The sequence below is a fragment of the Dendrobates tinctorius genome, unplaced genomic scaffold, assembly GCF_039654945.1.
Source record: "Dendrobates tinctorius isolate UK_male_01 unplaced genomic scaffold, ASM3965494v1 ptg000060l, whole genome shotgun sequence".
NCBI classification, from domain to species: Eukaryota; Metazoa; Chordata; class Amphibia; order Anura; family Dendrobatidae; genus Dendrobates; species Dendrobates tinctorius.
Window position 1 is genome coordinate 11,586,167 of NW_027361728.1, and position 144,179 is coordinate 11,730,345.

The 144,179-nt window shown below is 44.5% G+C and overlaps 2 protein-coding genes across 4 annotated transcripts; both read right to left on the reverse strand.

Annotated features, from left to right (window-relative positions):
- Window positions 1–5,851: 5,851 nt before the first annotated feature.
- TMEM44 (transmembrane protein 44) lies at window positions 5,852–62,258 on the reverse strand. 3 transcript variants are annotated; one of them, XM_073578689.1, is made up of 11 exons: window positions 61,958–62,258; window positions 55,227–55,353; window positions 53,863–53,956; window positions 52,042–52,196; window positions 45,669–45,755; window positions 43,873–44,043; window positions 37,499–37,654; window positions 35,045–35,143; window positions 34,448–34,624; window positions 18,921–19,021; window positions 5,852–6,586 (listed from the first exon to the last, which is right to left on the reverse strand). In XM_073578689.1, the coding sequence occupies exons 1-11, from the start codon at window positions 62,149–62,151 to the stop codon at window positions 6,505–6,507; spliced, it is 1,443 nt and encodes a 480-aa protein (XP_073434790.1). In that variant the 5' UTR covers window positions 62,152–62,258; the 3' UTR covers window positions 5,852–6,504. The 3 variants fall into 3 exon arrangements, with proteins under 3 accessions (XP_073434790.1, XP_073434789.1, XP_073434791.1); XM_073578688.1 differs by lacking the exon at window positions 18,921–19,021; XM_073578690.1 differs by lacking the exons at window positions 18,921–19,021; window positions 61,958–62,258 and adding an exon at window positions 59,338–59,356.
- Window positions 62,259–75,842: 13,584 nt separating this feature from the next.
- LSG1 (large 60S subunit nuclear export GTPase 1) lies at window positions 75,843–101,316 on the reverse strand. The gene is made up of 14 exons (XM_073578691.1): window positions 101,079–101,316; window positions 99,989–100,115; window positions 97,246–97,366; window positions 96,368–96,454; window positions 96,198–96,284; window positions 95,919–95,979; window positions 95,611–95,787; window positions 84,643–84,990; window positions 80,917–81,018; window positions 79,089–79,234; window positions 78,445–78,566; window positions 78,264–78,343; window positions 77,998–78,171; window positions 75,843–76,191 (listed from the first exon to the last, which is right to left on the reverse strand). The coding sequence occupies exons 1-14, from the start codon at window positions 101,169–101,171 to the stop codon at window positions 76,012–76,014; spliced, it is 1,905 nt and encodes a 634-aa protein (XP_073434792.1). The 5' UTR covers window positions 101,172–101,316; the 3' UTR covers window positions 75,843–76,011.
- Window positions 101,317–144,179: the final 42,863 nt, after the last annotated feature.

Here is a 144,179-nt window from a genome sequence, read left to right on the forward strand (position 1 = left end):
ATCTAGATAAGTTCCTTGGGGGGTCTAGTTTACAAAATGGTGTCATTTGTGGGGGGTTTCCACTGTTTAGGTACATTAGGGGCTCTCCAAAGGCAATATCACACCCGCAGACCATTCCATCAAAGTCTGCATTCCAAAACGTCACTACTTCCCTTCCGAGCCCCGACGTGTGCCCATACAGTAGTTTTCTCCCACATATGGGGTATGAGCATACTCAGGACAAATTGGACAACAACTTTTGGGGTCCAATTTCTCCTGGTACCCTTGGGAAAATAAAAAAATGGTGACTAAAAGATCATGTTTGTGGAAAAAATACGAATTTTTTATTTTCACGCCCGGGCGTTGTAAACTTCTGTGAAGCACTGGGGGGGTCAAAGTGCTCACCACACATCTAGATAAGTTCCTTAGGGGGTCTAGTTTCCAAAATGGTGTCATTTGTGGGGGGTTCCACTGTTTTGGTACATCAGGAGTTTTCCAAACGCGACATGGTGTCCGATCTCAATTCCAGCCAAAAACGTCAAATGGCGCTGCTTCCCTTCCGAGCTCTGCCATGCCCCCAAATAGTGGTTTACCCCCACATGTGGGGTATCAGCGTACTCAGGACAAATTGCACAATAACTTTTAGGGTCCTGTTACCCTTGGAAAAATAAGAATTGAGGGTGAAAAGATCATTTTTGTGGAAAAAATATGATTTTTTAATTGTATGGCTTTATGTTATAAACTTCTGTGAAGCCCATGGGGGTTCAAAGTTCTCACCACACATCTAGATAAGTTCCTTAGGGTGTCTAGTTTCCAAAATGGTGTCATTTGTGGGGGGTTTCCACTGTTTTGGTACATCAGGGGTTTTCCAAACGCGACATGGTGTCCGATCTCAATTCCAGCCAAAAACGTCAAATGGCGCTGCTTCCCTTCCGAGCTCTGCCATGCGCCCAAATAGTGGTTTACCCCCACATGTGGGGTATCAGCGTACTCAGGACAAATTGCACAATAACTTTTAGGGTCCTGTTACCCTTGGAAAAATAAGAATTGAGGGTGAAAAGATCATTTTTGTTTAAAAAATATGATTTTTTAATTGTATGGCTTTATGTTATAAACTTCTGTAAAGCCCATGGGGGTTCAAAGTTCTCACCACACATCTAGATAAGTTCCTTAGGGGGTCTAGTTTCCAAAATGGTGTCATTTGTGGGGGGTTTCCACTGTTTTGGTACATCAGGGGTTTTCCAAACGCGACATGGTGTCCGATCTCAATTCCAGCCAAAAACGTCAAATGGCGCTGCTTCCCTTCCGAGCTCTGCCATGCGCCCAAATAGTGGTTTACCCCCACATGTGGGGTATCAGCGTACTCAGGACAAATTGCACAATAACTTTTAGGGTCCTGTTACCCTTGGGAAAATAAAAATTGGGGTGAAAAGATCATTTTTGTGGAAAAAATATGATTTTTTAATTGTACCGCTGTACGTTATAAACTTCTGTAAAGCCCTTGTGGGTTCAAAGTTCTCACCACATATCTAGATAAGTTCCTTGGGGGGTCTAGTTTCCAAAATGGGGTCACTTGTAGGGGGTTTCCACTGTTTAGGTACATCAGGGACTCTCCAAACGTGACATGGCGTCCAATCTGAATTCCAGCCAATTTTGCATTGAAAAAGTCAAACGGCGCTCCTTCCATTCTGAGCTCTGCCATGCGCCGAAACAGTCGTTCCCCCCCACATATCAGGTATCTGCGTACTCAGGACAAATTGCACAATAACTTTTGCAGTTCAATTTCTCCTGTTACCCTTGGTAAAATAAAAAAAATTGAACCTGAAGTATTTTTTTTATGAAAAAAAGTTAGATGTTCATTTTTTTTTAAATATTCAAAAAAATTCCTGTGACGCACCTAAAGGGTTAATAAACTTCTTGAATGTGGTTTTGAGCACCTTAAGGGGTGCAGTTTTTAGAATGGTGTCACTTTTGTGTATTTTCTATCATATAGACCCCTCAAAGTGGCTTCAAATGTGATGTGGTCCTAAAAATAAAATGGTGTTGTAAAAATGAGAAATCGCTGGTCAACTTTTAACCCTTATAACTTCCTAACAAAAAAAAATTTTGGTTCCAAAATTGTGCTGATGTAAAGTAAACATGTGGGAAATGTTAGTTATCAAGTTTTTTGTGTGCCTTATCTCTGTGATTTAAGGGCATAAAAATTCAAAGTTGGAAAATTGCGAAATTTTCAAAATTTTCGCCAAATTTCCGTTTTTCTCACAAATAAACGCAAGTTATTTGAATGAAATTTTACCACTAACATGAAGTACAATATGTCACGAGAAAACAATGTCAGAATCACCGGGATCCATGGAAGCGTTCGAGAGTTATGACCTCATAAAGGTACAGTGGTCAGAATTGTAAAAATTGGCCCGGTCATGAACGTGCAAACCACCCTTGGGGGTGAAGGGGTTAAAGGGGTTGTCCGGGCTTTTCACATAATCTAAGTACATATCTGGGCTGCAGAATGCTGACAATAAGTAATTTACCTTCTGTGGCCAGTTTGCAGGGTTTGCTAGATATCATCTCTTGCTTGTAAGAAAAACGTCCAGGGGTGTGTGTTCTGGCATTGAAATGAGAGCTGGTCATTTCCTCCTCACTAGTTTCACTTTCCATAGATCACTGTTCAACGTGTGTCTGGGGGAGGAGCAGCTGGGTGGTTCTGCTCTCTGCACTGAGGCTGCTAGAGGAGGAGGATTTGTTACTGTGTGAGGAGGGCTTGTTCATGTGGTCGGGGAGGGCCTGTTGCTATAGAGGGTGGGGTTGTTGCTATAGAGGGCATGTTTTTAGTAGAGTAGGAGGAAACAACCAGTTCTCATTTCAATGCCAGAACACACCCCCCCTGGACGTTTTTCTTACAAGCAAGAGATGATATCTAGCAAACCCTGCAAACTGGCCACAGAAGGTAAATTACTTATTGTCAGCATTCTGCAGCCCAGATATGCACCGAGATTATGTGAAAAGCCCAGACAACCCCTTTAATTAAATAACCTCAGTGTCAGAATAACTGAATATATCGTGACTGAAAAAATACAAAAATACTGTGTAGTACTAGAAACCCACACTAAATTGCACCTGTATGCTGCAGGTTAAAATAAATGACCTCAATATCAGCAAGATGAATAGTATCACAGCTGAAAAAGTGCTAGAGGTTTTCTGCATAAAGCCTCAAAGGTTCAACATTAAGGTTCAAAAAATACTGTGTGGAAATAATCTGTGACAACACTATTGCTGATATTGAGGTAATTTATTTTAACCTGTAGCATATATCAGACCGGGCCACGACCATTCAGGTGGAATTTAATGTGGGTTTCTAGTACTACACTGTATTTTGGCATTTTTTTCAATCACGATATATTCATTTATTTTGACACTGACGTTAATTAAGCTACATATATTGGGCCTGATTTATATTCAATATATTTTTTAAATACTGTGGTGTCAATATTTTCTACATTTATAGAGATATTATACTCTTGTTGGAAATTATTTATAATTACTTATGTGCAAGGATTCACATTTGTCTGTGTGACTAGAATAACTAATGGCATGAATGTTTTGAGCACCTCTCGCTGGGCATTTTTGTAATTTTATAGTATTTTTAATGTTTTTTCAATAAAATTTGATATTTTATTCTCATACTGGATCTCTTCATGATTTTTGGTGCTGTCATGGTATATTGGCCCGAAAATGTTTGTTTCTGATATTTTGAAGTGCCAGAATATATGTGGTCTTTGGACTAATTTCAAGTATATAGACCCAAATAATGTCAATGAGGAATTGAGGGCAGGTTTTGTAGGATTTAGAAAACCTTTCAAAATTTTAGCTTAAAAAAAAAAAAAATTTCATACCAGCTGCTACGCTACATCCAATTCACGTTCTTCATTATGAACTGACAAGTTCTGTAATCCTTGCTCGACTGACTTTGTTACCTTACAGCATAACCTGTTCCTATTCTTTAAAAACTGGGCCTTGCATAGTTTGGGAACAAAATCACGTGTAGCAACCCATCAATCCCTCACCTTTTCTTTTTATCATTGCCTGGGTCCCCCACCGGTTTTCCTCCTCCAACACCAATTGGCTACAGTGGTCACATGCCCTCCCCACAGGAACAATCAAAATGACCATTGAGGGACCTGGACAGTTCTACTTCATACCATTGTGGGATCAGCTGCAAGTATAGATATTTTCTGAGCTCTGTATTTGGGAATAAAATAGGTGTTTGCGGGACGTTTCAAAGGGAAAAATATGCATCTAATAATAGTGAAAATATTCATGTAGAAATTTTACATTGTACAAACGATTCCCCTGAAGGGCTGGTAGTTTAAAACTGTATATAAAATATAATATTTTTCTCCATATATCAATGGTGCAAGCAAACATAACACACTTTGGAAACCTGTTCTGTTGTCTGATTTAAAAGAATAGGACATAGTAAATTGATATATACATTTTTGGGAAAAGATTTAGTAAAACTTGTATTAAATTTAAGTCCCTTGGTTTTTTTTTTGTTTGAGTCCCATAGGTGGAATATAACTTTCTGATTGACAGCTCTCTCCAAGTTCTATCACTAGGTAGGGATGATTTAAATGAGTAGAAGATTAGTCAGAATTCATTTTTTCCCCACACTGTACGTTGGTCTATTCAGCTACTGCTCCTTAGCATGCAGCCCACAGCTAAAACTGCATGTGGAACAGGACAGGTTCCCTTTAATCCCTTCCCGACATTAGACGTAGTGGCACAGTACATGTCGCGTCCCCATGTAAGATATGGAAAATCGCCCAGATGGGAAAGGGTTAAATAGAAATGTACTTTCTCCACTTACCACATTCTTCTCTTCTCCCATGCCTGGCTACTGCACCATTGTATTACAGTTCAGGATCACTGCACTCACAGAAAAAGCTAAGAGTTCAAGCAGAGCCCCCACTCAAGAATCAGGTTAAACAGGGCTGAGCTGCAGAGGGATCTTTTATTTTCTGGATCAGCTTGGAAAAGTTGACAATTCTAGAGGTCTACAGAGGGGAAATCTGTATCATACAGGTGAAATTGTGGCCAGGACAAATATATTTCTCAAATACACAATGGCTTAAGAAGAGATAATAATCGTTAAGGTTCAAATGCGGACAGCTCATTGTGCACAATCATTAGGTAATGTAAATGGGGTGAATCACAGGATTATATGTCCAAAAAGGCTCATTCATCATGCATGAAGTAGTTTATGAGAGCAAAAAATTATCGTTGCCCTCTGATTGTGTGTGCTCATTCCATCATACAGCGAGCGATTATTTAGCAATTAGACAAATCGATATAAAAAATTTCTTTAAACAATTATGGTGATGTGTACAGACCAATTTTAACTGGTTAATAATCGGGAAGGAGTGTGCCAAAAGGTTTGTTTCCTGATTATAGGCGTATGTAAATAGGCCGGCAATCGGACAAATGAGCAAAACACTTGTTCATTGGCTAAGATGCTTTTTAAGCTTGCTTAAAAATAATAGCACTCAGCAGCACTTCGTCTCTTTTAATTTGGACACGTGCTATTGATAACATGGTGTTATATGTGTACAGAATGATCATTCAGTATGCATGGCGGTGCGGCTAGCCTATCTAAATCGGCCATTAAATGACTACAGATCGGCTTCCCCCGAGGAAGCCCATCATGCAAAACGCGCATCGGGGCTACGGTCTATGCATGTTTAGATCCGATATGTCAGTAGCTGTTAACTAGATCGGCTGACATGTAGCTCATCATCAGTCCTTTAAGCTCCTCTTTCATCTTGTACAGACTGTTTGTTCCAATCTCAACATTTATCATTTACACAATTATTGGTTCATTTAAATGGGTCTTTATTCTGAAAAACCACTAGGAATGACAAATATCTTATCAGTACAAAACCTGTCTTACAACACAGGACAACAGATCTTGTATGGGCACAAATGCCCATCGGAAGAATTCAACTTCATTTTTATAAACAAACAGAAAAAAAATTAATTGAATAAAACATTACAGTATGAGGAAGCAATACAAACTATTATATCTAATTTATATAGTTCCAAACTAAGTGAATTTCAAAGCATAAAAAATACATTGAGAAAATTCAGATTTTAAATAAAGTATACAAAAAAATATTTGTCTTCCCGTGGGAAAAAAAAAACCAAGAAGTAGTATGTGAGATATAAAAAAAAAAAAACTCCTGATGAAGTCACCAGCTTTCTTAATTTACCCACGTTACATTCCAGACGTTGTGTGTTCTGTGCAAACAGTTGACAATTATTGTAATGGGTAATGACTGGAGGAATGGAGTCAAAACATCCTTTTTCCGATGTTCAGTCAATTTTCTTTTTTTGTTTTCTTTCACCTTTGTTCTATTTTGGCCAGGTCCGCACATTGTGTGTTCTTGCTGCTTGTAGAGGACACTGGGTTTCTGAAACTCTGCCAGATGGTGGATGAGATTGGTTGTTCAGGAGTAATATTGATGGCTTTTAAGACACAGCTATCAGTGGGTTGGATACTTGGAAATTCTGAGTCCTTTCTCCAATTTTGATCCAAATCTTCAAAATCCCACTAAAAATTAAAATAAAGTAGCAGAAACACATTTAAATAGGACTGGATTTTCAATATTTTTACTAAACATACCCCTGTGAATGTTTTATTTTATCTTTATGCCCTTTTCCCTCTCAAGACATATACAGTATTTGGCAGATTCACTGCAGCAGTGGTCCTGGGCCACGGATCATAAGTGCACTGCCCCAAATTAAACCATGCTTCTTGATGGGGCTGTCATTACGACTGCAGGTCCCCCGTCCCGCTCCCTGGTCCTATTCTGCTTAAGTAAGTCACAGTTGAGGCATCTATATGCAGGCCAATGGGTACAGTGTCACCGGGGTGGGGAGAGTATATGATGAACGAACGGGGGGGGCTTGAAAGTGTAGAGGAAGAAGTCAGTGGGGCCAGGTCTGTAGGGAATATAGCTGTCCTGGGGAGAGTTGAGAGAGATGACCGCTCTTTCTCTTCTGTGGCTGCACAATACATCTTCTGCCTCCTGTAATGTACAAGCACCTCAGCAGTCGAGACAAGGTAGGGCTGACAGTAGGTCTCCAGTATACCATCATCCCTCTGGCTGCTGATGTTCAATGTCCAGACTTCCCCGCTGTACATTTATATGTACAGCTCACTATCTGTATATGTATTGTATGTGTATATGTATAGGTCAAGTGTCTGTATAAAGTGTATATATGTCTATGTGTAGATACAGTATAATGGGTATATGTACAGGTAATGTGTCTGCATAAAGTGTAATATACACAGCTCAAAAACTAAAAGAAATACTTAAACAATACAATGTAACTCCAAGTCAATCACACTTCTGTGAAATCAACCTGTTCAGTTATGATGCAACACAGATTGTGAATCAATTTCTCCTGCTGTTGTGCAAATGGAAGAGAACAGGTAGAACTTATAGGCAATTAGCAAGACAACCCCTATAAAGGAGTGGTTCTGTAGGGGGTGACCACAGGCCATTTCTCTGTTCTAATCCTTTTTGGCTGCGGTTTTGGTCACTTTTGCATTTTGTCATTTCTCTCACCCCTAGAGGCACTCACTGTACAGTAGCATGAGGCAGAGTCTACAACCCAGAGAAGTTGCTCAGGAAGTGCAGCTCATTCAGTATGGCACATCAATGTGAGCTGTGGCATGAAGGGTAGCTGGGTCTGTCAGCACCGTGTCCAGAACATGGAGCAGATACCAGGAGACAGGCCAGTACACCAGGAGACATGAAGTGGGGCTGTAGTAGGGCAACAACTCAACAGCAGGTCTGCTACCTCCTTCTTTGTGCAAAGAGGAACAGGAGGAGCAGTACCAGAGCCCTATAAAATGACCTCCAACAGTCCACTGACATCCATGTGTCTGCTCAAACTGTCAGAAACAGACTCCATGAGGGTGGTAAGAGGGCCTGACATCCACAAGTGGGTGTTGTGCTTACAGCCCAACACTGCACAGGGCGGTTGGCATTTGCCAGAGTATGCCTAGATTGACAGGTTAGACATTGGCACACATTGCTCTTCACGGTTAATATTAACATTGATAGATAGAATAGCAAAAATAAAATCCAGAAAATCACATTGGATACATGATATAAATTTATTTGCATTTTGCAGTGAGAAATAAGTATTTGATCCCCTACCAATCATTAATAGTTCTGGCTCCTACGTACCAGTTAGACACTCCTAATCAACTCGTTACCTGCATTAAAGACAGCTGTGTTACATAGTCACCTTTATAAAAGACTCCTGTCCACAGACTCAATAAGTCAGACTCTAACCTCTACAACATAGGCAAGACCAAAGAGCTTTCTAAGGATGTTAGGGACAAGATCATAGACCTGCACAAAGCTTAAATGGGCTACACAACCATAAGTAAGGTGCTGGGTGAGAAGGAGACAACTGTTGGTGCAATAGTAAGAAAATGGAAGAAATACAAAATGACAGTCAATTGACATCGATCTGGGGCACCATGCAAAAACTCTCCTCGTGAGGTATCCTTGATCATGAGGAAGGTGAGAGATCATCCTAAACCTACACCGATGGAACTTGTTAATCTCAAGGCAGCTGGGACCACCGTCACGAAGAAAACCATTGGTAACACATTGCGACGTAAAGGTTTAAAATCCTGCAATGCCAGCAAGGTCCCCCTGCTCAAGGAGGCACGTGTGCAGGCCAGTCTGAAGTTTGCCAATAAACAACTGGATGATTCTGTTAGTGATTGGAAGAAGGTGTTGTGGTCACATGAGACAAAAATTGAGGTCTTTGGCATTAACTCAACTCGCCGTGTTAGGAGGAAGAGAAATGGTGCCTATGACCCAAAGAACACCATCCCCACTGTCAAGCATGGAGGTGAAAACATTATGTTTTGGGGGTGTTTCTCTGCTAAGGGCATAGGACTACTTGACTGCATCAATGGGAGAAAGGATGGAGCCATGTACTGTAAAATCCTGAGTGACAACCTCCTTCCCTCCACCAGGATATTAAAAATGAGTCGTGGCTGGGTCTTCCAGCAAGAGAATGACCCAAAACATACAGCCAAGGCAACAAAGGAGTGGCTCAAAAAGAAGCACATTAAGGTCATGGAGTGGCCTAGCCAGTCTCCAGACCTTAATCCTATAGAAAACTTATGGAGGGAATTGAATCTCTGAGATACCATGCGACAGCCTCAAAATCTTAATGACTTAGAGATAATCTGCAAAGAGGAGTGGACCAAAATTCCTCCTGACGTGTGCAAACCTCATCATCATCTGCAAAAATACGTCTGACTGCTGTGCTTGCCAACAAGAGTTTTGCCACCAAGTATTAAGTCTTATTTGCCAGAGGGATCAAATACTTATTTCTCACTGCAAAATGCAAATAAATTTATACAATGTGATTTTCTGGATTTTATTTTTGATATCTCACAATGTTAAAATTAACCTACCCTTAAAATTATAGACTGTTCATGTCTTCGTCAGTGGGCAAACTTACAAAATCAGCAAGTGATCAAATAATTAAATTCTTTCACTGTATATGGTAGGAACAAATTATTTTTCTTAGGAGTTAACCTTTTAGGCAAAGCAGCACATGCTTTTTTATCCTGGTATACATCCACCCTTTTTCCTGTATCTGTACTCCTCTCATGTATATTATATCTCATTACACATGCTTTTGAGGATACTCTTTTTAATCAACTGTTATACTAAAGATACTTTTAGCCTTTCATAAAGCCTCATGTTTATTAGTGCTTTCTTGTGAAAAAAATCTGAAATTTGTAAAAAAAAAAAAAAAAAATAAAATAAAAATTTGCTTGTGATGCCATTTTTCAAGAGCTGTAACACCTAAAATTTTCAAGATATGGAGCTGTGGAAGAGTTTGTTTTTTTACATCCTGAGACGGTGTTTTTATTGTTACCATTTTAGGGTAGATACATGTTTTGTTCGCCTCTTATTACATTTTTTGTGTTTCTGTGGCAGACAAAAAAACCACCATGGTTACTTACCGGTAGCCGGTTTTTCCGGAACCCATGACAGCACACCTGAGAGAGGGATCCGCCCCGCCAGGACAGGAACCTACTGAGATATAAGGGGCGGCACCTCTCCCCCGCTTCAGTTGGTTACAGAGCATTGAGAGGACTTCCCGGTTAGTTACATGTTAATCCAACACCACAACACACAAATGCACCCTACTTAATCGTGCACAACCATACGGTGAAAAGGGGGGGGATATACGGGTGCTGTCATGGGTTCCGGAAAAACCGGCTACCGGTAAGTAACCATGGTGGTTTTCCCTTCACCCATGACAGCACACCTGAGAGATTTTTGGAGACTTCGAAACACCTTAGGGAGGGACCACCGCTTGCAGCACTCTTCTACCAAAGGTTAAGTCAGCAGAGGAAGATAGATTTAACCTATAGTGCTTAAAGAAGGTTGAAGGTGAGGCCCAGGTAGCAGCCTTACAAATCTGTTCAATCGATACCTCTGCTTTTTCAGCCCAGGAGGTCGCCACGGCTCTGGTGGAATGAGCCTTAATGCCGTCAGGAATCGGAACACCACTAGCTGAGTAGGCTACACTAATGGCCTCCCTAATCCATCTAGCAATGGTCCCTTTTGAAACCCCATAGCCTTTCCTGGCACCCTCAAAAGCTACAAATAGGGACTGGGACCTCCTCCACTGGCTAGTGACTGTTATGTATTCTAACAGGGCTCTCTTGACATCCAAACTATGGAATTTTTCCTCCCCCATATTTCTTGGATTCTCGCAGAAGGATGGGAGGACAGTCTCCTGACCCCGATGGAAATCTGATGCTACCTTAGGCAGATAAGCGGGTCTGTTCTTAACACCACCCTATCCTGAAAAACTTGTGTATAGGGTGGATTTACCGAGAGAACCTGCAAGTCGCTTATTCTACGGGCCGATGTAAGGGCCACTAAAATGATCGTCTTTAGGGTCAGAAACCTTAGGGGTAGCTGATGTAACGGCTCATATTGTTCCTTTGTAAGGGCCTCTAGTATTAGGTTTAAATCCCAGGGTATTGGGATAGGCCTAGCCCTATGGCAGGATTTAATGAACTTGGCTACCCTTCTATTTGCTGCCAAGTTGCAGTTGTAGAGCGCCCCTAGTGCAGACACCTGAACTTTAAGCATGTTTACCGCTAACCCCAGCTGCAACCCTGATTGTAAAAACTCCAAGATGGCACTAATCGGGGGTTCTTGTTCTAATGGCTTACCTAGGAACTTTTTCCATGTTCTGCCGTAGATGTTAGTTGTCACCGGTTTCCTACTTTTAAGCAGGGTGTCCACCAACCCGGGGGAGACCCCTCTATTAAAAGCGACCTTTCAAATTCCACGCTGTCAGCTGGAATCCTTTGACCTGAGCGTGGAATATTGGGCCTTGAGCTAGTAGGTTCAGGATTTCCGGCAGAACCCATGGATCGGAGAGGGACATTCTTTGTAGTAGAGAAAACCAGGGCCTTTTCGGCCAAAATGGGGCTATTACAATCACCCTGGCTTGATCGTTTCTGATCTTCTAGACAACTGTTGGGATCAGAGCCACTGGGGGGAACGCATGAGCTAGCCTGAAGTTCCACTGAATGTGCAATGAGTCTACTGCCCATGGCTTTTCCCTTGGGTTTAGAGAGCAAAACCTGTTTGCCTGTTGTGCTTGTTGGCAAAGAGGTCTATCACTGGTTTCCCCCAAAGCTGCGTTATTTTTTGAAAAATGGACTGATTTAGCACCCATTCTCCTTGCCTCAGTGTATTGCGGCTCAGGAAATCTGCCTCTATGTTCTCTGCCCCCTTTATGTGCAAGGCTGGTAAGGAGTGTAGATGTTGCCCTGCTCTGCTTAGAATGTCGCTCGCCACTTTCATTAGGGAGTGTGATCTCGTCCCTCCTTGGTGGTTGATGTACACCACTGTTACTTTGTTGTCCGACATGATGCGAACATTGCAACCCTTGAGTAGCAGAATGAAGTGACTTAGAGCTTTGTTCACTGCCCACAGTTCTCTCAGGTTGGAAGATGCCCCCATTTCTTGAGGCGTTCAGGAGCCCTGGCCTACGTGACCCCTTAGGTGTGCCCCCCACCCCGAGGAGCTTGCATCTGTTAGAATCACATCTGTCGTCTCTCTGTCCCAAGGTATTCCTGAGGCCAGGTTTGTACCGTCCAGCCACCAGTTGAGAGAGTCTCTGGTTTGTAAGGAAAGCTCCAGCTTTCCTTCTAAACACCCTCTTAGCGATCTTTGTGCTGATAGTATCTCCCCCTGGAGTTGTCGGGTGTGAAATTGAGCCCATCTGACCACCGGAATACAGGACGTCAGGGTACCTAGTAGAGACATCGCCTTTCTCAATGTCATATATGGTTGATTTCGGGCAGCCAAAGCCAGATTCTGTACCTTCTCTATTTTGGCATCTGGGAGCAGACACGCCTGCCGTTCTGAATCCAGGATAAATCCCAGGAAGGTGTGTTTTTTAAGGGGTTGTAGTTTTGACCTTTTTGAAATTTATTATCCACCCTAATTCTTGTAAGGTGTCGGTCACCAAGCTCAACTGTGCCGTGCAGTGGTCCTCTGAGCAGCCCACTATAAGGAAATGGTCCAAGTATGGTATTATGACCGTATCGTGAATCCGGAGGAAGGCTGTCATCTCCGCTATGGTGAAAACCCTCGGGGCTACAGATATGCCAAATGGAAGAACTCTGAATTGGAAATGCCTCAGTACACCTTGGATATAAAGAGCTACCCTCAAGTATTTTTGGTAATCTGGATGGATAGGGATGTGATAATATGCATCCTTTAAATCGACTACGGCCATAAAACAATCTTGATGTAGTAGCTTTACAGCCGTAGCCACTGACTCCATCTTGAAGGTTTTTTTTTTTTATCCACCGATTGAGTCGTCTGAGGTTTATAATCGTCCTGAAAGATTGATCCGGTTTCTTTATCAGAAAAAGGGGTGAATAGAACCCCCTTCTTCCCGGGTGTTTGGGACTTAGACGAGCGGGTACTTTACGATCAGGTTCAGGATCTCTGCTTCCAAGGCCAACTGTTCTTCGGTTACCTTCCGGATAGGTGTAATGACAAACACGGCTTTTGGCCGTCGAACAAAGGGGATTCTCAGGCCTTCTCTTAAGATGCCCAGGATCCAGGTATTGGAGGTGATCTTTTCCCAGGCCTAGAAAAAAAAAAGAGTGCCAATCTCCCCCCACTGGAATACTGGCGTCATTGTGGCGATTTCTTTGAGGTGGAGGTGCCCCCACCAAACATAAATCCCGACTCTTTTTTTCCTTTTATCCTCCCATCTTCTCCTGTCGGCCGGAGGACGCCCTCTATTGAATCTTCCCCTCCGAAAGGGCTGTCTTCTTTGTTCCGTCAGGAACCTGGGGAAGCCTTTCTTCCTATCGCTTGCCTTCTCCAGGATATCGTCCAAGTTCTTGCCGAATAAGAACCGACCATCGCAGGGGAGAGAGCACAGTTTAGCTTTAGACTGCAGGTCACCTGGACAGCCTTTAAGCCTTAACGCGCGTCTGGCAGCATTTGATAATCCTGCTGCCCTAGCTGTCAACCTCAGAGTCCGCCGAGGTATCTGTCAGAAAAGCTGCTGCCCCATGCAAGAGATACATATCTGCTAATATCTTCTCTCTTGGGACCTTTGATGCTAGCTTTTCTTCTAACTGCTGCAGCCAGATCATGAGGGAGTGTGCCGTGCAGGTGCCCGCTATCGCCGGCTTTAATCCTCCTGCTGTCGCTTCCCACGCGTGTCTCAAATATGAGTCCGCCTTTTTGTCCAGCGCGTCTCTAAGAACCCCTGAGTCTTCCAGGGGCAGGGCCGATTTTTTTTGAAGACCCGGATACTGATGCGTCTATTTTTGGGACTTTGTCCCATATCTCTGCATCCTTGTGCTCAAAGGGGTATCGTCTCTTAGAGGTGGAGGGAAGGGCCCCTGATCTTTCGGATTTCCTCCACTCTCTCTCAATAAGCACCTGGACCTTTTCGTTTACTGGAAAGGTCCGATTTTTCCTTTCTTGCAGCCCCCCAAACATAACGTCCTCTAGGGTTTTAGCCGCCTTCTCTTCCTGTAGGCCCATTGTGGTTCTAATGGTCTTCAGGAGAGCATCCGTGTCTTCAACAGGGAAACATGGCCTACCCCCTGTGTCACTGTCTGAGGAGGATGCCTGTTCCGCTTGAGATGAGGCTGATGAGGAATCTGAGGGAGAACTAGGGGGATTTTTCCTACTTTTCCTCCCTTTTTTCAATAGGGTCTTAATTGAACCATCCATTTCTGACCGAAGGGCCGATATCAAATTGGCTGCAAAACTAGGTGCTTCCTCCGCCATGGTCCGCTGAATGCAAGTGGCGCAGAGATCTTTCTGCCAGTCTCTTGCTAGGGGAGTTTTACATATAGCACAGTCCCTATTATTCTTCTTGCTTCCCGCTTTTTTGGGCCTTTCCTTCGGGGTAAAACATACAACAGAGAATCCCTAATAACATAAATGCTAGCATTCACGAAGATCACTCACCACCCGTAATCAAGGGTACCGGACTCGGAGGCTGCGTCGGAGCACGTGACCTGTGCTCTCTGGACCTCGAGGATTCTCCCGACCTGCGGCTGGGGTGGCTGCTGCTTGAGCGGCTTCCATGTTTGCGGCCCGAGGGTTGTGAGGGAGGCAGAGACAAGGACCTCTCCTGCTCTGACTCCATTTTCCACCGTCTCCCCTGCCGCTGGTCCTTGTTTATATGCAGCCTCTGTCCTGGTGGTGTCTCCTCCCCTCCCCCCTGCGACCGCCGGCCGACCACTTCAGAAAAGCCGGCCGGCGTCGCACCCGGTGCCATGACACCGTCGCCTTCTCCACTGCGCCATAATCCACTGCGTTGCCGGCGTCAGCGGTCGGAAGAAGCCTGCGTCTCTCCACTGCCTCTGGGATCGAGATGCGGCGCGCGGCGAGGGGAGGGCGGCGTGGTGGGGGCTCCCCGGAGCCACTGGGATCCCACACGAACCCGGAGCCCAGGGGAACACCGGGGACTGTGCCTCCAGCACCCGACGGCCGGCGCTACAGGTAATATACCTGTTCTTCCCGCGCCGGGACAGGCCTGGGTCCCTTTTTTTTTCCTTTTTCTCTTTTCACCCATGACAGGCACCGCCAACAGTGGGATTCCTTCCAGGAAAGGAACCCAACTGAAGCGAGGGGAGAGGTGCCGCCCCTTATATCTCAGTAGGTTCCTGTCCTGGCGGGGCGGATCTCTCTCTCACGTGTGCTGTCATGGGTGAAGGGAAAACAATAATTCTGGTGTTTTGCTTGCTACGCCGGTTACCAATTGGATTCATTTATTTTATATTTTGATAGAATGGACATTTACAAATGCAGTGATACCACATATTTATTTATTTTTTTTTTTGATGAGCAAAAAGTGCAGTGATTTGAACTTTCATATTTTTTAAACTTTTTTTTTTTTTTACTTTTGGCTGCTTATGTTAGTCCCCTTAGGGGACTTAAACCTGTGATCATCCGATCGCTTGTGCTATATGCAGCAATGCCACAGTATTACTGTATATAGCAAAAATCATGATCTCCTCTGGATACCAGCTACAGGCTGGCCTTCACAGGAGTACTGTCATGACAGGGACAGCGGTCTTCAGCAAACCCCTTGCCATCATAGCAACCTATCAGAGCCCTGGGAAAAGGTTAAAAATCAGAAAAAAAAAAAAACTGGAATGCCAGAACAGCCATTCTTCCGTCAGCATACTTCCCAAAAAATACAATAAAATGTCATATGTACCCCAAAAGAGTATCAATAAAAACGTCATCTCAGGATGCAAAAAAAAGTGCTCACACAGCTCCATAGACACAAGAAAAAAATGGCAACACAAACCCATGTGTGCAAAAAAAAAATTTTAACCAATAAATTAAAAAAAATTGCCTTAAGCATGCTGACCTGAAGAATTATTTTGCAAGCAATTTTTACTACAGAATGAACCCCATAAAAACAAAATCCAAAAACAATGGTGGAATTGACTTTTTTCCCCCATTTCATCACACTTGGAAATTTTGGGCAGTACATTATATGCTAAAATGAATGGTCTCATTCAAAACTACAACTTGTCTTGCAAAAAAAAAAGCCTTCGGGTGGCTAAAAATATTCCTCTATGACTCAAGGGGAGGAACAAATGAAAACACAAATTAAAAAGGTCTGAATCCTAAAAGGTTCAAAAAAGAAAGTGGTGTGCCATATGTCAGGTTTATACGGCAGCATTCCATGGTCCACCTATAAACCACAATGCCTGGCACCTCAAATCAGCAGTCTCATATATTCATATAAAGCTGTTGAGTCCAGGTCAGGAGACTGGCAATCAGTCGGGCATTGTGGTCCATAAGTGGACTGTTGAATATGGCCGTCTGATCCTGTCCTTGAGCTACTTCACACCCACATTCTAACATTTAGTTTGTTCTTATTTTGGAAGTAGAACAACAAAATGAATGTCTCTTTCTGATACAGATGAAAGCAGAAGGACCCAATTGATTATTTTGGGGTTGTCTGGGTTCCGCTATATTTCTGTATTTAGAATGGAAGTAAAACAGCATCATGCAGAAACTTCATTTTCCATCCTAAAACTGACACTTAATAGAACTTCGTTGCACCCCAAAATAATCAGTGGTTCGACAAACAGTTTCCATTTCTATTAATTATGCTACTAATTAATTTAAAACATTCTGTTTCTAAAAACAGAACAAACAGAATGTAACACTGCTGAAGTTGGCTTTGCATTCGGCAATTTTTTTTCTGTTTTTTTTTACAGGTTTAGCAACAAAACTGACAATAAAATATAATGTAGCGAGATGTCCTGACGTGAATACACTTTAAAGCAGCTACAAAAAAGCAGCGCTATTGAAAGTTTTAAATGATTTGGGGCCACTGATATCACAATGCAGACACACAGATAGTGATGACCAGCATCTAATTTCAGGTCAATCCAGCCTGGCACAAATGGGATCTGGGCATCAGAACTGGCATCAAAGTGGGCAAATAGCTTTGCTCACTTTTAATGCCAGTTCTGATGCCCAGAACCCATTTGGGCCAGGCTGGATTGACCTGAATTTGATGTGAAGCATCACTATATGTCTACAGGTGGGGTGAGATCAGTGGCCCAAAGTCATTTAACCCCTTAAAACACCAGTTACTTATTCAAATTGTTAAAATAGACTGCCCACCTTGATACCAGTTTTGATGCCCAGAGCCCGCTTGGGCCAGGTTGAAGTGATACAGATTATGATGCCCCACATCTAATTCATGTGTCTGCATTGTGAGATCAGTGGCCCCCCCTTCAGTGCCAACATTGATGCCTATTTTTGTGCCAATTTTATAATTTTGTCTAGCTGCTATTAAGTGTATTCACATAAGGGCATTTCACTGCATTGTATTTTATTATTGTGACGTTTGATTTTTGTTGTGAAACCTGTAAAAAAACAGAAAAAAAAAAAAAAAAGAAATGGACGAATAAGAGACCGGATGAATAAGAGACCGGATGAATAAGAGACCGGATGAATAAGAGACCGGATGAATAAGAGACCGGATGAATAAGAGACCGGATGAATAAGAGACCATCTTCAGCATCGTCAGAATGCACATATGAAGGTGGGAGTGTAGTGTAACTATGATCATACATCTCTGACATATTTTTTGCCAACACGCACAATTATGTGGAAAGGAGCTCCAATGCAACGCACTTTTTACCAACATGATGCATTTATACTCAGAAAGCTATCACTTTGTTACACAGTGTAGTGATGTGGTGCACTGTAGTGCTGTTACATAGTGTAGTGGTGTTACATTTTTGGGGGTGGTTGCCTGCAAAGCTCATGCATCGGGGCTTGGCCACTGATCTTTTCTTACTCTAGCAATGCCCCTGCACTGCAGCATAGGACACATCATTCTGTGGAACAGACTTCTCGGATTTCCTTTATCAGAATCCAAATCAGCGTTTGCCCAAGTAATTAATCCTTATGAGGACCATGTTTTTAGATTACAATGTGGTAGACAACAGCTGTGATATATTTTTAATAGGATGACCAGGACTAAACTAGCTAAGAATAAAAATAAAGAATAAAAAATAACATGAAATGGGAATGGAAAAATGTTGGACAAATGTTCAAACAGTTTTCATTGAGTGTTACCCCGAGGGGTAGACATAACAGAGCTAATAGTAGCATTTTACATCAGGGAAAGGGTTCTTTTTGACAATAGTAAATTGCTTCCTTTCTCTTAAGACCTAGTAAAACTATGGACCATGCAAATTGATAGTCTGTTTTTAACGCCATAAAATAATTGTAAATGATTGATGGTCTGCAGCTTTGCTTTCCATTGCCAAGATATATTTAAAGTGTAACGATTCTTTCTACTTGTGAGAAAAATATTTTCAGAACATGGACGATCTTAACAAAACAATCTGAGAGATTTGATCAAGCCTATTTATGAAGGTTTTGTTTTGGAGACCTCTTTATAGCAAGATATATTGTATAGTAGTACCTTCCCGCAAAAGGACATATTATTAAAGAGATTGTCCACTAATCAGACAGTCTCTTCTTAAATACAGTTATGCTGAAAAGTTTACATACCTTGGCAGAAGTTTTGATTTCTTGGCCTTTTTTCAGGGAATGTAAATGATAACACCAAAACTTTTTCTCCACTCATGGTTAGTGGTTGGGTGTAAGCATTTATTGTCAAACTACTGTGGTTCTCTCTTTTTAAATCATAATGACAATGCAAAACACCTAAATGACCCTGATCAAACGTTTACATACCCTGGTGATTTTGGCCTGACAATATGCACAGAAGTTGATACAAATGGGTTTGAATGGCTACTAAAGGTAACATCCATTCCTCACCTGTGACCGGTTTGCTTGTAATCAGTGTGTGTGCATAAAAGCCGAGTGAGTTTCTTGCTTCCAGACAGAGTCTTGCATCTTTCATCCAGCCACTGAAGTTTCTGGATTGTGAGCCATGGGGAAAGCAAAATAATTATCAAACTGCATAAAACAGGAAAGTGATGCAAAAAGATATCCAAGGAATTGATAATGCCAGTCAGCGGCATTCAAACTGTGATTAACAAATGGAAAATCAGGGGTTCTGTAAAAACAAAACCATACTTAGGTAGAACAAGAAAAAATTTGCCCACAACTGCCAGGAAAATTGTTCGAGATGCAAAGAAAAACCCACAAATAACATCAGCTGAAATTCTGGACTCTCTGAAAACTAGTGGTGTGGCTGTTTCAAGGTGCACAATAAGGAGGCAATTGAAGAAAAATGGGCTGCATGGTCGAGTCGCCGGAAGAAAGCCATTACTGTCCAAATGCCACAAAGTATCTTGCCTATAATATGCAAAACAGCACAGAGACAAGCCTCAAAACTTCTGGAACAAGGTAATTTGGAATGATTAGACGAAAATTGAACTTTTGGGCCACAACCATAAACGTTACATTTGGAGAGAGGTTAACAAGGCCTATGATGAACTGTGAAGCACGGAGGTGGATTGCTGATGTTTTGGGGATGTGTGAGCTACAAAGGCACAGGAAACTTGGTCAAAGTTGAAGGAAAGATGAATGCAGCATGTTATCGGCAAATACTGGAGGCAAATTTGCAATCATTAGCCGAGAAACTGCGCATGGGACGTACTTGGACGTTCCAACATGACAATGATCCAAAACATAAGGTAAAGTTGACCTGTCATTGGCTACTGCAGAACAATGTGAAAGTTCTGGAGGGGCCATCTCAGTCTCCTGACCTCAATATCATCATTGAGCCACTCTGGGGAGATCTCAAGCACGCTGTTCATGCTAGACAGCCCAAGAATTTACAGGAACTGGAGGCTTTTTTTACCAAGAAGAGTGGGCAGCTTTACCATCTGAGAAAATAAAGAACCTCGTCCACAACTACCAAAAAAGACTTCAAGCTGTCATTGATGTTAGAGAGGGCAATACACAGTATTAAAAAATGAGGTATTGAACTTTTGATCAGGATCATTTGGATGTTTTGAGGTGTCAATTTAAAAAGAGAAAACACAGTAGTTTGACAATAAATGGGTTCATCCAACCACTAACTATGAGTGGAGAAAAAGGTTTGATGTTATCATTCATATTCTCTGAAAAAAGGCCAAGAAAGCAAAAATTCTGCCTGGGCATGTAAACTTTTGAGCACAACTGTAATGTCCCACAGCTTCCCTATGCATGGTATGGTGGACCCACAGCTCCCTTATACACAGAACCACCCTCAGCACATGAATACTGCATGAGGACCACAGTCAGCACATGAATGCAGCACCAGAACCACTATTGGTAAATAAATGCAATGCCAGAACCACCGTCAGATTAATACAGCACTAGAACCACACTTTTCCTACTCTGCATACTGCCCGCACTATACTATACCTTCACATTTACATCTCTCATACACAAGAAAAGTCTCCATAACCTTCAGCTCTATAAGACGCTTGCCTTCCCCACTTCGGAAGCAGGATGTCTGCCATAGTAAGGAACCAGTTGCAGAACGGTGACTGCATCGGTGGCTACCTCTGATCAGCTATGGATTGGTATATTTGTACACGATCTGTACCATGGTCAGTACATTAATCCATTACCAGATCCACCGTCAGTACATAAATTCAACTTCTCCATACTGTGCCCCCACTTCTCTATATTGTCCCCGAAGCTCTCACCTCTCCATACTGCCCCATGCTCCCATATCTACATACTGCTCCCCTACTTCTCCATACTGTACCCCAACTTCTTCATATTGTTCCCATGATCTCACATCTCCATACTGTTCCCCTACTTTTTCTTATAATCCCCTCACACTCACACTACTAAATATGGTGCCCACATGCTCCAAATTCTCCATTGTGTACCCCCATTTCTCCATATTGTTCCTTATGTTTCATCCTGTTCTCCCACCTCTCCATACTGTCGATCCCTACTTCTTCATATTGAACATCCATTGTCCCATACGGTCCCCCCCACTCCACAAGATGTCCCCCACTTCTCCATATGGTCCCTGACTCCATATTGTCCCCCACGCTCCCACTTCTCCATACAATCCCCCTACATTACCACTTCTCCATATAGTCCTCAGACACTCCTGTCCATCCTTTTCCCCCATATGGTACCCTACGCTCCCACCTCTCTAAATTGTCCGACCAATTCTTCATATTGAACACCCATTTCTCATATGGTACCCCAAAACTCCCATTTCTCCATACGGCCTACAACTTCTCCATAATGTCCCCCACTTCTCCAAATGTTCAACCCCACGACTCCATATTGTCTCCCATGCTCCCTTTTATCCATACTCTCCCAACACTTCTCCATATGGTCCACCCACATCTCACAATTTTCCCCCCTGCCCCATAATATGAAAGCACGATGCACCCTTGCCGCCTCTGCGACTCAGTGATCACAACAGCAGAATGATTATGACAGCAGTGTGTGACCTCATCACTCCACTGCATGACGAGGTGGGGGAGATTATGAGCGCTCCGCCACCTCCAAGTGCTGCAGTGTTGTTCTGCTGTATTCAAGAGGGAGCCGGCGGCAAGCTGCATGCTGTGAGGCCCTGGCTTAACTATATCGGTGCACGCCGATATATTTAAAAGGTAGTGTATCTCCTGAGACTTCCTGAAAATAAACTACCTCAAACCTGCACCAATATGTAAGCTTTGAATTACACATGATATGCCTACACACAAGTTGAACATTTTTTGGGGACCGGAAACCTCCTCAATGTGTATATGGGTGTCTCGGCTCTCCTTGGACAGATTATGTCATGGGAAGGACATTTCAGGCATATGTGAATTTCCACATGGTCTCTTTGTTCTCATCGGAGGTGTCCAGCAGGGGGTAACTGTCCCTATACACATTGAATAAAGTCAATCAAATCCTCCAAATTCCACAGGAGCAGCCGGTCATCTAATGAGTATTGGGATCTCAATACTCAACCTGTGACAAAGAATATCGAGAGAAGGATCAGTAGTTGGGAATTCAACAACTAATACTTTTGTTTTCATGGGATATAAGCCACTGCCAGAGGATATTGGCACCAGCTTTCTCTTTCCCCTTTGAAAACATGAACACTTGAGCATAGGGGAGTCGGGACTAGGGAGAGAGAGCCATCTACCAAATGAATGTTGGACAGACAGCTACTTCATGTGTACACCCAGCTCTATTCCCATTATCTGATTATTAACCCATGTTCACTCTCAAAATGTATGAGCGAGTCAGACGTTTATTTCAACAGACATCTATGGTGTGTGGGAGTCTTTAGAGATAGTGATTGCACAAACACATCCAATAGGTTTGCTATTTTAAAGTGAACATCTGGAAAAACATTATGTAATGTTTAATCAGAATTCATTTCTACAAGTTTGGAAAGTCTTCATATTTCCAAACAGATGTAATATACACATGGTGCAAAAATATAAAAGTGATGCCATTTAGGTTGATGGGGCAATGTGCTGGGGGGGGGGGGGGGGGGAGTAGTTAGTGTTGTCCTTTGATGACATATCACAAGATTTTCCATTAGGACATCAAAATGTTTTGGTCTCTTAAAAATTAAAAAAAATATACAATTAACCCTGTATGAGACAGTTAAATTCAGCATTAGGAAAAAAAATGGCATTGACAATTTACAGATACCCCTGAGTAACCAAGTAAAAGCCCTCACTGATCGGGAGACGAGTTAGAGTCCTATGTCCTCCAAAATCTGAGACAGTAGTAGAAGAGGAGAAGGGAGGCAGTGCAGTTGGGACAGCATATGGAAAAACAAAAATATATACTGTACTTAGACTTGTTTTCTTGTCCACATATTTAGTTGTTACCCACTATAGAAATCCATTTTCATAAACCTTATTCGTGAATTCTTGGTTAATAGAGGGGCGTTCTTGGTTTGGGTTATTAATCCAATGATGATCCCCAGACACTTTAGAAGCATAGCACATGGCATTATTATAACATGTGTTCTCTCTTCTGAAGCATTTAATTGGCGGGAAGATAGTTTTCCTGATGTTTTTTTCTAATCTCCACGTGCTGTGCTAACTTGCCCAGGACATGGTGGTTGGTAGCAAGGTTGACCAGTCATGAATTGTCAATGGGGAAAAGTATTTTGTTTTCCCTAGTGATAATCTGTGATGGGTATAGTGTATTTGTAAATAATCAAAGTAGAAACCTCAGCACCACAAAAAAGAAAATTGGACTATAGGTGTTGCTGCAAAGTTATTTATTTTGATCAATTAGTCAAAGCAGACATGGTCCAACGTTTTGACAGAGAATGGTCTTTGTCAAGGATGTGTGTAGCAAGAGCAAGGCCGTGGCTTACACCCGCCACGTTTCTTCGTTCCTGGCTTTTGCTAAACACAGATGTCCTTGACAAAGACTGTTCTCGGCCGAAACGTTGGACTATATCTTTTTTGACTCCTTGCCAGATGAAAATAAATTTCACTGCCGCAAGAGGTTTCAACTTTGATTAGTCTAAACCATGAGTCCCTTCTTATAGCACACTATATTTAAAAGGACAGTGGGTCGCCCTCCCAGGGCCGTGGGGTACTCGGTACCGGGCCGGCGTTAGTAGGCTGTGTCACAGCAGCGGTGACCCGGTCCGTGGCCCTGGGCGCCCAATTAACAGGGGAAGTTTGAATGGTGGAATGCAATTAATGGAATAGTTCGTGACGCCACCTGTGGTGTTCGGCAAGTGAGATGTTGAGCCGACGCTGCGTGCAGATCCTCCGGGGCTGGTGGTGTGTTGCAGCCAAGATGGTGAAGCTCCCCACAGGTGGAGCTGTAGCCCCAGGGCAGTGTAAATGTAGGGGTAGAGGAGAGGCACAAGCGGTGTAGAAGCTGGTACCCAGATATAGCGGTGCTGGGGGTGTTGGCGCAAGAATCAATGGAGGACACCAGGCTTGTAGTTCCAAAGCTTTACTCACAGTCTGTAGTACACACAGGTGCCTGCCTCCGTGCTGTGTCCTCCGGGTCAGGGACTTAATCAACCTCCAGGCCAGATGGAATGCTCCCTTCCAACGCTCCGCCAACATGTGCCTTTCTGAACGTCTCCTCTTATAGCGCCTTTAAGTGTGAAGTACTCCCAGTACTGAGTTACACTGGAGTGCCTCCTGACAGATGTTCCCAAGAACTCTACTTGTACGACAGACAGCTGTAGCCTGCTTCGGGGACTCCTTACTCCTGAGTCCCGGCTCACTATCCAAGTTGCTGTTGTGCCCCCAAGTCTTAGATGGGAGTAGTGCACTTACAGCTCACTACTCAACCGGTGTCTGCTGTAGAACCATTAGTGTCCATACAACCTCGGGGACCGGGCCCCGGCCTTGCGCTTAGAACTAACCTCACTCTCCAACATCACTGAAGGGGAACTTAATCGCCTCTTCTCCAAATCGCACCTCACAACCTGTGCACTTGACCCCATCCCATCCCACCTCCTCCCCAACCTCACCACCACACTTATGCCATCCCTAACCCACCTCTTCAACCTATCACTAACTTCCGGTACCTTCCCTTCTGCTTTCATGCATGCCACAATCACGCCTATCCTTAAAAAGCCAACCCTCGACCCAACCGCTATGTCCAGCTATCGCCCAATATCGTTGCTCCCATTCGCTTCCAAACTCCTGGAACAGCATGTCCACGCTGAACTTTCCTCCCACCTATCATCTAACTCGCTCTTTGACAATCTACAATCTGGTTTCCGGCCCCATCACTCCACTGAGACAGCCCTGACCAAAATTACTAACGACCTACTTACAGCCAAATCAAATGGACAATACTCTATACTCCTGCTTCTAGACCTGTCAGCTGAATTTGACACAGTTGACCACTGCATCCTACTACAGATCCTCTCCTCCTTCGGCATCAAAGGTCTTGCCCTATTCTGGATCTCCTCATACCTTTCCAACCGCACATTCAGCGTCTCCCACTCCCACACCACCTCCTCATCCCACCCTCTCTCTGTTGGAGTCCCCCAAGGCTCTGTTTTAGGACCCCTACTCTTCTCAATCTATACACTTGGTCTGGAGCAACTCATAAAGTCCCACGGATTCCACTATCACCTTTATGCTGATGACACTCAGATCTACCTCTCTGGCCCAGACGTCACCTCTCTGCTGTCCAGAATCCCAGAGTGTCTATCAGCCATATCCTCCTTCTTCTCCTCTCGCTTCCTCAAACTCAATGTAGACAAATCTGAACTCATCATCTTTCCTCCATCTCACAGATCTTCTTTACCCGACCTAGCTATAACAATTAATGACATCACACTTTCCCCAGTACCAGAAGTCCGCTGCCTCGGAGTAACCTTTGACTCTGCCCTGTCCTTCAAACCGCACATCCAAGCTTTTTCTACCTCCTGCTGCCTCCAGCTCAAAAATATTTCCAGAATCCGTCCTTTCCTCAACCCTCAATCTACTAAAATGCTTGTGCATGCCCTCATCATCTCCCGCCTCGACTACTGCAACATCCTTTTCAGTGGTCTCCCTGCTAACACCCTCGCACCTCTCCAGTCCATCCTTAACTCTGCCGCCCGACTAATTAATCTCTCTCCTCGCTACTCCTCCGCTTCTCCCCTCTGCAAATCTCTTCACTGGCTCCCATTCCCTCAGCGTATCCAGTTCAAATTACTAATTCTGACCTAAAAGGCCATCTATAACCTGTCTCCCCCATATGTCTCTGAACTAATCTCCCGATACCTTCCCTCACGTAATCTCCGGTCCTCCCTAGACCTCCTTCTCTCCTCCACACTTATTCCCTCCTCACCCAACCGCCTCCAAGACTTCTCCCGAATAGCCCCTATTCTCTGGAATTCTTTGCCCCAACAAGTCCGACTATCAACCACATTTGGATCCTTCAGACGGAACCTGAAAACCCACCTCTTCAAGAAAGCCTACAGCCTACAATGACCCCGCTACCTCCTTCTCTCTCACCACTACCGGTGATATCACCTCAACCAACACCAGAACTGCTGCAACTCACCAACCTACTGTCTCTTTCCCCACCATCCTGTAGCATGTAAGCCAGAAAGGGCAGGGTCCTCTCTCCACTCTGTATCAGTCTGTCATTGTTAGTTTGTTTACTGTAAGCGATATCTGTAATTTGTATGTAACCCCTTCTCATGTACAGCACCATGGAATCAATGGTGCTATATAAATAAATAATAACTTCTAGGCAGGGTTCTCTCCTAACCCACGTCCTCTGTTCCCTTTTACTCCTTCGTTCCGTACTAGTCTATCCTTCTTATGGAAGATCAGGTTTCGGTTCAATGTCTTTCTCCTTCTTTCCTTTCCCGTGCCAGCAGACCCAGGTCACCGAGATCTGCTGCAGCACCTCCTTCCTCCATCACTCTCTCAGGGATCTTCTTTCCTCACTCCTCACCGAGTGACTCCCTCTCACTCACTCACTGACAGACTGACCTCAAATCCTAAACTTTCCCGCTCTTTTATGTATTCTAACTCCACCTGCCTCCCAGCACGTTTCATGTTCCAAGCAGGGAGCCACCAAAGGTGCTCTGCTACACGCCAAGCAGGGAGCCACAATGTGGCTTTGCTGAACTACCGTGTTGTGTGGGATGCAGGTGTTGGAGCGTGGTCAGGAGCTTCCAACTTACCTGGATGGTGGGGCACCACAACTCAGGAGGAGTTGCAGTACCTCTGTGGCGACTGAGCCTCAGGGGTGCCACAACAGTGCTGCTGGTTTTTCTCCTTCATCGTGTTTGTAAATAAGGGATGGTGCAGGGATAAAAAAAAGGTGGCAGTGCTGAGGGTCCTTGGCAGACCATTAGCTTCTACCTGAAGCTGCAAAAGTGTCCAGAAGATAGAAGACCTCCTTGAAGATATGAAGAGTCCAATCGGATGTCTTCAGCGGCTCTTGAGCTCCCCTTTTTAAAGTTGCCGGCACTGTGAATGCAGCTGAGGATGAGGGATAACCCAAAAGTCGATGTCACTGGAGCGGCACCAGAGGTCCCGATGATGTAATCAGGGGGCCCGGGCATGCACATTGGAGCATGGCCGAAGAAAAGAAAAATACTGTATTCCTTATCACCGATGCGTGGATTGAGGACCCTGGGATGGCGCAGCATCACAGCTGTCGGCTGGCCAGGGTTTGGATGACCACTGGTCAAGGAGTGCCATCGCTAGTGATGAGTGCAGTACCCCGACCCTGCAAGCCCAACTTCCCACTGTCCTGTCCCATTTAACCTCATGGTAGCTTCCCTGGAGGGTATTTTACCTCCCCCCCCAGAATGGTACCCTTTTTATGCTGTAGCCAGTCCCCCCCCCCCCCCCCGTGTCCCAGATGTGTCCGAAGTATTGATGCACTTAGATGAGGTGGTAAAGGGGCTAGAAGGAGGGGAGCTGGACTCCGTAGTCACCACATTAGCTCCAAGGGTTTAAGGGATAGGGGAAACCTGCCACAAGGAAGGTAGTTCACACATGTCCCGTTTCCCCACTAGGCTTTCATTTAGCTATGACTGGAAAGGAAAAACTTGGCATAATTTTTTTTTAGACTTGCTGCCACTGCTGCCAGCCTCTAAGTGGTTGCTGGCTAAATTAGGCAAAAAAAAAAAAAAAAAAAAGGAAAACTGTCCCCGATGGGGCTCGCAATCTAAATTCCCTATCAGTATGTCTTTGGAATCTGGGAGGAAACCGGAGTACCCAGAGGAAACCCACGCAAACACGGGGAGAACATACAAACTCCTTGCAGATGTTGTTCTTATGTTCTTAGTGGGATTTGAATCCAGGACCCCAGCGCTGCAAGGCTGTAGTGCTAACCACTGAGCCACCGTGCCCGAGGAGATAGTCACCGCCCTGTACACAGACCTTTTAAAAGCTGGTGACAAGCATTCTGTACATATGCTAGCATAGTGGGTGAGAAATTTCCTGAAAAATGTTCAGGATTATTTCAGCATGTAGTTTTTGGAAGTTTAAGCGGGTATTTTAGAGATGAAAATTTTCGTCAGAAAATGTCAGTCTTTCGGTTTTTAAAATAGGGGGGCGGGGGGAGTAAGGACGTTGGTTTCTGGCTTAACCCAATGCTACCTTCCAGGCTAATGGGGGAACAGCCCTCTTCTCCTTAGGCTAATTTTAATTTAAACAAAAAGGGACTTGTTTTGCATTTAATGAGTCACAATGTAAATACACGCAAATACTAACAGGAGTGTCCCTTTTGTGGAGGAGCGCCCCCTATGTCAAGGTGTATTAAAAGAGCAAACTTGCCCAGTCAGCCCTCCACTAAAGGAATATTTTAACAAAAGCCTCGACATCTGTAAAGCTGGGGAGCATGCTAGCTTGGCTAAAGAGGTATCCAAACCGCAAGATGGCCGAACAGCTAATTGAAGGTTTTTCTAATGTCTTTGATATTCCCCTTTTACTTGGGTCCATAATTTCAAATCTGCGGAACTTCACTCAGAGGTGGTAGCAGCAAAGTTTTTGAAGGCAAGATGGCTGGTTGGGGTTAGTTGTCCAGGTAATGGATGGACAGAGGTTTGATGGTTAACGGGTTTGAACGTATTGGGCTAAGTTGTGTTTGGCAAGTTCTATGGTTATGGATTTACAGATGATTTAGTAAAACTAAATTTTATATCTTGGTTGCACTTCTGAATTTAACAATATTTATTTGCCAATTTAATGTTTCGGGTGACTTTTTTAATTTAGTATGGATAAGTTAATAATTAAAATATTGTGTCATGTAATGCCATAGCCAAGGTGAAGTGTTTACAAAGAGAGTCTCTTACTATAGCCTATATATTTGAATGGCCACTGCGTAATAGTTACTTTTCTCTGAGCAGCGGGTGCTTTAAGGAAATTGAACACGTTAGGTTACTTTTCCACGTACACCACAGCTAATCACTCAGGTTCCCAGCAGGGAGAAACTTTATGATCAGCTTGTCAAAAACCTCATATAAAGCAGACCATACACACAAGATGGATTTTGGCCAATCATTTGGCTGACTGTCAACTCGGCCCGCTCTTCCATATACAGGGGTACTTGTTTGGCTATGTTCTCTATGAGAAAGCCACTGACAAACATCTTTGATGGCAGCTTATTTCCAGGAGAACAAAGCAATTTGCAGTCCGAAATCGGACATCGCAATTGCCATCTTCTCCGGCAATCAGTTGGCCGGTGCCCCCATGAATATTCAAGCCGAATTTGTTAATATCGACAGGTTCGGCCAACATTGGTCTAATGAGTATGGGGGGCCTGAGAAGTAAAGATTATCCATGTGGAGTACTCCTAAAATCTAGCTCCAATCATCTTGTCACTCCAATATCTAGAACATAAAAGCTTAGTTGGAGATTGGCAAAAGTTGTGTTTCTCTGGACGCAAATAATCATGTTAGGTTATGGAAAATTGTGTGCAATGAAATTTATCTGTGCGGGCAGCGAACAGTAATATTGTTTGTTAATTGCCACATCCATGTTCACTCAGTCTTTCCCAACCATTAGTCAGCTCAGCGTAAGGTCTACAAATTGAGAAATGCAATGCAGCTGCTATCTATCTATGTGGCTCTCTACGTACATCGACTCTTGCACAGCTGCATGCTGGAAATACATAGATTAACAGTTTTTTAATTTATCAGTACTTGAAAATTTTAAAGTGAACCTGTCAGCAGAAAAAAGTGGTATTTGCCTGAAGCCATAGTGGTAATCTGCAGGCAAATACCATTATGAACCTATGTGGCAACTTAACTTGGAAGTGTGGCTGCAGGTGGAAAATGAAATTATATTCTCCCTGCAGCCACAAACTTCCAGTCATTGACGAGACATTGGGCCTGTGAGCAATCAGTGTGTTGCAACCATGTCAACTGCACTACTGCTACAGCTAAATACTGTTTTGGTTATTTTTTGCTCCCTTTAATTGAAAAATTTGTGGGCAAGGTTGGGAAAATGCCTCAAGAACAAGGGGGGCAGGAATTTTACTGTCCAGGATATCATAATTATGTTTTGATCTATAATGAAGGAAATAAGAGTTAATTGGGTTCACTTACTAAAACTATAAGGCTGAATGTGCACAATCAGGAATATATGAATATACGCTGCATCCAAAATGCTACTATTCCTGATCGTGGGCACGTCATCAGCCTGCTTCTGGGATCTTTTGAAAAGTCTTTGAAAACTTGAAAACTATCCTTTTTATCCATTTTTCTTGCACACAGTGACCTCTAGTGGTGTATATGACCACACACAAAGATTACTATACAGTTGCATAGAGGAGCGGCTGTAGGAGTGCTGGTCTTGTCAATATATTTTTTGGCATTGTGTATTGGGGGGTGTTGCCCACCACATAAGCGGTGCACCCTTATACAGCCATCGTTCTCAGATAGGTTTTAATTAGAATTACACCAGATTCACAAATCCATGTGCTGGAGTCAGAGTATGGACTGTAATGCACAGCCCCTTTAGGTCTCCTGACTTGAACTTGACATCCTCATTTATGCTTATTATTTGAGTTTAGGCTAGAAGACCCATGGCCGGTCCAGTCATCACTGACCACGACACAGGGATGTGGGGCTGTAGCATGATAGCATTTATTCAGCCATGTGCCCCTAACAACTGCCGGTGGAGCTTCCCCGGCTGCTGTTAACTTGTTAAATTCCGCTGTTGAACTCTTACAGCGGCTTTTAACATGCGCTGGCAGAGGGACGCATCATTCCATGCACCCATTGTGGTACCCGCACTGATGAGTTGCCATTACAGCCATGGGTCTGTACAATATTGCGCAGTTAATATTGTGGTGTTTAAAAAAAAAAATTTTTGCCTACAACAAAATGGCGCTGGCTCACGCACAGTAGCATCTATTGGTCGCTGATAGATGCTAATGCACATGCGTCGCTGCCATTTTCCTCGAGCTTAAAAATGTTTTTTGCTCCAACAAAATGGAGCCAGCAGTGCATGCGCAGTAGCATCTATCATCAAGCGATGCTCTAAATCTGCGTAAGCACCCCTCCCCAGTGGGTGGAGCTTGTGCAAATTAAGAGCATCACTTGCTGATAGATGTTACTGTACATGTGCTGCAGGCGCAATTTTGCTGGAGTAAAATTTTTTTTTGAAGACTACAATATTAACTGTGCAAGTACAGTATTTAAAATAGGAGGCAGGTCACTGAGGGTTCAGTGACCTGTCATTTAAGACAGAATGACGACAATGAGGCCAAAGCACCAAAAAAAGACCCGCCCACAGGCATGTCCTGAAGCAGGAGAATCTCATTATCTCAAAACTGCAAACACAGATTAAATAAGAACCACAAGACTTATTTCTTCAACTTAGATATCATTTTAATCAGTGCAAAGCTGACAATGCCTGTAGTTTAATTAGCAAAATCCCGATGACAGGTTCACTTTAAGTGATGTACAAACATATCTCAACATCAACTGTCCGCCAACAAGGAGACTTTTTTGGACCACGCAAAACAAGGACTGAACATTCAATTTTTGGAAATCTGTACTGTGTTCTGGAGTGGTAAAAAATTGAGATTTTTGGTACCAACTTCCAAGTGTTTGTGAGGTGCTGGAAATATAATGTTTTTTACATGTGTGATGCCCACCATAAAGCATGGAGGGGAAGGGTTAGTAATATGAGGATACTTTGTTGACAGTTTTGGCGATTTTAAATTCAATTGACATTCTGCAATGACATACCATGCCATCTGGTTTGCAGTGATTGAAATAGGAAAACGACCCAAAACAATCCTCTAGGCTATGTAAGGGCTATGTGACCAAGAAGGGGAGGGATGGAGTACTGCGTAAGAGGACATTGTCATTATAAATCATCCAGCCTCAACCCAATTGAAATGGTTTGAAATGAGTAGGACCACACAAAGAAGGAAAATCAGTCAACTGTTGGAAACCCATTCGAGGGGACTCCTTGATGAGGCTGATTGAGAGAGTGCCAAAGGGGTTTAAGGCTGTCAGAATGAAAGAGGGTGTATTCTGACGAATCGAAGCTTAAACACAGTCTGGTTTGTTGTTCCTTGTTTCCATCTGTGTTCTTTTGTGGTCCTGCTACCTTCAGTTAGAATGTACAATGTGCACATCCCAGTGAAAAGGTGTGTGGCAGACACAGTCTTCCCTATGTACTGCGATCTCAACCTGCACTTAGGTAACACACTATTGATCCTTCCATATCTTTTGCAATTTTTGCTGAGTGTATATGAGGGATATGGTATATCTGCGATTGTATATCTAAGAGTAGTAAGGTAGTTAATATAGGATTTCATATCCTTCTACACTTTACCTTAATTATGCTTTCCATGTTGTTATCCATCCTTTATCCTATAGATGTGGGGTTTCTACATTTAGTATTAGAATACATTTATTTTGGTACCCCACCAGGCTTTGGGTGGATATTGCTGTGTCTCCGCTCCTGTTTCTTGGAGGTTTTCCTGGTCTATTTTATGGTACATGTTTTTATATATTTATCAGTAAAACATTACGTTTTAAAATCATTTGAGTTAGAGTCTCTCCCTATCCTGATGGCCACATGCCATGATGGATTGTTTTGTGTGATGAATACAGAAGTGTCTAACATAGTACTTACTTTTTGGACATATGGGAGTAACATCCCAATGAAGACAAGGAAAAACACTGCATGAACGGGTGTGTTCAAACTTTTGTCCGGTACTGTATATGTCTATACATATTAGATAATGTATTACACACACACACACACACACCAGCCATAAAATTTGGACGAAGCCAATAAACATTCATTATATTGTTACAATATCACCTGTCAAGAGTCAGAATCTATCAGACAGTAAGTGAAAAGTCAGCTCTTGTAGACAACGTGCTGGAAGCAGGATGAATAGGCACGTTTAGGACCTGATTACAACTTGGCAAGGACATAATCATTATGGCTAGACAATTGGGGTAAGAGTTTCTCCAAACCAGTCTTAGGAAATAGCCCTCAACAAAAGGTGCTGCCAACTGTAAAACTGACAACACTGTCATGGGTGCCCCAGGTTTATTGATGCGCAGAAGGCTAGCTAGTCCAACAATTCTACTGAACAGTAGGCTACAGATACACACAGCAGACAATTCACCACTAATCAGCATATGGCACAGGAGATTTTATTTTCTAAGTTATGCCAATGGAGATTAACAGATATATATGGCAGTTACAAAGGTATTTCTAGTGATCCATTGTAAGGAGAAGAGTTTATGTGGGTAATATCTGTTCAAACAAACCTGTCACTACAGTATTCTGAGAGTTACGTCAACGCCTGTGGTGTAACAGAAACATGGCGCCCTGGTCTGATGAAGTATGTTTTTCTATATCATGTGAAGAGATAGTGCCATGGGCAATGTTTTCCTGAGAAACCCTGGGCTGCAGCATGCAGTCGGATGTTAATTAGGCACATATTGCCTACCTAAACATTTCCATTAAGGCAATGAGATTTCTTAATGGTAGTGGCCTCTTTCAGATAGAAAATACGCACATTGTAAAAAAAAATGTTCAGAAAGGACTTGAGGAACATGACAAAGAAGCTAAGGTAATGACTTGGCTTCCAAATTTCCCAGATCTTATTCTGGTTGAGTATATTTGGATGCATGGAGGCTCCTCTTGTAGCTGACAGGACACTCAAAGGATCTCCTTAGGACAATTTCAGATGTCTTGTGGAGTCCATGCTTCAAAACTGTTTTTGAGGCATGAGAAGGACCTTACCTCATTGTACGAGGTATGATCAAGTCAGCTGTCATGTGCTGGAAAAGATGTGGGTTCAGCTCCGGAGCCCACATCAAAAGTGGTATTTGAAGGGGTCAAAGTCGTCCGATCCCGCCCCCCCCTGTGATAAGCAGCTCACTGTGAATAGACTATGTACACAGAGCATGGTATGGTCGGGGTTAGCTTTCTCAGCTGGACTTCTTATTACATCTAAGAACTCGAGTGTGCCACAACTGCTGCACCAGGCAGACTAAGTGATACATTGTTGGATTCGGGGGTCTCTTTTCTTAAATCATGCTGCTCTCAGATTAGGTAGCAAGAACCTGGTCACATATTCCCTTTAAATGCCAGGAGGCAGAGATCTTGAGAACTGCAAGGAACTGATCCAAACAGTATTTTATAATATTGTATGACTAAATACCATACAAAGAAATGTATTTGCTGAAATTGTATTCTCCTTTACCAGATCGGAAGATAGTTGAATTGATAATAATCTTCACCAAGATTACATACTGAAACATATTTCTGCACTAACATTTGTAATCTGCTACAAAAGTAGTCAGAATTACAGAATCAGTTTCAAGCATGAATATTGCAATGATGGTTTTACTGCAAACAGTAAGATTTTGGCTCTTTTTTTAAATCAAGATATTACAAACATTGCATGCTACAAAATATATAATAAATAACAGAAAAGAGACTACACACCTCTAGGTCAGTAGTATTGGAAGATGCATCAGATGAGCAGGATGAGGAATTTGTAGAGTGCGTGATACGCGGAGGCGGATACACAGACAGGTCAAGGTAACCGACAGGTTCCTGATGATTAATGTGCATCGGGGTCGTCTGTCCATCCCCAGGGAGTCTCACTGCTCCCATGTCATTCTGAATATTAAAGAAATTGGGTGAGTTTCTGTACTAGATCAAAACACATTTTTAATTTATAGAAAACATACCCTATAAACAGATCAGTCATCAGAAAATTACACCACGCAAAAAAAATGTTGTTTGTAGTCCATCAACCATGTAAAAAGGCGATGTGCTGCATACAATATCTTTACAGAATCGTGACAGACTGATCATATCAAAATCATTCAGTCCCGATACAATTCCTATCATCTAAATGCAACTTTGTGGTATCCAAAACTGAATTCTGGAATCCTTTGTCCATACTGTCACACTGGGATTGCTTTGTGGGTCAATGTTTTTGCCATCTTTATTTTTCATTTTAGAATTGGCATATTAAAATACAAAATCAAAAACGTGTTGTCACGCAATCTCATGGAAAAGAAAGATTTTTATTACCTCTTGCACTTTCTCAACACTGAGCCTCACAAAACGGCTAAGTGATACCTTGCTCAAATATCTGTTAGGAGCCATATTCAGGGGGGTCCAGCTTGAGGTCTGGAAAAAGGGGTTTGACAAAAAACAGTTATTACTTAATGATTTTTCATAAGCAGAGCTTTTCTTAATAAAGAACTGTCGTCAGATCAGAGTCAGAAGTGGGCAGTTTTTGCTTTTATTATACTGTATGATGCTCCCTTTTTTTTTTTTTTAACTGCTGTAGGTCTCTAGAGATTTGGACCCTCACAGGTTAGCAATGTAGAGCAGCCTAAAGACAAGATCCCAGAGAATCCTGTAAGCATCGCTCCCTTGAAAAAGACCATAAAATTAGAACTAATAATAAAAATGTTCATATCTCTAAGTGTATGGCAGATTAAAAATAAAAAAAACTCTAAAACTAATGTAATATTCAGGATTAGCAGGAAGAAATTATGAGCAAAATCTGGCCATTTTCACCTATTGACAGGTCCTCTTTACATTATGAGGTACTCACATTTATCCAGGAATTCAGACTTCAGTCTTAAGGGCCTGTCACACTAAGCGATATCGCTATAACGTCACAGGTTTTTGTGACATTATAGCGATATTGCTAGCGATATCGCTATGTGTGATACTTACCTCTGACCGGCTCCCCCGCTGGTTATCGCTGATCGCGCGAGAACGGACCATTTCTCGTCGGGCACTTCCTGCTGGGCTTCCTGTGGCGCCGACGAGCGACGCGTGGACATGGGCTGGAGGACGTCAGGATTGCCTCGTCTGACAGGTAAGTAGCGACCCCCGATCCCTGCTATGTTGCTGGTGAGATCTGCCTGTTTGGCAGCTCACTAGCTACCACCTAGCGATGCACCAGTGATCCTGACCGCGTCATATCGCTGGTCGGGATCGCTGGTGCATCGCTAAGTGTGACAGTACCTTTAGAGAGGTATTCACATTAGATACATTAGGACCCATCAGTTTTGAGACTACCTTGTCGTTTGCTACTGGGCTTGCATGAATTGACCAAGTGTCTCATTTTTTCCTAGTATCCAGAAGCAGTATTGCTATTCATATGTAAGGCGGCAAGGGTGGTAGTCGTAGCAACAGGCTGTAGTGTTCCCAACCCTGGTGCCCCACAGATAAAATACAGTGTCCCTCCTGCTGTGTGTGTACTGTGCACAGCAGGACACTCACTTTAGTCCTTTTGTCCTCTGTCACTCTGGCTTCAGATCCACGGATCTCACAAATCACTCCAAACTCCATATCTATGCTCAGCAACTCAACTTTACTTAATGACAGGGTTTCCGTTACAAGAGCAGCACAGTTCCTTTGCAATGGCAGTCCTGACGCTTTCCATGGCAGTCTCCATTTCTCCAGGCCATCTCGGTCCCTCTGGAAAATCCCTGTCTGCCCTGACAATCTCTGTCTCGTCTGGCCATCCCGGCCTCTCTGGACAGTCCCTGTCCTGTTTGCACCGCCCACGCCTTTGGGTCCACCAGTTCCTTCCCACTGCCCTCGTCTGGTCTCAGTAGGAGAAGGTAGAAGGCTTGCCATCTAAGCTGCGCCTAATCCCGACCGCAGGCTCCGGATCCTCTTGGGGTTGGTTTTCATTGAAAGTGGTGACTGTTAGCACGTTCCTCAGCTTTGGGCGCCTTCCTGCCATAGCAGCTTTATCTCCATTGCTGGTAGACTATGACTGTTCACTTCTGCATCCTGACTGCACTGAGTCGTAACCAGGAAGTCCCTCTATATACTCTGCTCTATATTGCACTGCTCTGTAGCCCATCCCAACTGGAAAAACCCCTATGCTAACTAAACCTAAGCTAATAATCCAATTCCCTATCACTAATGTGCCCCACTAATCTATCCCCAGTATTATCCTATGCTAACTTGTGATGAGCTAGTGTGCTTGTTACTCAAAATTTTCGAGTATGCTCCGGTGTTCACTGAGTATTTTGGGCATGCTCGGAGATTTAGTTTGTGTCGCCAAAGTCCCTCTATATACTCTGCTCTATATTGCACTGCTCTGTAGCCCATCCCAACTGGAAAAACCCCTATGCTAACTAAACCTAAGCTAATAATCCAATTCCCTATCACTAATGTGCCCCACTAATCTATCCCCAGTATTATCCTATGCTAACTTGTGATGAGCGAGTGTGCTTGTTACTCAAAATTTTCGAGTATGCTCCGGTGTTCACTGAGTATTTTGGGCATGCTCGGAGATTTAGTTTGTGTCGCCGCAGCTGCATGATTTGCAGCTGCTAGACAGCCTGAATACATGTGGGGATTTCCTAACAAACAGGCAATCTGGCACCTGTTCATATTATCTTGGAAGAGCCAGTCAGTCTTTTTGTCATGACTTGATTGAAGCTGTATATCTGAGGCCTCCTATAGATCTCAACCCTTTATAATGATCTACAAATAAACATTACAACCAACCTTTGCATCAGCGGTAGTGTTAGGGATTCCTGACCCTTCTACCATTTTTTCTTCCACTGCTAGCAGCTCACAGCTTTCTTCATTCAGTGTTGCATCCAGTACAAGTCCCAGCTGTTGTACCAGCTTATTCTTTATTATAGAAGACAGAAACACTAACTGCAGATATTACAATGTCAAGGATTACACCAGATTTCATGCTGACAAAAAAAAAAAAAGAGTAAGATATACAGCCATATGTTAAAGTTTGGGCACCCCTATTAATGTTAACCTTTTTTCTTTATAACAATTTTGGTTTTTGCAACAGCTATTTCAGTTTCATATATCTAATAATTGATGGACTCAGTTATATTTCTGGATTCAAATGAGGTTTATTGTACTAACAGAAAATGTGCAATCTGCTTTTAAACAAAATTTGACTGGTGCAAAAGTATGGGCACCTCAACATAAAAGTGACATTAATATTTCGTAGATCCTCCTTTTGCAAAAATAACAGCCTCTAGTCGCTTCCTGTAGCTATTAATGAGTTCCTGAATCCTGGATGAAGGTATTTGAGACCATTCCTGTTAACAAAACAATTCCAGTTCAGTTAAGTTTGATGGTCGCCGAGCATGGACAGCCTGCTTCAAATCATCCCACAGATGTTCAATGATATTCAGGTCTGGGGACTGGGATGGCCATTCCAGAACATTGTAATTGTTCCTCTGCATGAATGCCTGAGTAGATTTGGAGCGGTGTTTTGGATCATTGTCTTGCTGAAATATCCATCCCCTGCGTAACTTCAACTTCGTCACTGATTCTTGCACATTATTGTCAAGAATCTGCTGATACTGAGTTGAATCCATGAGACCCTCAACTTTAACAAGATTCCCGGTGCCGGCATTTGCCACACAGCCCCAAAGCATGATGGAACCTCCACCAAATTTTACTGTGGGTAGCAAGTGTTTTTCTTGTAATGCAGTGTTTTTTAGCCTCCATGCATAACACCTTTTTGTATGACCAAACAACTCAATCTTTGTTTCATCAGTCCACAGGACCTTCTTCCAAAATGTAACTGGCTTGTCCAAATGTGCTTTTGCATACCTCAGGCGACTCTGTTTGTGGCGTGCTTGCAGAAACGGCTTCTTTCGCATCACTCGCCCATACAGCTTCTCCTTGTGCAAAGTGCGCTGTATTGTTGACTGATGCACAGTGACACCATCTGCAGCAAGATGATGCTGCAGGTCTTTGGAGGTGGTCTGTGGATTGTCCTTGACTGTTCTCACCATTCTTCTTCTCTGCCTTTCTGATATTTTTCTTGGCCTGCCACTTCTGGGCTTAACAAGAACTGTACCTGTGTTCTTCCATTTCCTTACTATGTTCCTCACAGTGGAAACTGACAGGTTAAATCTCTGAGACAACTTTTTGTATCCTTCCCCTGAAAAGCTATGTTGAATAATCTTTGTTTTCAGATCATTTGAGAGTTGTTTTGAGGAGCCCATGATGCCACTCTTCATAGGAGAATCAAATAGGAGAACTAATTGCAAGTGGCCACCTTAAATACCTTTTCTCATGATTTGATATACCTGGCTATGAAGTTCAAAGCTCAATGAGGTTACAAAACCAATTTAGTGCTTCAGGAAGTCAGTAAAAAGTAGTTAGGAGGGTTCAAATCAAGAAAATGATAAGGGTGCCCATACTTTTGCACCGGTCAAATTTTGTTTAAATGCAGATTGCACATTTTCTGTTAGTACAATAAACCTCATTTGAATCCAAAAATATAACTGAGTCCATCAGTTATTAGATATATGAAACTGAAATAGCTGTTGCAAAAAACAAAATTGTTATAAAGAAAAAAGGTTAACATTAATAGGAGTGCCCAAACTTTAACATATGACTGTAATCAAGAGACAGTGCATTTTTTTCAGTCCTCATTTTATTCTAGCCTGTCAATTACAGATGCCACCTTGTGTAAGAATGGTGGACTGTACTAACGCGTTCCAACCCCTGAAGTCACCAATCGCGTCATGTAAGTACCATTATGCATCTTTTATATATCTCGTTTAAGGTATTGTGATGTGATAATATATAGAACATGATTAATGTAGAGGTAATACTTAAGTGTAACATGTATGCTGTGATATGGTAGTGTACAGCAAAGGGTAAGACGCAGGCGTACTATATTTGCCCTATTGAGAGCAGAGTAAAGTACTGCAGTGGGCAGGCTCCGGGAAAGGTCAGAGAGGTCCGGCGCCTGCGCACTGCAGTACTCTGCTCTGCCCTCAATAGGGCAGTTAAAATACGCCTGCGCAGGAGCCGCAGCAGAAGTAAGAAGGAGGACGTCATCCCTAGAAGATGGGAGGCGCCGGACCGCGACACCCACCGCATCGGAACGCGCCCCCCAGTGAGTATAATCTATCTCGTTTTTCTCATCTTTCAGGTTACATCGGGGGCTTATCTTAAGCATTACAGACTGCTGTAGATAAGCCCCTGATGGAGGTGCCGGCAGCTGATAGGGCTAAAAATAGGTGACAGATTCCCTTTAAACAAATGGATTTCTGATGGTCAGATAGGGAAGTGCAGTTACCAGGGTCAAATTCAAATGCAGGGGTCCACTGAATGGAACAGTGAGAAGGGAAGGTAGAGGATCCTGGGTGCACTATGGGGCTGGAAGAGAAATCCCGGTGGCAGACAAGAATTGCCAACATAGGGATAGTCCAGGACGAATGGATAGTAATGTTAGAAAGAGACTGTGTTGACGAAAACCTTCATCCTTTCGAAGATACTATATATTTTTAGGACTCTTCCCTTTAAAATATCGACCTCATACCTCATTAGTATTCAGACGGCAATCAATTCATTTATCTGGTTCAGAAAAAAAAGCCAGATCCTCTACCAAATTGCTATATAAAAACAAGGCCTTTGGAGGAATGGGGTTGCCTAACATTTCTGCATATTACCTGACAAACCTCATAAAACAAAGTGTTTACTGGTTATGCGATGACGATACACCGGCCTGGCTGGAACTAGAATACATGATAAATAATCATAGATCCCCGAAAGAACTTCTCTTCAAACTCCTGCTCAATAAAAAAATTTAACACCAAAAATCATCCCATTTTTGAAGCAGCAATATACGCTTGGAAACAATCTAAAAGCAAAAAAGGTATGAATAGAACTACATTTCTTTTAAAGTGCCCAATATCCCTAGCGGTAAAAATACAAAACCTCGCTCTTAACCCCTTCTGGCCAGATCATAATATCAAAAGGATCAGAGACATTCATAATGGGAATAAATTTACCACTTTTAGTGACTTGAAAAAGAACTTTAAACTCCCAGCATCCGCATTTATGCAATTTATACTCCTGAAAGACCAGATACAGAACTTCCTAAGCAGTAAACCTTTAATAACTGAAGCAACTATTAACCTGCTAGGGAATATTAAACACAAAATCTTCTGGAGCAACCAGAACATATATAAATGGTTCAATAACGATATGGAAATAACTAAGCTGCCATATATGGTTAAATGGGATAAAGAAATGAATACTTCACACACCACTGAACAATGGGAAAACGCTATATACTATTCATATGAGGCTAGTATTTCCATGTCTCTGCAGGAGACATACTTCAAGACACTTACAAGATGGTATTACACCCGTGCACGAATGTCACACATAGATCCGAACAACTCCCCTCTCTGCTGGAGAGGATGCGGCCTCCATGGGAGCTTGCTTCATATGTTTTGGCAGTGCCCCAAAATTAAACATATTTGGACCCAAGCTGGCAAGTTGATAAACAAAATTTACAAGAGCAAAATCATTTTCACTCCGCATCTAGCACTCCTGTCCCTAGGAATAGAAAATATAAATCCCTCTATGAGAGCTATTATAATCCATATATTTTTGGTCATCAAAAATGAAATTGCCTACCACTGGAAAAGTCCAGATCCTCCTATCTTCTCTGACGTGATAAATAAAATAAATTTACACAAAACATGAGTATAGGTTTGCTATTACCCATGACTATTTCAACAAATATGCCAAGAAATGGGCGAAATGGCTGGAAACTTCTCCAACGCACTGAACTAGTTTATTAATGTGCACCAAACTAATTTCAAACCATCTGATTACATGTTTGTATGATTGTATGACTATATGATTATATGTTTAATGTAGACACTATATAGAGCCTGTTGGGACCTTGTGGTCCTCTCCTTGTTATTACCCTTCCCCCCCCTTTTTCCCCTTCCCCCCTCCCCTCCTTTCTTATTTGTATTTAAATGTTCAATAAAAATTATTGGAAAAGAAATAGACTGTGTTAAGGAAACAAAGTGTTGTGTTTGATACTGCACGCTACAATCTGAAGAGCTTGACCTGTCCAGTTGTAAGGTGCATAGGGCGGTAGCGGTAGTGGGGTTCTCGACACCCTGGCACCCCACAAATTGTGTCCCAGTCCATATGTATTGTGCTGTGAGGTTTGCTTTGCACTCACTTGTAGGCAAGAAGCTTCCGCTGCATCCTTGTCCATGGTTCCAGGATCAGTCACACACACACACAAAAGCAGGGGACACCCAGTTCTTTATAACAAATTCATCTTTACTAGTCAGTTCAGATACAACAGAATAACACACAGTTTCGGGCTCAGCACCCTCCAGTTCCATGGTCGACAAAGTACATTTCAAGCCACTGCTTACTTTCAGCTCGGACTATCCCTACACTTGATCCTTTCTCATCTGGCCCCACAGAATCGCCGAGATCCACTATGTTTAACTCACGTGGTTTCCCGTCTGCCTTACTGTGTTTGGAAGGAACTAAGGCACACTCCTCAGTGTTTTCTTCAGCCGTTGGCCCCGGACGTTATAAGAAGGTTCACAGAAAATTTGGTACAAAGTAATTCTGTCACAACAATATGTACTCCATGTACCTCTAAGCAGCTTGAACCCGAACCTCACACTAATTCTGTCAGACTAAATAGAGAAATGCCTCCCCTTTTTGCTTGACTTTCTTTCTCCTATACTTGGCTGGTCTCAAACATTTACCTGTCTGTTTCTGCAGTCTGCTGCTGGGACGATCTAACCTTTAACGTACATTCCAGCACACAGCTTGCATTACTTTCCTGTTTTAACACTATACTAACAAACAATACTTATACTGTCCCCATCACTTATACATTAATAGGCTCACCACTGCCTATCCTGCCCTAATGTTCCTATCTTTCACTACCTAAGTACTAAACTATACCCTATACCTGAGCTGAGTGTATCAGTACCTATAACACTATGTATTTTACATTATACCATACAAACAATACAACCGCATATTAGCATTCGCACTATAATTTATGGGAAGGTATATTTCAATCCCTGTCACACCCTTACAAAGTAAACTTGTGTTGGTTAATACATACTGCATGTCAGAGTTATGTGCAGCGGCTCCAGAAGATGAAGGCCTGGAAGCAGTGGAGGCCTGAGGCCTAAACGTGACTGTGATGCATTGTGTGGTACAGGGAAGCACATTAGGACTAAAAACTAAAGTGTCAGAGCGTAACGAGACAGCAGCTCGTTCATGGCTATTGCTCTCGTGTATTGTGAAATTTGTGGCAGGCCACACCACTTTCCCAAAGTCTCGACTTCCGGATTGAGTAGGCATTCCCGCCAGAGTGACAAATGAGGTCATTAGCCTAATACTCCTACTGTCAGTAGCCCAAGACCTCGTACACACGTTGATTGAGTTTTTTTATATCTGTATGTGTAAGCTAAATCCCAGAGAGGAATAATCAGAGGAAAAGTATAATAGAAACACGTCACCACTTCTGTATTATCACCCACTCCTGGTTTTGTCGTATAAATACTGAGGTAAAACACTGACAAAATACTCAACATGTGCACATGGCCTAATACCCCTACAGCTGACCTGAACTGTGTGTGGTCCTGATGCTTCTATATGAGGCAGCCTTGAATCTGCAATTTCGGAAGTGCAGTAGGGTTGGGGAGAGGTAGACGGGATTAGGGACTAAATGCACAATCCCGCGAGCCCAGATGATCGCCTCAGTGCAGTGCTTTTACAAGCTCTGTAGGAAAGAGCTTGTAAAGTAAACACTGTGCCCGTACTGTCTAAAGAAGTGGCCAGTCCCTATGGCAATGTACTGTAAACAATGAAAAAGGAAAATACAGGTGTTAGGAGAAGAGAGGCAGACAAAACAAAATGTTTTACAGCTGCTTAGTTCAATTCACTGAAGCATTATAGTGTCACGATTTGGTTGATCAGTAAGCAATCAGACCACCATGAAAAACTGATGTTCTACCCTAATGAGAAGTCATCAGTAGAATACTTAAAATCAATAAATAATCAAATATAATAAAGTAACTTGTTCAGCCCTGTGTAAAGGATACAGCAACATCCAGGGCAGCAGCGCCCATTGATATAAGGAACCAAGGGATAGCTTTGACAAAATATTCCGGGCGGCGATCATGTGACATGATGGCAGCTGCATACATCAGACTCGCCAAGGCTGAAAACAGCACAGCCCATACTCGTATGACCGGGAACATCTGTCCTTTGCACTGCAGACAAAGTGTGCTTACAGATTAGTATATAATACAAACCTCATTTGCAGATATAGAGTAGTTGGCATTTAGGTTACTACAATCTGGTAATAGTCATTTATGAACATAGAGCGTAATTGCACTGGGTGTCCGGAACATACCCTGTTCTTTACTGTAAGGCTGTATGCCCACGTTGCGGTTTTTACGTGTTTCCGGCCCTGCAGATATGCTTAAAAAACGTGTTATCATGCAATTCTATGGTATTCCGCAATTGCTGTGCCAATGCTGCGGATTTTTCCGCTGCGGAATCGCACAGCAGTAAAATCCACAGCCTGTAACATTAATTCTGCGGAATCGCGCCGATTCCGCCGCCATATGATTACATTGAAACACTCACTATACACATGTGGCTATCCCCACCATGCTTAAAGTGAGCGCTTCATGTGTGGATGGTACCCAGGGTCTGGAGGAGAGGAGACTCCCCTCCATTCCCTGGGTACCATATTCCTGTAAAAAATAGAGTTAAAATAAAAAATAGCGATGTACTTACTCTCTGTCGGCCCCTGAGTCCTCCCGCTCCTCAATGGAGCTGCCGGCAACTTCCGTTCCCAGGGATGCATTGCGCGAATGACCTCTGATTACTTAGCAGTCTCACGTGACCGCTACATCATCAGAGGTCATTCGCGTAATGCATCATTTTTAACATTCTATCTTTTACTATTGATGCTGCATAGTAAAAAGTTGTTCAAACTTGTCAATCGCTATGCTTGACAAGTGTGACCACCCTGTCAATCACTTTTCCAAGCGATGCTTCAAATCGCTTGGAAAAGCGCTAGCATTCTGCAAGCTAAAAACGCTTGCAAAACGCTTGTGTTTTGCAGGGAAACGCATGCGAATTCCGCATGCATTTTGGCGGGGAGAAGCGAAAATGCTGCGGACAATTCGGCAGCATTTCTGCAATGTGGGCACAGAGCCTATCACCGCCGGAACGAACTGCTGCTCAGAAATGTGCATGGAGCAGCTGCACTACGTCAATTAGGTTGATTTTTGCATTAATAAAAAAGACAAAAACCTAAAACTCCTTTGTCTTTTATTTAGTATCCACAGAACATTGTCAAACACTAATAATGAGCAAAGCAACATTTATGATAAAACAAATTCACACACTATAGGTAGAAGTGCACAAAATTATCCATGCACAGCCCACAGCAGAAATGTTTTACATACTGTGACTTTCACCCAAACGCTTACTGGAAAAACTTGAATATCAACTAAACCTGCCCTAAAAGATGAGATGAAGATACCCTATGTAATGTATGGTATGTAAGATGTCCGGAACATTATGTGCACAACAATTCAGCTTTCTTGTGGTATATTTGGATAGCTTATTGCCAGCGAATTCATAATTTCCTGGCGTTTCGGGACTGATACTGGGAATTCAAAGCTCTGTACAAAGGGAGGTTCACAAAACAAACTTTATAAAAGATGTATGTAATCTGCATCCTACACACAAAACAAAGGGAATCAATGCTGGATAACCATCATAACAAGAACATCCAGGGACATATTTGTGCAGATCTAGTCCTTTTCCTATCAGCAATTGGCATCTACAGAGGTGGTGACGTTTTCGATGGTGAACTTACCACTCTTGTGATGACAGGCACTTTTACTGTCCAGGATACAAGAACGGCAACAATCCCAAGCGTAAAGCCCACAACATCTGTATTTTCCTAGAACACGATGACATAAGGCATTGACATCAAGTTGTCATGTTATTGTTAGATGTAGAGAGGTGTTGAGCATGTGGTAACAGCAGCTGCCTTTAGCAGGCAGGTCATGTTCACCTGCTTATATAAATTCACAACCCCTGTTGATGCCCTTCCATTCCTATAATCCCCCAATTTCTAGCGCTGAAAAGTCCAAATATACATTTTATACCAAGATCTTTCTAGTATTGTGGAAAATAGAATGAAGCAGAACAAGTGATAATGGTGTAAAATTTTGAGCTTTAAAGGCTTGTCCAAGACTATTATTTTTTTAATATGGGCCAGTTAGCTGCTAACAGAAGCGCAGGCTCAGAACAGTCCCCGACCGCTCCTCCAGTGATTCCTCCAACTGCTCCACATTGACAGAGCAGCTCTTCTTCTTTCAGGCTGCTACATGTATGGGGCAAAACTGCCGATGACATGCTGATTGACAGCCGGCTCCTCACAGTTGGGGAAAAGGAAAACAATGAGCATGACATTAACAGCAACACCACATCAACAGAGCAGAGCGGAAGTGAAGCAGCTGCTCTTTCGATGTGGCATCAGTGGAAGACGCTGAACCACTGGCAGGAGCGGTCTATAACCACTCTGTACCTTGTAAGATGGCCATCGGACAAGACCTTGAGGGGAGATAGGTGTCATTGCGGCTATTAGCTGCAGTGATGTGAGCTCGTAAGTATGCCCCAGCATGTATATATTACGAGCGGTCATAAGAGATGGGTGGGAATGACCGTTTACATATTCCAACCTCAAGGGTGTGGTTTGGCTAATAAAATGGAGGCCAAATGTCTCATTCAGTTTCTATGGCTGGAGGTGTGGAGAACCTCCAGTATGTCTTGCTAAAGACACTGACCTGAGCGGGTGGGCCCGCAGTACTATATGGACTGTTTTTCTGTTTGTTTTTTCACTTTGTGCTGGAAAAGGCTGTTTGTTTTCCTATCCAGAGCAGTTTTAATAAACTTGCTGGGACATTTCAACAATACCGCTTCCTGTGCCTACCACAACCGAGTGAGTACAGATCTCTATAATTGGTGCTAGGAGCACGAGCACGAATCCTAAGAGGCAGCATGACTGCAGCTCAGATACCGCATGTCCAGGGTGAAAGTGGCTGCAGGAGGGAAATCTGAAGCATAGAGGAGCTTGTCAAGCATTTGGTCCAGGTTCAACAACAGCAACAGCTTGCTAGTCAACAGCAGCAAATGGCGCAGCAAGAAACAAAAGCTGTTGGCGTAGCAGTAGCGGCAGCAGCAGGAGGTGCTAACGAGGCATATGGAACTTCTCGCAGAGGTGGTTCGTGGGAGGCCAGCGATCTCCTCCCCAACTCCAGGTGGCAATTCGTATGCCAGGAAGATGGTAAGAAGAGAGTTGCAAAAGATGACCCCGGGGGATGACGTTGAGACGTTCCTGACTGTTTTCGAGAGGGTGGCGGAACGGGAGAAATTGCCTCCGGAGCTGTGGGCGGAGGTTCTGGTGCTATATTTAACAGGTGAACCACAGAAGGCCTATTACTATCTGATGTTGAAGGACACTAAAGCTTAGATATTGGCACGTGCAACATTGGGCCTATTGCAGTGACAATCCACCCTGGTCCCAAATGTTTGATCTCCTACACCTGGTCCAAAAATGGTGGCAACCTGAATCTTCCTTCCAGCATAGATGGTGGGAGGGTTGTTATGGACAGGTTAATGCACTCCCTGCCGAGGCCGGTGCAGTCCTGGGTCGCCCAGGGAGATCCCCATAATGCTGATGACCTATTGAGCCTGGTGGAGAGGTACTAAGCGGTCGAGAGTTCTGTGGGGAAGCAAGGGGTCGGGGCATCCCCATACTGTGGTTCCAAAAGTGGGGCTGACACCTAAAAGAGGGGTGCTAGTGCCACACCTGGAGGGCGGCCAAGAGTACCGGAGTTAGTGCTCAAGGTCCCTCATAGTATAATTTGTTGGAGGTGTCATACCCCAGGCCACATAGCCACCCATTGTCCCACGACCACTGAGCCAATGGACTGCAGCACAGGACGGCGCTGCTCATATTTTGCATACCCTGCCTGCAGTGCTGTCCCTCAAACAGGAGAGGGGCTGCAAGCATATCCCGTAACAGTAGACGGGGTGCAAGTGACTGGGCTTCTGGACTCAGGAAGTTTGATAACCCTAATGAGGGCTACCATTCCCCATCGGCTGATTCCTGGAAAGAGGGAGGTTGTCCACTGTATCCATGGTGACGCTAAGGACTATCCTGTGGCCCAAGTGGTCATCAACATGAACTGTGGCACAGAGTCCCATGAGGTCAACGTGGTCAAGGACCTTTTGCACCCTATTATAATAGGGCGGGACTTTGTATTATCTTGGGAGTTATGGGGAAAAGTGAGGACGTCTGGTTGTCCAGACAACATCCAGGTTGCTCCCAAAGAAATCTTGTCACAGACTGTGAATGACAAGTTTCCATTTTGTGTACTTGTTGGCGATGAGGATGAGGCAGCATCCACTGAGGCCAATCTCCCTGAGCTGGAGGTGTCTGGGGGAAACTTTGGAACCGCCCAATTCAGGGACCTAACTCTTAAATTGGCATTTGAAAATGTTACAGTATTAAATGGTGTGCTTCAGGAGCCGGGGGCCAACAATCGGTTCCCTCATTTTGCTGTAACTGGAGATCTACTTTAAAGAATAGCCAACCCAAGGGGTGAGATGATAGGACCCTGGCACCAGTAACTGCTCTATAGACACAGGGTGTTATACATGGCTCATTCCCAAGTGTTGGGTGGTTACCTGGGGGCAGATAACACCCAGGAGTGCATTCTGCAGAGATTCTACAGGCCTGAGTGTTACAGAGAAATCCTGAACTACTGTCATTCCTGCACCACGTGCCAGCTATCCTCCCCAGTGGCTCACTTCCTCAGTCCTCTTTTACCCTTGCCCATCATCAAGGTCCCATTCGAGCCGATAGCGATGGACCTGGTGGTACCACTGGTAAAGTCTGCAAGAGGACATCAATACGTACTGGAGGTCCTGGATTATGTTACCCGGTACCCAGAGGTGGTACCCTTAAGAAATGCCACTACTAAATGTATCTATAAGGAGCTGATCCATATCTTCTCCCAAGCTGGGCTGACGAAGGAGATACTGACGGGCCAAAGGATCCCCTTCATGTCAAAGGTCATGAGGGAGTTGTGCAAGACCCTGCAAATTTCCCAGTTCAGAACCTCAGTGCACCATCCCCAGACTGATGGGCTTGTGGAGAGGTTTAACAAAACCTTGAAGGCTATGCTGAAGAAAGCAGTGGAGAAGGACATCCAAGACTGGGACTGTCTGCTTCCTTACCTGTTGTTCTCCATCCGGGACGTTCCCCAAGCTTCCACTGGCTTCTTCCCATTTGAACTGCTCTATGGACAACACCCCCTCGAGGGCTCCTGGATGTGGCAAAGGAATTGTGGGAGGCTGAAACCACCCCCTATAGAAGCGTGGTAGAGTATGTTACCAGATGCAAGACAGGATTGCCAACGTGATGCCCATTGTGAAGAAGCATCTCCTCAAAGCTCAGGAAGCCCAGTCCAGGGTGTATAATAGGTCAGCCAGGGCTCAACCCAGGGTATCGAGCACTCATGCTGGTGCTCACGGTGGAGACCGAATTCCTGCCAAGTGGCAGGGTCTCTGAGGTGATGGAGAATGTTGGTGAAGTCAACTACAAAGTCCACAAACCAGGGAAGCGGAAGCCCTACCAGGTGTACCACATGAACCTGATCAAACTGTGGCAGGACAGAGAACCTGTGGACCTCCTTGTCTGATGGCCAAGTCCGATGTCGGTGCAGAGGATGTTAAGGTGGCAGACACCTTGTCTCGCTCGCAGAAGCAGCAGTGCTGAGAATTGCTACAGCACAACAGAGACCTGTTCTCAGATCTTACAGGTTGTACAAAGGTCATAAAGCAAAACATCCTGACAGAGCCTCATGTCCAGATCAACTTGAAGCCATAATGGATTCCTGAAGCACGCCGAGAGGTGATCTCCAAGGAGGTGAAATGGATGCTGAGCCTGGGAGTCATCGAGGAATCCAAGAGTGGCTGGTCCAGCCCAATAGTCCTAGTGCCGAAACCAGATGGGGAATGGTGATTTTACAATGACTATAGAAAGCTGAACGAAGTTTCGAAGACAGATGTCTACCTGATGTCCCAGGTCGATGAATTAATTGAGAGGCTAGGGTCGGCTCGGTACATTACTACCCTTGACCTCACAAAAGGGCATTGGCAAATCCCCATGTCCTAGGGCTCCAAAGACAAGACAGCGTTCTCAATACCGGATGGATGCTTCCAATATACAAGGATGCCCTTTGGGTTACAAGGTGCTCCAGCAACGTTCCAAAGAGCCATGGACCGGATTCTAGCTCCCCACAAGAGGTATGTAGCGGCCTACCTGGACAATATTGTAATCTTCAGCTAGGATTGGAGTAGCCATCTGAGCAAGGTCCAGGCGGTATTTGATGCTCTACGGAAGGCGGGGTTTTTCATAAACCCGAAAAAGTGTGCCTTGGGAATGGAGGAAGCGAGATACTTGGGCTATGTTGTAAGCAGGGGTGAAATAAAGCCTCAGATAAAGTTGAAGCGATTCAGGGCTGGCCACAACCCCTTTCAAAGAATGAGGTCAGGGCGTTATTGTTCATTGTGGGTTTATTACCGCTAGTTCATCCCGAGCTTCACCATGGTAGCCGTCTCTCTGATAAATCTCCTTAAAGAGATGAAGTCAGCTATGGCTAAGTGGTCTCCAGAAGGTGAGACAGCCTTTCAGGAACTGAAGCTGGCCCTGTGCAAACAGCAGGTGCTGGTAGCACCTGACTTCTCCAAGTAGTTTGTGTGACAGACAGATGGGTCGGATGTCGGGCTGGGTGTTGTCTTATCTCAAGAGGTGAACGGGGAAGAACACCCCATAATGTATCTGAGACAGAAGTTGTCTACCTGCAAGAAAAATTACTCCATAGTGGAGAAGGAATATTTAGCAATCAAGTGGGTGTTTGACTCTCTAAGGTACTACCTCTTGGGAAGGTGTCAGACCAATCCCCAGTGAAGTGGATGATGGAGAAAAAAAGGGAACAATACCCGAGTGACCAGGTGGTTCCTAGCACTTCAGGATTTTTCACTTCCATGTGGCGCATAGGCCAGGGAAACTGCAAGGCAATGCTGACGCTCTTTTGAGAGTCCACTGTTTGTTGGCAGAAGGTGCCAAGCCCCCCGGCTTTGGGCAGAGGGGAAGGGTATGTAAGATGGCTGCCGGACGAGTCCTAGAGGGGAGATATGCGTCATCGCGGCTATTAGCTGTGGTGATGCGAGCTCGAAAGTATGCTCCAGCACGTATAGTGCTGAGAGTTATTTGGGCCATTTCAGGGCCAGGTTTTACAAGTGGTCATAAGATGGGTGGAAATGACTGCTCACATATCCCAACCCCAGGGGCGTGGTTTGGCTAATAAAATGGAGGTCAAGTGTCTCATTCAGTGTCTGTGGCTGGAGGTGTGGAGAACCTCCCGTGTGTGTTGCTAAAGACACTGACCTAAGCGGGTGGGCCCGTAGTACTATATGGATTGTTTTTCTGTTTGTTTTTTCACTTTGTGCAGGAAAAGGCTGTCATTTGTTTTCCTATGCAGAGCAGTTTATGCAGTTTTAATAAACTTGCTGGGACATTTCAACAATACCACTTCCCGTGCCTACCTCAACCGTAGTCGAGTGAGTACAGATCTCTACAACCTGCAAAGATCGGTGCTGGGCACAACAGTGAGGTAGTTAATAATATTTCTTGGGCCCGTAGTAAAACTGAATTAGTCCTGGATAAACCCTTTAATAGAGCTATAATAAAAGTCTCTTTACACTACAGTAGGATGAGATTCATCTTCATAAGTTCTGGTTTTTAGGTAATGTATTTGAGACTTTCCAATACGTTCATATTTTATGTGGATCTCAGATAGCTTGAGCCCCACAAACTGAAATTGGTAGCAGGCATAATTCCCAATATAATTTTTGTTGTTAATTATAATAAAATTAGACACCCTCTCCTATTACATTCCATGCCGTATCTCAGTAAAGTGGCAAAAAAAAACCAAGGAAAAAAAGAAGTGCAATTTTTTTTTACCACCACGACTGTGATGCAAAGCCCTTCAAAAATGTCTCCCTGTACGTCTTGATGATAGAACAATGGATGTCCTACACTTTGGGTTCCACGGAAGGATCCATTCTTATAGTAAAGTTTGAAGATTAGCATTCTTAATGTAGACAATTACCTGCAGCATTGTCCCGAGTAACCTTCTACGAGGAGTGTGAGATAAATCATAAGAAGGAAGGTCATTTTCTACTAAGGAATAACAGTACCCTAAACTTATAAGTAAAGAGATTGACAGAGCAGAAAATACAGGCTTGTGTTTTCTTCTGGAGTTTCCTGCATAAAGGGAAAATATAAATCTTTTACAATGATGTTCTAATTATGCACAGCTCAACCCAGTTGTACCAAGCAGCAAAAACTTAAGTTACAATTAAATATTCTGTTACTCCCTCACATAAGAAAAAACATGGTGCTGTATACAGAGACGTGTTAACCAGAGAACTGGACTGTTTCGACTTTATACCAACAGATTAAAAATCCGAACAATCTAAAGGTAAAAAGGACATATTAAATACCTGAAAAGCCCACCAAAGTCAATGGGTAATTTAACTCATATAACATATCCACACAAAGAAAATTGGTTAAAAAAAATAACCAGAAGAGTATAAACCCTTAAAATCATTCTATTAACTTCAATAAATATTAAAATTAATCACATAAAGCAGTACTACTGGATTACTACAAAAGAATGGGGACGCCAATAAATACATCTAATTACACAGTGTCCTGCATCTTATCAAGTTCACTGTATCCAGATGAACATAACAGTATAAGGGGTACAAATTCCCCACATACCAATAAATAGTTAATCACAAATTCATATTTTGAAACATCAAAGCAGCAAGATGGCGACAGTTAGGGCCCCGTCACACATAGCGACGCACCAGCGATCCCGACAACGATATTACCTTGTCAGGATCGCTGGGGTGTCGCTATATGATCGCTGGTGAGCTGCCAAACAGGCAGCTTCACCAGCGATCAGCACCAGCGACAGGAGGGTAACAAGTGACGCACGTCGCTTAGTTACCCACTGTGTACCTTAGTTACCAGCGCACTGATGCAGGGAGCTGGTAACCTAGGTACACATCGCGTTTCTAAGCAGCGCGTGGCACTTAGAAACCTGATGTGTACCTTGGTTACCAGCTCCCTGCACCAGCGCGCTGGTAACTAAGGTACACATCGGGTTTCTAAGTGCTGCGCGCCACTTAGAAACCCGATGTTTACCTTAGTTACCAGCGCGCTGATTGTTGGTCTCCCGCCTGTCACATGCAGCGATGCGTGCTGGCCAGCGGGAGACCAGCAATAAAAAAAATGTCCTGGCCATTCCAGGACGATCAGTGATACCCGGCAGGGGGGCCGGTCTCTGGTCAGTGTCACACACAGCGATCTCGCTGGTGAGATCCCTGTTGCGTCACAAAACTTGTGACTCAGCAGCGATCTCGCTATGTGTGACGGAGGCTTTACTTAGGTGTATATTTGAAGAAAGCGTCCCCACCACCCCAACACACGTTTCCTTTCAATACTTCATCAGGAGGCGCTATCATGCTAAATTTCAGTGAACTACCCATTCTTTCAGAAATGTTAGTAAAGGCAGACTGCTGCTCGATGCTATACATCTGTGGTAACAGGGCTTAATGAAAAACCTGAATTCAGTGGTTACGATATGTGTCCGAATACTTTCGTCCATATATTGTACATACGAAGACACAAATGCTAGACAGAAAATGAGCAGTAGTGCATGAGTATTAGAAAATATACCCCAATGTCTAGAATGGTCAGATGATATCTGTAAGAATCCAACCTCTCAGCCTTAAGAATCAAAAGACTTTTTGTGCAGAAATCTGCAAAATGTGCCCATGGGGCTATACTTCTACTTGGATGAATCCTGTGAAATTTCATACATAACCCCACACTTATTAGGTAGCAATGATATATTACTCACTCATTCTCACTCTGAATCTGGAGTTACATGCCGGGTATAATGTCAACACAAAGTCTATAACATCTGATAATGCCATATAAGCTCCAGTGATGATCTGTTAACAAAAATAAAAACACATGATAACATACAGTTTTAATGTGAAAAAAATCTAAAAAAAGTTAAAATTCTTCCTTGAAAATATTTACAATGCATAGAAATGGCTTTTACTCAGATGGAGGCTGGGGGTGGGGAGGTCACATGGGTAGGACACCCATCTATCACATATCCATGGTCTTGCCTAGGCCATCATCAATGTTATTACCTGAGAAATACCTTTAATGCTGGCAAATATTACAATTAGGCTGGAGTCACACTAGAGAGGAATACGGACGAGTGCTATGCGAGAAAGAAAAAAAAAAAGTCGCATAGCACTCGGACCGCTGTTAGTCTATGGGGCAGCTCCCATCACCGTTTTTTTCTCAGACGTATTATACGTGCAAGTGAAATCGCAGCATGCTGCTATTTGCTGCGTATATTGGCCGAGACTGGCAGATGCAAGCCTATGAGTGCAAGAAAAATCAAAAATTGCACAGCACTCACACCATGCGAGTGTTGTCCGACGTTTGTTTGAAAAGCCAGCAATTCATGTTCGGCTATTGTAAAATCACACTGACAGCTCACAAAACAATAGATATGTACACGCTGAATACACACACATATATATTATATATATATATACACACACACATACATACATGTCAGTGAGAAATACAATTAGTATAGTGTTTGTTGTGCAAAATTCTGGACATGTATTTAATTAATAAATCATTATTTCATGTAGAAAAATGGCGTGGGGTCCCCCTATAGTTAATAGCCAGCAATAGCTATGCAGACAGCTGAGAGCTGATATTTATAGCTTGGGAAGAGGCCATGGATAGTGGCCCACCCCTGGCTACAAACACCAGTTCTCAGCCGCCCCAGAAAAGGCACATCTGTAAGATGTGCCAATTCTGGCACATAGCCTTACTCATCCCACTGCCCTGTAGCGGTAGCATATGGGGTGATAGTTGGGGTGTTGATGTCACCTTTGTGACATCAAGCCCCAAGGTTAGTAATGAAGATGCGTCAATTAGACCCCCCCATTACTAACAGATGAATATTTCAGATATACATTATAGAGCGCTTTTTTTCCCATTTTTTCTATGGCAGTAATGCAGTTTCCATATTCTAGAGTAATCATTCTTGGTAAGTTATGGTGCAACCTATTGTTTTTTACTTACGGTATATGCTTTTTTGGTTGGCACCTGTTCACACTAGCTTAGATGTGCTGGTCCTTTTCTCTATTTGCACACAATAAAATGATTACCCATACCCATCATACATACCTGAATAGTAAGCTGTTTTGACAATAAGGCACCAATTGTATTACACATAGAACCGAAAAACCCATATATGTTCCAGAACACTGATTCTTCATAGCTTGACTTTCGCTTACACCTCAAGTAGAAATGTCTAAATGATGTAAAAAAAAAAAAATATTTTAGAATACCTTATAATAAAGTCTTTCCAGAGTCATGAATGTGTCCATTGATTTGATGGGAAAAAATAATTTTGCATTTAGGAATATTTTTGCTGTCAAATATGACAAAGTGAACACGGACAGGTTCTCATAATTCCAGAAAACTAGGATTTTGTATGGTACCAGTTAATTTGCAATAAAAGATTTGCAGAACAGGCCTATGACATAATAAATACTTTCTTAGGGGTCACAGGACCCATGGTTAGGCTTTTATAGAAGATCTCTATTCGCAGTGGTGGAGCCCTACAGGTGACCTATTACGCTGACACAGGGCAACCTGTATATGCCCCATTAGGAAATGTAAATACCAGAGGATTCCTCATTTATGGAGTGGATCTCACCCTGGAATTATCATCTCTTCCCAGTTTTCTGTGTATGAGAACTAAAACACAGTATGTACAACTAGTGATATAAATCTAGTCAATTTGGTGCAAATCAATTCTCATGACCCAGTCCAGCGGCCAGATCAGTAATCACTGGAGGTTGGACGGGAGCACTTAAGACTGCCTCCTACCTGCCAAAATCCAGGGCTCTTTCAATTAGTGGGCAGCCACAAAACAATTGTTGCAGTATGATGCACGTGTGACGTCATGCCAAGCCGACTAATCACAAGAGTTGACAATGTTGGGAGGTAGGAGACGGTTCTCCGGGCTCCTGTCCAGCGGCCATAGATGACTGACCTGGCCGCTGGTCTGGGTTCCACAAATCATTTTGCACCAATTCTAAAGTTCTAGTAAAGAATAGCAGCTGGCAGAGAACTGGTAAAACAGGAGACACCCAAGTAAACAGTTCAGAAACAAACAAGCGACATTACACGTACATAATGTACATACACACGCTGATCCACCACAATACTAAAATCATTCATAGTTGGGGTGAATAACTGACTACGTTGTGATAATAGGATCTGTCTCAAGGGGAAGGATATATTAGGCAATAATGAAGCAGTCAAGTCTTGATGATCTGGAGGCATAAAAAAGTGGCAAATGTAAGGATCTGAGTGACTTTGGTTAGGGTCAAATTATGATGGCTAGATGGTATCAGTGGATAGTTTGTGTCAAAGAGGTCCACAGGCACCTAAGGCTCATTGATTTGCATGAGCAGCAAAGGCTAGGTGGTGTGGTATGATCCCATTGAAGAGCTACTTTAGCAGAAATTACTTTAAAAAAAGAACTAGATTATGGAGTAATGGCATTAAGTGGGGATGTCTGGGTACGTGTGTCGCTTACCTGGGAAAAGGAGGGCACCAGGATGTAATATCCCCCACTATTCTTCCCCATGGTCCCAGAACTTATTGCTCCAGTCAGGAATGGCAGTGCTTAGGTGGCCAATTATCTCCAGCCATAACACACAAATAACATGCTTATTCACGTGACCTGAGCAAGCATTATAGTATGGAGTCATGATACATAATCAGTCCATTATAGAACTTTGGATATGTGAAATCCAAATTATACCAAGCGGCAACTAAAGGAATATTCTCAGGAGTGGTAGACACACATGTGGCACCCCTGAGGCTCAGTCGCCACACAGGTACTGCACCTTCTCCTAAGGTCTGATGCCCCACCATCCAGGTAAGTTGGAGGCTCCTGACCACGATCCAACACTAGCACCCCACACAATAAAGTAGTTCAGCAAAACCACATTGCGGCTCCTTGCTTAGAGAGAGGCAGAGCGCCTTTGGTGGTTCCCTGCTTGGAACACTAGACGTGCTGGGAGGTGGGTTTAGAATACATAAATGAGTGGGATGGTTTAGGATTACAGGTCAGTCTGAGGGAGGAAGTCACTCAGAGAGGAGTGAGGAAAGGAGATCCCTGGAAGAGGGATGGAGGAAGGAGTGCTGCAGCTGTCTCAGTGATCTGAGCCAGCTGGCACGGGAAAGGAAAGAAGGAGAAAGACATTGAACTGAAGCCTGAGCTTCCATAGGAGGGAAAGACAAGTACGGAACGTAGGAGTGAAAGGGAACACAGAGGACGTGGGTTAGAGGAAGAACCCTGCCTAGAAGTTCTAAGCGCGAGGCCGGGGCCCGGTCCCCGAGGTTGTATGGACACTAATGGTTCTGCAGCAGACACCGGTGGAGTAGTGGGCTGTAAATGCACTACTCCCATCTAAGACTTGGGGGCACAACAGCAACACGGATAGAGAGCCGGGACTCAGGAGTAGAGAGTCCCCGAAGCAGGCTACAGCTGTCTGCCGTACAAGTAGAGTTCTTGGGAACATCTGTCAGGGGGAACTCCAGCGTACCACGGTACTGGAGATCTTCATACTTAAAGGCGCTATAGAGGAGACGTTCAGGAAAGGCACATAAGTTGGCGGAGTGTGGAGGGGAGCTTTCCATCTTGCCTGGAGGTTGACTGGGTCCCTGACCCGGAGGACACAGCAAGAAGCGGGCACTACAGACTGAGTAAAGCTTTGGAACTACATGCCCTGGTTTCTTCCATTCCTTCCTGCGTCCGTCCGCCTGGTACTGCTACATCCCCTGCGCCAAACAGTACACCATCTAAGGGTCTCTTCACCTATCCTGCCCTGGGACAACAGCCCTGCCTGTGGAGGGCTATAACATCATTGCTGCACCACACCATCTGTCCCGGAGGATCTGTCTGCAGCGTCTGCTTAACACCTCCCTTGCCGCACACCACAGGTGGCGTCACAAACTATTCATCTAACTACATCCCACCATTCACATCTTCCTATTACTTAGGCGCCCAGGGCCACGGTCCGGGTCACTGCTGCTGTGACACATCCCACTGATACCGGCCTGGTACTGAGTACCCCACGGCCCTGGGAGGGCGACCCACACACACCAAAGGGTCCCTGTGGAAAAACAGTATATGGGCCCTTCACAGTTCAATAGTTCATCATAATGCAACCCTTTATGAGTCCGTGACAGAAACTGGAGGTGGAAGTAGGCCCCCTTACTTTTTTGTGGCTGCACAGGATCCACCAATGGCCCATCTGCCCCTACAGAGCAGATTGCATAACGGGGTTACTAGTGAAGTCCATTTTTTAACCTGTCTGGCATCTCTGGTCTTTAACCCTTAATGTATCTTTCACACTGAGATTTTTTTATTTTTTTTTAAATTTAAGCAGAAACTCTAATTCTTTATCAAAGACATGCAATTTTAGCGCCAAAAACTCAGCAAAAAGATGATGGCCCCACGTTCAGCAAATATTGATAAAGGGGCATATTCATTAAGAATCTGATCACAGTTGGTCATGAATTAGACAAACAGGAGTCACTATGCCCCTTCCCATTACTGTTCTGCCCATTTTGGCAGATCTTGCTGAAACTGGTGTGAAAACACCAAAAGTAGCAACATTTGAAAGCAACTCCACGTTGCACAGAAATCTTGAGACTTTTTAGAGCATTTTATGCTACCTTTCACCTTGATGAATCATAGCCTCATAACATTGGGGTAAGGTCAGACAGTGCATGTGTAGAAAAAAAAAAAAAATGCTTACAGTTGACAACATACAATATTTGCATACATGAACATGCACCGTTTTTTTATTCACCGCCTTGACTGTGCCATCTAGCTTTAGCCTATCTTCACACATCTATGATACACCAATTGCTATTTGAGCACAATAATCAGCCATATATGCCTAAAAGGCAGTCAGTCACCTTGGATCTGGAGACCTGCTGGTCAGGACTGGTATTGCAATCCAAGCATGGTCCTTGCATCACAGACGTCCATTTTCTCCTGAAAAATCCACTAAGCCAATGTATGACCTAATTAACTGGCACCATTTCAAAAATGCCATAGGCTTTTAGTCATTTTTGTCTTATGGCATTTCTTCATTATTGTACCAAATTCTTCAAAATGACACATATGAATCATGAATTTTCATGATCAAACCCCACTCACGATACCAAACGGTAAAATAAAGTTCCCTGCCCCCAGTGTCAGACATACCAGCTCGGCCTCCTGTTATTGGCGCCGCTCCGGTCGTCTTCTGCAGGGGCGAGTCAGAGGTCACTTCTCACGGTAAGGCCTCATTCACACATCCGTGTTTAAACACATACGTGAAAAACTAGTATTGGTGTCATCAGCGGTTTCCATCCTTGTGGCCGTTTTTACCATCAGTGTGTCATCACTGTTTTTCACAGATGGATAAAGAAATATATTACAAAGCTTCTTCTATAACTTGGCAACGTGAAACACAGACAGCATGTGAATGCCATCCGTGTGCTGTACGTGTTTTTCACAGACCCATAGACTTGTATTGACACTTGTCATGTGTGCTGCCAAAAAAAAAAAAAAAAGGACATGTCTGTACGTTTTTTATGAAGACACAGTCTATGTAAAAAACAAAACAAAACACAGACATGCGCACAGCAGCATAGATTATAAGGGTGTGTGCACATGCTGCGGATCCGCAGCGGTTTTGGCCCTGCGGATCAGCAGCATTCTCTGCTGCGTTGTACAGTACCATTAAAATCAATGAAAAACAAAAAAACGCTGTGCACATGCTGCAGTCTCAGATCCGCAGCATGTCACTTCTTTGTGCAGAATCTGCAGCGGTTTTACACCTGCTCCATTGTACAGGTGACAAACCGCAGGCTAATCCGCAGATAAACCACAGGTCTTTTGACCTGCGGATTTTGCCAAATCCGCAACGTGTGCACTTAGCACCAGTACCCATTAGGGTATCTGTAGAAACTATATGTACTAGAAACACGGACGTATGAAGGAGGCTTAAAGGGATATTCCCATCTCCAAGATCCTATCCCACAATGTAGTAGGTGCAATAAGAATAATAATAGCAAATACCTCCAATTAGAAATGTAGTATAGATTTTTTTGATTGGCTATGTCTCTTTCCTCATGTGTAGGCATTGCAGGACCTTAGGTATCCATGGTTATGACCACTAGCAAACAGCTGTCACTATATCAGTGGATGCAGCCATGGATACCTAAGGTCCTGCAATGCCTGCACATGAGGAAAGAGACATAGTGAATCAGAAGAACTATACTACATTTCTAATTGGAAGTATTTGCTAATATTATTATTGCACCTACTACATTTTGGGATAGGATCTTGGAGATGGGATACCCTTTTAAGTCAATGAAAGCAAGAACAAGGCTCTCATAGACTTACACTAAGGGCTTGTGATCTTTACCTCTGACTTCCAATCAGTCAGCAGCGGCGGTCACAAGATGCCAAAGTGGGACCGGAGTGGTGCAGAGAATAGATGAAGATATCTGCTGGTAAGTATAATGCCAGGGGCAGGAAACACGCATTAGTGACACCACTTCAGAACTGAAATAAAAAAATAAGCCCTGGAGTGGTGCTTTAAGATTTCAAGAGTTCTCATCAGCGCTATATACCGAGTGTGCAAAGTGCAATAAAACCAGAAATCCTGTCTGCTCTTCACAGAGATGGCAGGAGCTGCTTCCATGGTTGCAGCGAGTGTAGGGCACAACCTGCTCTCAGCTTCCCAATTAAATATTATGAAGTCACAGTGACAGAGTAGATCTCACATATTGTTGATAAACTACAGGTCTAATATCGATGGTGACATAAGCAACGCGTAGATCCTTCATTTTCTAATCAGTCTTAGGCTGGTTTCACACTTGCTTTTTTTGCGCATAAATGCACATGCGTTTTTTTTCCTATACTTAACATCGGAGCGCATAGTCAAGCGTTTGTACGCGCATGCGTTTTTTTGTAGCGTGCGCCCGGGTGCACAAAATGCATCCTGTTGCATTTTTTGTGCGTCCGACCTGTCTCAAAAAAACGCATGTGCACACAATGCGCACGAAATTCACCCAAAAACACATTAAAGTCTATGGGAGCGCTGACGTGCGCATGCTCATGCGCACGTCAGCACAAAAAAAGCATGTGTTTTTTTTGCAAAAACCATGCGCAAATACCAAGAAACCGTATAAAAACACATGATGCGTTTTTTATGCGCGTTTGCACTATGCAAAAAAACGCAAGTGTGAAAGTAGCCTTAGAAAACTTACAGGGGGGACACGGATTGGATGCCATGGGTAACAACGCCGCACTAACAGTGGCTAAGTAGTCACTGATGGCGTGTACATACAGCGACAGCCCAAGGACCAGTTATGGACAATATTTGGAATAGTTGATACTTTTACAGATATGAAAGGAAGCATGATCACGTACAGGCTGGGTCCATACATAGCAGATATTACTGCTGCATTTCAGCTCAACAACTCTTATTGTTGCACGCCGCTATACAGCGGAAACCGAAGTGTCTGCCTCTGCACCACAGCTACAATATCCATTATCCATGCAGCCAAATTCTGCAGCATTGAACGAAAACGCGTTCAGATCAAACTTGTGTCGCTGTGACACGCAAGTATTGTAAAATATAATATATACACACACAGCACAAACCTTGCTACACAGAAATGTTTGCTCAAGTACGTGGGCAAGAGTGACTTCAATCAACACTATCCAAGAAATGTAACCCCTTCCCTGCCACTACCCAGACAGAGCTGATCATGTGAGCATTTCCTGCAAGAGAAGCAGCCAAACTAAACAAGTAAGGAACAGGTGACATTACAGGGAGAAGGAGGTGAACCAGAACAAGCAGGAAAGCAGCCAGAGCCCAAAAGACACACAGATCCTGTCCTCAGCGAAGCAGGCGATCAGGTAGTCCAGGTTCCAAAGTCCGGGATCACGACCCTCCTGCACGGTGATGTTTCCCACCCTGTCCATGTCCTCCGCAGTCAGACCTTGTTGGGGGGCAATGAACATGCAGGAGCGCAGTGCATCCTCCTATGTCTCATGCTGATCTGTGGCTGCTTCCAGGCTAGACAGGTGAGGCACTAGGTTCTGCTCCACCTGTGCATCCTGGCCACACCTCTGCCCTTCCCTGTCATAAACACTATTTACCTGCGCTCGGTCACCACTGAGACAAGTCTGCAGCTTACAATTTATGGATCCTGGCATTGATAGCTCTGCTCATACTTGGGGTTTTCGCCACCGTCACATGCGAGTATCCCAATAAAGGCCAGCAAAATGCATTTCACCAGGATTGACGATCACATCACAATCACATCAGCAAGGCCATATAACAACGCATCGGGATATTCGCAACATACTGTATACTAAAGAGGAACCTAAAGCTGGCCATACATACAAGATGGCTGCCCTCCAGATCAGTAACTGCATAAGCGCTTGGTTTATTCTGCCGGCCGGTATGATTAGGACAATATCCGATTTATAAAGTTTATTATGTTTTATTACTTTAAAAAAAAATCTACAGCTGCTAATAAACCAATTATTCAGATTTAAGGCACAGTCAGACAGCCCGAAATCAAAATGCAGTGCATGAACTTGCTCATTTTCATAGATTTTTGATTTATTACTACTTTTGTCAGATTCAAGTTATTTCTGTCACCATTGTGGGTTTTTCTGTAATTAAAAGAGGGGTACCAACAATTTTGACCACCTGTGTAGGAGATGAGAGCGGCTACTGATGAGAGTCTATGTAGAGGGGAGGGAGGAGCTAGAGGCAGAGCTCCTCCCCTTTCCTTCATCCCTCTGCATAGAATCTTATCAGCAACAACAGCCATCCCCTATCTCACTAATGTAACAATCTGTCTTCACTGAATACAGTTTTACTTGTGAATTTAGAAATTTGAGAATGAATGCTCAGTCTCAACCAAGAAAGAAGCAAATTTCTCTGACAAGATATATAACATATTTCATAGATGTAAAATAAACCAATATCAAAATTGTTTCTTGGGAGAAGACGTCACCCTCATATTGAAGATTGAAGCATGGCATCACCATAACATGAAAAGGGAACAAGAACTGGCAGCCTAAACATCTGTCCCCAGTTGCTTTATGACCTCCTGCTGTGAACAGGTAATTAAGGTGGGTTCTCTGCTGGAAAGAAGACACAAAGTCCAGACGACTCAGTGTATACAAGACCCTGGGGGGGATAACTCTTCCTATGTTCACAAGCACTACAAGCAGACTCTTTGCAGTCAGATTCCAGTTATGAATATTGTTTTTTATGTGACCGGTGTAGGTCCTATAGTTCTTGGAGTCATATTTTCAGCGTCATGACAAAGTGTAGAACATAATGCATTTACTTACATCAATGTGCCGCCTGCTGATCAGCCAAGAATTAATAGCCAGGTGGTCAAACTTGGATATACCATATCTCCTATGTATAGAAAGGTAAGATCATGATGGAAAATAGAGCATTAACATCTCGCCCCTGGGACCTGCATGTGTAGTAATGCAGTGACATAGGTGACAATGAGTATAAAGAAGCATTAAGTGTGCTGCTCTCCTGGGAATAAACAGTTCTCAGAGTATTCATAAACCTGTCAATTTAGGGCCACTCTATGGGAGCTGCAGCTGCCTCAACCTTGCCCCACCATTATGCTATTTGGCAACCAGCTATCTCACAAGATTCTCCCTTACACAAGAGGATCTTTTTTTTTTTGTTCTCAGAAAAATTAAAGTTCCATGTGCCCCATCCTTCTAACATGAGACATTAGAGATTCAAAACATAGAGATCTGTGCCTGGTAAGCAACAAATGGGAGGCAGTGCCAGGCGGTTGTCCTTTTGGCACATGGTCTGGATATGACAATATTCCACTGTGCCAACGCAGAAAAGCTCTTAGGACACACGTTGGCAGACATATACAGTTGCATATAGGCACTGCATTGAAAATATTTAGCCTCATGTTCTGTGTGAATGTTTCATACTGTTCTACCGAGGATAAACATTTCACTGTGAATTTAATCTAAGGCCTCTTTCACACTTCCGTTTTTTACAATCAGTCACAATCCGCCAGGTTTTGGAAAAAACGGATCCGAAATTTTCTTTTGAGGATCCGTTTTTTTCCCCATTGAATTTCATTAGTGGCGGATCCTGACGGATTGCTGTCCGTTGCATCCGTTCTTGTGAGGATCCGCCGTGATGTTGCTGTCCGTTGCTGTCTCTCTCGCTGTCTGTCTCTCTCTCTCTCTCCTTCCCAGCCAGCGTTTCCTTTAAACTTCATTTTCGGGATCCGTCTGAAAACGGATCCTGTGCCATCCGTTCACATCAGTTAAGAACCGATCCGCTTTTCTAACTTTTTGGCGGATTTGAACTGATGCAACAAATGCACAAATGCAAGCTTGTGTCCCTGTTGGAGGAAAAGTTGCAAAATCTCGAAGAGAGGTTAGCTACGTTGAAGATCATTAAGGAAGGTGAAGAGTTCTTGGACAGAGCAGAATTATCTCTTCATGTTACAGAAAGAGAAGAAATTCGAAGTGCACCTGAAGAAACAGAGGAATGGAGACATGTGACCCAGAGAAGCAGGAGGATCAGGAGGCAGTCAGCACCCATACTGCTCAGAAACCAGTACCAGGCTCTCACGCAGGAAAACAATGAAGAAATACATCAGGATAAGACTTTGCCAACAAGCAGCAACCTTGTACGCCTTCAGAGTCCTCCTGGATGGAGAAAGAAAAATGTTGTGAAGAAGAAACGGAGAGTGGTGGTCATGGGGGATTCCCTGTTGAGAGGAACTGAGGCCGCTATCTGCAGACCGGATATAACTTCAAGAGAAATGTGTTGTCTTCCAGGTGCAAAAATTAAAGATGTGTCTGACAGGATATCAGGACTCTTCAGACCTACAGATGACTACCCATTCCTGCTACTACATGTGGGGACAAATGACACTGCAAGAAACGACCTGGAAACCATCTGCAGAGACTTTGAAGACTTAGGTAAGAAAGTGAAAGAACTGGGAGCGCAGGTGGTCTTCTCTTCCATCCTCCCAGTGGATGGCCATGGAACAAGGAGGTGGAATAAGATTCTGCAGGTGAACAACTGGCTACGTCGATGGTGCCGTCAGCAACGATTTGGATTTCTGGATCACGGAGTGAACTACTTATACGATGGACTACTTGCTAGAGATGGGGTGCACCTTACGAAGACTGGTAAGCATGTATTTGGAAGTCGCCTTGCTACACTTGTAAGGAGAGCTTTAAACTAGAACAACATGGGAAGGGAAGCAAAAGACCAGAAAAAGCCATACACCTGACAAATGCTATTGAGAACTCTGCTATTAGAAGTGGAAAGGAAGAACAAAGACGAAAGAATCTAATTAATAAAAATATTGGAGAAAGAGAAACCAATCACAAACTAAAATGTTTCTATACTAATGCACAAAGCATGGGCAACAAACAAGGAGAATTGGAACTACTAACACAGGAAAAGAAATATGATGTCATTGGAATCACTGAAACTTGGTGGGACAATACACATGATTGGAATACAAGACTAGAAGGATACAACTTATTTGCAAGAAACAGACTTGATAAACGAGGAGGAGGTGTCGCATTGTATGTTAGAAACGCGTATATCTGCACAGAGATTGAAGCTTCAGAGACTGGGAGTTCTGTGGAAACTGTTTGGGTAAGAATACAAGGACAGAACAATGGAAAGGACACCATTGTAGGCATTTACTACAGGCAGCCTGTGCAAGCTGAAGCTATGGATGAACTCTTTATGCATCAAATGGCCAAGTTCTCCAAAAAATATGACATAGTTGTCATGGGAGATTTCAACTATCCAGACATTTGTTGGGAATCTCTCTCAGGCAAAACTAACAGGTCAAGGAAATTCTTATCCTCTCTTGCTGACAACTTTATCTTCCAAAAGGTAAGGGAGAAAACAAGGGGAACTGCTACCTTGGATCTAATCCTTATAAACAGGGAGGAAATGGTTGAGGAGGTAAAAGTGGCTGGGACCCTAGGAGGTAGCGACCATGCTATTTTAGAATTTTGGATAACTAGAGGCGGAAGACCTGTGAAGACTCAGACGTCAAGGTTAGATTTCAGAAAGGCAGATTTTAAGGGATTCAGAAAGAGAATTGGAGGGATCCAATGGCTGGATATCCTTAAAGACAAAAATGTCCAGGAAGGATGGGAAATCTTGAAAAATGAAATTCTCAAAGCACAGTTGTTAACAATTCCGAAAAGAGGGAAGAATAGGAAGCAGTTAAGGAAACCAGGATGGATGAACACAGAACTTAAGCACATGCTAAAAAGGAAGAAAAAAATGTTTATAAAATGGAAAGAGGGAGGCATATCTAAAGAAGAATATAATGCTGTCTGCAGAACCTGCAGGGCACAAATCAGATTAGCTAAAGCTGAAAATGAATTGAGGCTTGCAAGAGATGTCAAAAGCAATAATAAAGGATTTTGGGGATATGTCAAAAGTAAAAGAAAAGTCAAAGATGCTATAGGATTTTTACAGGATGAAAATGATGAAATGGTAAGACAGGATGTTGAGAAGGCTGAACTTTTAAATTCCTATTTTGCATCTGTTTTCTCTCAGAAAGGAAATGTAACATCAACTGTTATTCACTGTCCTATTAAGGGAATAGAAGAATCCAGGATATCTATAAACAGAAAGATAGTGAGGAAACACTTAGCTAGCCTAAATGAATTCAAGTCTCCAGGTCCAGATGAATTACACCCCAGAGTACTGAAGGAGATAGCAGAAGAAATTTTTGAACCCCTCTCTATAATCTTTGAAAATTCTTGGAGAACAGGAGAAGTGCCAGAAGACTGGAGAAGAGCAAATGTTGTTCCTATCTTCAAAAAGGGGAAGAAGGTGGACCCAGGTAACTATAGGCCGGTGAGTCTGACTTCTATACCAGGAAAGATCTTTGAACAAATTATTAAACAACATGTATGTCAATACCTGGATAAGAATGAAGTGATTAAACAGAGTCAGCATGGGTTTGTAACTAATAAGTCATGTCAGACTAACTTAATTTCCTTCTATGACGGTATCACTGATTGGGTGGATCAAGGAAATGCTGTAGATATAGTATATCTTGACTTCAGCAAAGCATTTGACAAAGTCTCTCATACAATCCTTATTGAAAAAATGATTAAGTATGGAATGGACAAGGCAACTGTTAGGTGGATTCATAACTGGCTTAGTGATCGGACCCAAAGAGTGGTCGTAAATGGCTGCACATCCAGTTGGAAGAATGTCTCAAGTGGGGTACCACAGGGCTCTGTCCTGGGCCCTGTATTGTTCAACATCTTTATCAACGATTTAGATGAAGGCATTGAGGGTAAACTGATTAAATTTGCTGATGACACAAAGCTAGGAGGGATAGCTAATACTAGAGAAGAGAGAGAGGATTCAAAAAGATTTAAATAAACTGGAGAAGTGGGCAGCAACAAACAGAATGGTTTTTAACAGGGAGAAATGCAAAGTACTACATCTGGGCAATAAAAATGGAAAAAGCATATATAGAATGGGAGGAATAGGGCTAAGTGACAGCACATGTGAAAAAGACTTGGGTATACTAATAGATCACAGACTGAATATGAGTCAACAGTGTGATGCAGCAGCAAAAAAGGCAAATGCAATTCTAGGATGTATTAACAGAAGCATACAGTCTAGAACACGTGAAGTCATTATTTCCCTCTACTCCTCTTTGGTCAGACCTCATCTGGAATATTGTGTCCAGTTTTGGGCACCACATTTTAAAAAAGACATCAACAAACTGGAGCAAGTTCAGAAAAGAGCGACCAGAATGGTGACCGGTCTGCAAACCCTGTCTTATGAGGAAAGGTTGCAGGATTTGGGAATGTTTAGTTTGCAAAAGAGAAGACTGAGAGGAGACTTAATAGCTGTCTACAAATATCTAAAGGGCTGTCACATTGTAGAAGGATCAACTTTATTCTCATTTGCACAAGGAAAGACTAGAAGCAATGGGATGAAACTGAATGGGAGGAGACAGATTAGATATTAGAAAAAACTTTTTGACAGTTAGAGTGATCAATGAGTGGAACAGGCTGCCACGAGAAGTGGTGAGTTCTCCTTCAATGGAAGTCTTCAAACAGAGGCTGGACAGACATCTGACTGGGATGATTTAGCGAATCCTGCTTTGAGCAGGGGGTTGGACCAGATGGCCCAGGAGGTCCCTTCCAACTCTACGATTCTATGATTCTATGATGCAAAAAAACTGAAGTGTGAAAGAGGCCTTAGCGACAAGGAGAGCTTTCAGGGTCCCATCTCAGGGGATGGATTTGCTGCAGAAATTTCACACTAAAATCTATGAATATCACAGCTGTTTCAGCTACACAAATACTGATCTACTGCAGACTGCATTGCAAAAGGTGAAATGCATGTAGAATATTATAATAAATCATCAAATTTGCTCAATTTCTGTTGCAGGTTTTCTCCAGTCTGTGTATAAGATTAGATAAAATCACACGCACTACTATGAAAAGCCCAGCAGGTTAACCATCCATAACCTAATGTTCATATTCTTTTCTAAATCTCACTGACTTGAAAAACGTCACAGATTTTTATATTTGATGATTTTGGCCCTGGAGCCTATAGGTGATGTATATGGTACACAATTGGGTATGTTTTTGGTCTAATGTAGAAGCTAGAGCGTTGGATGCTTACTCAGGGATCCCCCTATGTATGCTGAATGGGGTAAAATTGAGTCTAAAATATGACATTTAGGGTATGTTCACACTGAGCGTTTTTGCTTTTTTTTTCTGCAGCAACACCAGATTTCACCTGTGTGTTGGCCTCTCCATGCATGTGCTGTGACTGTGACACAGCCGCGACACACAGGTGCGGCAGCGATCAGCTGGCGCGATCCAGGAGGCAGGGTTCCTGCTGTAGCTTATTCGGCAAGCGCTATAGCTTGCCGAATAAGCGGGGAACCGAAGATATTCGCTCAACTCTATTAATAACCAGCAAAGGCTATGCAGACTGCTATGGGCTGATATTAGTAGCCTAGGAAGGGGCCATGGATACTGCCCTCCCAGGCAAAAAAAATCTGCTCTCAGTCACCCCAGAAAAGACGCATCTATAAGATGAGCCAATTCTGGCACTTAGCCTCGCTCTTCCCACTTGCCCTGTAGCGGTGGCAAGTGGGGTGATGGTTGGGGGGGTTGATGTCACCTATACATTGTCAAGTGACATCAAGTCCAGAGGTTAGTAATGAAGAGGCATCTATAACCCCATAGACATATTGTATAAAAACACACACCAACAATAAAGTCCTTTAATTGAAAGAATGACAGACTCTAAATCTTAATTAAACCATACGTACAAAATCGCCCATTCCACCGACGTCATTGTCTCCTGCAAGACAATTAAAATAAAAAAAACAACATTCCTCACCTCTCCATCGTTCTGTCACACGCCGTAATCTACCACAGTTGAAATTCACCTCTGCACTGTGCAACTTTCTCACGGTGCTAGCAGGGATCTCACCGTGGTTACCGCAGTTCAGCCCGGCTGCAAACCTAGATGACGTCACCACCGGTCACTGATGCTGCGCTCGCAGCAGCTCATTCACCAGTGGTTCTCAGCCTGGACAGTCGCATCTTGGCTCCGTCCAGGTTGAAAACTGTTTAAAACCCAAAGACATGGAATGCAGCGTGGGACAGAACGACGGAGAGGTGAGGGATTTTGTTGTTTGTTTTACCAACTGTGTTTTGCCTGGCTGGTTATCAAAAATAAGGAGGAACCCACATAGGTTCTTTTTTAATTTATTTACAGCGCAAGACCCGGCTGATGAATACATCCATCAGCCACTCCTGCTTTCATCGTTATTAGTTGCAGCAGCCGTCAGCTGATGGAAGCTGTAGTCCCAGCAGCTGACACCAGCGACTGGAGGTGAACTTTCTACCCCTGATCACAGCTGAGCGCTCACTCTGTCTTTTGGCAGCGTGGGAATCACGGCTCTCTGACCGCCGATCAGAAGCTGTGTTGCCACGCTGTCATGCACATGACAGCGTGGCAAACACTGTATTGTCGGACTCCCCATTCAAATGAATGGGCTTCGGGTCCGCTGCTCAGTGTCTCTGCTGGATGACAGGCTGTATGGTCGCATCATGCAACCATGCAGTCTGTCATCTAGAGGTAGCAGAGCTGACTGTGAAGTAACATCCTACGTTCCTTGACTTTTCTGCAGCAAATACGCTGCAAAAAAAGTCAACCTGCGTATTTGCAGCATTTTTTCGCCATCCTTTCAAGTCAATCGGTGAAAAACGCTGCAAAAACCCTGAAATGACATGCTCTATGTCAAAAACACACTGCAAAGCACAAAATCATGACAAAAAAAACCATGTGTGTGCTTGAGATTTCTGAAATCTCATAAGCTTTGCTGGTACTGTAAAAAGCAGCTGAAAATTAGCATAAAAAAGCAGCAAAAACACCCAGTGTGAGCATATCCTTAGAGTGTTCGACCCTCTGTCAGGCAGTTTCCACGTTTTACGATGGACAGTATCGCAGTCTACCAAATAGAGTCAAAATTTTATATTTTCTACTCTTATTATCTCTTCCAGCTGAAATTCTATGTCAGGACAACATCCTAATGCTTTTTGGCGAATTGGAAGGAAGCCGGTCGGACTGCTAAATGGGCAGAAAAATGCAATGTGAATATTTTACAAAAAAGACATGCTACTAAAAAATACCCAACTTTTTACCAGTGTCTGTATGGCTAAGTTCACACTTGTGGGGGAGCCAGACTTTGCTTATTTCTGTTAAAGCGACATCCACCTTAAATGACCCTACTCAAAAATACTGGAACAACACGTCCATCTTGAACTGTCCTCCCACCTCTCTTCTTGCTCCCTCCATGACCGATTACAATCAGGCTTCCGGCCACACCACTCCACTGAAACTGCCCTAAGGTCACCAATGACCTACTAGCCGCCAAAGCCAAGCGACACTACTCTGTCCTCCTCCTGGACCTGTCCTCTGCCTTTGACACAGTGGACCATTCCCTTTTACTACAGACCCTCTCATCTCTTGGTATCACAGACTTGGCCCTATCTTGGATTGCGTCATACCTAACAGACCGGACATTCAGCGTCTCCCACTCGCACACACCTCCTCACCGCGCCCCCTATCCGTCGGAGTACCGCAAGGTTCAGTTCTAGGGCCCCTGCTCTTCTCCATTTTACACCTTTGTCCTCGGACAGCTCATAGAATCTCATGGCTTTCAGTTTCACCTCTATTCAGATGACACACAGATCTACATCTCTGGACCAGATATCACCTCCCTACTAAACAGAATCCCTCAATGTCTGTCTATTTCATCCTTCTGCTCCGCTAGGCTTCTAAAACTTAATAAGGACAAAACAGAATTATCTTTCCCCCATCTCACGTGACCCCCCCCAACGGACCTATCCATTAAAGTAAACGGCTGCCCACTCTTGCCAGTCCCCACAAGCTCGCTGCTTCGGGGTTATCCTTGACACTAATCTCTTTCATATCCAAGCCATTTCCACTTCCTGCCCACTTCAACTCAAAAATATTTTACGGATCTGCACATTCCTCAACCAAGAATCTGCAAAAACCCTAGTTCATGCCCTCATCTCCCACCTTGACTTCTGCAACCTCCTGCTCTGTGGCCTCCCCTCTAACACTCTCGCACCCCTCCAATCTATTCTAAACTCTGCTGCCTGACTAATCCACCTGTCCCCCCGCTATTCCCCGGCCTCTCCCCTCTGTCAATCCCTGCACTGGCTCCCCATTACCCAAAGACTCCAGTTCAAAACCCTAACTATGACATACAAAGCCATCCACAACCTGAGTCCTCCATACATCTGTGACCTCGTCTCCCTATACTTACCTGCACGAAACCTTCGATCCTCCTGTACCCCACTCTTATCTCCTCTTCCCACAATCGCATACAAGATTGCTCCTGCGCATCCCCCCTATTCTGGAACTCTCTACCACAACATATCAGACTCTCACCTACCATGGAAACCTTCAAAAAGAACCTGAAGACGTACCTCTTCCGACAAGCCTACAACCTGCAGTAACCACCGGTCCACCAAACCGCTGCACGACCAGCTCTACCCTCGCCTACTGTATCCTCACCCATCCCTTGCAGATTGTGAGCCCTCGCGGGCAGGGTCCTCTCTCATCCTGTACCAGTCGTGACTTGTATTGTTTAAGACTACTGTACTTGTATGTATTATGTATACCCCTCCTCACATGTAAAGCGCCATGGAATAAATGGTACTATAATAATAATACTATAGTCAACAAGGTTCATCTGGTGTAGTTTGGAGTTATCATGGGACTGATCCGTTTCCTTTAGCTCTCCTTTTCTCTTCTTACACTACTTTGAGCTATATATTTTTCCATGTCTGTCTTCTGATGCGATGACAGCACAGAGGAAGAAGGATGCGAGTCTCAACAAACTGCATGAAAATGGTAAAGTTCATTGTTTGCATTCACCATACGGAGGTCATGTAAGCCTACAAGCGTCAGGTTACAGTCTGGATTTCGCTTGTTCCAGCACTGATTCCAGTTGTATCCATTTTGTTATTGTTTCTAAACATCTATGCACAGCACTGCAGAGGCGCAACATTATTAAAATGACAATGTAACGACCTTTTAAAGGGATTGTATCATTAAAAATGACCGATATTTAAAATCAGGTTTTTATGTTAACTATATTTTAATAACTAACGCAATAGGTGATGTCATAGCTCTCCTGCACTGCCTTCATTCACAATGACGTCTGTGGACACTTTAAATGGCTATGTAACCTGAGAGCAGAATGATGTATCACTTACTGGGTTGCTTGATGTAGTTTTGATAAAACCACTGTTTTCTCTGCTGCCGATCTCTCAGCTCTCTGAATGCTGAGCTCTGCATAACCCGCTCACATCACTGATTGGCAGCTGTAGATGTACACTGTACATTGGTGAGGAGGGGTTACAAAGAGCAGGACTACATGGCACAAGGCAACTAGTCCTCTAGTGATAATTTTCTGCTGATAAATCACAGATTTATTGAAACTGCATCAAGCAGGCTAGTTAGTGGCACATCACTGGAATCAGGGTCTTTGCCTCTACATCATGCTGTTCTCAGATTACATAGTAAAAAGTAAAAAAAACCTGCTGACCAAAATCTCTAATACAAAAGAAGTGTTTGAGTCAGTCTATTGCTGCTAATGTTCATGTACATGGTGGAGTACAATGTGAAATTTAAATGGACAGAAAACTAATTTTAGAGGACTTCATGAAAGAGCAGGAAATACAAGTTTACAATACGCACAGTGGCCAATGTGAAAATTGCAAAATTTCTCCAGATTTTCTTTTTAATACAGATAGTTAAAAAAAATTGCATTTAACATTAAAAACTAGATTTAGGCTGTGTTCACACATAGCTTTTTTTGCGCGGATTTGCCAAAAAATCCGCTCAAAAAAACATTTAAAATAAGCTTCCCATTCATTTCTATGCATTTTGCACTTTTTGTGCATATTGCTGCGTTTTTTACCGCGAAAAAACCACTTCGCGGTAAAAAAAAACGCAGCATGCTCCTTAATTTCGCAGATTTTTCCGCATTTCTGTCTAGTTCTGTGTGTCTGGAACCGCGCAGAAAAAAACGCATAAAAACCGCGCAGAAAAAAACGTGCGGTTTCTGGGAAGGAATCCGGTTTATATGCAGAAATTTTCTGCATATGTGTGTGCACAGAGCCTTATACAGCAAGGCATTTTCTTATGACACATTCTCTTTAAGATCAATGCGCACGTAGCAGTATCAAGAATAGAAAAGACCCAGAATAGAATAGAAAGACCCAACAGAGTCTAATCCTGTTCTTGGCACTGAACATAGCCGAGGATTTTCTTTTGTACCATTTGTGAATTTTTTGCATGAGTTGCTGGTTGCGGCCTGAATGAAAATCCTGTTTTCACTTGTACTTTATGTGCTGCCGGGATTTTGGAAAGCATCCATATGGACTCTCTGCTTTTGTATGTTGCTTTTAGCCAACTGGCCTGAACCATCCCTTTAACAAGCTCCTCCATAGTGCATGGTCAGGTTAGTATGGCTTTGGCATGTTGATGGTAGGCTATTAGTAGTGATGAGCGAGCATGCTCGGGTGTTATCTGAGCATCGGGGGTGCTCGAGTAATAAGTTCAAGGACCCACGGCTGCATGATTTATGACTGTTAGACAGCCGAAACACATGTGGGGATTCCCGAATGAACAGGCAATCCCCACATCTAACAGCCGCGAATCATGCAGCCGCGGGGACTCGAACATATTACTCGAGCATGCCCGAGATACTCGGAGAACACCTGAGTATGCTCAGATAACGCTATATCTGAGCACGCGCGCTCATCATTAGCTATTACCCTCAGTAATAATGTTTACATTTTTCACTCTAGCCCTCAAATCTATTTACTCTTTAATTTTAAACAGGTTCTCTAGAATCGGGTTTCTGTCCCTTTAAATTCACAGTATAGCTCCGCTATGTAAAAAAAAAAAAGAGGATAGGATCAGGGGATCAGAGTCTCTTGGGATAGACATGCAAATTGTCTCTTCATAGAGAAAGAGGACTAAAGAGAAGTTGCATATTTAATTTCCCAGAGGAGCATTGCATGGCATTAAGTCTCCTGTCACTCTCCACAAGCAGAACCGTTACCCCTCATACTTCGGATAGACAAGACTCACAGCAACAGCCAAACCACAGTCCATTTAAAAACTTCAGGCTTTCCTTTAAACTTGCCTGAGGAAACTTAATTTGCTTCTTGTGCAAAGTAATCACATTTTCTGTTAAAAGAAAATCATAGCTGATCTGATCAGCAACTACTAAGCATCATAATTTCCCTATGCGGGTGAAGGTCTACTGCCCATAATCAGGGCTGCCCTGTTTCGGAGATGTGTGATTCCCAAGGGTTCAATCAGCTGGGATTTTCACTAACAGAACTTGTACCTATGATAGTCTGCGGGACTATTCACATATCCAACTTTCTTTATTGGATGGAGTGGTCCACGCAAAATTGTTGAGTCATGTCCAATATTAATCTGAGTGCTGGATGAAAATTGTCAATGTTAGTATATGTATCCGTGGAATACATATCCCATTTTACATGGACTGGCTGATGGGAGAAACTTTTCATCTGATGAATCTCGGTCCGTTTATCTCGTACATGAAAACAAATGGATGTCTGAACAAGCCCTATATCTGTGCCCCCCTACCTATTTTCCTTTTGCAACTTTGTCATTGGCTACACGTTATAGCTATTAATTTAGCAGATTCTGACAAACATATGGTCAGAGCACTTTACCACATAGAATGGTATAAGGCCTAGACACTTCACATATTGATGATCAGAATCACAATTTACCATCCGTCAAATACAGAAAATAAGAATATGCTGCTGTGCCAGATTACATTTAAGACCGATCACATTATGGCAGGCAGAGCTGTTTATCGCACATGTTCTGCACCGAGTTACACAATGGCATGAAACTGAAGTTCCTGGACATAAGCGGATTCTTTTCTAGCTTTAAAGTTCTTAAGTGCATTGTACAACTCCTTTCTTTACCCTAAGAAGGACCGGTTTCAGCTTACATCCGTGCCGGTCATTTACTCACCCCTTCATGGGGACGCCAGAAGACAAAACTGTGAACAATATAGGATTCAGCCCTGGAATGATCACCAGATTTATTGCACATGGCAGCTATTGTCCCAATAGATTTGCACATCTGCTATGGACAATAGAATATTGAAATATTAAAAATTGAATTGTGGTAATTAAAATGTACAGCGCTGTTCTAAATTTCATCAGTCCAAGATTTCACATTCATACATCCAAATGCTTGTTAAGCCTGCGGACTTTCTCTTTCTTATTTCGGTTCCCATGCTTTTTCCAGGGCTTTCCTGTAAGTGTCTCTGTGCTGGTTGTAGTTAGTGGCATAGGACCACTGCCAGGCTTGTATCCCATTACGGACTGCACACCTTTGGTCAGAGCTCGAACATTTTCCTGTAAAAATGAAAAAAAAACTTGCGTCAAGATGAAACTGAAGGGCGATGACGTGCTTTTAAGCATAAATGGCAGGACGAATTTTGCTTTACTTCATTAACCCACACATAAACGTCATAGGTCGTGTCCCTGCATTCAAAGTGGGCTCTGGCGATGAGCCATATATTTTCCGACACATGACAGCTGATTTCATCAGCTGACATGTACCTACCTCTAACAGCCACAGGTGGAAATGCGATCCACTAGTGGCTGCTAACATGTTAATTGCTGCTGTCAATCTCAAACAGCAGCATTCAACATGGCTGCGCCGGAAGCGCATCACTAATCCAGCCCATCGGCGCCCCGTCACATGATCGCAGGGCGCCAATGGGTTGGCATGACAATCTGGGGTCTACAGGAGACCTCTACGGTTGTCACTGTCACTCTGCTATGAGCACCTCCTTAAGGCTATGTGCACACATTGCGGATTTTTAGCGTTTTTGCCACGTTTTTTCGCCACGTAAATACTAAAAATCCGCAACCCTTTGAATTCAATAGCATTTCGCACATGCTGTGCTAATGCTGCGTATTTTTCCGCGGCGGAATCGCATCGCGGAAAAATACGCAGCATGGTAATTTTTTTTGCGGGATCGCGGCGATTCCGCACACATTGCAATACATTGTTCCACTTACTTTCCGCATGAGGCTATGCCCACCATGCGCAAAGTAAGCGGAAAATGTGCGGATGGTACCCACGGTCTGGAGGAGAAGAGACTCTCCTCCAGGCTCTGGGTACCATATCCATGTTAAAAAAAGAATTAAAATAAAAAATCGTGATATTCTCACCTTCCGGCGTCCCCCGCAGCCTTCCCGCCTGTCAGCCATGCTGCCGGCATCTTCCGGTCCCAGTGATGCCTTGCGACAAAGACCTGTGAACCTGTCATCAGGGGTCATTGTCGCAAGGCATTACTGGGAACGGGATTTGCCGGGAGCATCGCTGAGGCCTGGGAACGCTGCGGGGGACACGGGAAGGTAAGAATATCACCATTTTTTTTTGTATTATTTTTAACATTATATCTTTTACTATTGATGCTGTATAGGCAGCCTCAATAGTAAAAAGTTGGTCACACTTGTCATACACCAACCTGTCAATCAGTTTTCCAAGCGATGCTACAGATCGCTTGTAAAACGCCAGCTTTCTCGCTATTTTTTCGCAGGACTTCCGCATGTGTTTCCCGCGGCAGGGAGTTGCGGAATTTCCGCACGTGTGCACCTAGCCTAAAGCTCAAATCACCCCCTCTTTGCCCCATTCAAAATAAAATAAAAAAAATACACATTTGGTATTGCCGCTGTCAGAAACTCCCGATCTATCAAGATATAAAAATAATTAATTTGATCGGTAAACCGTGTAACAAGAAAAAAAATCAAACCTGCAGAATTAATTTTTTTGGGTTGCAGCAACATTGCAATAAAATGCAATAACGGGCGATCAAAACATCGTATCTACACCAAAATGGTATCAATAAAAACGTCAGCTAGGCACACAAAAAATAAGCCCTCACCCAGCCCCAGATCACGAAAAATAGAGACGCTAACGGTTTCGGAATATGGCACCATTTTTTGCCAACTTTGGATTTTCTTTTCACCATTTTCACATTCGGGTCAGTAGAGGAGTGGCTAGCCCAAGCATTGTGTTGCAATCTCTGTCTGAGTTATACAGCCATCTGACTCTTCCCTAAAGGGTTAATACAACAAAATACCTTCTACTTGTAATTCTCTGGTGCAATTTACCAAACCTAATGTAAAATGTGGATTCAAAACCTGTACCTGATGAAAAAACGTTTTGTCCACCACATTCTCAATATGTCTGACTTTCTTGCTACCATGACCTTTTGCCTCTGCCATAGTGCTTAACACAGCCTTCTCCCTGTACAGAGAATGACGAGGCTGGAACTCTGAAGCATCTACCCCAGGAGGAGGGTGGCAGTACAGCAGTTTACCCTAAAATGGAAAAAAGAATTGACATATTCAACTTTGTTGACGAGCGCGATTTTCGTTTTGGCACAACTATGTATGAAAGAAGGAAAACATACATTGACATAGTCTTTCAATATGTACCGGGCAGACCTTGGCTGATCAGGTTGTCCATGTGCAGTCATAAAACCTCTCATATCTGCGAAAGCAAGAAGTAAACTCTGTAAAGGCATAGTACGCTGAATTAATGATCTCATTTGTGTTTATTCCTGAATTCATAGACCCATGTACTTCACTTACACCCGTACGCAGCTAGCAGTTCTTCTGAAGTGGGCGCACGGTCCTGATCCTCATCCTCCCGAGGCCTAATGATATTTATTCCATAAATGGCTTCTACCACATATCGTGGAATCCGCTGCGCGATGTTAGCGTGTTAAGGAATATATACGGGTATGTCAAGTACTAAATACCATCCGTTACGTCTCAAACTGGACCAGTCAGCTCTCCGGAGAGCGGCACTAAAGGAAGGTATTCACAGTCAGGCTTTTGATCCATGTTTAGAAGCCAAAAACTAAAAATGGATTAAAAAAAAGGAGAGGTTTCATTTTTTTTTTTATTTTGTTTGTGTCCAATCAGTGCTGGGGCAAGCCCCATTTGCAAAGGGAATGATAACATCCAGATGTCGATATGTCCAAACATTCCCAAAATAAATAAGAAAATAACAGCAAATTACAGAGCTGTAAGAAAAGATGCTCCAGAATTCTTTTTTGTAATGAGTAAAATAGAAATATTCACCAAAAAGACATCTCAGGAGAGCAGACAGGTCTACTTTGGTCATCCGAGTAACGTGGTGATATGAAATGAAACGTGTATTTAGTGTCAGGTCATCACAGTAATGGTCCTTTGTAATGTGTTCAACAATTTATAGCTTTTCTTAGAAGGATATGAGAGAGATTGGAGGTACATGGTCTCTCATTTGATCGATTGGTAAAATGCCACTGCAGATCATCTCAGCTTTTGTGGAAACAAATGATGGCATCACAAGACCAGGGCAATCACAGAGGCATAGGTCGGGCTCCACATATAGCGTCTGCAGGGGAGGAGAAAATAGGATTTAGAAATGAGAAGATGCAACATGAAGTGATCGTTGTTCCCAATCTACACTAATAGCCATTAGCACCAAAACACCTGGAGAGTTACCGACAACTAATCAGATACATATTACAGTCCTCATGTGACAACCAACCATATCCAGAATGTACAAGGTTAAAGGCAGACAGTCTAATGTGTATGGGACACAGGAAAGCTCAACCAAGCTGAGGGTTCCTGACTATGTGGGAGTCAGAAGTGAAACATATCTGCAGAACTGTTTTATGTCTGACAGCTCTCATATTTATTGAGGCCTCAAGTTTTAAAAACATGTCCATCTTGTATATCCAGACAAGTGTTCAGTGACCATGGTGTTATGTAGTAACCAGAGCAGTGCTTTGTAATACTGTCCAACTAGTAACTGACTAATGTAAGCACAATGCCAGGCTGCTGGCCGATGTCACTGCATACTTTGTAGCAAGCCTTTAATAAACCCTAGTGAGCTTACAAGCACAAGACAGTCGTGCCTGGCAATCATATGGAATAAATGGGGCAAAGGGTAAACTGCACTTTGTAGCAGACACAGGATAACAAATGTTTTTTGTTTTACAGTTCTACAGTCAGAGGCAGTCTCCTGCCTTAAGGCTAGGGCTACATAGAGTCTTTAACCATTACCTCTCGTGCGCCCAAGCTGGCTAGGCAATACAAGTGAATGAGGTTGCATTGCAATAGCAAAGGTACTAAGAGTTCAACAAAGAAGTCACAAAAAAATAGATGAAGCTGGATTTCTTGTGACTTGTCGCTGGTGCAGTGCCCTCGGGGGTTGCAACGTGATCCCACTAATTTCTAATGCTCTGTATTGTAGCTGTGACATGTAGTGAACTTTGGTCGTGTGACAGGTGTCACAGGGAAAGACGCCATGTAGCCATACACTTAAGGGCTTCTTCACTTTATACGAATGATCAAAGGGAATGTCCATTATGGAGGAATGGTGATTTCAATACTTCAGAATATCCAGAAAATGAAACTTTAGACTATGTTTGACCTGATTTTCAATTCTGTTAATTTTATTTTTTCTCCGTGACAAAAAAGTGTAATGTTTTGTTGCTGGTGCATTTGCGACTGATGTACAGCTCCTCGGTTACCTAGTGCATGCAGTCTACAAACCATTTCCTGTAGATGCCTCCATTAGACAACCTTGAACATGTGCTGTTACTATTTGCATATGCAGCATATATCATTAAAAGGAACACCCACTGGGCTTCCATTATGGGTTTTTTTTTTCAGTGTGACCTCATAGAACGTTATAGGTCAGAGCCTTAAAAATTGGCAAGCGTTAAAAGGATCTTACACTACAAGTCAGAAGTCACTCTATGTGACTGTAGACTTGTGAATCCTGCGCACTGTGAGGATGCTCCGGCGCTGGGAGTGAGCTAAATGTGATATGCATAGTCCTAGCTATATTCCAACTAGATGGGAAAGCAAGCGTATTGAGCAAGGCCGGAGACAGTCTAGTTGGAATGTCACATACTTACGGTCACATGGTCGCTGGCACCAGAGAGTCCTCACAACACACGCTGTGTGCACTGGGAGGATTCACAAGTCTGCAGTCACAGAAAGTGACTGCAGACTTGTATTCTAAGACCAGACAACTTCATTAAACTGAACGACCATTTAAATTACCTGAAAGTGCTTTGTGTGGCCTGGAGTTGCTGAAACAGAAACTTTCTTGTTTCCTAATATAGTGTTGATTGTTGAACTCTTGCCAACGTTGGGATAACCGACCTGCAAGAAATGATAGGACGAAAAAAAAAAAGTTTTCAGATGAAACCACGTTATTGTTCAAAAAACCTTTTCATGACATGTAGCGTAATACACTCAGTGATATGGTCCGAGTGTAAGCTGAATATGGACCCAGTCATGTATGCATGAGGGAGGAGAGGTCCCCAGCAGAGTTCACACTGCAAACATTTTTGAGACTACGCAAAGTTGTTTTTAGGCTTCCTTCAGAGGAGCTTCTCGGCTTGCAAAAAATGCCATGATGTTCATGCTTTTTTTTTTTTTTTTTTACATCTTTATTTCTACCCGATATAGGAGCCAGTAGGCATTATTAAATGGGAGTTTATTTTTATTATTAAAAGGGAGAGACGCAGGAACACTCCTTTGGGCCCTGGAAGCTTTGTCAATACATATCATGCTCTACCAATGGCCTTTTTCACATGTTTTCCTATAAGGTAAGAATTATTTGAGAAATAAAAAAGGAAGCCTTGCTCTTGTTTTTGCATGCTGCGCTTTGATTAAAAAACCAAAAACCCATTTTTCAACTTAAAATGGTTGTCCACTACTAGGACAACCCCTTCTCATGCTGCACGTTTGGCCCTGATAAAATAAAAAAAAGCTTTAACTCACCTCCAGTGCCTGCGTCGTTCCAGCGGTGTTGGCCCTCACTCTCCATGGAGCTCTAGTGCGGCTGTTGTGACACGTGACCCCGGCCCCCACTCAGCGCTGGCCTCACTGTCCCGACCTTTGTATGAATTGAACAGGAAGAGGAAAGTCTGGGAGGCAGATAATCTGACTTCCTCTTCATATTCAATTCGTCCGATGGTGGGGACAGTGACGACTGCACTGATTGGGCACCAGGCTCACATATCACGACATCAGCACGAGAGCCCCAGGGAGCATGAGAGCAGACAAATCGGGAACGTTTCATTTTATTAAGGCCAAACGCAGGGTATGAGAAGGGGTTGTCCAAGTAGGGGACAACATCTTTAATAAACATTTTATGTTGACTTTTAGTGTACCGTATATACTCGTGTATAAGCCGAGATTTTCAGCCCATTTTTTGGGGCTGAAAGTCCCCCTCTCAGCTTATACGCGAGTCATATACCGGGGGGAGGGGGGTCAGAGACCATACTCACAACTCCTGGCACATATCTGCAGCCCCTGCTTTCAGCGGTCAGGTGGTACCGCTCATTAAACTCATGAATATGCGCATATTTATGAGTTTAATGAGCGGTATCACGTGACTAGCTGAATGCAGGAAGCTGATGGAGAAGCAGGGGCTGCCGCTGTAGAGAAGACCTTGCACCAGGAGGGGTATGACGGGGGCAGAGTAATATTCACCTGTCCCGGTTCTATCGCCGTGCACCACTGTGTCTCCGGGTCCTCCTGCTGTGACGGCAGAGGGCGCGATGACTTAGTCAGTGCGCGCCCTCTGCGGTCACTGCAGAGACCCGGGAGACACAGAGGTGGACGGCGATGGAACAGGGACCGGTAAATATCGCCGGTGCCGGGGGCTCAAGCGACGGAGAGGTGAGTATGTCATTTTTTTTTCATTGCAGCAGCAGCAAATAAGGGGTATTTATGGAGCATCTTATGGGGCAGCATTAACCCTTGTGCAGCAGCATATTATGGGGGGTATATATGGAGCATCTTATGGGGCAGCATTAACCCTTGTGCAGCAGCATATTACGGGGGGTATTTATGGAGCATTTTATGGGGCAGCATTAACCCATGTGCAGCAGCATATGGGGGGTATTTATGGAGCATCTTATGGGGCAGCATTAACCCTTGTGCAGCAGCATATTATGGGGGGTATTTATGGAGCATCGTATGGAGCAGCATTAACCCTTGTGCAACAGCATATGGGGGGTATTTATGGAGCATCTTCTTGGGCCAGCATTAACCCTTGTGCAGCAGCATATGGGGGGTATTTATGGGGCATCTTATGGGGCAGCATTAACCCTTGTGCAGCAGCATATTATGGGGGGTATTTATGGAGCATCTTATGGGGCAGCATTAACCCTTGTGCAGCAGCATATGGGGGGTATTTATGGGGCATCTTATGGGGCAGCATTAACCCTTGGGCAGCAGCATATTATGGGGGTATTTATGGAGCATCTCATGGGGCAGCATTAACCCTTGTGCAGCATCATATTATGGGGGGTATTTATGGAGCATCTTATGGGGCAGCATTAACCCTTGGGCAGCAGCATATGGGGGGTATTTATGGAGCTTCTTCTTGGGCCAGCATTAACCCTTTTGCAGCAGCATATGGGGGTTTTTATCTATGGAGCATCTTCTTGGACCACCATCGGCTTATACACGAGTATATACGGTATTTTATATTGGGTTCATTTTATAACCCCTTCCTGACACCAACCATAGAAGTATGGTGCAAGGAGCTGACCCATCACCAGACACGGCAGCTGCTGGCTATGTTAGAGCTCTTTCAGACGTCCGTTTTCCAAGTATTGCACTTGTACCTATAATAGGTTATGGGGCTGTTTACGTATCAATGTACTGTATTATCCTGGACCAAGTGGTCAGGCATGTCTGATTTTGACCGGAGTCATGGATCAAACTGGCAATCTATGGGTCCGTGAAAAAAAAAAAAAAAAATACAAAAATTGGACAGTACTCAGATGCCATCTATGTACTGCCTGTTTTTCACTCACTTTTTGTTCTGAGAAGCTCCAGAAACTTCCAGTTTGTTTTTGCATACAAGGAAAAAAAGATAACTTTGATGGTAAAAATTGACACACTGATCAAACGCACTGACATCTGAATGTGGCCTGTAACAGGACCTCCTATTAACTCCTTAAATGCTGCTGTCAATTATATTTATGGTGCGTGGTCTGGGGGTGGACGAATCAGGCATCATTTCACATGCCCATTACCCCCCCTTCTGCAGTATATAGAACAAGTGGTAATGAGATTGCAGGTTCAAGTCTCCTAATGGAATAAAAATTTAAAAAAAAATTGTACATTTTTTCAGTAAATTGCATGGTAAAATGAATAATCACCCAGGTACATTATACGATATGCTAACCCAAGTACGTTATCCAGTGTGCCAACTCCAACCCAAGCACATTATCCAGTGTGCCAACCTCAACCCAGGTACGTTATGCAATGTGCCAACCTCAACCCAGGTACGTTATGCAATGTGCCAACCTCAACCCAGGTACGTTATGCAATGTGCCAACCTCAACCCAGGTACGTTATGCAATGTGCCAACCTCAACCCAGGTACGTTATGCGATGTGCAACCTCAACCCAGGTACGTTATGCGATGTGCCAACTTCAACCCAGGTACGTTAAGCGATGTACCAACCTCAACCCAGGTACGTTATGCGATGTGCCAACCTCAACCCAGGTACGTTATGCGATGTGCCAACCCCAACCCAAGCACATTATCCAGTGTGCCACTATTTGAATTCAGACAGTTGGAGGGTAAGAAAGAATACAGCCACACAGCTGCACATAGTTGGCACACAGTATCCTGTTCTGTTTCTATCACCTGGAACTATTTGTATTTGTCCGGTGGACATCTCTATATATATATTAGGAACTAAGGTATATGCAAGGAAAATACAACAACAATAAAAACAAAAAGAAGATACCAACGCACCAGCCCTACAGTGACTTGTTCCACTTTAACCCTCTTCCCTGTGTGTATTGATTTGAAGATTTCCAGGAGTTCATCTCTCTGCACCAAGTGGCTTTCATTACTAACAACTTTTTGTTCAGTCCTTTCAGAGTCAGGCTCTGGAATAACGCTTTCCTCCTCACCATCGGCATCTTCGGAGCACGTCTGCCAACCTTCATCATCCTCACAATCTTCATACTCCTCACTTGTGTCGCTAGCCTCACATTCCCCGTCAGGAGCAGTTTCTGTTTCATCTTCATCATCCTCCTCACTATCTTCATCTGTAGTCGTACTGTCACTCTGTACATTAACCTCTCCATCTTTGATTTGCTATTTGAAAAAAAAGAAGTGTGACACAAATAAAGAGACCAAGTCAGGAAATCTCTTCTATGCAAGAGCCAATATATTGTGAGATGTAGAAAAAGAGGTGTACATTACAATGAAATTATAAACCAGTATAAAACAAGAGGATAAGGCGCAGCTATAGAACGAGTTTCAGTGGTCATGTTGCTGTCATCACAGGATTTGGCAAGTTACGTCTAAGGACCTACAGACAACTTCCCTGTTTGTGTAAGCTTATCTCCCTCATTACAGCGTGTCCTTGCATTAATTGAAAGTGTCCATTTTGCAGTACCTCAACTTATTCCTATGTGGGGGGATTATACTGTATGGAGGACTATGTGAAGCCATTATTCTGTATGGAGGACTATGTGAAGCCATTATTCTGTATGGAGGACTATGTGAAGCCATTATTCTGTATGGAGGACTATGTGAAGCCATTATTCTGTATGGAGGACTATGTGAAGCCATTATTCTGTATGGAGGACTATGTGAAGCCATTATTCTATATGGAGGACTATGTGAGGCCTATTATACTATATGGAGGCATTATACCGTGTGGAGGGATGTGTGGTGATCATTACAGTGTGTTGGGAAGTCACCATACTTTGCCAAGGAGATTGAGGGGTGGGAGGGTTTGTGTGGACGATACTGTGTAAGAATTCACTGTGGAGGTATCATACTGTGTTTCGAGGGCACATATGTCAGTATCATATTTTATGGGGGCAATGAAAGAGCAACCTAGGGGATTATATAGGAGGAAAATTACTTTGTAAGGCCTGTAAAAATGTTGGATAAACTCCTCTGTGAGCACACGAAACAGGGATTTTTGTGAGTACTCACCGTAAAATCCTTTTCTCCGAGACGCTCATTGGGGGACACAGAGACAGTGGGGTGTGTGCTACTGCCGTCTGGAGGCCGACACTAAGTATACAAAAAACAAGTTAGCTCCTCCTCCGCCGCATACACCCTTGCCCTGATAGCGGGCGGAAACCAGTTTAGTGCCAAAGCAGTTGGAAAAGCTGACAGCAATTTAGCTCTACCGCAAAAAAATCATATGTCTGAAAAAAAGGACCACCCTACAAATAAGGGTTTATACCCATCAAAAATAAACAAAAGCCAACTGGCTATCAGGGTGGGTGCTGTGTCCCCCAATGAGCGTCTCGGAGAAAAGGATTTTACGGTGAGTACTCACAAAAATTCCTGTTTCTCCTTCGCCTCATTGGGGGACACAGAGACTGTGGGACGTCCCAAAGCAGTCCCTGGGTGGGAGCAACTCATCAATCTACACCGCATGCCTACCTGTTCAAAGGTGTGCCACTGCTGCCTGGAGAATCCTCCTACCCAGGCTCGCATCCGACGAAGCCTGCGTATGTGCGTTGTAATGTTTAGCGAACGTGTGCAGGCTTGACCACGTTGCCGCCTTGCATACCTGCTCTGCTGAAACGCCCAAGAGGCGCCCACTGCCCGAGACGAGTGCGCCCTTATTCCAGGTGGAACCGGCGTGCCTCTAATACGGTAAGCCTCTTGAATAGTAAGGCGAATCCATCTGGCTATAGTCGACCGTGAGGCCGCGAGCCCCTTCCTGCACCCTTCAGGGATCACAAACAACGAATCTGTTCGGCGAAAAGGCGCTGTCCTCGACACATACCTCCTGAGGGCCCTCACCAGGTCCAGCGTGTGGAGCGCCTTCTCAACTCTATGTACTGGAGCTGGACAAAATGAAGGCAAAACGATGTCCTCATTAATATGGAACGAGGACACCACCTTCGGCAGGAACGGCGGAGGTGGTCTCAAGACTACTTTATCCTTAAAAAAGGTCAGAAACGGGGCTCTACAGGATAGGGCTGCCAGCTCCGAGACCCGCCTAATAGAGGTTATTGCTACCAAAAACACGACCTTCCTGGTAAGGTATGGCAATCCGACCTCCTGCAATGGCTCAAAAGGAGCTTCCTGCAGGGCCCCCAGCACCAGATTAAGGTCCCATGTGTCTACGGGAGCTCTAAAGGGGGGCACTAGATGCGAGACTCCCTGATTGAAAGTCTTGACCTGCATAATACTAGCGATCTTTCGCTGGAACAAAACTGACAAGGCCGAGATCTGTCTCCTCAGGGAACTCTGAGCCAAACCTGCCTCCAGGCCTGACTGCAGAAAGGCCAGAATGTTGGGAACCGAGAAGGCCAAAGGCGCAACCCCGTGCTCTCGACACCAGAGAAAGAAAACCTTCCAAGTACCATGATAGATTCTCGCCGAGGCCGGCTTCCTGGCGTTAATCATCGTGGCTACCACCTCACGCCCAAACCCCGCCTGGGTCAGGACCCAGGACTCAACGGCCATGCCGTCAAACACAGGGCCCCTAAGTTCGGGTGGTAGATCGGCCCCTGGGACAGTAAGTCTGGCCGTTCTGGTAGACGCCATGGCACGTCTGCGAGGAGCTGTACTAGATCCGCGTACCAGGCTCGACGGGGCCAGTCTGGGGCCAGCAGAATTGCCGGAACCCTCTCCCTCTTGATCTTCCTGATTACCCTCGGGAGAAGAGGCAGAGGGGGAAAAAGGTACGGGAGCCGAAACTGGCTCCATGGAAGAACCAATGCATCCGCTGCAATCGCTCGCGGGTCCCGAGACCGGGCAACAAACCTGTCTAACTTGGCATTCTCTCTGGAAGCCATCAGATCCACGTCCGGAGTTCCCCACCGCTGGCAAATCTGCCAGAAAACCTCGGGGTGCAGGGACCATTCTCCGGCCCCGACCCCCTGCCGACTCAGGAAATCTGCTGCCCAATTTTCCACGCCTGGTATATGGACCGCTGAAATTACTGAGTGGTGCCTCTCGGCCCAACGAAGTACGTGTTCTATCTCGCGCATGGCTGCCCTGCTGCGCGTGCCTCCCTGGTGATTCACATACGCCACTGCCGTGGCGTTGTCTGACTGGACCCGGACTGGGCGACCCACTAGCCAGTGCTAAAAATGCTGCAACGCCAACCGCACTGCTCGAATCTCCAACAAGTTGATCGGCAGAAGGGCCTCCTGGGGAGACCACTGCCCCTGTGCTGTGTGATGACGAAACACTGCTCCCCAACCGAGAAGACTCGCGTCGGTTGTGACCACCAACCACTGATCTGGAGGAAAGGGTTTCCCCTGAAGGAGAGAGGAGTCGCGCGTCCACCATTGCAGTGCCTGCCGGACCTGAAAAGACAACCTGCACTGATGATCCAGGGAGAAAGGACTCCTGTCCCATGCTGCCAAAAGAGCATGCTGCAGGGGGCAAAGATGAAACTGCGCAAACGGGATTGCTTCTATCGCTGCTACCATCCTTCCTAGCACCCTCATCCCAAATCGAATCGTGTGAGGGCCTGGCCGCTGAAGACTCCGAACCCCTCGCTGGAGCGCCTGGGCCTTGTCTCGAGGGAGAATTACCAACCCTTGGGAAGTGTCGAAAATCATCCCCAGGAATGGAATCCTCTGAGCCGGGGTAAGACATGACTTCTTCCCATTGACTAACCATCCCAGGCGGGATAGGGTATCCAGCGTAATGCCGACATTCTCCTCGCACGCCTGAAAAGACGATCCTTTCACTAACAGGTCGTCCAAGTATGGCAGCACTACTATGCCCCGAGAATGAAGAATGGCCATAACGACCGCCATCACTTTCGTGAAAACCCTGGGTGCCGTGGCCAACCCGAACGGCAGAGCCACAAACTGGAAATGCCGGCCATTTATCGCAAAACGAAGGAACTTCTGATGCGGAGGAAAAATAGGGATGTGCAGGTAGGCATCCTGGACATCGATTGAGGCCAAATACTCTCCCTGCTCCATGGCCGATATCACTGACCGGAGGGACTCCATCCGAAAGTGCCTGACCTTGATGAACCTGTTTAGGAGCTTTAGGTCCAAAACCGGTCTTACTGTTCCGTCCTTCTTGGGGACTGCGAACAGGTTGGAATAAAATCCCTGGGCCTCTTCGCCCTCTGGTACCGGGATAATGACCCTGTTGTGCAGAAGAATCCTGATGGCCCCAAGCAATGCCTCTGCCTGGGATTGCAACTTGGGAAGACGGAATTGAAAAAATCTCCTTGGAGGGTGTCCGATAAACTCTATTTTGTACCCGAATGACACCAATTCCGCCACCCATGCGTCGTGTGCCACCTTGACCCAGACGTGGCGGAACCTGAGCAGACGACCGCCTACTCTGGTGTCCTCGGGTACCTGATGCCTCAAGTCATTTTGTAGAGGGCCTCTGAGACCTAGCTCCCCTTGACCTGGGTGGACGGCCCCGCATCCTCCCCAGCGGGTTGGCTCTATACGTGACCTGGCGCTCTCTGTCTTGGTTGCGACGAGCCGGGGCAGTAGAACCGGCCGCTGATGCCCATCCTGGGGCGCGAAATGCCCAAAAGAGCGCCTGTGGTTGACGAAAGGGCGGTCTGCTCTTCTGCTGTGGGAGAAAGCTACTCTTTCCCCCCGTGGCATCTGAAATAAGCTTGTCTAGCTTCTCCCCAAAAAGCCGATTACCCTGATAAGGCAGAGATGTTAACGACTTTTTAGAAATCGAATCGGCCCGCCACAGCCTTAGCCACAAGGCTCTCCTAATGGCGATAGCGTTTGCTGCGGCTACCACCGCGCAATTAGCCGCATCCAATGATGCATTAGATAGTCTCCTGCCATTGAGATCTGATTTGCTATCTCAGACACCTCTACCGGTAAATCTCTGTCCTGCAGGACTTTGTTCAAAGACTCCGACCACGACATCATGGCCTTGGCCACCCATGTAGCTGCGAAGGAGGGCAAAAGCGCTGACCCCGATGCCTCATACACCGAGCGGGCTAGACCCTCTATAAGCCGATCCGTGGGGTCCTTAATGGAAGACCCACTAGGCACCGACAACAATGATCTTGAAGCCAGGCGTGACACTGGGGGATCCACAATCGGAGATTCCGTCCACTCTTTACAGAACTCTGGTGCAAACGGGTACCTTGTCTCTAGCGTTTTCTGCCCTGAAAAACGCTTGTCTGGGCGTTCCCTGTGCCGCTGTACCGTGTCCTCGAATTCAGGATGGGTGCTAAACACCCTATGTGGGCGCCTGGCCTTTTTAAAAGATATCTTATGCCCTGCGGCCAGGGAGACGTCCTCCTCAATACCAAGAGTCTGATTGACGGCCTCAATGAGACTGTCCACTGTCTCCCAACACCCGGGAATATCCAGATCCAAGGCTTCCTGCCTATCCTCATCCGAACTCTGCTCGCTCTCAGACAATGGTGATGGAGAGCGAGATGCCGCACTCACAGATGCCGAAGCACCGGAGGGGCCCGGAGACGCCATATGGGTTCTTTCCCTGTACGTCTCTTTAGAGAGGGTACGTCCCCTGCAGGCCGGCGGCTCAAGTGAGGTGGATGAACCTTCCCAAACCGGAGAGCCGTTGTCTCTACCCCTATCCGGGGCCTGAAGGGTCTCGATCGCCTTCGTAAGTGAAGCCATAGACCGAGATAGCGATAACGCCCATTCCGGGGCTCCGTTGGCGGGGAGGGCTCCTGGGCGCGTTCGGAACTACAGGCCTCACATATCTTAATGGTCTGCGCTCGCGTGAACACAGCCCCACAGGAAATGCATGCGGTATAAAGAAAGGTGTGCTTCTTCCCTTTTCCAGACATACTGCGGAAAAAACCTTTTCCTATATATTATGTTTTTTTTTTTTTTTTATTTATGGCATCCAGGGGTATGAGGAGAAGGAGGACAACCTGCCCTAGTGTGGCCAAGACGGGGTCGCACTTACCCGAGCTCCGGCTGCCTCCCCGTGCCCCTGTGCTGCTGCTGGCGCTCGACTGCCGTCTGGAGGCTCCCAGCTGCTGTTCCCTGGGTAGGCTGCGATGCTTCTTGACCGCGGCCTACCCCATTTTGACGCCGGGGCCTCCATTTTATCCAGGGGCGGCGCTGGATCTGACGTCGTTGGGGGGCGGGCGCCGGACCCGACGTCACGCTGGGGGGCGGCCTTCCCCCTGCGTCCTAGGCCAACGCCGCGGCCCAAATTTCGGCCCTGCCCCCCCCCCGCAAGCCGCGGGCTAAATTTCGGCCCTGCCCGCCCGCCGGCCTTCCCCGCGGCCTAGGCCGAAGCCGGGGGCTAAACCTGAGCCCTCTTCCCTGCGGCCTAACTCGCCCTGGAACTGGCGTCTACTCAGCCCGGCGTGCTCCTTCCCCCGCCCGGCCACCGAGCGCAGTGGCGAGGGAGAAGGGGAACACGCCGCTGCCCCTGCTGCGCCGAAGAAGTCCTCCTGCTCTGCCTGCAGGCAGGAGAGGGGAGCCGCTCCAGCCCCTGGAAAGTCTGCAGCCCTGGCCTGGAAAAAAATCTCCCGCTGCCCAGGAGCCCTGCTTACCCTGAGGTAAACCGCATCTTCGGACGGTGCAGGGACCCTAGCTCCGTCCGCCTTGGCTGGGCGAGGAGAGGGACCGTCCGCCACCACGCAGTACCCGATTGGCGTAGCCGTGGGGCCGCACAGACTAGTCTTGTGCCTCTGTGCAAGCCCATGGTTTCGCTACCTAGGGGTGGACAGGGCTAAGTCTGGCATACTGTCCCACGTCGCGGGAGAGGGAACGTGGAGGGACACTCGCACGTGGTCGCCCGTTGATGGTTTGGGGAAATCGGATCCTTTCAATAGGATGCGTTGCCCCTGTCATATCTTCTTTAAAATAAAAAAGAAAAATAGATGTCTGGGGAAAAGTCCCAGAGATGTCCCTCGGTGCGGGAAAGGATACGCGGAGGAATACTCGCGCGTGCTCGCCCGTTGATGTTTGGGGGAGATCGGACCCTTTCAATAGGGTCCGTCGCCCCAGTCTCCTCTTCATAGCAAGAAAATGTTTAAAAAAAAAAAAAAAATAGTCTGGAGAGACCCAGACTGCGTGTGCCTCCATCAGACACTAAGCAAAAACTGGTTTCCGCCCGCTATCGGGGCGAGGGTGTATGCGGCGGAGGAGGAGCTAACTTGTTTTTTGTATACTTAGTGTCGGCCTCCAGACGGCAGTAGCACACACCCCACAGTCTCTGTGTCCCCCAATGAGGCGAAGGAGAAATATTAAGGGTTTTTTTTTCTTTTTTTGGGGTAGACCCAATTAGAATTTCTGCTATGGGCCCCATGATTTCTATGTAAGCCCCTGCCCGTGAGGAAATACCCAATGCTCCAGTCATGTGACCTGACTCTTAAGATCTATTAAAATGTACTTTGTTCGCAATTTTTTAATAAATATCAAGGTTGTCATGCGACTTCATCCAAGTTTTTATTTTTGGTCTTCTGTGTATTTGTGTTTGACATCCCTGCTCTATATGTACAATTTAATTGCTTATTTTCATATGTAATACCAAAATATCAAATCAGGTATAATTCATTAACCTGATGCTCCAGTTTTAATATTAATAATACAATTAGCAGACAGTGGGGAAAATAAGTATTTGATTCACTGCCGATTTTGCAAGTTTTCCCACCTACAAAGAATGGAGCGGCCTGCAATTTTTGTCGTAGGTACACTTCAACTGTGAGAGATAGGATCTATAAATTAAAACCAATCACAGTGTGATTTTCACATAATTAAATTGCACTTTACTGCATAAAATAAGTATTTGAAGTAATTGATCACCTACCTACCAGCAAGAATTCTGGCTCTCACAGACCTGTTAGTTTTTCTTTAAGTAGCCCTCCTACTCTGCACTCATTACCTGTATTAATTGTACCTGTTTGAACTTGTTACCTGTATAAAAGACACCTGTCCACACACAATCAATCACATTCCAACCTCCCCACCATGGCCAAGATCAAAGAGCTGTCTAAGGATACCAGGGACAAAATTGTAGACCTACACATGGCTGGAATGGGCTACAGGACAATAGATAGACAAGCAGCTTGGTGAGAAGGCAACAACTGTTGGCACAATTATTAGAAAATGGAAGAAACACAAGATGACTGTCATTCTTCCTTGGTCTGGGGTTCCATGCAAAATCTCACCTCGTCGGGTAAAGATGATTCTGCGAAAGTTCAGGCATCAGCCCAGAACTACATGGGAGGACCTGGTCAATGACCTTTAGACATCTGGGACCATAGTCTCAAACTTTACCATTAGTAACACACTACACTGTCATGGATTAAAATCCTGCAGGGCACGAAAGGTCCCCCTGCTTATGCCAGCACATGTCCAGGACTGTTTAAAGTTCGCCAATGACCATCTGGATGATCCAGAGGAGGCATAAGGAAGGACATGTGGTCAGATGAGATCAAAACAGAACTTTTTGGTATCCACTCGCCATGTTTGGCCAAAGGACGAGTACAACCCCAAGAACACCATCCCAATTATGAAGCATGGTGGGGGAAACATCAAACTTTGGGAAAAAATAGCAGGGCAGAGGTAAAGGGAAAAGTCAGCTCACCAATCTCTGCAAGGAACCTGGTTGTCAGACACGCACGGAGGCACCTTGATCAAGGGCGTAGTCCAAAATGAAAGAATAAAAAAAAAAACAGATCTCCAGCGTGTATACTGACAAAAGCTAAACTTCCAATTTAATTCAAATCATTAAAAAATATGTAAATCCATTACTAGGTAGTACTATGACTAAGACCTTTATTGGTTGAAACGCGTTGGTTATACCGGGGATTCCATCCATTCATCATGTTTACTACCTAGTAATGGATTTACATATTTTTTTAGTGAGGTTTTGTATCAAACTTTCGGGGAGCTTTTCTGCAAAGGGGACATGACGACTGCACCGTATTGAAGGGAGGATGGATGGGGTCATGTATTGCGAGATTTTGGCCAACAAACTCCTTCCCTCATTGGGGCATTGAAGATGGGTTGCGGCTGAGTCTTCCAGCATGACAATGACTCAAAACACCCAGCCAGGGCAACTAATGAGTGACTCTGTAAGAAGCATTTCAAGGTCCTGGAGTGGCCTAGCCAATCTCCAGACCTGAATCAACTAGAAAATCTTTGGAGGGAGCTGAAACTCAATGTTGCCCAGTGACAGACCCGAAACCTGAAAGATCTGGAGAACATTTGTATGGAGGAGTGGGCCAAAATCCCTGCTGCTGTGTCTGCAAAGTTGGTCAACAACTACAGGAAATTTCTGACCTCTGCAATAGCAAACAAAGGTTTCTGTTATGAATGAGTCACAGAAGGAGGAAAAAACAAAAATACAAGCTAAGTCCAGAAAACCGGAGAGGTTGGTAGCTATCGGATTGCAGACCCCTGATCCTATCCACAACAACTAACAGTAGCCGTGGGGGGTTCCTACGATGCCCTAGACCCCTCGATCACAGCCAGAGACCTAAATAGGCCTAAAGAAAGAAAGGGGAAATCTAAACTGCCCCAGAGCAGACCCCAAAGCAATAAGCAGCCCCCAACATATAATGACGGTGAAGCAAGATGAAAACACTAACACAGATAGAAAGATAGGTTGAGCAAACGATGGGGCCCAAGCTAACTAAAAAGGACAGGATAGAAAAGCTGCTGTCTGCAATCCGTAAAAAACCCTACCAAAAAATGTCCCAACCGTCTGATAGGAAAAACAGGCCCTGAAGTCGCTAGGACTTCAAAAAGACTATATCAGCACTCAGGTAAATTCTGAAGACAGAGCAAAGAGACAAACTGATCAGAGACAAAAATGTAACTCAGCACACCCCCGAACGGGGGATGGCTGAACTCCAAAAAACAAGGTAAACAAAACAAAAAAGTTCAATAGCAGAGCAAAAACTTATCTTTGGGAAGCAGGAATCAGACTGGTCTGAAACCACCAGCGACTCAGAAGGGCGTCGGCTGCCTTATATCCAGTCAGAAGTTCCTGTTACCCAGTCATCATCTATAAGATCAGGTGTTTGGTAATCAGCCTCACTACCTTCCTTCACCAGAAGAGGGAGTTCATCAGACATCGACGGTGAAGGGGAAAATGAACTCACAACAGGTTTCTGTACCAATTTTTAAGTTCTGTTTTTCTATTAAATCAAATACTTATTTCATGCAATAAAATGCAAATTAATTATGTAAAATTCATACAATGTGATATATTTGTGTATATATATATATATATATATATATATATATATATATATATTCATTCATTATATTGATTGACTTTTATCTTCTTACATACTTATCTAGACACATATCTCCCTCAGTCAGGAGAAAGCTATGGGCTGCAGGGTTTCAGACCCACTCTGCCCTATGCAAATACTGATGGGAGTGTAAATCCCCCAAGTGAATGATGCTGTAATAGAGAAATGACTCCTCTCAAGTTTAGAAACAGAACTTTTCACACAAAGCTGTATATCCTAAGAGGGTTTACGTGGAGAATGGCTGTAATGCATAGCAAGTGATAGACTAGATTAAAAGGTTGCATAAAATCAGAGAAAGCGGTCAGCTTCTCCTCCACCCCCACAACAGTATATGATGTCTGCATCTGGTATAGCAGCATAACTGGTACTGGTATTGAAAGGCTTACAGAAAAAAAAAAAAAAAGATCACTTGTCTTCTATGCAAAACCTAATATGCCCCGTAAATATATTAACAAACATGACATTTTTTTTAAAAAAAAGGTGTAATGAATACAGGAAATATAAAAGAATACTACAGAAAATAAACATACTTTGGCCTCTTCAGAAAGTCTTTGCGCCTCAGCTAGTGCAGACCAAAACACGACTTTAACACCTTCTTTCTCAAAGTAGGCCGCCCAGGCCTGCCGCTGGCCTTCAGTCAACAGGTCTGCCTTGTTTATTAGGATTATATTTTCTTTATGTGGATTTACTTCTTTGACATATCGCTCCTTCGAAAAATAACATGAAAACATTGCCATGCTGCTAATACAACGGTATTATTATATGTTATATCAAATTGAATTCGTTTGGAAGAAAGGGGGCAGCTGTGAGCACTCCCTTTCCATATTTTTAAACTTACCAAATCCTGGCATCTGAATAACAAAGGATTTCTGCCATCCACAATCTGTACAACTAGGTCACTGGAAAAAAAAATTAATTAAAATGGATGGTAATGATCTTAAAATGAAAATCAACAAGTACTTGCGGCATACTCTCAGACAAGACACACTATGTGACAGTCATCATTACCTTATTCCTAAAAGTTTGTTTGTTGCAGAATTTAGTGATCAAATGGCTACAGATAATGTATATCAATCCGAAGCACATTCAGTGATAAAAAGAGCCCTTTATTATTTACCTCCTTTCTATGACTCTCCAGAGCTGACGCCAAAAATCTAGATTACGTTCAAATGGTGTAAGTATCAATTTCTTCTCTTCTTCAAGTCTAATAAGGAAAAACAATCTGATTAGCCATGATATATGCTATGCAAAAACCCAAATCACACACTGCATTAGGTAAGAATTTACTTAGCGAGCTGACGCCTCCACTCCAAAAAGTTCTCTCTCTCAGACTGCTTCAGGACCTCAGCGCTGGTACTTCTGTCCCAGTGTGGCCTGCAAGCAACAAGAAAAATATCAGGATGGTGCATCTAAAAGCCCATGATATACAAGAAAATAAGAAGATGAAATATGGACGATACACATCAACACAGAATGTAACTGTCACGACATGACTGTCGGGTAACCCGGGACTCATTCCCTGTCCCTAACACTAGGGGGCGACCTAGTTCGCCCTACTCCCCGGGATACTTCCGAAGATGAAGATGCCAGGGCCTCCACCCTTACCTTATCGCCTGGAGTTAGCCCACCATCTGCTCTCTTCCCCCACACAGGGAAGAGGGGCACTACTGTGCACCGTAGTACACCAACCCGACAAACAATGCAACACAAACAAGGGTTAACAGAAACTCCAGGCATACAAAATATTCACTCACACATAACAGAGGAATGCATCGGGATGTGGAGGTAGGGGAATAAACCAAAACAGAGAATAGGAATTACCACACATACAGACCAAGGAACAGTCACTGATAACTCCTCCTACTCTCCGTATATGAACACCTCTCGCTCAGTCAGCCATGCAGCAAATGTTAGGTCTGACAAGGATTTGTAACAGAGCCCAGATTATAAAGGGAAAAGGTGTGGCTAACCGAGCTCAGCTGTGAGCACAGGGATTTCCATCATGGCCAATTAACACCTGTTCTGACAGAAGGAATAAACACATTTAAAATGAAGGAGAAAGGCTTCTTCTCAGAGCCAGAGTAGGACCAATCAGACGCTGCGGTCTTCTGGCTCCACACTGCTGCAGTAAACCCTGTAACAGTAACAAGACAACACATTCTTACCTCCGGGGGATGCACAAAAATTTCTCATTTTCTTCATGAAGTTTATGGATTCTGTTAGATTCCTCTGATGTCAGCAATCCTGTCCTGGCTTCAGCTGGGACAAACTTTATATTGAGTTTCTCTACAATAAGAAATCAAGACAGATCTTATATAAATAGTTAGAAATTAACTAAAAAAAAAACAAAACAACTATTTCCCTTTCAAGTTTTCACATTTTTTTTAGATAAACATTTACGGTAAAGGGAATCTGTCACAGCAAAACAATTCCAATTAAAGTGCATAAACAGGAGACATACCCCCTACAAAAATCACACTCGGCATGTGCAGTTTACTAAATATTTGCTGAAGAATTAACTTATGTAACATGCAAATGAGGGGGCTTCAGTGCACCCTTGGCAAGGCCTATGCCTTGGTGCCCCGTTACACCCTTCCTTTTTGTATATGAAAGCCAGTTCCTTTCCTTATGTTGATTAACAGCACTCCCTTGGTAAGGGTGAATGCTGCCTAGGGGCAGTTTCACACGTCAGTGTCTCCGGCACGTGTAGTGACAGTTTTCTCACGTACCGGAGACACTGACACACGTAGACACATTCGAATGAATGTGTCTATGCAGATGTCAGCGTGTTTTCACGGACCATGTGTCCGTGTGCAAAACACGCTGACATGTCCGTTTTTGTGCAACAGCACGGATCACATGGACCCATACAAGTCAATGGGTCCGTGTAAACACGTACCGCACACGGATGCTGTCCGTGTGCGTTTTTAAAAGTCAAAGGGTTAACATTGAAAATAATTTTTCAAAAACACAGACACACGGACAGAACAGGGACAGCATACGGACAGCACACGTACATACGGACAGCATACGGACAGCACACGGATGGCACACACGGACATACGGATAGCACACGTATGCACACGGACAGCTCCGGTACCGGAATTATCTGGACGTGTGAAACTGCCCTAAAATAAGTTTGATTGCCTGTGCACTGTCAGGCAAGTGTCTATGTGGGTAAATACCATGTGGCAGTGGGCGCACTCCCACGCCTGGTTCCTGCCGGTGTGCGGATTCCACTTGATTCAAAAAGTGTAATGAGTGAGAGGCTTCAGTGAGGGGAAGAGGGTAATGTGACATGCCATCTGCTCACTGCAATGCCCCGCCTGATCACTAAAGCTGCTTAAGTAGTGGCCAAGGACAGGTAAGAACTAGGGGTCGCACTGACACTTGGAGTGCACTGCTGCGCTCCTCACAGACAGAGTTTGCTCTCATCAATGGAGCACTGTCGATCAAGGGACTGACTTTTATATGCAAATAGCAGGGAGTAATGGTGCTAAGAGAGATAGGCCACACCAAGGATGCACTGATGCCCCCTCATTTGCATATTCAATAAAACTAGATTTTTCAGAAAATATTAAATTAAACTGCATACGTCTAGTATGATTTTTAGAAGGGTTTTTTTTTTGTATTTTGGGGGATGACAGACTTTCCTTAATTAATAGCTCTCTACACTTCATCCAAAAGCTAAAAACAGTATTTAGTGGCCTCCAGCACTAGCAACTTCTTACGTATTCAGCGGCACTGACATGGAGTCTTTCTCCCTCCAGGTTCTTTTTACTGCTCTGCTGACAACATGCAGTGATATATCACGCCAGTCCTTCCCCTGCTGCTGACTGCCACCATAAGACAAGCTCTGCAGTAGGGATTAGGAAAGATACCAGTGGTCGTCACTACCTTTAAGGTACTGTCACACTTAGCGATGCACCAGCGATCCCGACCAGCGATATTACGCGGTCAGGATCGCTGGTACATCGCTAAGTGGTCGCTAGTGAGCTGCCACACAGGCAGATCTCACCAGCGACATCGCAGGGGACCAGGGTCGCTACTTACCTGCCACACCAGGCGATCCTGCGCCCTCCCGCCCGGCTCCACGCGTCGCTTGTCGTCACAGCAGGAAGCTGACGACGAGAAGCAGTCCAGCCTGTTCTCGCGCGATCAGCGATAAGCAGCGGGGGAGCGGGTTGTAGGTATCAGACATAGCGATATTGCTAGCAATATCGCTATAACGTCACAAGTTATAGCGATATCTCTTAGTGTGACAGGCCCTTAATGCTCTGTGGACACTTGTGCTATTGAATTTTATACATCTGTTTTTTCTGTATTTTTAACACCAAGAATGCTGCAGACTGGAGTAACATTCATGCTGCCAAAATAGAGAAACTCCTGGCTACACCCAGTGACCTAAGGGTACTCAATAAGCTCACATTTATGGCTATGAAAGTAAAACCATTTGCAATTTATAAATACAGTGCCCTGCATTTCCCCTTTTGTTTTTTTTATTACTTTATCAAGGCAGCTTTAAAAATAATCTGTCATTTACTATCCCCAAGTTCAGCACTGTGTCTGCCATGTTCTTTCTCTATTGTGTACAGACTACAATGGTGACATCACATCTATGGCGCCGCAGCTAATCAATAAGCTCAAAATCAGAAGAGCCGCTGAGCCCAGGGATTGGAAGCAGCGCTATTAACGTAACATCGCGCTGTAGCCTGTACACAGTCAGGAGTAGCCGTGCAAACAGCGCTGAATTTAGGGAGGGGGAGGAACAAAATCATTGCAATATTTTTCACACACACATGAAGAATTAGTTAAAAGTGGAAAACCTCTTACAGCTATTATAGCGATCACGTGCACTGTACATAATGAGAAATACATTCACAGGGAAGTGAGAATTATCCTCCTTGCCTGCAGCAAACTCTGTTCCTGCCAACTCTGCCGTAGCAAGAAAGTCATCGATGGAGCTTTGTTCTGTCACAGATTGCAGGTTCAGCCGGCCCCAGTCATAGCCATCATTGAGTTCACTTGTGTGCAGCTGCAAGCAAGAATTAGGGAACAGAAGGGTTAAACAAGAACTAATGTTTCCTGAGAATTAGATGATAAGCTTGGTAATGACATTTAGTCACCCGTTGAGGTAGTGCTACAGCTCAGAAACCCCCCCCCCCCCCCCCAAAAAAAAAAGAAAAAAAAAAAAAAAATCTTAAAAGAAGATTGTAGGCAAAACATAGAATAACGTGCCCAGCTCAGGGCAGAAAGGGTGGCAAGAAGTCAGAATCCCTGTGTCACACTCTGTTGCCTCATGACGGAGTCTAGCGGCAGCTTATGCCCTACTAGCCACCATGGCGAACGCCTGTGGCAGACGCTTGCAGAGGCAGACGCCCGTGGTGGTAGACACCTGTGGTGGAAGACGCTTGCAGAGGCAGACGCCCGTGGTGGCAGACGCTTACAGAGGCAGACGCCCGTGGTGGCAGACGCTTACAGAGGCAGACGCCCGTGGTGGCAGACGCTTACAGAGGCAAAAGCTTGCAGAGGCAGACGCCCGTGGTGGCAGAAGCCCGTGGTGACAGACGCTTGCAGAGGCAGACGCCCGTGGTGGCAGACGCCCGTGGTGGCAGACGCTTGCAGAGGCAGACGCCCGTGGTGGCAGACACCCACGGAGGAAGCTCTTCTGCGTGAATGCTGGGATGATCGTTGACAAGAGTAGGCAGAAAAGTTGTCGCCCAGGCTGCCATCAGTGTGATCTTTGTTGGGCGAACTCTGTTATAGGGAGACCCATCACAAGCAGGAGCCGATACAATAATGGCACTGTAACCAGGTGACATGGCACTGATCATGTATATGCCCACATGGTGTCCCCTGATCACTGCCAGCGGCATGTGCACTGAGGAGGATGGCACCCTGACAAATCCAGTGCTCCCCACACATGACCATGAGTGCTGCCCTAGTGCCCACGTCCACCAGTGTACGCTCGGGAGGGGAGAGATGGCGGTGGACTCACCCACGAGTCTTTAGTTCGCAGCCCCCGCTGGCTCTGTGCGCGGTCCTTCATCAGAGCTCTCCCCAGCCCGCTTGTTGCCTTCTTTTTCCCCATGACATCCACATGCGGTCTACAGAGGAAACTACAAAAGGAAACCGCAGTCACACAGGAACCAGCGGTGGTGCCACACGGAAACAACTCCCCTCCTGCCTGCACAAAGGTTCCGCACCGCTCGGGAGCACAGTGCAGGGGACGCTGACATGTAGGGAGGGCTGTGCGTATACTGCAGAGAACACATGGCAGGGCGAGGGCACAGAGGCCGGGTGTTCTGGGCTCCAGCCACACTGGATGCCAAATAACTGATCGGTGAGGTGTTGCTGCCGTATAAAAGTATTGATGTTATTGTACACATCCTCCCATCAGGGTGCCAGCCACAAGTACCCCAGTGGGACTGTGTCAGGCCAGCCACACATGCCCCTGTAACAGTGTGTCAGCCACAAAATACCCCCATAGGAGTGTGCCAGCCACAAAATACCCCGTAGCAGTGTGCCATCTACAGCTCCCTATATCAGTGTATCACTTTAGCAAAATACTAGACGTTATGCCAGTAACTCGCAAACCTCAACTCATTCTACTCACTGCTTTGCTCCTCCCTGTGTCAGTCCGTCTGGCTGAGCTGTCTCTTGCAGTACTTTCAGCATTGCTGCTTAGGCCTGTTTCACAATTCAGTTTTTGTCCATCAGTCAAGATCCGCCGTTTTGCAAAAAAAACGGATCCGCTATTTTGTTTGGCGGATCCGTTTTTTTTTCCCATTGAGTTGCATTATTGGCGGATCTTGACGGATGGCCATCCGTAGGATCTGTTTTTTTGCGGATCTACCATAATTTTGCAGTCCGCCGACATACTCGAACGGAGTATGTAACGTTTTTTCGGGCGGCAGGATCCGCACTTCTCACTACGCATGCCCGAAAAACTTCACTCAGCCTGAAATTTAACCCTAAAGTCTGTTCTGGCGCCTGGAAAAAAAAAATTTCTCATCAAAAAAAACGGTCCGGTGGCATCTGTTCACATCAGTTAGCAACGGATCCGCTTTCCGCCATTTTGGCGGATTTTAACTGACACAAAAAAACTGAAGTGTGAAACAGGCCTTACTCTGCTTTCTCTACCTGGCTAATGACTATAGGGGGGCACGGCCAGACTCTGCAGGAATTTAACCCTACTGTGTCCTTCAGAGTTTTTCCTTCCCTGGCCTACCCCCTGCCAGCAGGGGATATATTAGGCAACTCCTCCCTCTACACCTTTCCTGAACTTAGGTGCCAAGCACCAGATTGGATCTAGTGCACTGGCAGGGTGCATGGCTGGTATGACTTGCTTGTTACTGTAATGGCTTGTGTACTCGCTTTGTCTGTTCTCTCTGCTTATAAACTAAGCTTTATATTCTGAACCCGTGCTGCCTGCTCTGACCTCAGATTTCCTGACCACTTCTCTGTTTGCTCCCTCTGTGCTTTGCATCTGTGCCTCTGACCCTTCGGTCAGGTGCTGCAGGTCTGTGGACTGCCCTGGAGTGGCGCATGGTGGCTATGTAAGGGGGTGAAGCACAAGAAGGACAAGAAAGGGTTTACCTCCTCTGCTCCATGCCCGGAACCATAGAGCTGCGCAGTAGGGTTGCCAGGGGGAAGACACCTGGACCGACTGCATCATGGGCCTGTCAGTAGCAGTGGGGAGTAGGAAGTTGTGCTGTACAGGAAGGAAGCCGGGCAGAGAGCGGGAGAAGCGCGCTCACAAACCGGAGGGCAGTGGTCAGGACAGGACGCAGCCGCGCTCCGGGGAGGAGAGAGAACTCCCGTTCAGAGGGCAAATACCGGGGGACTGTACAGAGAGACTGCATCCTGTGAGTACGTGAAACCAGAGTCTGCAGTCACAGCAGAGGTGCGTCCTGCCCCCCGTACAGAGACAGTGGCCCGTGGAAAGATAGTGGCCAGTACAGAGACAGTGACCCCCGCGCGAAGCCCCAGTACCCGCGGTGTTATTGCAGAGCCCCTGATTCCAGTGGAGAGACTTTATTGTAGATGGAGCTTTACTTCCCCGGGAGAGACTGTAGTGTTGGAGCAAAGGACTCGGAGCAGGGGGGACCCCATTTGCCTCGTATCCCTTCTGACTCCTGCAGTAATCCCTGAGACCCCGGCTGGGAATTATTAAAGACCACAGAGTTCACAGAGACTATAGACGACAAGTGCCGCTGTTGTTCGGCACCTACGTGGGAGAAGTTCGACCCTGCAAGCAAGTCCCCTTCAGGCTGTTAAGTTCATTTCAGGAAATACTGTTTAATACTGTTTTCCTGTCTGAGAACTTGTTTCACACTTCTAATACTCGCACTGTTATATTCCCATTGTTGATCCCTGTAGATAAACCCCCCTTTAACTATTGGTCCGTCTGTTCCGTGGTGACATACCCAACACCTGCACGTTGTTACAGCTACAATAATGGCCAAGCCTATCCTCACCATCAGAGGCTCTTGTGAAGACCAGGTAGCTTAGTTACGCTTCTCCAGGGTAAGCTCAGCCAGTGGTGCAGTGGGTAAATAAAATATAATTTTTAATATTTCTATTAAAATCACTCTAATTAGGGACACAACAAAATCCTGCCAAAATAGCATACACTTAAAGGGGGTTTTCCACAAACAAAAGTATATTTTAATTAATAGATCTTTGAATAATAATAATTTCCACAATTGAATTTGTTTAAATAAAATGTTCCTGTGCTGAGATAATCTTATAAATGTGCCTCTGCTGTGTACTGTGTAATGGCCGTGTCTGACTGTACAGGAACATGGTCTGATCATACCACAGCTCCTGGGCAGGGGAGGAAGCAAAAGAGTATACAGACAGGACAGCAGGGGAACACAGCTGATTCTTTCTTTGAGATAAAATATTGTTTAGAAACAGGCAGGTAAATGTTTTACTGCACAGAAATAATTAACAGTGTTCTCCTCCTGCCCTGTCTGTATACTCTCTTGTTTCCTCCCTTGTCCAGGAGATCAGGTATGATCAGTTCCTGTATGGTTGGACACGGCCATTACAAAGTACACAGCAGGGACACGTTTATAAGATTAAATAAAATGTTCCTGTGCTGAGATAAACTCATCCAATTGTGGAAATTATTTTTCCAAGATCTATTGATTAAAATGTACATTTGTTTATGGCACAACCCCTTTAACAAACAGAAAAAAATCAAGCAAAATGTATTAAAAACATATTGCTATCACGTTACCAGTGGGCATAAAACACGTAAATCAATAGGAAAGTGTATGAAGGACTCCAAATACTCAGAGATGGTAAGTGTAATGAAAATATGGAACAGTCTTGCCATGGTCCAATGAACGTAATGGGTTAATCACTTGGTGACAACTGGTGTGGATAGGGGGAAGTAAGTCCATAATCATCACCAAACTTTCCACTGAGACACAAACCTTACCACTAACCCTAGCAGACTGCACTATGCCTGATTCTTTAACTCCCACTGAAATTATCTCCAAAAGGATCCAGAGAAAGCGCAATCTGATCAGCTGTTTCCGGAGTCCTAGTCCTGCATGCAGCTCAGAGAGATAGATACTCCCGTCTTGGCCATGAATGCATGAGACGAGAATAACATTTTAAGGCCGGGATCACACATGTGAGAAACACGGCCGAGTCTCGCATGTTAATACCCGGCACTCAGGAGCGGAGCGTGCGGCTGCATGTATTGCCACGCGGCAGCACACTCCGATCCGAGTGCTGGCGGCAGTGCCGGGTGATAACATGCGAGACTCGTCCGTGTTTCTCACTTGTGTGATCCCGGCCTAAGTGTAATTGTGGCCCATGGGACCGTTTCAGTCGGACAGTACAGCCTTTGGCATATAGTAGGCTGTGCATCACTGTGCTATACTCAGGGGCGTCCATAAGGCTGGGGTCACACTGCGTTGAGGCAGTCCGTTCCACGGACTGCGTTACACCGCGGTGTAACGCAGTCCGTTAACGCCATAGACCCCCATTATGTGGTGCATCGCAACGCATGCCGTAAAGCGGCATGCGTTCGCAATGTGCCGTCAAACACTGACGGAGACTCAGACGCGGGCTGCAACGTCTGAGGCTCCGTCACCGTTAGCGCTAATGCATCATCAGCGCTAGCGATATAACATAATGCATATCGCGTTAACGCAACCCGTCAACGCTATGCGTTGAACGGGCTGTGTTAACGCTACATGAACCTGGCCTAAGAGAGCTGATTAGGTGAAGCCCAATAAATACGTCAGACAGGTTGGGCAGGAAGGTGGAGGAGCAGGTCAGGAAATGGATAAAATAGGCCTGAGTAAAGTGAAGTTGCAATAAAAAAATTATTTCTGTTCTTCACTTCCCTCCCCAATATATTGGGCATTGACTTCCATTTCTAAGGTAAGAAGGATAGCACAAGGGAATGTACTGAAATGTTGCAACAAATCGGTAACAATGCCATCTACAGTAATGTTTCAATTTTTTTTTAAATAAAGAAGGAAGATTGCTGTGCTGTTGCATATTGGGAAGAAAGAAGAAATTTCAGGCAGGGCTAAAAGAATTATTGGTATCTAAATATTCAGCCTGACAGCTGCAGACCTGTCCGTCCAATTATTTAGTGCTATTGTAGGGTCGGTGGGCCGGGCTGGGGGGGGTGGTCCCTCTACTTACCGCGCAGAGACGAAACAGAGACAAGATGGAGGCAAGTTCAGGGTGCAACATGTCCAAGCTTTATTCTCTGGCCGTCCACTTGACAGCCTCCACAGTGTACCGCACTTCAAAGCAATACACTTTACTTCGCTTCCCTTGTCGGCCCTCCGTTTCCAGAGCCGCTTCTCACACTGTACTTTATACTAGGGACGTGTCTGCACACACCGTCCCCTCCTCACTCGTCGACGCTCCTGACAGGTCTGTCACTGTGGCCGCCTTAGGCCCGTAAACCAACAGCGCTTCCACTGATCAGTCGTTGTGTCAAATACGGTGTCTCACACCCAGTACCTCGTCCCTTCTGCGGTTCTTCCTGTCAGGACCACCCCCCTGACGTTCTCTCTCCTCGGTCCCCCTGGTTTAGATTCTCCTCACAGCGCACAGACTGTCGCAGTCCTCCTGTCACTGGAGCTCCCCCTGGGGACTGGAACCTTCTGGAACCCTCCCTCAGTATTTTTAGCTCTCCCGGTCCCCTGTCACTGTAACCCCGCCCCCCATGACCAACGGTTTCTAAAGCCCTAAGCTGTTGTCAAGTCCTTTGCTCACACTCCTCCCTGCCATCTAATGGTCAACCCAAGGTACTGCACGTCCACTACACTTTCCTAGCTGTTTCCCCACTGTACACCTACCTACACTGTGCAAACCTTTTCTTCTTCACTCTGACTAGTCCGTCCGTCCATCAGGTCACCTTCCCTACACTATCACAAATTGGATTATGAGAGGGAGCAGCAGCAGAAGCGCCTGGATTAGTCTCCCCACGTGATGTCCTGATTTCTCGCAGGTGTGTGGAGCTGGATTCTGCATTTGGAAACTAAATTATGAGGTCAGACACACCAGTCGTGCCGCAGCAGAGCTAAGTGCACAGTGAACAAAGCCAGCGCTTTTTCCATCTCCTTATTCGGACATCAGAAAGCAGCTCCATTTTTTAATTCTGATGTGTCATGTTGCGTGGCAGTAACTTTTATCTAAGTGATACTGACCTTGTACGTGGGACGGCTCTTAAACTAAAGCCCCCGTTACACACTGCGATATCGCTAGCAATATCGCTGTAAAGTCACCGATTTTGTGACGTTGCAGCGATATTGCTAGCGATATCGCTGCATGTGATACTTACCTCCGACCGGCTCCCCCACTGGTTATCGCTGATCGCGCGAGAAGCTCCTGGATCATTTCTCGTCGGTCACTTCCTGCGGCGCTTCCTGCTGTGACGAAGAGCGAGGCATGGACGCGGGCGGGAGGATGCAGGATCGCCGCGTCTGACAGGTAAGTAGCGATCCCCATCCCCTGCGATGTCGCTGGTGAGATCTGCCTGTGTGGCAGCTCACTAGCGACCACCTAGCGATGCACCAGCGATCCTGACCGCGTCATATCGCTGGTACACTTACAGTACTTGCATTGCACAAGTTCAGAAGTAGATCCTGTAACAGGCTAATAGTTTTTTTTTTTTTTTGGTCAATATGTTTTAAATTTTTTAAAAAAACTAAAATTTACAAAACAAATGAAAAAATAGCAATCTAGAATAGTTCACAAGTAACATTTTCCACATGTCTAACTTAGGCCTGTTTCACACTTCAGTTTTTTGTGTCAGTTAAAATCTGCCAAAAAGGCGGAAAGCGGATCCATTGCTAACTGATGTGAACGGATGCCACCGGATCCGTTTTGATGACGGATCCGCCGAATGAAGAATTTTAAAGGAGAGAGAGAGAGAATTTTTTTTTTCTCTGTCCGCCAGAAATGATTTCAGGGTTAAATTTCCTCCTGACTTCATTCCTCCGGGCATGCGCTCTATAAAAATGCGGATCCTGCACTAGAAAAAACGTTACATGGTCAGTCCAGGCATCTCGGCGGACGCAAAAAAATTGACAGATCTGCAAAAAAACGGATCCAACGGATGGCCATCCATCAAGATCCGCCGGTAATGCAAGTCAATGGGGAAAAAAACGGATCCGCCAAAAAAAAATGGCGGATCCGTTTTTTTTGCAAAACCGGCGGATTTTGACTGATGGTCAAAAACGGAAGTGTGAAACAGGCCTTACAGTGGCATAGTTTCTGTCAGGATCCTGTCAGTGCCGGCGTGCAGCCTCCGCTGAGCAGCGACTCACCCGCACTGTAGGGGGGCCCGGGGTCAGGTACAGCCGGAAACTACAGATACACAGGACCTGTGGACGCTGAAGTTTAGCAAGCAGTCACAGGACCTACGGTCATGTGACTGCAAGGGGGCTTAGCATCCTGCTTTCAGAGATGGCAGGACACTATACAGAAATACTCAGTCAGGCAAAACGGAGATCATACACAGAGATATCAGTAAAGTACCAGGGATGAGACAGAATGGATAGTCGGGGCCAAGCAGAAGTCAAAACCAAACAGACATAGAAGGTACCAAGCAGAATCCAAAGCAATATCCAGAGAACAGACCGAGTCGTACACAGAGAATCAAGCAACCAGAACATAGCACAAACACACTCAGTGGTCACCACACAATGCCAAGGGCGAAAGTATAACTGACGGGGATGGGAGCATCCTGAGGCTATAAGAAGCCTCTACCAGAACCAGGGAGTGGCCACAATCATAGCCCCAGGTGTGCAGGTAAGCCTGCACTGGGATCACAACCTTTAACCCCAGAAATGCCAGTCATCAGCACTGGTTCCAGACATTAACCCCACGTGTGCAAGTCAAACCCACACTGAGATCATGACAGTACCCCCCTCTCAACGGGGGGCCTCTGGACCCCCAGGCTTGCCCAGGTACTTAGCATGGAAAGCCCGCACAGGCGATCAGCATGCATCAACCGGGCTGGTACCCAGGACCTGTCTTCCGGTCCATACCCCTTCCAATGAACCAGGTACTGTACCGACCGCCGTACCAATCTGGAATCTACGATATGACCAACCTCGTACTCCACCTGAACATCGACCAAAACAGGAGGAGCAGCGGACTCGGCGTCTCCCCGGACTGCTTCAAAAGGTTTCAGTAGAGATTTGTGGAAGACGTTGGGGATCTTGAAAGAGGGTGGAAGGCACAGCCTATACGCCACTGGATTGATTTTTTTTCCACAATCTTGTATGGGCCAAGGAATTTGGGCCACAACTTGGCTGAAGGAACCTTCAACTTAATGTTTCGCATGGAGAGCCAAACTTTGTCTCCAACTTGAAACGTGGGCCCTGGTGTTCGTTTCCTGTCCGCGAAAAACATATACCTGCCCTGAGACCTAGATATACTCCGCTGAACTTCTACGCACGTATTCTGTAATCGCTGAACAGAGCCCTCAGCCCCAGGACACTCCGAGTCCAGACGAGAAAACTCATGCACTGGTTCCAGACATTAACCCCACGTGTGCGAGTCAAACCCGCACTGAGATCATGACAGTTTCATCATATTAAAGGGGTTGTCCACTACTAGGTGTCACGTGGACCCGTCCTGTGTGACACGACCCGCAAGTCGGTAACTAAAACAACAAAACTGGCACGTGTAACTGTCCTGTGTGACACGACCCGCAGGCCGGTAACTAAAACAACAAGACATGGGGGAAGGGGAAACAGTTACAACGGTGGGCCTTGCAATAGGGAATGGGGACGTGGAGACCTCCTGCACTCCCCTGAGTCAGTGTCCCTCACACTCCTAACGTTCCCTATACAGGCTCCTCACCTGTCGTCGAGCCGGAACCTGTCACCCTAGCACCCCCTACACCTATCCCTTGCAAGGGAGCTGGGAGGTGCAGGCACTGGTCCCACCACTGTACTAATACACACCAGGGAAAAATACAAACAGGGATAACACCACTTCGCTTTGCTCTGTTGCTATTGCTCCCAGCAACAGAGTCCACCACCAGAATGCAGCTTTCCTCCAGAATAGCTGCTACTTCTCCAAGCTTTGTCAGAGCTGCAAGGAACACCTCTCTGTAATTCCTTCCTTCATCAGACTTTACACTAGAGCTCCCCTGAGCTGCTTTCTGTAGTTCCTTCCTTCACCAGTCTTGGTTGGAAATGAGCAATAACACCAACCGTGAGTGAAACCACCTGCTACACCTTTATAGGCAGGACCCAAGGAATCACACCTGCTTCATTATCATGTGTAAAAACACTAACCACCACCGGGGGCAAACTAGAACAAAAGACACCACTGTGTAATAACCCTAATGGCCACCGGGGGCAAAACCAACTGTGATGGGGTGATATGCTATATGGATATCATTTTGTGTATATTGCTATTTCACTGATTTGCATAGTGTTAATCTTGATGCCTTGTATGTCTGCAGCCTGACTTTTATCTATGACTCTTGATGACCCCCTGTAGTGTCATAATCCCCCAGGCACCTTTTGTCAAGTCTGGGAGGCCTGAAAACCGGCCCCCAACCTGTTTTGACTCCCTGGACATAATGAGGGGGGCTGGGGAGGATAGGGGCTGGGCAAGTCAGTTGCTGTGTGCAGAGCATGGTGTGAAGACAGGACTTCTGAGAGAAAGAAGAATATATGGAACATGTTATCACTGTCAGCTGGATTTTGGACTCTCATCTCCCTGGACATGTTATACTGTTACTGAACTGCATTCAGATTCTGGACTATCTATCCTTTGTGGGGTGGACTGAATATGGACCTTTCATATTTTTGCCTAAATAAATGTCTTGGAATTGTTCACTCTCCTCTTGCTCTGTTGATTGTGTGATACCAGAGAAGGACCCCGTGACAACTGGTGGCAGCAGTGGAATCAACAGAGCGTCGCCCAATGGAGAACCACCCACAGAGTGAGTACAGAAATTGGACTGTATGCAGTTTACAGGAGAGAGCCAGAGACCTGGGCCTGAACTACCAGGGACTGACTAAAGAGGCCTTAATCGATCTACTGGTGGGCGCTAGCCCGGCCACCTCCTCCCAGATGTCTGAAGGACGAGCACTGGAGACAGGGATCCCCATCCAGAAAAGCCAGTGGTTGGTGTGGTATGAAGAAGAGATGGCGGTTCTGGGCCCCGGCGTCTCTCAGGAGTACAAGGAGGAGGCTGCCCGCCGGGTACAGCGGAGACAGGAAGCAATGGAGCTTGAAAAAGGGAGTAACCCAATGTGGAGTGTAACCCCAACAATCCGGGAGCCTGTACGGATCACCCTGACAGAGTTTAAGCCATTTGATGAGGCTTCTGGAGATGTTGAGGGGTTCTTCAAAGACTTTGAGCAGCAGTGTGCTGTAATGGAGGTGCCCCACTCTAGCTGGATGCGTTTGTTAGTGGGGCTCCTGAACGGAAGCTTGGCGGAGGCTTACCGAACCATTGATGCACTGCGGAATCGGGATTATAACATTGTAAAGCGGACTATCCTGGATTACCATGCTATCACCCCAGACTCCTATAGGGCCAAGTTCCGAGACCTCCCATGCACCACAGGGGGGAACGTTTAGGATGTATGCACATAAGATGTCCGAGGCATGTCGGAGATGGCTGGAAGCAGAAAACGCCTTTACTGTGGAAGATGTTATACAGGCGTTCCTTATAGAACAATTTCTTGCCAAGTGCCCTGCAGAGGTACGTGAATGGGTCCGGGAGCGCACACCGTGTACCGTGGATAGAGCTGCAGCCCTGGCCGATGAAGCCCTTACTATCCGAGGCTTCTGGACAATGAACCACGGCCTGCTCCCGCGCCCCGTCCCCCTCAGATTATATCTGCCTTTCCACCTAGTCGCAAGCCGCTGACTATCACGCCTCCCAATCCTGGGCCCCAACAGTTCCGACCACGACCTGGGGGTATCACAGAAAGGAGATGTTATGTGTGTGGGCAACCTGGACATTTGCAGTTTGGATGTCCCTCAAGGATTCGGAGGGAGCCCCGCGCAGCCCCACCTCATCCAGTGCATCTGGTACACTCCATCCCGCCTGAGAAAGAGCTACCACCATCCCAACCAGAGTGGACCACCGACCACGGCACCATAGATACTCCTCCTGGAGTGTACGGACTTCGGCCTCTGTCCTTTGGCTACCCAGAGCAACGGCAACGCCACCTGCAGGAGGTCTTATTTGATGGATACAAAATGTCAGGATTTAGAGACACGGGGGCATTTCTGACTATCGCTGACACCCGTGTGGTTCGACCCGAGGCAATTCACCAGGGTGCAGGAATTCCCATTGTCTTGGCGGGGGGTGTCCGCAAATATATACAGCGAGCTTTGGTGCGTTTGGATTATGGTTTTGGGGAAAAACTGTGCTGGATTGGAGTTATGGGAGGACTTCCTGCAGATATCCTCCTTGGGAACGACATTGGGGAGTTACAGTGTCATTTTGTGGGAGCAGTCACCCGACTACAGGCCCTTCAAGCACCACAACATTCGGACCCCACTGAGGAGCAATCTGTTTGGCCAGAAGTTCCATGGGCCTCTCACTCTTCTGAAAGAACAATTGGAGGGAGATATCGCAAACATTGGAATGCCCATCATTCTCTACGTTCTAGACTTCAGAAATCGTCTCGCCCAGCTAGTGGCTAATGATCAACAGCAAATGGCCCAGTCCAGTCAAGAAACCTGGTATGACCGTAACACCAGGACCCGGGAATTTATGGAAGGACATCAAGTGCTTATAATTATTGCAACCCCTGCCACTGTACAAGGAACTATAAACGATTGAGCAATGTGGACTATAGTGAGCAGGCCAGAGGTCTGTGTAGACCTCATAGCGTGCTCACTTATTATGAGGGGGGAGAGGTTGTGATGGGGTGATATGCTATATGGATATCATTTTGTGTATATTGCTATTTCACTGATTTGCATAGTGTTAATCTTGATGCCTTGTATGTCTGCAGCCTGACTTTTATCTATGACTCTTGATGACCCCCTGTATTGTCATAATCCCCCAGGCACCTTTTGTCAAGTCTGGGAGGCCTGAAAACCGGCCCCCAACCTGTTTTGACTCCCTGGACATAATGAGGAGGGCTGGGGAGGATAGGGGCTGGGCAAGTCAGTTGCTGTGTGCAGAGCATGGTGTGAAGACAGGACTTCTGAGAGAAAGAAGAATATATGGAACATGTTATCACTGTCAGCTGGATTTTGGACTCTCATCTCCCTGGACATGTTATACTGTTACTGAACTGCATTCAGATTCTGGACTATCTATCCTTTGTGGGGTGGACTGAATATGGACCTTTCATATTTTTGCCTAAATAAATGTCTTGGAATTATTCACTCCTCTTGCTCTGTTGATTGTGTGATACCAGAGAAGGACCCCGTGACACCAACCCTGAGCAAAACAGCTCTATGGAAGAAAAAAAAAGGTTACTTATTGAAAACCTGTCATATCCATCCTGGATCATGACACTACAGTAGGACAACCCCTTCTTAAACTAAATGTTCGGCCTCAGTAAAAAAATAAAGCCTAAACTCACCTCCCATGCCGTTCCAGCAGTGTCAACGCTCATAGTCCTCGGGTTGTGATGCAGTGTTGTGATACTGACTGATGGCAGTGCTGATTAGGCGCTGGCATTGCATGTCACAACAGTGCATCACAGCCGCAGGGAGAGCAAGTGCCGACACCTCGGGAACGGCGTCGGCACGGGTGGTGAGTATAAGCTTTATTATTTTATCGGGGCCGAACTTTTAGTTTTAAGAAGGGGTTGTCCTACTAGTGGACAACTCCTTTTACGTTTTGGGATGTTGGGAGTCTTAAGTTCAGCATTATTTTTTTTAATTTTTAAAAACTTTTTAAAAAACTTCTGTTTAGACAAAAACTAAGTTCTCAAGTGTCTTTACGTGGCCTGTATAGTAGAACTTTTTATAATATACAAATCTCATTGGCATTTAGGTTGTTTTCTAACCCCTTATGCTTGTTCAAGAATTAAGGCAACTGTACATAAAATTTGCAGATATTCAATTTTGTTCCTTTTTTATCAGTAAGGCCATGGTGACATGACAGTAGATTCTCTCATGCGAGAGAATCGGGTAAATTTTGCTAATGACACTCTGATCACTTTGATTAAATTATGAACAGGCTTTGATCCGAATGTCGCTGCCAGGGATGCAGTTGAAGTCTCTCCTCCTTCCAGAAGACGCACTATTGTGGATAGGAGGTCCAGGTCTAGCGGAGGTTTGACTACGTCGGGTTTACCTGGCGATGTCCCTGAGCCTGACTCTGCCTTTGAAGAAGAGGGCCAGATTTGATCTAGCAGTGAAGAAAGTGAGGGCGATCGCCGCAGAGGACACAAAACGGCTGTTACAAGGCTTCCTCGTAGTCGGCCTGGTAAGTTACGTGGTTTACATGCGCCTCAGGGGAATATAGATGATGTGGATTTGAGGGAGCGGTATGGCGGCTAATAGTACGGCGGGTAATGAACGTGCGAGTGATGTGGTGTTGGAATTTTTTTGTATGGTGCAGGTTTTTTTGTCACCAGTTGCAGGTCCTAGCAGAGTTTGGCAGGGTAGCGCAGGAGATTCGGGGTCAGCGGCGGTTGTGGAGACCCTGGTGGCTGTTAGTGGAGAGATTCCAGCATTGGTTGCGGTTACTCAAGTTGCGGCTAATGAGACAGTTGCGTCACCAGCGGATGCTGCGACTCCAGTGGATATGGTACGCTTGGATGACAGAGCGAGGAGCAAAATTTATGTTTGCCTTGATGGCCCCTTAGGGGCTCATTTGAAGCTGGAGGTACGAGAAAAAATATGGAAGGATGACTACGTGGAAATTTTTTCCCTGTTACCGTTAGAGAAGTTTAATCTGGGCAAGGTAAAGCCTGATGAGAGTAAGAAGGATGAGGAGGAGTGTAGGCGTTATCGCCTTATTCCTCGCACTTTTGAGAACTTTTCCCTGTTACCGTTAGAGAAGTTTAATCTGGGCAAGGTAAAGCCTGATGAGAGTAAGAAGGATGAGGAGGAGTGTAGGCGTTATCGCCTTATTCCTCGCACTTTTGAGAACTTTTCCCTGTTACCGTTAGAGAAGTTTAATCTGGGCAAGGTAAAGCCTGATGAGAGTAAGAAGGATGAGGAGGAGTGTAGGCGTTATCACCTTATTCCTCGCACTTTTGAGAACTAGCTGCAGGCGTTTACTATGTTGGCGGGAGTTAAAATTGAAAACGGGTCCCAACTGAGAGAGGTCTCAGCAGGATATTATTGGTATTGGCAACAGCCAACGGGTCCCCCTGGGCCGGTTGAGGTGCGGCTGGAGGTGGCAGGGTGGAGCTGTTTCAAAATGTTTGAACCTTCAACTCTCCTCCTCTTTTCAGAGTCAAGTTAATGTTATTTAATGTTATTTATGTTTATATGTTAGTTAATAAATGAGGCTGACGTGGCCATTATATCCAATGTCACGCAGTGTGGTGTTTTTCATTTACAGTTAAGTGGGGGGTTTCAGTGGGCTATGTATAGAAGGATACATTCCGAAGTCATGGCTTCATAAAAGACTTTTTTGACTTTCTGTTGTATTATTAGAAATTAATCTCTTCCTAACATGTGACATATATGTATGCCCTATTTTATGTGCAGGATACTGAAGCAGACTCTGAAACTGAAGTCCCTTGATAAACAGCGGATGTATTCAATTTATGTATTTTTTATGTGTTACTATTGTACAATAACTGTTATTTATCCATTTGTGGAGCTCGGAAAGCTTTTTTTAGTGCCATGATCTTCTGTATTTGTGGGTACTTGCATCTTTTTGATCACTTTTTATTCAATTAATGGGAGCTGAAATGACCATAATCAAATGGATTTGGCAGATCTAAAGCTTTGGTCACTCCAGCTCTTTTCTGAATCCATCCCTGCCTCCTCCTGCTTGATTTACAGTCTCTATTCTGTGTAACTTCAGGCAAAGGATCCCTCCAGTCAAGCAGGAGGAGACCGCACTGGGTGGATAATAGAGCTGGAGTGACAGAGGTTTCAGATCTACAGCCTCATTTGTGTATCAATTCAAACACAGATTTCCCTGTAATGGAGGAACAGACTGGTGATGTAAAGGTATTGAAGGACGTGTCTTTGAAAGAGCTACATGCACATATAAGTAGTCTGTGATGGAATCCTGCTGATACAGTGGCTTGGAAATGTATTCACCCCCTTGAACTTTTTCCTGTTTTGCTACTTCACAGCCTGGAATTTCACTGGATGTTTGGAGGGTTTGCATCAGTTAGATGGTTTCCTCTAGCGAACAGCAATCTTCAAGCCTGACCACAGATTCTCAATTGGATTAAGGTCTGGGCTTTGACTAGGACACTCCAAAACATGTTGCTTCATCAGTATGCTTTAGGTTATTGTCTTGTTGGAAGGTGAACCTCCATCCCAGTCTCAAATTACTGATAGACTGAAACAGATTTTGCTCATGAATATCCTTGTATTTTGCACCATTCATCTTCCCCTCGACTCGGACCATTTTCCCTGTTCCTGCTGCTGAAAAACATTCCCACGGCATAATGCTGTCAACACCATGTTTCACTGTGGGTATGGTGTTCTTGGGGTGATGAGCTGTGTTGGTCTCATCTGACCACAGCACCTTCCTCCATACATTTGTGGAGTCTCCCACATGTCTCTCTGCAAACTCAAAAATAGCCTTACAATTTTTTTGTGTAAGTAAAGGCTTTTTTTCTGCCCACTCTTCTATAAAAGCCACCTCTATGGAGTGTACAGCTAATTGTGGTCATATGGACAGATACTCCAGTCTCTGCTTGGGAACTCTACAGCTCCTTCAGGGTTATCCTTGGTCTCTGCGCCGCCTAATTCCCTCCTTGCCCAGGCTGAGAGTTTTGGTGGGCGACCCTCTCTTGGCAGGTCTGTTGTGGTACCATGCTCTTTCCATTTGATGATAATAGATTTGATGGTGCTCTGGGGGATCATCAGAGATTGGATATTTTTTTATAACCGAACCCTGGCTTGTACTTCCTAATAACTTTGTCGCTGACTTGTTTGGAGATCTCCTTGGTCTTCATGGTGTTGATTGGTTAGTGGAACCTCTTACTTAATGGTGTTGCAGCCTCTGTGGGCTTTCAGAAAGGTGTGTACATACTGACAGGCCATGTGACAATTAGATCACACACAGGTGGACTTCCTTTTATTAAGTATGTGACTCATGAAGGTAATTGCTTGTACCAGAAATTTTTAGGGGCTTCATCGCAAAAGGGGTGCATACATATGCACATGCTAATTTTTAGCTATTTGATACCATACATTTAATTTATGCCTAAATTTTTCTCACTTCACCAACTTATATTATTTAGTGCTGATGCATCACACATAAATCGGATTAGAAAAATATTAAAACACAGGTTGTAATGTAGCAAAATAGGTAAAAAGCCAAGGGGGCTAAAACTTTTGCAAGCCATTGTAGATTCCCTTTAATGGATAGTCAAACCTCGTCCTGCCCCAGCTCTGCCCTTTTGGCAGAGCTGCTTTAAACTGACGTAAAAAGTCACAAAATTTGCGTTTTGCTACAATTTTGCTACTTTTCCACCAGAAAACGTGTGTAAACACTTTGATGTATCTTCCCCACAGGGTCTGCCTAATAGGCTTCCATATGTGGCAAATCAGGAGGCTATTGTTAGGTTTCTCTATGACAAAGGGGACCACTTCAGCTTCCCACATGGTGAGGGAATGATGGCGTACAAAGGGAGCTCTCTCCATTTGTTAGTCACTTATATATGACCACTAATATGACCACTGCGGTCAGTGCTGACAGCGTCATATCAGTGGTTGTGCGGTGGAGATCGTTGGAAGAAACAACCCTTGCAGTAAAACTTACACCCGTGAATAATGTTCCAGGATCTACTTCTGAGCTTGTGCAGTGCCAGTCCTGTAAGTGTACCCGGCTTTAGTTTAAGGGTCGTCCCACTGTGCCATAAATATACTTCGTAGGACTGGGGTGGGTTAAACTAATATGGAGAGATGCTGCAAAAAAAGGAAAATAAAAAAGATAGTCCGCCAGTGTTCTGTGTCATCGGCAGCTAGTCATGCCTGCCCCTCCAAAATTGGGCTGTCCTAGACAAACTCCGGGTCCTGCCAAACCTCCCATCACTGACAGGTATCATGGCCTGACTCTTCTCTGTTCACAACCATACTGTGCTGCAGGCTTTAAATCTGTATGGCCGCCGATTTGGACACATTTCCTGGGCGCTCCTGTTGTAACGTCACACACTTAGCTATTATGTGTGCACCTACCCTGGATGGCTCAACTACCTTCTACCCCTGTCTATTTGACTGACCAATTTAAGTGGAACCTGTCTTGAGCAGAAATAGTATTTACCTGCAGATATATGATTAATATGTAGGTAAATAGCACTAAAATCATGTAAGTTCCCACAACGACGTCTGAAGGAAGTGAGAGTGAAGCCGCCGCAGAAACGCACTAAAAACGCATGTAGTTGACACAAGTTTTTTTTAAGTAACGTTTTAACAAAGTTAAGTGTGGGAAGTAACCAAAACAAAGTATTATTATTTAAAACATGATATACCAAGGGAAGACAAAAAACGCAGTTGAGAAAATGTGATAAAAACACATGTAAACCCCCCAATAAAAATGCAATGAAAAAAAGCAAGTAAACTAAGTTACTTAATAGGTGCAGAAAATCTACAACATCAAAAACTCACCAAAATCTAATGGTGGGAAAGTACCCTGAGGGCTCTTACATAGATCTTTTTTGTGTATGTGGGCCATCTATTATTTTTTGAGTACAGTACGGCCCATTCCAATCAATGTCCGGGCCGAATGGGAGACTTGTCCTACTGTGAATCGTATTGCTGATCAATCTCACCATTACAAGTCAATGGCGCAGAGAAAAAAAACAGCTCATAGCTGTTTATCCACATGCTCTCCATATTTTATTGTTTAATGGGCAGGAGAAGCCTAAAAGAAATTTCTTTTTCATCTAAGAAAAAGGAATTCAACAAGGATTGTAATTATGCGCCGACCAAAAATGGATCCAGCACACTGAAACACACAGACATTTTATACATATAACAAAAAACCCCTATAAGTGGTGGTGAAACCGGGTTTAGGGTATGAGCGCATGTTGAGTATTTGTAGCAGGTTTCTGTTGTCAGGAGAAGCGCTGCATAAAATATAGGCACTTTTGACACTTTTATGTATGCGTTTTTGATGTTCTTCATTTGAATGGGTGAAAAATGTTGCAAAAATGCAGAAATATTTGACACGCTGCAGATTTGAAAAACGCATTGGTGGTTCAAATCTGCAAGGAAAAACTGAATAATCAACATGTGCCTGAGAGACACGGCATTCATTTTACTGGTACTGTAAAATGCTGTGTTTTTTTCACGCCAAAAACGCAGTATGTGAACAAGCCGTTAGACGGTAATTGTACAAAGACTGACATGATCCGAACATAGGAGTGGATACAAAAAGAAGGAACAAATTGATCCCTTAAAAAATGTACCTGCATCACACAATATTGTCAGTATTAAATCAATGCATCAAAGAATAAATGCCACTACAGTCAAAGAAAATTAGGGCAGAAATTGTGAAATAGTGAAATTGTGCATCCCTTTAGGTGTAATCTTGAATCGCACCAGTAGGTGGCAGCATACTCTAATCAGCTCTACAATTTTCCATTGAAAGGGAACAAGCAGATGATACAAGCAGTGGATCCATTGGCAGCATATATTAGGCACTGGCTGCCTGATTTCCGGCAGGTATGTTTAAACCCAAAAAGCTGTGGCTTTTCGGAGAAAATAATACCTTAACCCCTTCACCCAAGCGATTTTTCCGTCACTATAAGGCCGGCGTCACACTAGCGAGAAATATGGACGAGTGCGAGGCGCAAAAACTCGGACCAATGATTCTCTATGGGGTAGCTCCCATCAGCCGTATATTTCTCGGCCGTATTTTACGGGCCGAGAAAATCGCAGCATGCTGTGATTGTCAGCGTATTCCTCCAACAATACGCCAATGCAAGTCTATGGGGGCAAGAAAAATACAGATTACACACGGACCAGAGGTGTGACTTGCGAGAAATACTCAAAACTTCTCCAGGTGACGGGAAATAGGCCAATCCATTATCAGGAAGCTTAGACATGCTAATTAGCTCAAAAAGCACTCCAGACATCCCGGAAGAAGGCCTCCTCGGAGTCCTGCAGCATCTCTATCCACATCAGTGTAGAGAGGCTAATCCTTTTGGTCCAGGAAAGGCCAGAACTTTGGGACCAGAGGGATGCACATTATTTCGACCGGGCCAGAAAAGAGGCGGCATGGAGGCGCATCTGTGGGCAGATGTTTCTGGATTTTGAGGAACGTCCACGTGAGGAACAGCAACAAATTAGTAAGTTATCTAATTTATTAAGAATCATCCTAAATGCACTAAATTACATGTTTTCCCAGTAGCCCCTAAAATCCTATTATGTGTAGTTTTTGATCATTCTTTGTAATCGAGAATATGTTTCAAAACTGACACCTTACTAGGCCACATGACTATGTAAAATGTACATAAACTTGTTCAAATGTCCGCAATGTACTAAGAAATTATTCTGTCACATTGCAGTGGAAGATGTGATGAGACGCTGGCGCAGCATCCGCGACCAATACCGGCAGGAACGTCAGCAGCGGGCCAGGAGTGGGGCTGCAGCACCGACCAAGCGGAAGTACGTATGTATATTACGACCGGCTGGCTTTTCTGGCTCCTATTCTGGATCTCAGACCGTAAGTACATACATTACACCACATTACACATACAGTATGGTGTTTAGGGTCAGATCTCCAACCCTTTTTTTTAATTAAATATCATAACAGAACTCAGTCCAACCTCACTGAGAGGGAGACGGGGTCGGATTCTGAGGCCATTATAGACCCGTTCGGGGGAGGTGAAGAGGTGGCTGGCCCATCTTCTGAGCCTTCCAGATGCATCCCCCAAGCTCCACCTGCACCAGCACCAGTACCTGCAACAGTACCTGTACCAGGACCTGTCCCAGCAGCTGCATCAGCACCCGGCAGCCTTGAGGAACCAGGCAACAGCAGCAGCCCTACTGTTCGTCTTGAGTGCTCCCCATAGCCTGCTGTCATATCCCGCCATGGGTGCTGAAGGCGAGAGATCCCTGCCTCTGATATCAGGAGGCATGTTGACACGGGGTGCTCAATTACCTGTCCAGAGCTGCCCAAGATGAGGGTGAGGAGGCATATTCCCGCAGCCTGGCCCGGTACCTCCGTCCCCTACCCCGTGAGGTGAGGCTATGTGTGCGAGGATCCATTTAGATCCTCATTGATGCATGCACACCCCCAATACCCCATATGAGGTATCTGAGTTCTTGGAGAGGTGGTAGCTGTCACCCCGTAACCTGCTCCGAGTTTCCCCCAACCCAGAAGTGCATTCTCAATATGGATCTGAGGCACCTCCTCCACGGTTGCCTACACCTCACCCCATCCCCCAATCCAAACTTGGCCACAACAGGCCCAAATGGCAGCCTATAACCCACCTGCCCAATATGGCCACTTGTACAGACCCAGTGTTGGAGGCAGATCCCAACCTGACTTTCGACGACATGGCCATATTGGGGGGTATGAGGCACGCGGCTACCAGAATCCCCAGGAGTATAATCTCCATTATCCCTATGGCCACTTCACCACTCAGCAACCTGATCCTGGCCACATCATACATCATGGCCCAGATTAGGCACCCCCCAGAAGGTGAAGGCCAAGTTGGACAACAAAGCCAGCAACAAAGAGAGGCTGGTCTCCCGCCATCACCTCCACCAACGTACCAAGATTTGTAATTTTATTTTTTGTCTAATTTTGCTTTAGCAAATTTATGTTTATGTTCGATTATTTGGTTTCACAAATCTCGTAAAAAAGGTATGCCCAAATTTGTCTGGGCACAAAAGCCATATGACGGATATATGGTTTTCAGTAACAAAAGTTACATTTTGGCTTTATAAACATTTTCAAAATGCCAAGTTTTGTATCTTATTGAGTTAATTACTTAAATATCCAAAAACAAAAAATCTAGAAGATAAAGTAACTGAACACACACAACAACTTAAGGAAAAATGATATTTATATAGACAAACATTTGAAAATTACAACATAGATACAGCATGTTCTTGCCAGGTAGTAGCACCCTGAGGTGATACAAAATAATGTGTGAGGACATCACTGACTTTCAGTCCTGAGAGCGGACGACTGAAAGGGATCACATGTGGTCTAGGCCTACCCACATTGCCCAACACACCTTCAGCACCATGAGATGATGAACAATCATGAATTCTAGTTAAGTTATGGAGGACCACACATGCTTTGATTACCTCATTTACATTGGCTTCACTCAGCTGAATAGCTGACTGGAGGACCCGCCATTTGAAACAAACAATACCAAAGGCGCACTCCACTGGTCGTCGTGTACGTGATAGGCGCAAGTTAAAGACCCTGTGCCGGTGGTCCAGGTTTCGTCGCGGATATGGCCTCATTACATGCCTGGTTAATTGAAAGGCTTCATCTGCAATAATGACATAAGGCACAGAATCTTGATTGGAGCCTGGAAGCTGACGTGGTGGTGGTAGGTCCAACTGGTTAGTGGGCAGCCGCCGACACATAATGGAAGAATTGAAGACTCTAGAGTCTCCAGTTCTTCCATAATCCCCAATGTCTAAAATTATAAACCTGTAGTGAATGTCAACCAGAGCCAACAAAACTACAGAACAATATTGTTTATAATTATAGAATTGGGACCCTGAGTTCGGCGGCTTACGCACACGGATGTGCTTCCCATCCAGGGCTCCAACACAATTGGGAAATTAGCAGTTCTCCTCAAATCCCCAGGAAATCCGCAACCAGTCTTCCATCTTGGGCTCAGGCATGACCACTTGATGAAGTCTGAACAAGATTTCAGAACAGGTAGCCAGGACTATGCCTGATATGGTAGATTTCCCAATCAAAAACTTATGATGGAGTGCGGCATATGTGAGGAAGCTAAAATGAAACAAATTTTGCAAAAAAATACATTACAACATGATCAAGTTTTCATAAAAATCATATAGATCACAAGAACAGTGTGGAACTAGCAAGCAAGGCAACCACAACATATAGAAAATTAAAATGGTTATGTGAATTTAACATAAAGAACATATTATTATTACTAAGAGTTGAGATTTGTGATATATTAAGGAGAAAAATAACCAAAATGGTTACCAGAAATAGATACTACTTTTAGAGACGCATCATTAACATACAGTATGAGGCTGAGGAGTATATACCGTAACGTAAGGAGAAGACGCTCCTCAGTAGATATACATTTGAGCATCCTGTTGTCCTGAAAGGTGATCCCAGGGCGCACTGTCTTCAACAAAACATCAAAGGTGGCGAGGCTCATACGACAATATTGAAAAAACTTGTCGGGATGTGTCCGCAGAGATGCATAAAGTCGGTGAAAATAGCCTTTAGTGAGGCATTGCCTCAAATGCGTATGGACCCACATTCGTCTCCTCCTCAGATCCACAATCACTGGGTATGGCTGCCCAAAGCGGCGGGACAAAAGCCAGTTGTATAGAACACACTCAGTTGGGGTGAACCTAAGTGTGTCTGACATGTTGGCAACAATACACCAATACACCAACACAAGCACAGCACCAAAATGGCCAGATTGGAGGCTGCCACCTGTTGCAGAGGCAATAAATAGGGTTGCTGATGATGATTTAAATTATTTTCAGGCCTCAAAATCGTTAAATGTCCATTTTGCAAGGTTGCGAGAAAAAAACGCTATACGGATGCCATACGGATGCTTGCATGTGCAAAATACGCGGCCACACCTTGCCAACGGATGACATTTCTGCGTATTACGACCGTAAAATATGGTCCGCATTTTTATACATTGTGTCTGACTCCAGCCTAACCGTACGATGGCTTGTTTTTTGCGGGACGAGTTGTACTATTGAATGACACCATTCAGGGTATGTGCACACGTTGTGGATCCTCTGCAGATTTCCTGGTGATTTACAGTACAATATAAATCTATGGGAAATAAAAACCGCTGTCCACATACTGCGGGAAAATCCGCACGGAAACGCAGCGGTTTATTTTCGGCAGCATGTCAATTCTTTGTATGGATTCTGCAGCGTTTTTACACACATTCCATTATAGGAATCCGCATGTGTAAAAACGCATGCCAAATCCGCACTATATCAGCTAGAAATCTGCATAAAAAACGCGCGGATTTTGACCTGCGGATTCTGCCAAAAATAACAGATTCCACGCGGAAAATTCCGCACACGAATCCACAACGTGTGCACATACCCTCATTCTGCCATATAGTATACTGTAAAACGGGGGAAATTCCAAGTGCGATGAATTTGCAAAAAAGAGCAATTCTACAGTTGTTTTTTTTAGATTTTTTTTAACTTGCCATGTTCATTATATGAAACATGAATTTCTACTAACCAAAATTTGTTAAATTGTTAAAATCCCCATAAGAAACAAGCAAACATATACAACCAAGAAAGAAAAAAGAGTGCCAGGAACAAAATAGAACAATCTCTTGGTAAAATGGAACTTGTATTCAATAAATGAAAAGGAATGTATATATATATATATATATATATGGCAGTACATAATACAATGCTAGCAAACACCGGAGGGCAGGCACAGATGACAACAGAAATTGGTGGGTGAGATAATCGGGAAAAATACAAACACATGTAAAGATATATCGGCTACAGAATAAACCAGAGTTGTATCATGCAGGACAACAGTGTACTAAGCAGCAATTTATTCTAGTATGACAAAATGATCTATGAACCCCTAAAAATAAAAAACAGAATTATACTCACCTTGACGCCTAATCCACTGAAGCCCATGTCATCTGTAAAAGAATTAAAATAATTAACAACCATATTCCTCACCTGTTCAATGTGAAGATAATCCTCCGGTGCCCATGTCCCCTGTAAAAGATTAAAAAAATAAACAACCCCTGCACAATGTGTGAGAGCCCAAGAAAACAGTTACAAAATAATAACTCACTGGTACACAACACCTCTCCTGTTACATAAGTGGTTCCCTACTACGCCAGATATATGCTGGAGATGTGAAAAGGACAGAGGTTCATACCTTCATATCTGGTGGTCCTGCCACATCATACAAAAATTTTGGAATATCGTATCTCAAACTTTAGATGAAGTGGTGTGTATCCATACAAAATTAACACTGGAACATGTTTTCCTTAATCTCCCAACAGTTCCAAATAACAAATTTATGTCTAAACTGGTCTCCTTCATTCTAACAGCTGGTAAGCTCATTATACCTACGTTATGGCACTTGTCTAATATTCCTAGCACAAATCAGCTATTACTTAAGCTCAACCAACTGTATCATACTGAAGAATTAGCAGCACTTTCTACACATACAGTGGGGCAAAAAAGTATTTAGTCAGTCAGCAATAGTGCAAGTTCCACCACTTAAAAAGATGAGAGGCGTCTGTAATTTACATCATAGGTAGACCTCAACTATGGGAGACAAACTGAGAAAAAAAAATCCAGAAAATCACATTGTCTGTTTTTTTTTTCATTTTATTTGCATATTATGGTGGAAAATAAGTATTTGGTCGAAACAAAATTTCATCTCAATACTTTGTGATGTATCCTTTGTTGGCAATGACAGAGGTCAAACGTTTTCTGTAAGTCTTCACAAGGTTGCCACACACTGTTGTTGGTATGTTGGCCCATTCCTCCATGCAGATCTCCTCTAGAGCAGTGATGTTTTTGGCTTTTCGCTTGGCAACACGGACTTTCAACTCCCTCCAAAGGTTTTCTATAGGGTTGAGATCTGGAGACTGGCTAGGCCACTCCAGGACCTTGAAATGCTTCTTACGAAGCCACTCCTTCGCTGCCCTGGCGGTGTGCTTTGGATCATTGTCATGTTGAAAGACCCAGCCACGTTTCATCTTCAATGCCCTTGCTGATGGAAGGAGGTTTGCACTCAAAATCTCACGATACATGGCCCCATTCATTCTTTCATGTACCCGGATCAGTCGTCCTGGCCCCTTTGCAGAGAAACAGCCCCAAAGCATGATGTTTCCACCACCATGCTTTACAGTAGGTATGGTGCTTGATGGATGCAACTCAGTATTCTTTTTCCTCCAAACACGACAAGTTGTGTTTCTACCAAACAGTTCCAGTTTGGTTTCATCAGACCATAGGACATTCTCCCAAAACTCCTCTGGATCATCCAAATGCTCTCTAGCAAACTTCAGACGGGCCCGGACATGTACAGGCTTAAGCAGTGGGACACGTCTGGCACTGCAGGATCTGAGTCCATGGTGGCATAGTGTGTTACTTATGGTAGGCCTTGTTACATTGGTCCCAGCTCTCTGCAGTTCATTCACTAGGTCCCCCCGTGTGGTTCTGGGATTTTTGCTCACCGTTCTTGTGATCATTCTGACCCCACGGGGTGGGATTTTGCGTGGAGCACCAGATCGAGGGAGATTATCAGTGGTCTTGTATGTCTTCCATTTTCTAATTATTGCTCCCACAGTTGATTTCTTCACTCCAAGCTGGTTGGCTATTGCAGATTCAGTCTTCCCAGCCTGGTGCAGGGCTACAATTTTGTTTCTGGTGTCCTTTGACAGCTCTTTGGTCTTCACCATAGTGGAGTTTGGAGGCAGACTGTTTGAGGGTGTGCACAGGTGTCTTTTTATACTGATAACAAGTTTAAACAGGTGCCATTACTACAGGTAATGAGTGGAGGAAAGAGGAGCCTCTTAAAGAAGAAGTTACAGGTCTGTGAGAGCCAGAAATCTTGATTGCTTGTTTCTGACCAAATACTTATTTTCCACCATAATATGCAAATAAAATGAAAAAAAAACAGACAATGTGATTTTCTGGATTTTTTTTTTCTCAGTTTGTCTCCCATAGTTGAGGTCTACCTATGATGTAAATTACAGACGCCTCTCATCTTTTTAAGTGGTGGAACTTGCACTATTGCTGACTGACTAAATACTTTTTTGCCCCACTGTAGCCTTTCCTCCTTTTCGCGTGTCTGGAGTCTCTGGGTAACGTATAGGAAATCAGATAAATTCATATCCCTATGTGTGCCTGAATCCGCTTCTTGATTTTGGACATGACCAATACGCCAGCGGACATCTTTCCTTCCATCTTCCTCCCTCCCCCTCATTCCCTTGATTCCTCCTTTCGGTTTACCCACCTCCCCTATGTGCTCTGGTTCTGTTTCCAGTTAGTTAACGATCTCACAAATGTTGTTTTTTTTTTTCTTGAACTTCAGAGCTTTAGTTTTACTACTATGTATGTTTGTTTGTCTGTTGATAGAAATAAAGAATCATTCATTTTCTATATTAATGATATTTCGGCAGAAGCGCTTGCATTTTCATTCTTGTAAACTTGGAAAAATTACTTGATATCATTTATACCTCTGAGGCCTGTGTGGCTTTTTGAACAATGTACTATTTGCTTCTTTTGTCTTTCATGTTTGCCCTGGTGAACCTGTTTATGCTGATGTCATTCAACCAAGTTGTCAGCACGGCCGCGGCTGGTCCCGCCGCCGCTGCTGCTTCGGTACTCCCCGCTGGTCCCACCGCCGCTTCTCCCTCCGGCCTGGGTTCCTCCTTCCTCACTGCTCCGGCGCGCGCCTCCGGTCTTCCACCTTTCCGGCGGGCGGCTTCCCAGCGCGCTCCTCCTCTGCCCTCGGCCGCGCGCACTGTGACTCTGTGCACGCGCCAGGGTGTCAGACCACGCGACCCTGCAGTACGGACGCCCGCCAGCATGACCAGACCCGGACCCACCTCCTGGCCAATCAGGGGCTGCCACTAGGTATTTCAGGTCGCCCTCCCTTAGGGGAGGCGCCTGACTATCGAGCTAGTTCTCGCTTCGTCCAGGCCCTGCTTGCTTCTGCTAGTCCCTTGCTCCAGCTCGCTCTCCTGGTTCCCGTGTTCTCTGCTGCCTGAGCCTCTGCTAACCCTTCTGTGTCTTGTTTCCTTTTGCAGTCTGCTGTCCTCCTGCCTCCGCCAGGTTCCCGCTGTCCTCCCTCGTTCCTTCAGCAACTCTCTCTCCATCCCCTGGACTCTGGTTATCCCAGACATCTCTCTGGAATCCCCATCGCTCATCAGCTGCTCATCCTCTCGAGCAGACCCCTGGTCCTGGCTGCCGTGACGTTTGAACTCCTTGAGCCTGCTCCCAAACGATCCCTGTATAGGGGTCGGTCCACCTGGTGCGCTCGCTCGGGGAGGGTTCGACGTCACGGTCCAGTGGGTCCACTCTTGCTCCTGTCATCAGCAGTGTAACACAAGTGATTCTTAATAAATGAAACAAAACAAAAAAATAAACAACGATATTCGTCACCTCTCCGATGAGAAGATAAGGGACAAATGGATTATCTTTTCATCGGAGAGGTGAGGAATATGGTTGTTTATTAATTTTAATCTTTTACAGGTGACATGAGCTTCAGTGGATTAGGCATCAAGGTGAGTATATTTAATTTTTTTTGCTTAATTTAAAAAAGGTGTCAGTATCTCTATTTCAAATAAAAGACTTTATTCAGGGTGTTTTACATTTACAATATGACTATGGGGTTAGTAATTTGGATGTCTTATAGACGTCTCTCCATTACTATCCTCTGGGCTTGATGTCAGCTGCCAATACAAAGCAGACATCAACCCTAATACTATGACCCTCCTGCCAATGCACCAGAACAATTGGGATGAGCGAGGCTAAGTGCCAGAAGTGCTTTTCTGGAGCAGCCGAGAGCTGATGTTTTTAGTCTTGATGGGGGCCAATATCTATGGCCCCTTCCTAGCCAATTAATTTCAGCCCACAGCTGTCTTCCTAGCCTTTACTGGTTATTAATTACAAGGGAACGCTATGTCATTTTTTTGGGGACCCCCATTTTAACCCCTTCACGACCTGTGACGCTACTTAGGCATCATGAAAGTCGGTGCCATTCCGACCTGTGACGCCTATGTGGCATCAAGGCGGGATCGCGTTCCTGCGGGTCGGGTGACCGGGGTGACTGAAATGTCACCTGACCTGCAGGTACGTGGGGACCTATACTTGACCCCGGGGGGTGTCTTTGCCTCCCCGTGGCTACAATCGCTCTGATTGGCTGTTGAAAGTGAAACAGTCAATCAGAGCAATCGTACTATTTCACCAATGAAACTTGGTGAAATATCACAATCCAGCCATGGCCGATGCTGCAATATCATCGGCCATTGGCTGGAGCTAGGTGACCTCGGTGTCACCGCCCCAGATCTAGAATCCATGAGACGTTATCCCTCCAATCAGATATGGAGGGGCAGTGTCAACTATGTATGCCCTCCCTCTGGTCTGTGCCGCCGCCACTGATAACCCTGCCGTCACCGCCGATGACCCCGCCGCCACCACCCCCGACCGCAATCTGCCCGCGATCTGCCGCTGCTGCTCACTGCCGTCGATGACCCCTCCTCCGAGGACCCTGCCGCCACCACCGCCACCACCCCTGACCGCGATATGCCGCTGCCGCTGCTCACCGGTATGTGCTCCCCTCTGTGCTGTTCTCCCTGCCCCGGCGATCAACCCCTCCCTGCCCCGGCGATCACCCCCCTCCCTGTCCTGGCGATCTCCCCCTCAGGGTTAGGGTTGGGATTAGGGTTAGGGGTGTGTTAGGGTTGGAGTTAGAATTGGGGGGTTTACACAGTTTAGGTACATTAGGGTTACGGTTGCGATTAGGGTAAGGGAGGATTAGGTTAGGGGTGTGTTGGGGTTAGGGTCAGGGATAAGGCTGTGTTAGCATTGGAGTTAGAATTGGGGGGTTTCCACTGTTTAGGTACATTAGGGATAGGAGTGGATTAGGGTTAGGGGTGTGTTGGGGTTAGGGTCAGGGATAGGGTTGTGTTAGGGTTGGAGTTAAAATTGGGGGGTTTCCACTGTTTAGGTACATCAAGGATTTCCAAGTGCGACATGGTACCACCATTGATTCCAGCCAATTTTGCATTCAAAAATGCTTCGGAGCTCTGCCATGCGCAAAAGCAGTGGTTTACCCCCACATATGGGGCATCAGCGTACTCAGGACAAATTGCACAAAATGTTTGGGGGTGTATTTTCTCCTGTTACCCTTGTGAAAATAAAAAATTGCGGGCTTAAAAAATCATTTTTTGGAGAAAAAAATGATTCTTTATTTTCACGGCTCTGTGTTATAAACTTCTGTGAAGCACTTGGGGGTTGAAAGTGCTCACCACAGATCTAGATAAGTTCCTTGGGGGGTCTAGTTTCCAAAATGGGGTCACTTGTGCATACCTCCCAACTTTTGAAGAAGGGAAAGAGGAACAAAGGCTGCGGTGCGCTGAGTGCGCCGCGGCAAATTTTAGGTCACGCCCCCAATCACACCCATCTCACAACTAGTCACACCCATGTCCACGCCCAAATCGCACCAATTTAGCACTGCTGATCACACTGACTGGTACTGAGGGCACAGTGGCTGGCATTACGGGCACAGTGGCTCACATTATGGGCACAGTGGCTGGTACTGTTGGCACATTGACAGGTACTGAGGAAAAGAAAGAACAGAGAGAGAGAAAGAAAGAACAGAGGGGGAAAGAAAGAACAGAGAGAGAAAGAAAGAAAGATACAAAGAGGGGAAAGAGAGAACAAAGAAAGAGAAAGAAAGAAGAAAGAAACAGAGAGAGAAAGAAAGAACAGAGAGAAAGAAAGAGGGGACAGAAAAAAAGAACAGAGAGAGAGAAAGAGAAAGAAAGAACAGAGAAAGAACAGAGAGAAAGACAGAGGGGAAAGAAAGAGAACAGAGAGAGAAAGAAAGAAAGATTCTATAAAGATACTATAGCAGCCCGGCTCCCATTATAGTGCCCACCTGAGCCACCCGGTGCAGAAAATATCATGATCCGCTCACATGGCCAACATCCCTGATTTCAAGGCAATCCTGCTGTCGGAGGAGGACACGGTGATGGATCTGAAGCATTCCGTGAAGTGCCTCCATGGTTCCGTCACAATCTCCTCCTGAAATTACCTAATTTCCGGTCAGTTTCCAGCACGTCACTTCCGGTGGAACATCACATGCGAAATTTACTCCTGTGTCTGCGGGAAAAGTAACCTCCCGGCCGGGGCAGTGGTGCAGACTCAAAATCAGGACTGTCCTGCTGGATTCAGGATGGTTGGGAGGTATGAATGCTCCCCACCATTCACCGTGTACACGCATGGCTCCGCACACCTCATACATACATGGTTCAGCTTTGCATGCCTCGTACACACACGGCTCCGCTCTGTACACCTCACATACACACATGGCTCCACTCCGTAATCCTCATACACATGCGGCTCTGCTCTGTACACCTTGTACACACATGGCTCCATTCTGTAAACCTTGTACCCATGCGGCTTTGCTCCATACACCTCGTATATATGCGGTTTTGCTCCATAAACCTCGTACACACACTGCTCCGCTCCGTACACCTCGCACACACTCGGCTCCGCTCCGTTCACCTCCTACACATGCGGCTCCGCTCTGTACACCTCGCACATACTCTGCTCCGCTCCGTACACCTCGCACATACTCGGCTCCTCTCCGTACACCTCGCACACACACGGCTCCATACACCTCGCACACACTCGGCTCCGTTCCGTACACCTTGTACACACATGGCTCTACTACATCCACACTGTAAACCCCTCCTGACCCCACACAGAAACTTTACCTCATCCAGCACCATGACAACCAGCACAGCAGAGTCCTGCAGACACCGAGGCCCCTCATCATGTGACCCCTGACTCCTCCCCTCCTGTGACCTCATCACAGGTCCTGTGCCACAGAAGAGAACACAACCTAGCGACCTCACTGCAGGGCAGGCTATATGGGGCTGCACTGGGTCTGTGGGAGGGCCACAATGGGGTCGGTGCATGGGGGGGCGTGCGGCTTATCTCCCTGCAGTGCGGGACAAATAGACTCCCCGGGCGGAACAGCGGGTGAGTGGGAGAGCGGGTGGGCGGAGCAAAAACAGGACTGTCCCGTGGAATCCGGGACGCTTGGGAGCTATGCTTGTGGGGGAGCGCCAATGTTTAGGCACACAGGGGCTCTCCATACGCAACATGGTGTCCGCTAACGATTGGAGCTAATTTTCCATTCCAAAAGTCAAATGGCGCCCTGCTGTGCACCCAAACAGTGGTTTATGACCACATATGAGGTATCGGTGTACTCAGGAGAAATTTCCCAACAAATTTTAGGATCCATTTTATCTTGTTGCCCATGTGAAAATGAAAAAAATGAGGCTAAACAAACATTTTTGTTGGAAAAATGAAAATGTCCATTTTTTCCTTCCATGTTGCTTTAGTTCCTGTGAAGCACCTAAAGGGTTAATAATCTTCTTGAATGTAGTTTTGAGTAGCTTGAGGGGTGCAGTTTTTGGAATGGTGTCACTTTTGGGTGTTTTCTGTCATGTAGGCCCCTCAAAGGGACTTCAAATGTGATGTGGTCACTAAAAAAATGGTTTTGTAAACTATGATGGAAAAATGAGAAATTGCTGAAACTTTGAACCCTTATAACTTCCTAACAACATTTTTTTTCCCCAAAATTGTGCTGATGTAAAGTAGACATGTGGGAAATGTTATTTATTAACTATTTTGTGTCACATAACTCTCTGGTTTAACAGAATAAAAATTCAAAATTTGAAAATTGCGAAATTTTCAAAATTTTCATCAAATTTCCAATTTTTTTCACAAATAAATGCAAAAATTATCGACCTAAATTTACCAATAACATGAAGCCAAATATGTCACGAAAAAAAAAATTCATAATCGCTAGGATACGTTGAAGCGTTCCTGAGTTATTACCTCGCATGGATATGAAATTACTGGTATTGAAAGGTAACTTCACATCTCAGAGAGAGAGACGAGTTTGGGAGTACAAATTTATGACGAACTTTGACACTCTCAGTGCTGGAATGAATGTGTCGCATGGATTTATGTCTTTTTACATCAATTAAGGAATTTCCTTTTAAAACCTTGCAGGGCAACACAGAACTAGACCCCAATCAGAGGACCATAAAACATCCAGACTCCTTATCTATGAACTGGTCCAATGTTTATATTTATGTTTCCCCCTCTCCCATATTGATAGTTCTGCTTCACATCACTTGTCTTATCTATTGCATTTTTTCTAGGCTGTATTGTGCATAAATATGTGACTTCAGATTTTGTATTAGTCTAGCCTGATGAAGAGACCTGAGTAGTCTCGAAAGCTTGCAATGTATTACCGTCTTTTCAGTTAGCCATTAAAAGGTATCAACTACTGAGGACTCTCAATTCTGAATATTTTTCTACCTCATAAAGGGACACTGATCAGAATTGCAAAAAATGGCCAGGTCATTAAGGTCAAAATAAGCTGGGTCATGAAGGGGTTAAATACCAGTAAAGGCTAAGTATACAGCTGTGAGCTAATATTAATAGCCTGGGAAGCTCCATGTATATTACCCCCTTCTCAGTCTATAAACATCAGTCTCCAGCTGTCTGCTTTCCCTCTGCTGGTTAATAACATTTTGGGTGATCCCAAGCCATTGTTTTCCGAAATGTATTTATTAACTAAACACATGTATGTTAAGCTACACAGGCACTGTGTTAATTATATATGTCACTGACATCTTTATATCTATCTATTCCATATATATATATATATATATATATATATATATTCTACCTATGCTATTCTTATGGGTGACGCTATGATTTTACTGTAACGCAGCTGATGAAATGTTGGCTTTTTAAGGAGATGGGTATGTAAAAATCGGACGACACTCACATGGTCCGAGTGCCGTGCAATTTTTTTTTTCCCCTCACACCCATTGACTTCTATTGGCAATTGCAATCCAAAATTCTCATCCACTCGCAGCATTCTGCAATTTTTTATCAGTCCAGTCGCAATCTGATCTGAGCTGATAAAAAAATTGCAGATGAGCACTGAATCATTAACTAACATTAGTCCGAATGCAATCCGATTTTTTTTATTGGATTGCATTCGTCCAATTTCATCGCAAGTTGGATCGGTTCGAGGCACTTGATGGCTGATTAAATAATAATATTCTTTATTTATATAGCGCCAACATATTCTATAGCGCTTTGCAGTTTAACAGTTTCAAACGCAAGTCATAAGTAACAACGTTAACAATACAATATTTAAAGCCAAATAAAACGACCCTGCTCGTGAGAGCTTACAATCTACAATGAGGTGGGGGAGATAAAAAGTACAGGTGTGTATTTACAGTGATGTATTTACAATGATGGTCCAGCCATCTTAAGGGAGTGAGGGATGGATGGAGATAGTGAATGGGCTACATACGCACACTTAAACATAAAATGACTTTGATTAGGGAACGTGTTAGCCATATCAGCCATAGCGAGTCTCCGCAAGAGAAAATTCACCCGTACAATTTATTGGGCATGGTGAATCCGCATGGTTCAGTGAACACATGCGAATTCACCTTCGTTCAATACATGGCAGCGCTTTGGACGCTGCGGACATGCTGCAGTCTGGAGAGACAAGCTAGGTGGATAGTGGGCATGAAATTTCTTGAAGTCCCATCCACTATGCTGTAACATCTGGACACTGCACAAGTACACAGCATCCAACCTGCAGCATTAAGGCTACTTTCACACATCAGTTTTTTGCCGTCAGGCAGGATCCGGCTTTTTTTAGAAAAAACGGATCCGGCATAAATTTTGGAGAACTGTAGAAACGGATCCGTTTTTTTGCTGGATCCGTCTCTGTTCCTGGCGGCTGGCCAATTGGATCTGAGCATGCGCAGACTTAAAAAAACCGGATCCGGTTGCTGGATCCGTCTTTTTCTGGATCCGGCGCATTCCGGCGCCCATAGACTTTCATTGTAGCAAAAAGCTGGAAGCGCCGGATCCGGCGCTTCCGGCTTTTTCGCCGGAGACAAAAAACGTTACAGTAGACGTTTTTTCAAGACGCCGGAATGAGACAAGTTGCCGGATCCGGCAAAAAACGGATGAAACGCAATGCCATCCGGCGCGATCCGGCGCTAATGCAAGTCAATGGGGAAAAAACGGATCCGGCATTGCATTTTGCCGGATCCGTTTTTTCCAAAAAAAGCCGGATCGCGCCTGAAGGCAAAAAACTGATGTGTGAAAGAGGCCTTACTGATCATCTGCAAATACCCTCACAAATTCTCAGGTAAAAAAAACTCACCAAATTCTCAACGTGTGAAGGTGGCCTTAGACTCTGATTAACGTTACACCTTGGTTGGCTTACTTTGTACCATTTCAAGTTCTGAAATTTTGGCACATGATAATGCATTTTAAGTAGTGTGGAGCACAAGTGCTTGTTTCTTGAGTTTACCGAGGGTGTTTGGATATGCACTGAATAGCACGGGTGTTCGAGTGAGACGTTCACGTCCCCGCGGCCACATGTTTCGCACCGGTAAGAGCCACAAAACATGCAGGGATTGCCTGACAAAAAGGGCACTTCCCACATGTTTTGTGGCTATATTAATAGTGGCAAAACATGCAGCCGTGGAACACGTGCGTCTCACTCGAGCACCCGCGCTACTCGGTGTATACGGGCATTTTCCCATGCTCCAGAGTTCAGTGCAGGCAAGGCTGTGTGGGAGCACAGACTCAGTGACATCAACGCTAGTCACTGAGGCTGCGCTGGCAACATCTCATTCACCACTGGTTTTTCAGCTGGGACGGTCACATCTTAGCACCATCCAGGTTGAAAAATGTATATCCCCCAGATATGGATTACGGCGTGGGACACAACGACGGACAGGTATGGTATATTGTTGTTTTTTTATTTTATATTTATTACAGGAGAATGAGGGCTTTGCGTGGATTAGGTGTGTTTGTAAGTATGGTTTAATTAAGAATAATAAAGGAGTCTGTGTCTTTATTTCAAATAAAGGATTAATGGGTGTCTGTGTTTTCCTTACAATTTGACAATGGGGTTAGTTGTTGTGAATTCTCTTTCTGGGCTCCCTCTGGTGGTTACTGAAGGTAGTGTAGCTGGTCAGATTGACAGAGGTGTTGCGAGTTCTCTTTCTGGGCTCCCTCTGGTGGTTACTGGAGGTAGTGGAGCTGGCCAGACTGACAGAGGCTTGCCACCTGATAATGATAATGACGATTGGAGATCTGTGGTTTCTGACTGGAGTATTTAAGACAGTTGACTTCCTTCAATCCCTGCTGGTGATTTTCTTCCCGTGCCTTCTGAGGTCTGATGTCTCCTGCTCTGTTCCAGCATGGTTCAGCTAAGTGGCTCATTTGCTAATCTTTTTGCATTTGATCTGGTTTTGTCTATCTCTGCTTTGCGCGGGTCAGCTTGCTCCTGCTGGGGCTGTGCTGGATCACCGCCCATATGTTACTGCTTGTGTCGGTTTGTTCTGCCCCCTGTTATATTGGTCTTTTTTTGCTTTGTTTTCAGCATATACCAGAGTGCTGATATAGTGGGGGTGAAGTCGTGTGATTTCAGTGTTTTTTTGAGCTTCAGACGTGTTGGATTTTTCAGGGTTTTTTGCGTGATTGCAGACAGAGTCTTTCCTTTCCTCTCCTGTCTAGTCAGTCTGGGCCCCATCATTTGCTCAGTCTATTTTTCTGCGTGCGTTTGTGTTTTCATCTTGTCTCACCGACAATATATGTTTCGGGGCTATCTATTCCTTTGGGGCAGTTTAGATTTCACCTTTCTTGCTTTAGGCTGACTTAGCTCTCAGGCTGTGCCGAGGCATCTAGGGCATCGTTGGTATGCTCCACGGCTACTGCTAGTTGTGTGGATAGGATCAGGGGTCTGCAATCCGCTTAGTTACCAACCCTCTCTGGTTTCTGGTGGATTAGCCTGGTCCTGCTATCCTCCTCGGTAACCCATTCATAACAGTTAGTAATGAGGTGTCTTGTTGATGCCTTTTCATTACCAACCTCGGGGCTTGATGTCACCTGAAAGGTGACATCAACCCCCTACTATTACCCCATATGCCACCTATACAGGGGAGTGGGACCACTACAGGGCAGTGGGAGCAAGGCTATGGGACAGAATTGGCGCATCTTAGAGATGCGCCTTTACTGGGGCAGCTGAGAGCTGATGTTTTTAGCCGGGGGGAGGGGGCACTCTCCATAGTCCCTTCTTTGGCTATTAATATTAGCCCTCAGCTGTCTGCATAGCCATTGCTGGCTTTTAACCCCTTTCTGTCATGTGATGTACTATCCCGTCCATGTGCCCTGGGACTTAATTCCCAGGGACGGGATAGCACGTCACAGCGACCGGGTGTCAGCAGATTATCACAGCTGACACCCGGCACAATGTCTCAGGGGTGGTCACGGACCGCCCCCGACACATTAACCCCTTGCACACCGCAATCAAACACGATCGCTGTGTACCAGAGGTTAAAGGGAAGCATCGGCAGGGAGGGGGCTGCCTCCGTGCTTCCCTGAGCCCCCCACAGCAGCGCAATGTGCAGCACTGCTGTGAGGAGCTCCATCCCTGCAGGTCCCAGAATCCAAGATGGTGACGGGGACCTTCGGGGGCCTGCAGGGAGCTGGCTTCCTCATGCCTGCAAAGCGCAGGCAAGGAGGAAGCCTTGTGCAGTGCCTGTGACAGATCGCAGATCTGTCATTGTGATGTGACAGATCAGCGATCTGTCACAGGACAGTGATGTCCCACCTGGGACAATGTAATAAAGTTAAAAAAAAATTGTAAAAATAATTTTAAAAAAATCGCTAAATAAATTAAAAAAAAAAATATTCCCTAATAAATTCATTTTTTGGAAATGAAAAAACAAAAAACAAAAATAAAAGTACACATATTTGGTATTGCTGCGTCCGTAACGACCCGCCCTATAAAACTGTCCCATTAGTTAACCCCTTTAGCGAACCCCTTAAAAAATAAAAATAAAAAACGAAGCAAAAAATAATGATTTATTATCATACCGCCGAACAAAAAGTGCAATAACACATGATCAAAAAGACGCAAATAAATATGCATGGTACCACTGAAAACGTCATCTTGCCCCGCAAAAAACGAGCTGCCATACAGCATCATCAGTGAAAAAATAAAAAAGTGATAGCTCGCAGAATAAAGCGATGCAAAAATAATTATTTTTTATATAAAATTACTTTCATTGCATAAAAGCGCCAAAACATAAAAAAAGACCTAAATGAGGTATCTCTGTAACCGTACTGACCCGAAGAATAAAAGGGCTTTATCAATTTTACCGCACGTGGAACGGTGTAAACGCACCCCCCAAAAGAAATTCATGAAACGCTGGTTTTTGTTCATTCTGCATCCCAAAAATCGGAATAAAAAGCGATCAAAAGATGTCACGTGCCCGAACATGATACCAATAAAAGCGTCAACTCGTCCCGCAAAAAATAAGACCTCACATGACTCAGTGGGTCAAAATATGGAAAAATTATAGCTCTCAATATGTGGTGATGCAAAAACTATTTTTACAATAAAAAGCGTCTTTTAGCGTGCGACAGCTGCCAAATATAAAAACCGCCATAAATAGTAAATCAAACCCCCCGTTATCACCCCCTTAGTTAGGGAAAAATAATAAAAAAAATGTATTTATTTCCATTTTCCCATTAGGGTTAGGGTTAGGGCTAAGGCTGAGATTAGGGTTAGGGGTGTGTTGGGGTTAGGGTTGGAGTTAGAATTGGGGGGTTTCCACTGTTTGGGCACATCAGGTGCTCTCCAAATGCAACATGGCGTCTGATCTCAATTCCAGCCAATTCTGCGTTGAAAAAGTCAAATGGTGCTCCTTCCCTTCCAAGCTCTGCCATGCGCCCAAACAGTGTTTTACCCCCACATATAGGGTATCAGCGTACTCAGGACAAATTGCAAAAAAAATTTTTGGGGTCCAATTTCTCCTGTTACCCTTAGGAAAATTAAAAATTGGGGGCAAAAATATCATTTTTGTGGAAAAAAATGATTTTTTTATTTTCACGCCCGGGCGTTATAAACTTCTGTGAAGCACTTGGGGGTTCAAAGTGCTCACCACACATCTAGGTAAGTTTCGTGGGGGGTCTAGTTTCCAAAATGGGGTCATTTATGGGGGGTTTCCATTGTTTAGGTACATTCGGGGCTCTCCAAAGGCAACATGACACCCGCAGAGCATTCCATCAAAGTCTGCATTCCAAAATGTCACTACTTCCCTTCCGAGCCCCGACGTGTGCCCATACAGTAGTTTTCTCCCACATATGAGGTATCAGCGTACTCAGGACAAATTGGACAACAACTTTTGGGGTCCAATTTCTCCTGTTACCCTTGGGAAAATAAAAAAATTGGGGACTAAATGATCATGTTTGTGGAAAAAATATGATTTTTTTTATTTTCTTGCCCGGGCATTATAAACTACTGTGAAGCCCTTGGGAGTTCAAAGTGCTCACCACACATCTAGATAAGTTCCTTAGGGGGGTCTAGATTCCAAAATGGGGACACTTGTGGGGGATTTCCACTGTTTAGGTACATCAAGGGCTCTCCAAAAGCAACATGACTCCCGCAGACCATTCCATCAAAGTCTACATTCCAAAACGTCACTACTTCCCTTCCGAGCCCCGACGTGCGCCCATACAGTAGTTTTCTCCCACATATGGGGTATCAGCATACTCAGGACAAATTGGACAACTTTTGGGGTCCAATTTATCCTGGTACCCTTGGGAAAATAAAAAAATTGGTGACTAAAAGAGCATGTTTGTGGAAAAAATACGATTTTTTTATTTTCACGCCCAGACGTTATAAACTTCTGTGAAGCCCTTGGGGGTTCAAAGTTCTCACCACACATCTAGATAAGTTCTTTGGGGGGTCTAGTTTCCAAAATGGTGTAATTTGTGGGGGGTTTTCACTGTTTTGGTAAATCAGGGGTTTTCCAATCGCGACATGGTGTCCGATGTCAATTCCAGCCAAAATAGTCAAATGGCGCTGCTTCCCTTCCGAGCTCTGCCATGCGCCCAAATAGTGGTTTACCCCCACATATGGGGTATCAGCGTACTCAGGACAAATTGCACAATAACTTTTAGGGTCCTGTTACCCTTGGGAAAATAATAATTGGGGGTGAAAAGATCATTTTTGTGGAAAAATATGATTTTTTAATTGTACTGCTGTACGTTATAAACTTCTGTTAAGCCCTTGTTGGTTCAAAGTTCTCATCACATATCTAGATAAGATCCTTGGGGGGTCTAGTTTCCAAAATGGGGTCACTTGTGGGGGGTTTCCACTGTTTAGGTACATCAGGGGCTATCCAAACGTGACATGGCGTCCGATCTAAATTCTAGCCAATTTTGCATTGAAAAAGTCAAATGGCGCTCCTTCCCTTCTGAGCTCTGCCATGCGCCGAAACAGTGGTTCCCACCACATATCAGGTATCAGCGTACTCAGGACGAACTGCACAATAACTTTTGCAGTCCAACTTCTCCTGTTACCCTTGGTAAAATAAAAAAATTTAACCTGAAGTATTTTTTTTTTGAAAAAAAGTTAAATGTTAATTTTTTAAAAAATATTCAAAAAATTCCTGTGAAGCACCTGAAGAGTTAATAAACTTCTTGAATGTGGTTTTGAGCACCTTAAGGGGTGCAGTTTTTAGAATGGTGTTACTTTTGGGTATTTTCTATCATATAGACCCCTGAAAGTGGCTTCAAATGTGATGTGGTCAGTAAAAATAAAATGGTGTTGCAAAAATGAGAAATTGCTGGTCAACTTTTAACCCTTATAACTTCCTAAGAAAAAAAAATGTTGGTTCCAAAATTGTGCTGATGTAAAGTAAACATGTGGAAAATGTTACTTATTAAGTTTTTTGTGTGCCGTATCTCTGTCATTTAAGGGCATAAAAATTCAAAGTTGGAAAATTGCGAATTTTCAAAATTTGCCAAATTTCCGTTTTTTTCACAAATAAACGCAAGTTATATGAATGAAATTTTACCACTAGCATGAAGTACAATATGTCATGAGAAAACACTGTCACAATCACCAGGATCCATGGAAGCGTTCCAGAGTTATTACCTCATAAAGGGACAGTGGTCAGAACCGTAAAAATTGGCCCGGTCATGAACGTGCAAACCACCCTTGGGGGTTAAGGGGTTAATTATAGGGACCCCACGCCATTTTTTCCCGTCAAATAATCTTTTATTAATTAAATACATGTCCAGTATTTTGCACACACACCATACTAATTGTATTTGTCACTGACATGTACGGTATAGTATATCTACCCATTCTATATGGATTTACTGTATGTAATCCATCTCTCCTATCCTGTCAGCTCCTGCAGTGATTCTACAGAAGCCGACAAATGAATTACCGGCTATTCTTCTATAGATCTCTCTCTGTAATATATATATATATATATATATATATATATATATATATATATATACAGAGAGAGAGAGAGAGAGAGATATCACTGACATATATATATACTGCTCAAAAAAATAAAGGGAACACAAACAGCCTGTTGCAAATGCAATAGTGTTCCCTTTATTTTTTTGAGCAGTAAATATATATATATATATATATATATATACACACACAGTGTGTGTATATATATATATATATATATATATATATATATATAGATACATATACATCTATTCTATGTGTATATATCTAGTCTATTCTGTTCTATCCTGTCACTCTGTGATTATACTGTACGCAACAGATCATTAGCCGGCTTTTAATCTATCGTATATACTCTGTGTGTATATATACTGTATATATATATATATATATATATATATATATATATATATGTGTGTGTGTGTTTTGAAGAATATTTCGTTTTAAGACAATGTGTAAAGGACAGAGAACTGCTGTATGTAAAAGGTCATGATAAAATCGCATTGCATGTCATATAGATGTTCCGTTTAAAAATCGCAAAGAAATCGCATGGCACTCATCCATTTTTTCGGTCCGGAAATCGGACAGTTTTTTTTCTTGCATATGGGTATGAGCCCTTACATGTAGTTTGTCTTGTTTCTTCCACAAACAAACCCATGCTGGTCTAGTCTTGTTGTAGTCCCACATAGTGCCAACAGGTGGCAGTCTCACACAATATAATGTTAACATTTTACATTGCTGTCAATGTTTGGAAAATGTTAAGTAAAAAACTTTAGGGGAAAAAAGCCTTTATTTAGACAGCTCCAACATGTTCCTCAGCACATTACAACATGGAGGATACACATGTGTCCAAAACTGTTGGTACCCCCCGTTTAATGACAGAAAAACCCACAATGGTCACAGAAATAACTTGAATCTGACAAAATGTAATAATAAATAAAACATCTATGAGAATGAACAAATGAAAGTCATACATTGCTTTTCAACAATGCTTCCACAGAATTTTTAAAAAAAATAACACTCATGAAAAAGGCCTAGACAGAAATGATGATACCCCTGAAAATAATGTGACAAAAGGACATGTGAAATCAAGGTGTGTCCACTAATTAGCATCACAGATGTCTACAATCTTGGAATCAGTGAGTACGCCTGTATAGAGGGCTACAGATACTCACTGTGCTGTTTGGTGACATGGTGTGTATCACACTCAACATGGACCAGAGGAAGCAAAGGAAAGTGTTGTCTCAGGAGAATAGAAAGAAAATTATATGCAAACATGTTAAAGGTAAAAGTTATAAGACCATCTCCAAGCAACTTGATGTTCCTGTGACTACAGTTGCACATATTATTCAGAAATTAAAGATCCATGGGACTGGAGCCAACCTACCTGGACGTGGCCACAGGAGGAAAATTGATGACAAATCAAAGAGACGCATAATACGAATGGTAACAAAAGTGCCCAGAAAAACTTCTAAACAGATTAAAGGTGAACTTCAAGCTCAAGGAACATCAGTGTCAGATCGCACCATCCATCATTGTATAAGCCAAAGTGGACTTCATGGGAGACGACCAAGCAGGACACCATTGTTGAAAAAAAAATCATAAAAAGGCCAGACTGGAATTTGCCAAACTACATGTTGACAAGCCACAAAGCTTCTGGGAGAATGTCCTATGGACAAATGAGACAAAAATTGAACTTTTTGGCAAGGCACATCAGCTCTGTATTTCCAGATGGAAAAATGAAGTACAGTATATCAAGAAAAGAACACTGTTCCTACTGTGAAACATTGAGGAGGCTCTCTTATGTGCTGAGGCTGCTTTCCTGTATCTGATACAGGGTGTCTAGAATCTGTGCAGAGTACAATGAAATCTCCAGACTATCAAGGGATTCTAGAGAGAAATGTGCTGCCCAGTGTCAGAAAGTTTGGTCTAAGTCACAGGTCATGAGTCTTGCAACAGGATAATGGCCCAAAACACACAGCTAAAAACACCCAAGAATGGCTAAGAGGAAAACATTGGACTATTCTGAAGTGGCCTTCTATGAGCCCTGACCTAAATCCTATTGAGCATCTTTGGGAAGAGCTGAAACATACCATCTGGAAAAGGCAACCGTCAAACACGAGACAACTGGAGCAGTTTGTTCTTGAGGAGTGGGCCAAAATACCTGTTGAGAGGTGCAGAAGTCTCATTGACAGTTACAGGAATCATTTGATTGCAGTGATTGCCTCAAAAGGTTGTGCAACAAAATATTTGGTTAGGGGTACCATCATTTCTGTCCAGGCCTATTTTATTAGTTTTGATTTTAATTCTGTGGAAGCATGGCTGAAAAGCAATGTCTGACTTTCATTTGTTCATTTTCATAGATTTCTGATTTATAATTACTTTGGTCAGATTCAAGTTATTTCTGTGACTATTGTGGGTTTTTCTGTCATTAAACGAGGGGTACCAACATTTTTGATCACATGTGCATGTGTGCAAATGAAATTAAATATTCACGAATGACAAGTAGCATGAGCTCAGACTCTAAGGGTATGTTTCCACGGTCATGAAACGCTGCGTTTGACGCTGCGTTCAGCTGCAGCGTCAAACACGCAGCATCCAAAAGTTACAGCATAGTGGAGGGGATTTCATGAAATCCCATTTCCACTATGCATTAAAAGACTCAGGCGGCAGACCCACGTAAACGTACATGCGGCGCGGCTTTCCAGAACAAAGCATGTCTGTTTACAATGCGGTGACGCTCCGTCGCCGCACTGTAAATTTACCATAGACTATCATTAGATGCGGTAAAACCGCATCTAATGATTAGTTACATCCGTACTAACTGCATAAATGCAGCTTACTACGCATGTTTACTAATTTAACCCCTTCACCCCCAAGGGTGGTTTGCACGTTCATGACCGGGCCAATTTTTACAATTCTGACCACTGTACCTTTATGAGGTCATAACTCTGGAACACTTCCATTGATCCCAGTGATTCTGACATTGTTTTCTCGTGACATATTGTACTTCATGTTAGTGGTAAAATTTCATTCAAATAACTTGCGTTTATTTGTGAAAAAAATGGAAATTTGGCAAAAATTTTGAAAATTTCGCAATTTTCCAACTTTGAATTTTTATGCCCTTAAATCACAGAGATACGGCACACAAAAAACTTGATAAGTAACATTTCCCACATGTTTACTTTACAT

Coding starts and splice junctions, on each gene's coding strand:
- LSG1 (XM_073578691.1), bottom strand. CDS start 101,171: ATGGGGAAAAAGAAGGCAACAAGCGGGCTGGGGAGAGCTCTGATGAAG. Junction 100,116..101,078: donor TGCGAACTAAAGACTCGTGG/GTGAGTCCACCG, acceptor TCTTGCTTGCAG/CTGCACACAAGTGAACTCAA. Junction 95,788..95,918: donor TATTCAGATGCCAGGATTTG/GTAAGTTTAAAA, acceptor TATTTTTCGAAG/GAGCGATATGTCAAAGAAGT.
- TMEM44 (XM_073578688.1), bottom strand. CDS start 62,151: ATGTTCATTGCCCCCCAACAAGGTCTGACTGCGGAGGACATGGACAGG. Junction 52,197..53,862: donor CAGATTCAGAGTGAGAATGA/GTGAGTAATATA, acceptor CCCTTTATGCAG/GAAACTCCAGAAGAAAACAC. Junction 6,587..34,447: donor CCAATACTACTGACCTAGAG/GTGTGTAGTCTC, acceptor TTTAATTTTTAG/TGGGATTTTGAAGATTTGGA.